Below are 144,179 nucleotides of genomic sequence, written 5' to 3'. Positions count from 1 at the left end.
TATCGATATGCATGCACTTCATACGCCTTCCACTAGATGTCAACAGGCAGTGGAAGGTGGAATGGGGTGTCTAGCTTGATCTGAGGCCGAACAAGAGCTTTTGGAGTGACAGGTCCGGTATTTCCTTTGTCTTCGACGGTGCGCGAGGGACCTCGACATTGTCTTCTGAAAAGCGTTCGGTATACACGGCGAATATCTCCGGCTCTGATTTTATTTGATACATATGATAATAACATCATAAAGTAGGTTTTTTCAACCGAGTTTTATCAGTTTATTCAATGTTTATTGGGACTTTTGGAGTTTTCCGTTCTTTGCGCCAAGAGAGGATGGGAATGTTAGCAACCTTGGCTAGCATTGTGGCGCGAATTCGACAGAAGAAAAGGACATTCTAAAACCAAACAACGATTTATTCTGGAATAGGACTCCTTGTACAACATTCTGATGGAAGCTCAGCAAAAGTAAGACAACATTTATGATGTTATTTCGTATTTCTGTGTAATATGTTGATGTCTATTCTCCGCCGTGTTGGTGAGCACTGTCTCACAATAACCCAAGCTGTATGTTGTGGTAAAGTTATTTAAAAAAATCTAACACAGCGGTTGCATTAAGAACCAGTGTATCTTTCATTTGCCATACAACAAGTATTTTTATGTAAAGTTTATGATGAGTTCTTTGGTCAGATTAGGTGAGTGTCCAAAATATCTCCGGAGATTCTGGTGAATCGTTGCTACGTATTCACAATGTATAACCAGGATTTGTAGCTATAAATATGCACATTTTCGAACAAAACATAAATGTATTGTATAACATGATGTTATAAGACTGTCATCTGATGAAGTTGTCCAAAGGTTAGTGATTAATTTTATATCTTTTGCTGGTTTTTGCGAAAGCTACCTTTGCGGTGAATAAATGAGTTTGTGTGTTTGGCTAATATAATTCTATATTGTGTTTTCGCTGTAAAACACTTAAAAAATCGGAAATATTGGCTGGATTCACAAGATGTTTATCTTTCATTTGCTGTACACCATGTATTTTTCATAAATGTTTTATGATGAGTATTTATGTATTTCACGTTGCTCTCTGTAATTATTCTGGCTGCTTTGGTGCTATTTTTGATGGTGGCTGCAATGTAAAACTATGATTTATACCTCAAATATGCACATTTTCTAACAAAACATAAATGTATTGTATAACATGTTATAAGACTGTCATCTGATGAAGTTGTTTCTTGGTTAGTGACTAATTTTATCTCTATTTTGTCAGTTTTGTGAAAGCTACCTATGCGGTGGAAACATGGTGAAAATATGCGGTTGTGTGTATGGCTATTGTGGTTAGCTAATAGAAATACATATTGTGTTTTCGCTGTAAAACATTTTAAAAATCGGAAATGATGACTGGATTCACAAGATGATTATATTATATGATATCCCTGTCCCGTTAGGCTAGGCTATGCTAGTCAGCTTTTTTGATGAGGAGGATCCCGGATCCAGGAGGGTGATGAAGTAGAGGTTATTAATGTAAACAGCCCTCTTTAGAGAATCCATATTTTTTGCATAAATGCAAATTGCCATGTCTATGAAGTAATAGCCAGAGCCCGGTTTCCCGATAGCAATGGAACTTAAGCTTATGAGTATTTTAGCTATGCATCTTCTATAACGGCTGAAGAACTCACATGCGTTTCTTAAAACACCACGTAGGAAGTACTTTCAATAAGTGTGTTGTTAGAGCATGTTTCGATACTGATAGGAAGGAAAGAAAGATAGCGCTGCTCTTAGATCAGCGTTCTCCATTCAAATCTTACCTTATCACTACATACTAACGATGGATCAGCTCTTAGAAATAAATGTAATTATCACCTATGGCTGAAAATACTGAGGCAGCTTATTCTAATGCTTAGGCTATGCACTAGGCCTACGCATCATGCAATTCGAATCAAATAAAATGTTATTTGTGAAACATTTACTTACAAGCCCTTAACCAACAATGCAGTTCAATAAATAGAGTTAAGACAATATTTACTAAACAAACTAAAGTCAAAAATAAAATAAAAAGTAACACAATAAAATAACAATAATGAGGCTATATACAGGGGGTACCGGTACTGAGTCATTGTGCGGGGGTACCAGTCAAAAGTCTTGACACACCTACTCACCACAGGGTTTTTCTTTATTTTTACTATTTTCTACATTGTAAAATAATAGTGAAGACATCAAAACTATGAAATTACACATATGGAATCATGTAGTAACCAAAAAATTGTTCAACAAGTCAAAAAATATAACAGTACCAGTCAAAAGTTTAGACACACCTACTCATTCAAAGTTGTTTCTTTATTTTTACTATTCATACATTGTAGAATAATAGTGAAGACATCAAAACTATGAAATAACACACATGGAATAATGTAGTAACCAAAAAAGTGTTAAAACAAATCAAAATATATTTTATATTTGAGATTCTTCAAAGAATCCACCCTTTGCCTTGATCACAACTTTGCACACTCTTGGCATTCTCTCAACCAGCTTCAACTGGAATGCTTTTCCAACAGTCTTGAAAGAGTTCCCACATATGCTGAGCACTTGTTGGCTGCTTTTCCTTCACTCTGCGGTCCCACTCATCCAAAACTATCTCAATTGGGTTGAGGTCAGGTGATTGTGGAGGCCAGGTCATCTGATGCAGCACTCCATCACTCTCCTCATTGGTCAAATAGCCTTTACAACGCCTGGAGATGTGTTTTGGGTCATTGTCCATTTGAAAAAAAAATATTGTCCCACTAACGCAAATCAGATGGGATGGCATATCGCTGCAGAATGCTGTGGTAGCCATGCTGGTTAAATGTGCCTTGAATTCTAAATAAATCACCAACAATGTCACCAGCAAAGCATCCCCACACCATCACACCTCCTCCTCCATGCTTCACGGTGGGAACTACACATGCAGAGATCATCCGTTCACCTACTCTGTGTCTCACAAAGACCAAAAATCTCAAATTGGTCTCTACAGACCAAAGGACGGATTTCCACCGGTCTAATATCCATTGCTTGTGTTTCTTTGCCCAAGCAAGTCTCAAATTATTATTGGTGTCCTTAAGAAGTGGTTTGCAGCAATTCGGCAATGAAGGCCTGATTCACACAGTCTCCTCTGCACAGTTGATTTTGAGATGTGTCTGTTATTTAAATTCTGTGAAGCATTTATTTGGGCTGCAATCTAAGGAGCACTTAATGCTGATTTCTGAGGCTGGTAACTCTAATGAATTTATCCTCTGCAGCAGCGGTAACTCTGGGTTTTCCTTCAGGCCCACCAGGAAGTCCAGGATCCAGTTGCAGAGAGAGGTGTTTAGTCCCAGGGTCATTATCTTAGTGATGAGCTTTGTGGGCACTGTGATTTTGAACCCTGAACTGTAGTCAATGAACAGCATTCTCACATATGTTCCTTTTGTCCAGGTGGGAAAGGGCAGTGTGGAGTGCGATTGAGATTGCATCATCTGTGGATCTGTTGGGGCTGTATGCGAATTAGAGTGGGTCTAGGGTTGAAGCAACTAATACAGAACGTAGCCTACAATTAGAAAAATAGAACTCAATTGATTGAACATGAAATTGATTTCAATATGATTCAAATATATTTTAATTTGGAGCATCTTTTTCCCTTTGCTTGTTTATAACAATTGCAAAGACATTGACAACTTTGTATTGTAGTCAACTTTGTTCTGAAGTTATCTGCGGACACAGAGATACAGATAAACATTTTGAATCTATGTTTAGAGGAGATTTTCTGTATATAAAGTGACGCAGAAGGGCAAAAAGCATCTAACGACCCAGTAAGCTGTTCTACGAGTCGTCTGAGACAGTTTTCAGCTGTGCTAACATACATCATTGAAAAGGGGTTTCTAATGATCAATTAGCCTTTTAAAATGATAAACTTGGATTAGCTAACACAACGTGCCATTGGAACACAGGAGTGACGGTTGCTGATAATGGGCCTCTGTATGCCTATGTAGATATTCTATTAAAAAATCTGCCGTTTCCAGCTACAATAGTCATTTACAACATTAACGATGTCTACACTGTATTTCTGATCAATTTGATGTTATTTCAATGGACAAAAAATTTGCTTTTCTTTCACAAACAAGGACATTTCTAAGTGACCCCAAACTTTTGAACGGTAGTGTACATACGACAACACAATATACAGAAAGTAAATTAATAACGTAATAAGGCACACATGTCCAAAGTTATTATTGTAACGATCGTCCTGGGAAAAGGTGACCAAAACGCAGCGTGGTAAGTGTCCATGTTAAAATGTATTTAACTCAGAACACTAAGACAAAATAACAAAAATAGACCAACACAAAACAGTTCTGTCTGGTGCAGACACAAAGACAGAAAACAACTACCCACAAACACAGGTGGGAAAATGCTACCTAAGTATGGTTCTCAATCAGAGACAACGATAGACAGCTGTCTCTGATTGAGAACCACACCCGGCCAAACACATAGAACTAGACAACATAGAACACAACATAGAATGCCCACCCCAACTCACAATTATTTGAAGTGAAGACAATGGGGGCGCCAGCCAGAAAATGTGCCAGGGAGGAATAAGTTTGTACTTGGGCTCTCGTCGAAGAGAAAAGTTTGTCCGGCTCAGTAATGCCTCAAACGTAAATTATCCGCAACAGGGAAATGGGCTACTTCTATGTGAATTAATGATGAGGCGGAACACGCCTCAATTCAAAACGTTTTTAGATAATAAAACTGGTTCAAAAATAATTTGAAATTGACAAGTTGAAACATAGACTATAGATAATTAGCAGGCAGCGTACCTTGGTTTAAGGGCATCATGGGCTAACTGTCCTGTTGCGTAACAATCACTTTTTGGATTAGTGAGTGCATTTTGACATCACACGCATAAAAAAACACATGCTGGGGCGACCGATAGAGATATTTGGAACTCACATGTGAAACGTTTAAAATAATGTGAATATACAGAATTCATCATTATAGTTGTAAATGTGTATTATTGTGGCATCACCATCTCTGTTGCAAAAATAAATACAAATAGATACATATTTATTTGACAGAGGTAATGAACTGCCCATTGATCAGCACAGCAATTGCCAAACCAGGACCACGTTTGCAAAACAAGTTTTTCTGAGCTTATGTCAATATTACACAGGTAAGCTAATGGTCACAGAAATCAGTTTTTAGAAATTGAGTTTTTTCTCAATGATATGTATTACTAAAATAAATTATTAATGAAATACAGGCAGGCACCACATTACTACAAGACAAAACATCTCGCTCAATCAAGCATGGTGGCCTTGTAAGTATAAAAGCAAAGCTTGCTTTCATGTAATAAAAAAAGCTTGAAAATGTAGTAGAATGGGATTAGTTTGGTGTGTGAAGAATCCAATACTTTAACTTGTATACGGTACAAATCACATTTGTGAGAGTACCTCCTCTAAGAGTATGAATTGGGATGTTTGAGAAGATTTGAATCTTTAGGTTTGAATCTTTAGCAACCTGCATACACATTGTTTGAAGTATATCAACATAGCTACTGTGTGCTGGAAAACCTTGCTACAACATGTGTTCTCACTTAAAACATAGTTTTTTGTTTTTAATATAGACAGATTATAACTCTGAATCAGTGTTGAACCACTGTTTGGATGAAATATTCTATGTTTTAATCCTTACACACAGTCTCTCTTTGTCCTCAATACACACACACACAGGCAGGCAGGCAGGCAAGCAGGCAGTAGCCACAGGGCCCATAGAGAAGTGTGCTCATCTGAAGGACGTACGCTGGCCAAGCAGACTTTCCCAGCCCCATCCGCTCCACTCCGCTCCACTCCTCTCCACTCCCCATGCCCTTTAACTTTGCTACGAGTCCAGAGAAACACAGAGATAAAGAGCTTCACTTCATCCTCTTCCCTCTCTCCCTCCTTCCCCTCATCCTTGGTGGAAGAGAGGAGAGCCGAGGAGGCAAGGCTGGAGGTGGCGAATTGCAGGTCCTCACTGTAACCAGCCGTGACAGGTGTCAGGGAGTCTCATGGGCGGACCAGTGACGAGTGTCCTGCTCCGTTACAATCCTCACTTTGGCGCTTTTCACAAGTCACGAACTGATGAGTGCCAAACGAGGTGGTACGATGCACTTCGTCCTAACCAGGCATCGAGACACACACACACACACATCTAAGTGCATTCGCATACACACATACAGACAAGCACACAAACACACACACATACACAGACAAGCACAGACAAGCACACCCATCCTCCCTCAAGCCTGGCACTCCACACACGCCCGCTGCCAACCTAGCTTAGCATAGTCCAAGAGGCCTGCTCTCTGGGCAGGGACACAGCAAACAAAGCCTGAGGTCCCCTTGATGCAGTTTGTAAATCATATCTGCCCGAGGAGAAGAGACCAACTCAGCATCAGGATGTCTGTGTTGTTTACCATGAAGCACAAAGGTTACGTCGGGTGGAGAAAGGTTGTTCACACTCCTTAGTTATTCCATAATGATGGCATGGAGTAAGAAGTGTATAGTGGCTCATCAATTACATCATTTGTTGTTCTAAATGCATGTATGTGACCGGTGATAGCCTTACTGGCTCCGTACAATCGGTCCTGTGAACCAGACAAATTAAGGGAATGGATTTGGTGTTAACACTGTTGTTAAGTGCATCGGCTTCATTTGAAAGTTGTCATGGTGTGTTTTTGTCATGTTGAAATCATTGGGCTTGGGTAGTTTTGTTCACGCTTTCAGCATGGTGTTTCATGACTGAGATGGGAAGATTTAGGAATGAAATGAATGCAAACAAAATATTGGCATTTGAATTAAAGGCCACAAGACTATAATATAAATTCAATCATTTTAATTTCAATAATTCCATTTTTTATGACAAATGTTAGAAGTATGTTTACATCAAAATCTGGACTTACTCGGTTTTTTTTTCCACTCAATTAGTAAACAAAACAACTTTTTTATTATTTGTATAATTGCAATCCCTTTTTGTAATTAATTTCATCCAAAACTATTACATCATTCAAGACTGCGTTAAAAGTGGCAACCTCTGTACTGAAATCCTAGAAAGCGCACAAACCAACCCTACACGATTAGCCTTAATTTAGCCTTTTCCTCACACTCTCCACAGCAGAACCGAGTTGAACTTAACCCTGGCACTTTTTCACCTATTCTAGACAGACTAGCGGGGCCCGGGGGCTCTATTTGATTGACCCACCCCCCCTGGCTCTCCTGTGTCCCCTCCTGATGATGTGAGCACAGTGGGCACCGTCTGGGAGCAGCCAGGGAGGAGCCGTCATTAGATCATGGCAATTACGGCATTTCCATCTCACTGGGCCCTCAACAGGGCATCACATACTCATCAAGCCTCCTTTAAGAGCCCTTTTATACCCCAGCCAGGTGGGCCAAGGGCCTCACTGCCTAATGAGAGCAGCCTTCGTCCCCCCCTATTCACTGACCAAGCAGCCCCATTCAACCGCCTCTCTCTATATAAACTTCCTAAAGTCCTGTATTCACCAAGGGCCAAGCCTATAGTGTTAGCTAGCGCTGAACTCCTCTCTCACCCACTCCTGTGCACCCCACACTGTTCTGGCCTCAAAGGGAAGGGTAGGGGGCTCGTACAAAAGAGCTGTGTTTATTTAACATGCCTTTTAAAAGGGGGGTGGGCTTGTCAAATGTGGGGCTGTGGGCTGCATGGCCTCACTCCAGCAATCTAGGGAGGCCTCATCGAGGCTCTCACTACTAGGCGCTCCCTGAGACTATAGCGTAGCCTACATGGGTTCCCACTCGAGCTCTTTTTATGAAGTCCATTGAACATTTTTATAAGCCCTTTAACCGGTTAAACAGCTCCTGGTGGGTTAAAATGTCTATATAGGTGTTGTGCTATTTTCACTCTCTCTCTATATCTACTGACTTCACCAATGGCAGCTCAATTAGTCAGGAACTGTAAATGGTTATGGAGTAGCATAACAGAGCATCAAACACAGGCTTTACTGTATCTATAAACAATACACTAGAGCAACAGTTAGAGCTATAAAGGTGAATGCCATTATATCTGGCAGCTGTTGACATTAACATAAGGTCGACAAGGTAACCTACATTTAAGAGCTTTTTTCCTCTATTATTATTTTCCTTTTAGCTCTAACAGTATTCATTTATAATATTTAAAAGGGCACTCAATTAGCATACTGGATGTCATTCCATACCATTACGTTTGCCAATAGGCTATAGTATAAGTACAGCGACATGGTCTTTTATGAAATTGAATAATCAGATTTAAGAGGATAATGAAGAAATGTCAATAAACATACATGTTTATTTTTGTCCTTTTCTGAAACTTCGATATGATGGATCAAAATGAGGTCGAGTTAGCCCTGAAAAACAATGTTTTGCTTTTGTCTTGCGAGGCATTAAACAAATAGGCCGAGCATATGTCCTTTCACTTCACAATTTGCGTAGCATTTCTCTTGTGGTTTCTAAGAATAACTAACCGACCTAATACAGGCAGTGACATTTTCACCACTCACTGAATACAATTAATGTATCGCTTCCTTAGTGCAACCAAAATGCCAGGCACATTAGAGATTTTTACATAACATGACATGGCACCAATAATACATTCTAGATTATTCTCCTCCTCAAAAGTGTTATGACATGTTATCAGCATCACACGAAGTAATTCGATTAGCAATACAATATTACAATATTAACTGGCTATTAGGCCTAATATTTCCCATTAGCCAATAGGTCTAATGCTATAAAAAACGGAATATTGGATTTTACTTCAGCCTTGTCGTTTGGGGGGTCACGCGCTTCTTGCGCAGTTGCTGAAAACAATTGGGTTAAATTATATCCTCATTATATTTGCGTTATTAGAATATTTTGGGCAATAAGCGAAACCATATGGTGTTTTATTTGGTTTGTCTAATAATTGAAGCATATCACGGTTGCGTCTTTATAGACTCATGTCTGTCTGTCACGCACAAAGTCTTATTTCCCGGACTTGTCACAGCTTTGCTATCCAACTGCTTGAGCGAGAAAGAACATTATGAATGAGCATCGACTTAATGAGGTTTATGATGAAGTCCTCGGTTCAAATTCAAACCAAGTGTTCTTTGTCTGAAACGAATTAGTGCCACAAGCCCACGTCTATATTTCTGAGAAGAAGGAAATCAACGCAACAACGGAAATATTTAGGGAATGTCATGAATAGTGATATGCAGAAATTCTGTCCTATTAGACAATTTTAATAAATTCATACATTATGCCCACATAATAATTGTAAACGATACTATTTCATAGCCTATTACAAAAGTTGTTTACAGCGCTCAAATCACGTGTCCTCCTCAGCCCACATCTCAACTCTTGTAGGACGCTCAAGGAGGACATTTGCATTTATGCATATTAAATTAATCGTCTGATCTCTTTTTCTCTCTTAATGAAGAAGGCAGCGTTGTCGTGTGTGGATATTATCATTTCTGTGCTCATGAACAGGAGTTAATTAGTAATAGTTGCCTTGGATTCACTAAAAGGTCATACTTAGCCAAAGGCTTGCATACGTTCCCTTTTCTTGACATGCTATATTGTGACAATTGAAATGACAGTTTTTTTTATTCATAAGAATCTCAATCTCTCTTGTGAGAAATGACTAATTTTGATTGTTTGGAGATGCTTTGGTTGAGCAGATTTCTTTCCTGCACAGTGATTTAGATTTTATTATAGAATTGTCTGAATGTCAGTTTCCCACAATGTTTGCAGCAATTCATAATTGCTAAGCCTGTGGATTAGATTTTAAGAAATGAATAGCCTGTACACTGTATATTTGAATGTATTTTCGTGATCAGTTTGAAGTGACTCAAATCCAATTTCATGGCATATCCGAATCGAATCTGTTCTTTTTCCTGCAGTCTGCACAGCCAAAAAGCACATGGAACCGGATATTTCATGCCAAATTTCATTGAAGTAAGATACAAATTTGATTCCTGCCATGTGACTTGTGTCTGCCCTCAAGTGTTGCCCTTTTAGTCTGTTATTTGGCATATCTTGTTGCTTACTAGCAACTCTGCTTAACAAAAGCATGTAGTAGCTAACTAACTTCTTTTATAAATTCAATGTGAGTTAATAAGTGAATTGTTTACAAAAAAAAATGTGAATGTGTTAGAAAGCTCAACAGCTACCTAGCTAGCTAGTTGACTGCTGTGGCCAGGGGTGGACTGGGACAAAGATTCTGTCCTGGCATTTCAGGCACACCAGCCCACATCACATGCACATCCCAAACCCCTGTGTCAAGTTAGCTGGATGTCCTTCGGGTGGTGGACCATTCTCGATACACACAGGAAACTGTTGAGCGTGAAAAACACAGCAGCGTTGCAGTTCTTGACACAAACCGGTGTGCCTGGCACCTACTACCATACCCCTTTCAAAGGCACTTCCATCTTTTGTCTTGCCCGTTCACCCTCTGAATGGCATACACAATCCATGTGTCAATTGTCTCAAGGCTTAAAAATCATTCTTAAACCTGTCTCCTCCCCTTCACCTACACTGATTGAAGTGGATTTAACAAATGACATCAATAATGGATCATAGCTTTCATCTGGATTCCCCTGGTCAGTCTATGTCATGTAAAGAGCTAGTGTTCTTAATGTGTAGTACACTCAGTATAGAGACAAAATATTAAGGAACTGGCATCTGTGTCACTCTGTTTTCTTCCTACCTGCACTCACATCTTAGCTGTCTCTGCTAATCCTAGCATAATTTCCCGCAGCACTGGTACAAGAAGACCAGGGGACCACACTCCCTGTGCTGGGCCTAGCAACATCCTAGTTGTGAAGGTCTGCTTATATACACTATATACAGTGCATTGGGGAAGTATTCAGACCCCTTCACTTTTTCCACATTTTATGTTAAAGCCTTATTCTAAAATATATATATTTTTTTACTTTACCTCGTCAATCAACACACAATACCCCATAATTACAATGCGAAACTGGTTTTTAGAAATGTTTGCAAATGTATTACAAATAAAAACAGAAAAACCTTATTTACATCAGCATTCAGAACCTTTGCTAAGAGACCCGAAATTGAGCTCAGGTGCCTCTTGTTTCCATTGATCAACCTTGAGATGTTTCTAGAACTTGATTGGGGTCCACCTGTGGTCAATTCCATTGATTGGACATGATTTGAAAAGGCACGCACCTGTCTGTAGTTGAAGTCGGAAGTTTACATACACTTAGGTTGGAGTCATTAAAACTCGTTTTTCAACCACTCCACAAATTTCTTGTTAACAAACTATAGTCTAGGCAATTCGGTTAGGACATCTACTTTGTGCATGACAAGTAATTTTTCCAACAATTGTACACAGACAGCTTATTTCACTTATAAGTCACTGTATCACAATTCCAGTGGGTCAGAAGTTTACATGCACTAAGGTGACTGTGCCTTTTAAACAGCTTGTAAAATTCCAGAAAATGATGTCATGGATTTAGAAGCTTCTGATAGGCTAATTGACATAATTTGAGTCAATTGGAGGTGTACCTGTGAATGTATTTCAAGGCCTACCTTGAACTCAGTGCCTATTTGTTTGACATCATGGGAAAATCAAAGAAATCATCCAAGAAGTCTGGTTCATCCTTGGGAGCAATTTCCAAACGCCTGAAGGTACCACGTTCATCTGTACAAACAATAGTACGCAAGTATAAACACCATGGGACCACACAGCCGTCATACCGCTCAGGAAGGAGACGCGTTCTGTCTCCTAGAGATGAACGTACTTTGGTGCGACAAGTGCAAATCAATCCCAGAACAACAGCAAAGGACCTTGTGAAGATGCTGGAGGAAACAGGAATAAAAGTATCAATATCCACAGTAGAACAAGTCCTCTATCGACATAACCTAAAAGGCCGCTCAGCAAGGAAAAAGCCACTGCTCCAAAACCGCCATAAAAAAGCCAGACTACGGTTTGCAACTGCACATGGAGCATCATGTTGTGGGGGTGCTTTACTGCAGGAGGGACTGGTGCACTTCACAAAATAGATGGCATCATGAGGCAAGAAAATTATGTGGATATATTGAAGCAACATCTCAAGACATCAGCCAGGAAGTTAAAGCTTGATTGCAAATGGGTCTTCCAAATGGACAATGACCCCAAGCATACTTCGAAAGTTGTGGCAAAATGGCTTAAGAACAACAAAGTAAAGGTATTGGAGTGGCCATCACAAAGCTCTGACCTCAATCCTATAGAACATTTCTGGGCAGAACTGAAAAAGCGTGTGCGAGCAAGGAGGCCTACAAACCTGACTCAGTTACACCAGCTCTGTCAGGAGGAATGGGCCCACATTCACCCAACTTATTGTGGGAAGCTTGTGGAAGGCTACCCGAAACGTTTGACCCAAGTTAAACAATTTAAAGGCAATGCTACCAAATACTAATTGAGTGTATGTAAACGTCTGACCCACTGGGAATGTGATGAAATAAATAATAGCTGAAATAAATTATTCTCTCTACTATTATTCTGACATTTCACATTCTTAAAATAAAATGGTGATCCTAACTGACCTTAGCTAGGGAATTTTTACTAGGATTAAATGTCAGGAATTGTGAAAAACTGAGTTTAAATGTATTTGGCTAACGTGTAAATAAACTTCCGACTTCAACTGTATATAAGGTCCCACAGTTGACAGTACATGTCAGAGTAATAACCAAGCCATGAGGTCGAAAGAATTGTTCATAGAGCCTATGTACGCCTATGTAGATTTTCCATTTAAAATCAGCCATTCCAAGCTACAATTGTCAGTTACAACATTAACAATGTCTACACTGTATTTCTGATCAATTTGATGTTGTTTTAATGGACAAAAAATGTGCTTTTCTTTCAAAAACAAGGACATTTCTAAGTGACCCCAAACTTTTGAACGGTAGTGTATATAGAAAATATATATTTTGTGTGTATATATATATATATATATATATATCCACCCTTCCTCTAATTGGAGTACACTAATGGACAACAACGCTTAGGCTTTTACTTCCAGCTTATACATACTATATACATTTTACTGACACAGTATATTTGACATTAGTTATCTTTTGTTTGTTTTTAGTCTCATCCTTCCACTACCCTCAACCCCTCCCATCTATCTCTGAAGACCATCCCGTTTTGATTTCTATTTGCCATATATTTTTAACTGTGCCATTTCAGTATATTTTACATTAGTTATCTTGTTATTTTTTCTTTGATTTCTATTTGCCATGTATTTTTCAACTGTGCTGTGATGTTTCACAAGTTCTGAACCTTTCTATTCTTGTAGATTCTACAGATTGTAAATTAAAGATAAACCTTTTTGCTAGAAGTATTATTATTTTATTGATCGATTCACTAGGACTTTTCAAATCATCCAACAGTGCTATTTGCAGAGTTAGCTCCAGGTAAATGTTGCAATTATTCAGCCATTCCTGGACCTACGACCAAAAACACATGGACAGTACCAGAACAAATGATCTAATGATTATGTTTCTTCGCAGCAAAATCTGTAGAGCTGGGATGGTTGTATCCCCCATATGTATAACATTCTATTGGTTGCAATGGCTACATTAACGACCTGGGATTCTCTCTTTCTCTCTCTCCTTCTATTGAAATCAATATACAACCTTCTGTGTTTGTCAAAGAACGATGCCAGGACAAGTATATGTGAATACGGATAGATTTCCAGCGTTGTGCTCCGTTTGACAGTGCCTTGCGTGTAGGTGTCTCTTTCTGCCAAGAAGTGACCAGCCTTTCAGTGCAGGACTTTCCAGCCTTCAGTGCAGTGGCTATGTAATGTAATCTGACACCGGAGTCACTTGTTACTACAGCTCATGAACACACTGGTTGAGTTGAAGAGACTGAAATTCAGAAGCGAATATACACAGACAGCCCCCAAATTGACCTTTATTGTAATACATGATGACTTGTGTTTAGTAAAAAGCACTTTCTAGTAGATGGCTATTGCCTTACCTATGTGTTATTACTCTACTAATTAGTCTACTATAGTAGGTATGAAATACTGTATATACTGTATACACCCTTCCGTTTTTCTGTTTTAACTGAGTACTGACAGAGTCAGAGAAGGGTCTCACTCACACGTTTGACATTGAATGTGAATTTGTGCCACTTCAGCTCAACCTATCAGAAAACCAGGTTGGCCCATCTTGATAGGGGATCCGACCGTTGCCCACTGGTCAGCCAAATGCTTAATATAGACAAATATGACAACAAAGAAATAGACCTTCTGGCTTTTGCCAGAATTTCCAGACGGCCAATCCGCCCACAGCTGAGGCTAGCCAAAAAGGACTTGTTTTGAAAGTTGGATCATCTTATCCTTTGAGGCTTTAAACGTATTCTTACACTATGATTTTGAACATTCATAGCAACTGGGAAATGTCCATGATAAGCATTGTTGTCACCTTAGCTTGCTGCATGACTTTTGAGTGATAGGAAGCAGGAGCACCACCACCAATCAGCCTACGCCACTCCACCCACACCCATCATTACTATGACAACTAGCGTAGCCATGTCAGCAAATGACTGCTGTCTGAACACACACAAATCCGATTTGGTCACTTGTAACTTGCTGTTTGGACAGTCAGAATAGATATTTTGCACAACGTAGCAACACCCACTTCCGCTCAACATCCTACCCGATACATAGCTTCCTGTCCGGATTGCGTCCTGTCAGTCTGATTGTAGCCATACTAGCCTCGAAATCGCTCATTTTATCATTCCCCTTTATCCATTCAGTTAGTGATTTTTGTAATTCGATTGTGTTCTGTGTTTTTTTGTCTCTTAGCTAGCAAACGTTAGCTACCAGTACCTAGTTAACGTTATTATTTCTTCTCGTGGGCTTCGCCGTCTGAAGAAGGGAGCAGTACCTTTGCTATTTCCAGTGGAATAAATGAACTACCATGTCCAAGCAATAGCAAGTGTTTGGGAAAGAAGGGAGAGACCAAGGACTGGATGTGTAGAGGACAACCATGTTGAAGATGGAGAGGATGAAAAGATGGATAGCTACTATGACCACGACTACTGTGCAGTGCCTGGGCCCGCTGCAGTTGACCTGGTTTTGATTGAGAGGGAAGAGATGCAGAGAGAGATTGAGTACCTACGGAACAAAATAGAGGAGTTGACTGTGAGAAGTCGTTTTGAGCTGCATCGATTTGTAGGATCAGATGCACAGATCCAGTCCTGCTGTGACTGTAACGGATGTGAAATGGCTAGCTAGTTAGCGGTGGTGCGCGCTAATAGCCTTTCAATCGGTGACGTCACTTGCTCTGAGACCATGAAGTAGTGGTTCCCCTTGCTCTGCAAGGGCCGCGGCTTTTGTGGAGCGATGGGTAACGATGCTTCGTGGGTGACTGTTGTTGATGTATGCAAAGGGTCCCTGGTTCGCGCCCGGGTCGGGGCGAGGGGACGGACTAAAGTTAAACTGTTAAATTGATGCTGTTGACCCGGATCACTGGTTGCTGCGGAAAAGGAGGTCGAAAGGGGGGTGAGTGTAACGGATGTGAAATGGCTAGCTAGTTAGCGGTGGTGCGCGCTAATAGCCTTTCAATCGGTGACGTCACTTGCTCTGAGACCATGAAGTAGTGGTTCCCCTTGCTCTGCAAGGGCTGTGGCTTTTGTGGAGCGATGGGTAACGATGCTTCGTGGGTGACTGTTGTTGATATGTGCAGAGGGTCCCTGGTTCGCGCCCGGGTCGGGGCGAGGGGACGGACTAAAGTTATACTGTTACATGACCATCCACATTGTCAAACAATGTGTCGTAAAGAGTTAAAATGACGTAAAGAGTTAATTATTTACAGTGACAAGAGAACAGGATGTATGATGAGGCCACAGGATGAGAAGTTGACATTCTGCATCTTGCAGTAGTCACTGGCTGCTTCCATCTCCAACTCCAGTCCCCTCTTCATGTCAGCTGTTGGTGCTGTGCCTTTGACCAACTGCAATTAAATCATTTTATATAGTTAAAGTGTAATAGGACATGACCAGCTACTACATACTATATTGGCTATTAGGGTATACTCACCTAATCCCTCCTTCTGCCATGCGCTTTTTGGTGGGCTTGGTGATGGTCATTTTGCCTATGGGCCCAGGTTTCAGACCCTGTAAAAAGATAGTACAAGGGCCCTATTCTAAATCTAATCATGAGACGATTTAAGTTTTCATTAAATAATTTCTTAGCATTATGTTATTATAAACATATGATGTTGATATGTGGTATAGCTATTAAAACATACCATAGTCCTTGGCTTATGCCACTGCTGCTCGGCCTCTGTGCAGCTGTGCACAGGTGGAACGACTGGTGTTCCCATCTGGGAATAGTGTGAAGACTGGAATAGTAATGTAACTGTGGTTGCGTAATGCAGTGCCAGCAACACATGAACAGGGATGTTGTGTCATTGTTACTGGCTCATAGGGCTTCAGTACAACCTACGTGGGGATATAAAAATACAATTATTAGACTATAAAATCACTCAACATGTGTCACGATCTGCAAACAGAAGATACTGGCGCAACATGCAACAGCCACTAAATTCATTACAGCAATACGGGTTTAAACTTTTCTCTTAAGGGTATTTGCCCTTGTTTAAATGTAATCTAATGCATCCAACACAACAGAGTTTACAGAAACAGCAAGGAAGACGACTGAACAATTACTACACTAATAACGGTTTCATAGACATGGGTTAAACCTAGTCCTAGACTAAGCAATGCCTCTTAATGCAGATCTCCATTGACAGGAACGTCTTAGTCTAAGACTAGGCTTCATCTCTGACTGTGTAACCGGCGTGTAGTGTGTCACAAACAGCTGACATTTCACCTACACTCTAATTTTTCCTCATGGACCTGTAGCAGCAAGCCCTTATGCTGACCTCTCCTGTGACTTTGTCCCTGTTCGAAACTGTTTGGAATAAAAAGAATGATCAATCATAATGTTAGCTAGTTACTGTAAAAGGCATGTCTTAAACTAGGTTACAGCTTTGAGTAAACGTCATTGTCTGGTCTGATAAGCAACTTGGCTACATTTACCTTCATAGTTGAAAAGGTAACTGGAGACCTTTTTCCAACTTGGAGGTCGGTGCTTTACTACTTGTTTTGGCCAGACGATGTACATCCATCACTGTTATCTTTGGCAGCTCCTGCAAGCACCTTGTGTAAAACAGTGCCATGGTTGGTAAGGGAATTGCTAGCCACCTTACTAGTTAGTGCGTTAATAGCTAGCTAGCTAGCTAAGAGACAAAAAAAGACACAGAACACAGTCGAACTACAAATATCACTAACTGAACGGATAAACACAATTTTTTTAAATAATTATTTTTAAAAACGCTACAGACATATGATTATATTAATATACTGAGGTAATGATAAAACGAGCGACTTTGAGGCTAGTATGGCTACAATCAGGCTGACAGGACGCGATCCGGACAGGAAGCTATGTATCGGGTAGGAAGTTGAGCGGAAGTGGGCGTTGCTACATTGTGCAAAAGGTCTATTCCAAAACCAAAACTGATTTGATTATTAAGGCTTGCAGTGTGAACAAGGCTTAAATGCTCCCATATTGTTGATTGGGGTTGTTTTGTTACATGATGTTCTGCATGTTTTTCTCTCCAATGTTTCTTTCGTCATGTCTAAAATACCATTAATCCCGAAGGGAACGTATGCCATTTTAGGCCCAGACACTTTTTCTCACATTGCCTTTTTCTCCTGACCTCTGACATTACCACAAACAACACTGTATTCATAATAGCATTATGAGAACATACACATATGGCTTCATGGCTTTAAAATTAAAATGTTGTTCTCAGAAATTCCACAAATTAACTTTTAACAAGGCACAACTTTTAATTTAAATGCATTCCAGGTGATTACCTCATGAAGCTGGTTGAGAGAGTGCCAAGACTGTGCAAAGCTGTCATTAAGGCAAAGGGTGGCTACTTTGAAGAATCTCAGATATAAAATATATTTTGATTTGTTTAACACTTTTTTGGTTACTACATGATTTCATATGTGTTATTTCATTGTTTTTATGTCTTTGTAGAATAATAGTAATGTCGAAAATAGTAAAAAAAAAAGAAAAAAAGAAAAGAAAAACCCTTGAATGAGTCGGTGTGTCCGAACTTTTGACTGGTAGTGTACATTTTCATATTCATTGACAATAAGTTATTGTGGCAATGAGAAGCATTAAGTTTGGCATTTTAAGTCATTGTCTCAGATATGTAGCTCCTGTATCTCATGAACATGCATGCGCGCACGCGCGCACACACACACACACACACACACACACACACACACACACACACACACACACACACACACACACACACACACACACACACACACACACACACACGTTTGCATAGTTTCCATGTCCTCAGAGGACCTCTCCTTTGCAGACAGCACAGTTGGCCTATGGACTCTGCTAGTCAGTGACTGTCAGGCAACAAGGATAGTTTATGAACCCTCCTGACCATGTTGTTCGTACTAACTAGGGATGATGTAACTGCCCTCCTCCAATAGAGCCCTTGTTTGTTGTTCGGTCCCTGTAATACATCTGTTATGCATGGTCTCCATTTTTATGGCCACATGATTGTGGTTGGAGACTTGTGATGGACATCCAAAATAAAAGGTTTTTGTCTTGCTGAACTCATTGTGCTGGGTTAAATGTCCATATTTGCTCCAGAAAATGTTGTTTTTGTGTTGTTAGGACAACATGATATTTGGTCAAAGAATAACTCTGCTAATATATGGATACTATCTATAGATAGACACAGTATTGCTTTTTATTAAAACATTTCCTAATTTCTTCATTTTTTGAAATATGCATAAAGCCTATTACCAGTAAACATAGCAAATGTATAATGTAATGACTCAAAAAGGTAACTTCATGTACGGTATTAGGACAGCCTCATAATCACATATAGACACGTTATTAAAAATAACATTTTACACAAATCATGGTGACAGAAACATACCTTCAACAACAATGCACAGTCATGTGTAGGCTAGCGTGAGTGAACAAGGCTATGTCTCAGCCATGCGGGTTACACAAGTACAATTGACAGTTTTGACAGCTGAATACTGCTGGCGGTATAAGATTGGACTGTCACTGGAACAGGCAGAGGGGACTGAAAGGGCTGGGGGCGTACATTAAGCTAGCTTGATTAGAACCAGATGAAGGTGACTGCATGGCAGGCATGAGTCTTAAGAGTTTTTCTGTAGTGTATACTTGGTTGTTTTGCTGGGATATTCACATTTAGTCACGATAACAATATATCTCCTCAGGAGGTGAGCATAGATTTGTGTATGTGATATGTATTGGATCTGTCACGATCGTCGTCAGGGTGGAAATGACCGGACCAAGGTGCAGCGTGGTGAGGGTACATTTATTTTTATTTATGAATGTCGCCAACAAAAACAACAAAACGAACATGCCGCTGACTAGGGCTATACAGGCCACTAACACAGACAACTACCCACAACTAAGGTGGAAAAACAGGCTGCCTAAGTATGATTCCCAATCAGAGACAACGCTAGACAGCTGTCCCTGATTGAGAACCATACCCGGCCAAAACATAGAAACATAGAAATAAAGAAACTAGAATGCCCAACCTAGTCACACCCTGGCCTAACCAAAATAGAGAATAAAAGCCTCTCTATGGCCAGGGCGTGAGAGGATCATTGTCAGTCATTGACCAATCCATCTTAAAGTCCCCTTAAAATAAATCTTCATACATAACAATAATAATAACTGGTATGAGTTTATGAAAAAGACAGTCCGCTACTTTATATCAGTTAGTCTGACTGATGAGTAAAATTACATTTGCATGTTTATGACAGCGGTGGCATGCTTATGACAGCAGCAATTTTACAAGTTGGAATGAATTCAATCAGTGCTATGACATTGTCTCTGGGGGAAACAATTACAATTTGTTCCTTTGACAGTTTGTTCCTTCTCTGACAGTCCATTGAGAATTGTCATTACTAATCACAACACTGTAGGGACATCAGTGTGCACCGAATTAAAATAAGTCCAGCTAAAAACTGGCTTCAGTTGTTTATTTGACAGGGCATCACCCGTAGTTTATGTTTGGCAAATTGTAGAACGTCATCTTACTGGTCATTGAGCCTTTAAAGGATGATAAAACAGTAGTTGGAAGGCTCATTGTGTTACCTTTAACATAGATTAAGCACTTTCATCAAGTTTTATTTTGGATTATGCAGCTGCGCAAAACATAAACCACCAATGTCAAATTGTCCTTCTTTTCATTGTGCTTCATTGTCACAAGCCACATTTCTATCAAAGTCTATTTTAACCAGTAACTTGTGCTATTGATTATTGTATTTTTCCATCTTAAATTGAAAGACAAAGAGATCTTAATAGTTTATTTGATGTATTTCGAGGATGAAAAACATAAACAGAGAAAAAAGATGGGTCGCGAGATGAGGTCAGTCTAATTGACCCTTGAGCGTGAACAGTCCACGTTCAAAAGGAATGGGGGGAAAACATTCAAAGAGCTACAGAGTCATAGCCAGGTTCAACTGTAATTGATGGAAAAGTAAAACTGATAGACAAGAATAATAATTACAGTAAAAATGAACCAGCCCATTTTCTCATGTTGGTGCTGCTTTCTGAGAAGCACTTCAAGAAAACCGAATAAACTACAATAATGAACGATAAACTGAAACGAAATCATGAAAACCCAAAGTTTTAACCAAGTTAAAACTTCTAAACATATTTCGCAATTGGCCGGTTTATTGACAATGGCTCATCGAATGACAATCCATGACCTGGTATTAGGGGATTTCATGGCTGCTATTGTGGTTCACCTTCAATTGTGTGAGCCATGAATCTAGTGGAATACCGGAATGCCACACTAAACCACTGCCCTTCACTTCGGCCCAATTTTTCTTTATGTTCACAAAACGAGAAAAGACAAAGCAAACAATCACTATGTTAATGACATGTATAGATCCCAAAGCAAATACAGATGACTCAGTAAATGGATTACATGTTCCTCTGGACAAAGCAGCTTTCCGCACCTCAGGGATTTTTGAGTTTGCTAGTGATGACTGCCATACCCGGCTTATACCGAATCTCCGAAAAGCCACTGGAGCAACGGGTTATCCTAGCCTGATCCTTCAGGACTTCAAGTACACATCAACTCAGGGGCTTCTATTCCCATGATAGCCATGCCAGACACTGCTTACTGGAAACTGTAGTTGCATGGGACTTTTTGTTGTCTCACCCAAGTGGATGGTGATGATAGCTGGGCGTGCTATGGCATGCCCCAGAAACGCATACATTAGGACACACTATGTGAATTCAAAAGTGTCTAATTCGGGTTCAAGGCCACCCCTGCTTTCCGAAATGGATCGAGGTTTCACATGTCAACTGTAGATCGAATCTCAGCAAAACGGATGTCTCGTTTGTCAGAGCATAAAGTTCGGTGTTAATTTTTCAACATTTCAACTTGAAACTTGTCACCAAAATGGCAAACTGTCTAAAGCTACTACTTTATGATGACAACATACCCCAAACACTTACACCATGTCCTCCTCATATTCTCCACCTGTTAACTCCAGTCCCTATATTGCCTCGTCCGTCCTCTAATACTTCAATGTCGATACTCTCCCTCCCTCCCATCCCTCGCCAACCTAACCCACTGTCCTTTGATGTCAGGACCGGACAGTAAATTCCTTGGGTCTTTTATGCTTGCTCCCCTTTTCAATTAGCAGGGTTAACAAGCTGCTGCAACCGGAGCTAATGAGACTGTACCATGTAGAGGGGGTCACCAGCCAGAAAGAGGTGCGTTGGTTATCACAGGGGCCCCGGGAATGGCTATCATAGGGACTCCTAATGATGGGCCCCTGAATTGCCCCTCCACCCAGCCGGGGCTGTCCAGGCCCCGTGTGGCCCCGGTACCGCCTGTCCCGCTGGGGACAGATGGGTCGAGGGAAGAGGGGGGCCTCGTTAGGGCAGGATGTGCCAGGATGCCGTAAAAACTCTGCTTTCCTTTTTCTATTTTTTTTTCTGACAATGTTTCCCTAGTGCCCCAAGAGATCACTTGCAGATGTAACGGAGACGCCGCTGCTGCTGCTGCTCTGTTGTTGCGACACTGCAGAGAGGAGCGAGGAGCAGAGAGATGGGATTGTTCATAGAACTCTGGTCAGGATGATGAAGATCTGTTCAGGCTAGTCCCCATGGTCAGGCTAGTCCTCTGAGATAGATGTTTTAAGATGTTGTGTTAATTTGAAACAGAGATATTTGATGACATATGACAACATTGTGAAGGTTAAATGATGCAGATGACCTTGTTTTTCTAAATAAACTTATCCTGAGTCATGTAGAAGGCTAGCCCACAAGGAAAGAGTCTCTCTAGTTTTCATGCCAGATAGTTTGTATCCATTTCTGTCCCAGAGAAGTCTGGTCTCATTGACTAGACGTAACATAGTAAATATAAATCCATGAAAGTCAGATTATACATAATATGTTATGTTTGGTATGGTTACATAAGACAGAAGGTTACTTAACGCCAGTGGCGACCCATCATTCACAATGTTTGAAGCACCACATGTTTTGCAAAAAAATGTATGTTATTTTGGCATTAATACGTGTCACATATCAGTTTACAAACAATGTAAAAAATATATATATCATTGAGTTAATAAAGCTGCATAAAAACATGGTCTCTTTTTTGTTTTCTTGAGTAAGGCAGCTCCAAAATGCAGGTGTTTCAGCCTAGCTCAGTGCTTTCTGTGGTGGTGGAGCAAGCCAGCAGAAAATACGGAGCTTTGCGCCGTGATTGGCTCAGTGTTCTGTCACTCATGGGGACACTACATCACCGCCAAGTCTAATGGTAGAGCTCTAAAGTTCTAGCCCCTTGGGTGCTGCCATAGAGTTACATTGAAGTGCCCATCCAAGAAGGTCATTGGCTACAGATAAAATGATGTCAAATCACGTTATATCTACAGCAGCTTTGATTGGACTGATCATGTCAACATCATACTTCCATCATCATGAATCAAGTTGACAATCTACTGGCAAATCCTTTTTAACTTTTTAAGGCTAGGGGGCAGTATTCGGAAGTTTGGATGACTGAGGTGCCCAAAGTAAACTGCTTGTTACTCAGGCCCAGAAGCTAGGATATGCATATGCATGGCAGTATTGGATAGAAAACACTCTAAAGTTTCTAAAACTGTTAAAACAATGTCTATGAGTATAACGGAACTGATTTGGCAGTTGAAACCCCAAGGACAATTCATTCAGGAATAATTTTTTGGAGGTCATTGGCCTTTTCAATGATTTTCTATGGGAAAGTCTAAAAACTAGGACTCAGATTTCAGTTCCTATGGCTTCCACTAGATGTCAACAGTCTTTAGAAATTGTTTCATGCTTGTTTTTTGAAAAATGAAGAAGTAATCGCATTCTTTCGACGTATCCCTCAGAAGGACTCTAGTCTTTTGGTGAGCGTGAATGAGTGCACGCTCCTCGTTCTTTTTCTCTGGTATTGAACACAGTAAATTTGATCGATTATTTACATATTAGAGTACCTGAGGTTGGATTAGAAACATTGTTTGAATTGTTTGGACGAAGTTTACAGGTAACTTTTTAGATTCCTTTGTAGGCATGTTGGGCGAGTTGGAACAGGTGGATTTCTGAATCAAACACGCCAAATAAACTGAAATTTTTGGGATATAAAGAAGGACTTTATTGAACAAAACGACCATTCATTGTGTAACTGGGACCCTTTGGATTGCAAAAAGATGAAGTGATTTATTTTATCGCTATTTTTGAGTTTTGTGACACCTGTGCAGGTTATGAATTCATGTTAATGCAGGAAGTTGGTGATGCGCTGTCCTCAGACGATCAAATGCTATGGACAAAGCGGTTCGATTACCAAGATTCTAAGCTAAAGAATGGTGTATAACACTTGTATTTTTATGAATGTTTAATATTACTACTTTTGTCTTTTGAATTTCGCGCTCTGCAATTTCACCGGATGTTGTCGAGGTGGGACGCTAGCGTCCCAATAATCCGAAATAAGTAAATTCTTGTCATATGAAGAGAAATTATAGATAAAATGTATCAGTGCTCACCGACCATTGGACATAAACATTACACAGAAGTTGGAAATCGCAAATTCAACAATGAGTGGTTTGGAAGGAATCAGTGGCTAACTGTAAGCATTGCAAGGCAATCATTAGGCTGCTATTCAGTGGAGTGGCTGTGGCTGTGTGGTCCCAAGTCTAAGATTAAGGGTCTCTTTTCCGAGTTTATAATGATAAACATTTAACTGTTAACTAAGGAACTGCAAAATCTGACTTTAGTGAGTTCAAGACAACTGGGAACTCGGGAAAAATTAGCTACAACTGGGAAAATACGTTTTGATCTTCATCTAACTTGGAATTATAAATCGGGAACTCCGGCCTCTTTCTAGAGCTACGACCTGAAGATTACTGACATCATCATGATTCAACCTTTTTTTTCTTTGAGTTCCCAGTTGTCTTGAAAGCCTCATAAATCCAGAGAATGCCAGACTTTGATGACAAAGTTTCATGACAAAATTTGCCTACAAAGGACCGCCGCACCACCTTCCTGTTCAAGTGAGCACGGCACAACAAGGTGAGTCCAAAAATGTCTTGTATGCTGCTGCATAAATTATGTAGTACGCCAGGGAGATATGTATGCTGTAGCTAAGTATGTAATACTAAGTGTATGTTGTGTAGTAAGCTGTTAGTAGCCCATGTGCCTCACCTGTCACGCCTGCTCCTGCTCTATGGCGCTCGAGGGCTCCAGACTGCCTTTATTACGCACATCTGTCACTATCGTCACGCACACCTGCGCTTCATCTCCGGTCACCATCTCACGCAGCAGCGCATTATTGGACTCATCAGAACTTCATTACCTTGTTGATTGCCCCTCCTGTATCTGTCTGTTTCTTTGGTTCAATCCCTGTGTCAGCATTAATGTTGCTGTGTGTTCCTGTCCTGACGCTGTCCTGTCCTGTTCCATGTCCGTGGTTAATTAAATGTATTCTGGTGGGCCATATGGAGAACTTCTCCTCTCCCCTTACTCGCACCCCTTTTCATGCCATTTTGCTGTGGGGAAACCAGTCAAAATCTCTCCGGTTACTCCTCAACTCTGTGGCCGATGAGAGCTTTATAGACGCTACCCTGGCGTCCGAGCAAGGCATCTCCACTCAGCCCCTCTCCATTCCCATGGACGTCAGCATGCTGGACGGGCGCTCTATAGGCCGGGTCACCCACAACCCCACCCCCATCAAGCTACGGGTGTCAGGGAACCACAGCGAGACAATAAAATTCCAGCTCATTAAGTCTCCTCAGGTTCCCGTGGTATTAGGATTCTCTTGGCTCCAGCGACATAATCCCCTTACTGACTGGTCTGCTGGTGCCATCATTGGTTGGAGCCTGTTCTGCCACGCTCAGTGCCTGAAGTCAGCACAGCCTGCCCCGGGACGTCTTCCTAGGGGCTCGGAAGTTGCCCCGGACCTCTCCGCCATTCCCGCGGAGTACCAGCACCTCCGGAAGGTGTTAAGTAAGGCCAGGGACTTCACTTCCGCCGCACCAACCCTATGACTGTGGGATTGACCTTCTCCCAGGCACCACTCCGCCCTGGGAACGACTGTACTCTCTGTCGGATCCGGAGACCAAGGCTATGGAGAACTACATTGAGGACTCCCTAGCTGCAGGGTTCTCCCGCCGGCGCCCGTGCATCAACTACAGGGGTCTCAACGACATCACGGTGAAGAACAGCTACCCGCTACCACTCATCTCCTCAGCCTTCGAGCCGCATCAGAGGGCCACTGTGTTCTCCAAGCTGGACCCAAGGAACGCCTACCACCTGGTGCGGATACGAGAAGGGGACAAGTGGAACACTGCCTTCAACACGTCCAGCTTTCACTACGAGTATCTGGTCATGCCATTTGGCCTTACCAATGCCCCTGCTGTGTTCCAGGCTCTAGTTAACCTCTTAGCGCTAGGGGTCAGATTTTATTTTTTATTTTTTTAACTTTCCCAACGTAAACGGACATTTTCTCTGGCCCAGATCGTAGAATATGCATATCATTTACAGATTAGAATAGAAAACTCTCCAAAGTTTCCAAAATATTGTCTGTCAGTATAACAAAACGTATTCTGCAGACGAAAACCTGAGAAAATATAACCCGGAAGTTATATATATTTTTTTTAAACTGTGTTTCTGAGACCGTCTTTCTTCCATTTTAAAGGGGTATCAACCAGATTCCTTTTCCAATGGCTTCCTCAGGCTGTGACCAGGATTTAGACATAGTTTCAGGCTTTTATTTTGAAAAATGAATGAGATTTTTCAAAACTAGTCAAGTGTCCTCCGAATAGTTCCTGCGCGCGCGAGAGGAGCTCTCCATTTTCCGTTTGTCTCTTAAAGAATAGGTTATGGTTAGGTTGAAATATTATCGATAATGTTTGTTAAAAACAACCTGAGGATTGATTATAAAAAACATTTGACTTTTTGGAATTTGTCGAACGGAACACGGCTTTGGTTTTCTCAAGATAATGCGCAACCCAAATATAGTGTTTTTGTGATAAAAGTAATATTTATCGAACAAAAATAACATTTGTTGTGTAACTGGGAGTCTCGTGAGTGGAAACATCCGAAGATTATCAAAGGTAAGCGATTAATTTTATTGCTTTTCTGACTTTCGTGACCAAGCTAACCAAGCTAATATAAGGCTAGCTGTTGTAGCATTGAAAGCTACACTCACAAAAGCTTGGATTTCTTTCGCTGTAAAGTATATTTTCAAAATCTGACACGATAGGTGGATTAACAACAAGCTAAGCTGTGTTTTGGTATATTTCACTTGTGATTGCATGATAAATATTTTTTGTAATATTTTTCAATCTGATACGTTTGGAAATGTTCATCTTCCTTTCAGGACCGGAACGAGGCTGTAGTTCTCAACATAACGCGCAACCCAAATGGCGTTTTTTTGTTATAAAAGTAATATTTATCGAACAAAAATAACATTTATTGTGTAACTGGGAGTCTTGTGAGTGCAAACATCCGAAGATTATCTAAGGTAAGCGATTCATTTTATTGCTTTTCTGACTTTCGTGACCATGCTAATTTGGGGCTAGCTGTTGTAGCATTGAAAGCTAAAATCACAAAAGCTTGGATTTCTTTCGCTGTAAAATATATTTTCAAAATCTGACACGATAGGTGGATTAACAACAAGCTAAGCTGTGTTTTGGTATATTTCACTTGTGATTGCATGATTATAAATATTTTTTGTAATATTTTTGCATTTGGTGCCCTGCAATTCTAGCGGTTGTTTAGGAAAGTGATCCCGTAAAAGGGATCTGTAGCACAGAGAAGTTAAACAAACTAAATGGATTGTTACAGGAAAATAACTTCAATATTTCTAAATATCAGAGTCACCCAATTATCTTATCTCTTTCCATGAAGGGCATATAGACTATATGGTTTTCACGAACATCCAAAATAATAACAGGAGCTGGCTAAAATAATGTAATTGTAACGGCTGTCTAATGCCTCCTCCTTGGATGAGGAGGAGGAGTAAGGGTCGGACCAAAACGCAGAGTTGTATGCAGACATAATGGATATTTATTAAAGAAAGACGAAACACGAAAACTCTTACACAAACTACAAAACAACAAACGACGTAGACAGACCTGAACTTGAGCACTTACATATAGACACGAAGAACGCACGAACAGGAAAGACTAGCCAAACGAACGAACAAACGAAACAGTCCCGTGTGGTGCAACAGACACAGACACAGGAACAATCACCCACAAACAAACAGTGAGAACAGCCTACCTTAATATGGTTCTCAATCAGAGGAAACGTCAAACACCTGCCTCTAATTGAGAACCATATCAGGCAACACATTTAACCACACATAGAAACACATAACATAGACTACCCACCCAGCTCACGTCCTGACCAACTAAACAAAGTTAAACAAAGGAAAATAAGGTCAGGAACGTGACAGTACCCCCCTCCCCCCAAGATGCGGACTCCGGCCGCATAACTGAACCTCAAGGGGAGGGTCTGGGTGGGCATCTGTCCACGGTGGCGGCTCCGGCTCCGGACGTGGTTCCCACCCCACCATAGTCAATCCCCGCTTCCGTAGCCTCCTCCAAATGGCCACCCTCCAAATTAACCCCACTGGATTAAGGGGCAGCACCGGACTAAGGGGCAACACCGGAATGAGGGGAAACACCTGAATGAGGGGCAGCTCCGGACTGAGTGGCAGCTCCGGACTGAGTGGCAGCTCCGGACTGAGGGGCAGCACCGGACTGGCTGGCGGATCCTGGCTGGCTGGCGGATCCTGGCTGGCTGGCTCTGGCGGATCCTGGCTGGCTGGCTCTGGCGGATCCTGGCTGGCTGGCTCTGGCGGATCCTGGCTGGCTGGCTCTGGCGGATCCTGGCTGGCTGGCTCTGGCGGATCCTGGCTGGCTGGCTCTGGCGGATCCTGGCTGGCTAGCTCTGGCGGATCCTGGCTGGCTGGCTCTGGCGGATCCTGGCTGGCTAGCTCTGGCGGATCCTGGCTGGCTGGCTCTGGCGGATCCTGGCTGGCTAGCTCTGGCGGATCCTGGCTGGCTGGCTCTGGCGGATCCTGGCTGGCTAGCTCTGGCGGATTCTGGCTGGCTGGCTCTGGCTGCTCATGGCTGGCTGGCGGCTCTGGCTGCTCATGGCTGGTTGGCGGCTCTGGCTGCTCATGGCTGGCTGGCGGCTCTGGCTGCTCATGGCTGGCTGGCGGCTCTGGCTGCTCATGGCTGGCTGGCGGCTCTGGCTGCTCATGGCTGGCTGGCGGCTCTGGCTGCTCATGGCTGGCTGGCGGCTCTGGCTGCTCATGGCTGGCTGGCGGCTCTTGCTGCTCATGGCTGGCTGGCGGCTCTTGCTGCTCATGGCTGGCTGGCGGCTCTTGCTGCTCATGGCTGGCTGGCGGCTCTGGCTGCTCATGGCTGGCTGGCGGCTCTGACTGCTCATGGCTGGCTGGCGGCTCTGACTGCTCATGGCTGGCTGGCGGCTCTGACTGCTCATGGCTGGCTGGCGGCTCTGACTGCTCATGGCTGGCTGGCGGCTCTGACTGCTCATGGCTGGCGGCTCTGACTGCTCATGTCTGGCGGAAGGCTCTGGCTGCTCCTGTCTGGCGGAAGGCTCTGGCTGCTCCTGTCTGGCGGAAGGCTCTGGCTGCTCCTGTCTGGCGGAAGGCTCTAGCGGCTCCTGTCTGGCGGACGGCTCTAGCGGCTCCTGTCTGGCGGACGGCTCTAGCGGCTCCTGTCTGGCAGATGGCTCTGAAGGCTCATGACAGACGGGCGGCTTTGAAGGCTCAGTACAGACGGGCGGCTTTGCAGGCTCGGTACAGACGGGCAGTTCATGCGGCGCTTGGCAGACGTACAGCTCAGACGGCGTTGGGCAGACGGGCAGTTCAGGCGCCGTTGGGCAGACGGGCAGTTCAGGCGCCGTTGGGCAGACGGCAGACTCTGGCCGGCTGAGGCGCACTGTAGGCCTGGTGCGTGGTGCCGGAACTGGAGGTACCGGGCTAAGGACACGCACCTTCAGGCTAGTGCGGGGAGCAGCAACAGGACGCACAGGACTCTGGAGGCGCACAGGAGGCTTAGTGCGTGGTGTAGGCACTGGTGGTAATGGGCAGGAGACACGCACCATAGGGCTAGTGCGTGGAGGAGGAACAGGGCTCTGGAGACGCACAGGAGGCTTGGTGCGTGGTGCCGGCACTGGTGGTACTGGGCTGGGGCGGGGACGTGGCGCCGGATATACCGGACCATGCAGGCGTACTGGCTCCCTTGAGCACTGAGCCTGCCCAACCTTACCTGGTTGTATGCTCCCCGTCGCCCGACCAGTGTGGGGAGGTGGAATAACCCGCACTGGGCTGTGTATGCGAACCGGGGACACCATGCGTAAGGCTGGTGCCATGTATGCCGGCCCGAGGAGACGCACTGGTGGCCAGATGCGTTGGGCCGGCTTCATGACATCCGGCTCAATACTCAATCTAGCCCTGCCAGTGCGGGGAGGTGGAATAACCCGCACCGGGCTATGCACACGTACAGGAGACACCGTGCGCTCTACCGCATAACACGGTGTCTGCCCGTACTCTCGCTCTCCACGGTAAGCTCGGCGAGTTGGCGCAGGTCTCCTACCTGACTTCGCCACACTCCCTTGTAGCCTCCCCCCCCCAAGAAATTTTTGGGCTTGACTCACAGGTTTCCAGCCTCGCTTCCGTGCTGCCTCCTCATACCACCGCCTCTCGGCTTTAGCTGCCTCCAGCTCTTCACGAGGGCGGCGATATTCTACTGGCTGTGCCCATGGACCTTTTCCGTCCAATATTTCCTCCCATGTCCATGAATCCTGCGATCGCTGTTGCTTTCTCCCACGCCGCTTGGTCCTGTTCTGGTGGGTGATTCTGTAACGGCTGTCTAATGCCTCCTCCTCGGATGAGGAGGAGGAGTAAGGGTCAGACCAAAACGCAGCGTTGTATGCAGACATAATGGATATTTATTAAAGAAAGACGAAACACGAAAACTCTTACACAAACTACAAAACAACAAACGACGTAGACAGACCTGAACTTGAGCACTTACATATAGACACGAAGAACGCACGGACAGGAAAGACTAGCCAAATGAACGAACAAACAAAACAGTCCCGTGTGGTGCAACAGACACAGACACAGGAACAATCACCCACAAACAAACAGTGAGAACAGCCTACCTTAATATGGTTCTCATTCAGAGGAAACGTCAAACACCTGCCTCTAATTGAGAACCATATCAGGCAACACATTTAACCCCACATAGAAACACATAACATAGACTACCCACCCAGCTCACGTCCTGACCAACTAAACAAAGTTAAACAAAGGAAAATAAGGTCAGGAACGTGACAGTAATAGCCTACATAGATAAAATGGGTATGTCCGCTCACTGTTTTGCTCCTGCCAATCTTTTAATAAAGCTTTGGTAATTAAGATTTATTTCAAAGTAGTCAATAGTCAACTACTTATTTTCAGCCTATAGTACGTTTCGTTTCAGGGCTGGGTATTATTTGAATGTTACCACGCACCAGCATGGTATTGTTTATTAATCAGAAACAAAGTTACTCCTCTTCACCACTGAGATGAGCCAAACAGCCGTGGAGCAGATTAAAATAGGGGGAGCAAATGTATGTTAATCCATTGGATAATTTGTCAATTTTCAATACTTTTTTAGCTAGTATATATAAAAACATATTACATACAGTATATATGAACATTTTATAAATGGTACAATTGTGTGATATGAAAGCAATTTGAAAATTGTAGTGCTCGTTAGTAATTTAATGAATAAACTTTTGTCAGTGTCGTACAGTATATTACATCACAGTGGTCTTGAAGGGCCGACCGGGCTCTCTTCCAGGTATGCGGCGGACAAACATCTGTGCCAAAGGTATGCCCACCTCTTCCTCTTGCTCAGGGAAGAGCGAGGGCTGATAACCCAGTGAACACTCAAAGGGCGAGAGACCTGTGGCAGAGCAAGGAAGGGTGTTGTGGGCGTATTCAACCCACACTAGTTGCTGGCTCCAGGTGGTGAGGTTGGCGGAGACCAGGCAGCGAAGAGTTGTTTCCAAGTCTTCCTTGGCTCGCTCCAGCTGGCCGTTGGACTGGGGGTGGAGCCCGGAGGACAGGCTGGCCGACGACCAAATGTGTGTGCAGAACGCCTTCCAGAACCGGGACGAGAACTGAGGACCCTGGTCGGAGACCATGTCTACTGGGAGTCCATGGATCCGGAAGACGTGCTGGGCCGTCTCTTTGGCCGTCTCTTTAGTTTGGGGAGAGGAATGAAGTGAGTGGCTTTGGAAAACCGATTCACTACTGTCAGGATGGCAGTGTTACCATCAGATGGGGGAGACCCATGACAAAGTCCAGGGATATGTGAGACGTGGGACGGTGAGGGACAGGCAGAGGTTGAAGGAGATCAGCCGGAGCTTGCGGAGGAGTCTTGTTCTGTGCACAGACCGTGCATGTGGCGATGAACACGGAGATGTCTGGAATCAGGCCACCAAAAGCGTTGTCGCACAAAGGCCAGTGGCAGGCAAGACTGGAGGAGTGAGCCCACTCCAGGACTGAGAAGCGGACCGCGTCAGGAACAAACATCCGGTTGTCTGGGCCCCCAGTGGGGTTCAGCTGGGAACGCTGCACCTCACGAACGAACTTCCTTATCCCCCAGCTGAGTGCCGTCGCCAGTCATGAGGTAGGAAGGATGGTCTCGGGTTACGGTGTTGTAGCCGTGGGGCTATAGCGGCACAACAGCGCATCTGGCTTGACATTCTTGGATCCCGGGTCGGTATGAGAGGGAGAAGTTGATCCGGGTGAAAAGCTGGGCCCATCTAGCTTGCCTGGAATTGAGACGCTTGGCGGTGCGGAGATATTCCAGGTTCTTGTGGTCGGTCCACACAATGAACTGATATTCTGCCCCCTCCAGCCAGTGCCTCCACTCCAACGCCATCTTCACCGCGAGAAGCTTGCAATTCCCCACATCGTAGTACCTCTCTGTGGCGTTGAGACGATGGGAGAAGAAGGCGCATGGATGTCACCCAGGAAACATTGCAGCTTCACCCTGGACAATATCTGGGGCCAATCCACCACCGCTCTCACCTTCCCGGGATCCATCTGTACACTCCCTGCAGTGATGATGTAACCCAGGAAGGGGATGGTGGAGCGATGGAATTCGCTTTCACAAAAAGCTGATTCTCCAGGAGGCGTTGGAGAACTTGTCAGATGGGGAGCACGGGTTCTTGGGCGGAGCGGGTGAAGATGAGGATGTCGTTGAGGTAGACAAAGACAAATCGGTTCAACATGTCACGAAGAACATCATTAAAAAACAAGTCCTTAGTAGTCTACCCTTACCGTACTATAACGAAAGCTGGTTCAACAGCAGTGTGTCTGGTGTCTCTTATCCTGACCATTCATTAGCCAAGTAGCCTGTCCCTAAAAATATTCTAAATGTTATACTTGTGAGGCTTCTGCATTATTCACAATTCACATAGGCCTACATGCTTTTCAAATCAAATTGTATTCGTCACATGCGCTGAACATAACTTTCCAGTGAAATACTTATTGACGAGCCCATTCCAAACAATGCAGAGTTAACATGTTAGACAAATATTTACTAAATAAAAAAAGGAAGTAGTAACACATCAAAAACAATAACGAGGCTATATACAAGGAGTACCAATACTGAATCAATGTACAAGGTAGTTGAGGTAATACGGTATGTGGGTAGGGATAAAAGTGACTAGGCAATCAGGATATATAATAAACAGAGTAGCAACAGTTTGTGTGTGAATGTGTGCGTGTGTGTGGTGTCAATATACATGTGTGTGTTTTGTGTGTGTGAAAGTATGTACTGTGTGTGTGTGTGTGTGTGTGTGTGTGTGTGTGTGTGTGTGTGTGTGTGTGTGTGTGTGTGTGTGTGTGTATGTGTGAGTGTATGGGTAGAGTCTAGTTGAGTGTGCATAGAGCCAATGCAAGGGATTCAGTGCAAAAATAATTAAGATTAATGAATAAATAATGCAGGGTGTAAATGTAAATTGTTCGGGTAGCCATTTGATTAACTGTTCAGCAATCTTATGGCTTGGGGGTAGAAGCTGTCTTTGACAATGTTTAGGTCCTTTCTCTGACTTCGCCTGGTATACAGCTCCTGGATGGCTGGGAGTTCGGCCCCAGTGATGTACTGGGGCAAACGCACTACCCTTTGTAGCGCCTTGTAGTCGGATGGTGCAGCTGTAGAACTTTTTGAGGATATTAAGGCATTGTCATAACCTCTTCACGACTGTTTTGGTGTGTCTGGACCATGATAGGTCCTTGGTGAAGTGGACACTGAGGAACTTGAAGCTCTCGACCTGCTCCACTACACCCCCGTCGATGTGAATGGGGGCTTGTTCGGCCCTCCGTTTCCTGTAGTCCACTATAAGCTCCTTTGTCTTGCCCACATTAAGGGAGAGGTTGTTGTCATGGCACCACACTGCCAGGTCTTTGACCTCCTCCCTATAGGCTGTCTCATCGTCGTCGGTGATCAGGCCTACCACCGTCGTGTCGTCGGCAAACTTAATGATGGTGTTGGAGGCGTGCACAGCCACGTAGTCGTGGGTGAACAGGGAGTACAGGAGGGCAATGCAAAGATTGTCAATAACTTAACCTCTCTGGTACAAGTGGGACGGTAGCGTCCCACCTGGCCAACATCCAGTGAAATTGCAGAGCACCAAATTCAAAAACAGAAATACTCATTATAAAAATTCAGAAAACATACAAGTATTACACATAGGTTTAAAGATTAACTTCTTGTGAATCCAACCACGGTGTCAGATTTCAAAAAGACTTTACGGCGAAAGCATACCTTACGATTATTTGAGAACATCGCCCAGCAGACCAATCATTACAAACAGTAACCAGCCAAGTAGCAGAGTTACACACGTCAGAAATAGAGATAAAATTAATCACTTACCTGATCTTCCTATGGTTGCACTCAGAAGACATTAATTTACTCAATAAATGTTTGTTTTGTTCGATAAAGTCTCTCTTTATATCCAAAAACCTCAGTTTTCTTCAGTAATCCACAGGCTCAAACGCAGTCCCAACAGGCAGACAAAAAATCCAAATTGTATCCGTAAAGTTCATAGAAACATGTCAAACGATGTTCGTATTCAATCCTCAGGTTGTTTTTAGCCTAAATAATCAATAAAATTTCAACCGGACAATAACGTCGTCAATATAAAAGGTAAACAAGAAAGGCACTCTCTCGGTCGCACACTTGAAAAAGCTCTGTGACACTTTAGGGTCCAGTCATTCCGACTGCTCTTACTCCCTCATTTTTCAGAATACAAGCCTGAAACAAATTCTAAAGACTGTTGACATCTAGTGGAAGGCATAGGAACTGCAATTTGAATCCTAAGTCAACGGATACTGTAATGGCATTGAATAGAAAACTACAAAACTTTAAAAAATCCTACATGCTGGATGGATTTTACTCAGGTTTTCACCTGCCAAATCAGTTCTGTTATACTCACAGACATTATTTTAACAGTTTTGGAAACTTTAGAGTGTTTTCTATCCAAATCTACCAATTAAATGCATATCCTAGCTTATGGGCTTGAGTAGCAGGCAGTTTAATTTGGGCACGCTTTTCATCCAAAATGTCGAATGCTACCCTAGTGAAGTTTTAAAGAACTTGAGACAAATGCAAGCAGTATTAAGCCATAGAAGCCGTGTATGTATGTTCATGTATGTGTATAGGTATGTATATTGATATATATCTGTGTTCAATATGTATGTATGTGTATGTACAGTGCTTTCGGAAAGTATTCAAACCCATTGTCTTTTTTCACATTTTGTTACGTTACATCCTTATTCTAAAATGGATTAAATAAAAAAAATCCTCGACACACAATACCCCATAATGACGAATCAAAAACAGGTTTTTAGAAATGTTTGTAAATATATATTTTTTAAAAACAGAAATACCTTATTTACCTAACTATTCAGACCCTTTGTTATGGGACTCGAAATTGAGCTCAGGTGCATCCTGTTTCCATTGATCATCCTTGAGATGTTTCTATAACTTGATTTGAGTCCACCTGTGGTAAATTCAATTGATTGGACATTATTTGGAAAGGCACACACCTGTCTATATAAGGTCCCACAGTTGCATGTCAGAGCAAAATAGGATTGTGCAGAAGCACAGATCTGGGGAAGGGTACCAAGAAAATGTCTGTAGCATTGAAGGTTCCCAAAAACACAGTGACCTCCATCATTCTTAAATGGAAAAAGTTTGGAACCAACAAGACTCTTCCAAGAGCTGGCCGCTCGGCCAAACTGAGCAATCAGGGAAAAGGGCCTTCGTCAGGGAGGTGACCAAGAACCCGATGGTCACTCTGACAGAGCCCCAAAAGGCACCTAAAGACTCTCAGACCATGACAAACAAGATTCTCTGGTCTGATGAAACCAAGATTGAACTCTTTGGTTTGAGTGACAAGCTGCACGTCTGGAGGAAACCTGGCACCCTCCCTACGGTGTAGAATGGTGGTGGCAGCATCATGCTGTGGAGATGTTTTTCAGCGCAGGGACTGGAAGACTAGTCAGAATTGAGGCAAAGATTAACAGAGAAAAGTACAGAGAGATAATTGATGAAAATCTGCTCCAGAACATTCTGGACCTTAGAGTGGGGCGAAGTTTCACCTTCCAACAGGACAACGACCCTAAGCACAGAGCCAAGACGACGCAGGAGTGGCTTCGGGACAAGTCTCTGAATGTCCTTGAGTAGCCCAGCCAGAGTCCGGACTTGAACCCGATCGAACATCTCTGGAAAGACCTGAACATAGCTGTGCAGCAACGCTCCCCATCCAATCTGAAAGAGCTTGAGAGGATCTTCAGAGAGGAATGGGAGAAATTCCCCAAATACAGGTGTGCCAAGCTTGTAGCATCATGACCAAGAAGACTCGAGGCTTTAATCTCTGCCAAAGGTCCTTCCACAAAGTACTGAGTAAAGGGTCTGAATACTTATGTAAATGTGATATCAGTTTCTTTTTATATACATTTGCAAAAAATAAAATAAAATTGCTTTGTCATTATTGTTTATTGTGTGTAGATTGATAAGGGGTCTGAATACTGTCAGAATGCACTCTATGTATGTGTGTATATATGCAGTACCAGTCAAAAGTTTGGACACGGCTACTCATTCAAGGGTTTTTCTTCATTTTACTATTGTCCACATTGTAGAATAATAGTGAAGACATCAAAATTATGAAATAACACATATGGAATCATTTAGTAACCAAAAAAGTGTTAAACAATTCAAAATATATTTTATATCTGGAATGCACTTCAATTAACAGGTTTGCATTGTTAAAAGTTAATTTGTGGAATGCATTTGAGCCAATCAGTTGTGTTGTGACAAGGTAGGGGTGGTATACAGAAGATAGCCCTATTTGGTAAAATACCAAGTTCATAATATGGCAAGAACAGCTCAAATAAGCAAAGAGAAATGACAGTCCATCATTACTTTAAGACATGATGGTCAGTCTATCCGGAACATTTCAAGAACTTTGAAAGTTTCTTCAAGTGCAGTCTCAAAAAACATCAAGCGCTATGATGAAACTGTCTTTCATGAGGACCCTAACAGGAAAGGAAGACCCAGAGTTACCTCTGTTGCAGAAGATAAGTTCATTACAATTTACTGCACCTCAGAAATTGCCTCCCAAATAAATGCTTCACAGAGTTAAAGTAACAGACACATATCAACATCAACTGTTCAGAGGAGACTGAGTGAATCAGGCCTTCATGGGCGAATTGCTGCAAAGAAACCACCACTGAAGGACACCAATAGGAAGACAAGACTTGCTTGGGCCAAGAAACACGAGCCATGGACATTAGACCGGTGGAAATCTGTCCTTTGGTCTGATGAATCCAAATTTGAGATTTTTGGTACCAACCACCATGTCTTTGTGAGACGCAGAGTAAGTGAACGGATGATCTCCACATGTGTGGTTCCCACTGTGAATCATGGAGGAGGAGGTGTGATGGTGTGGGTGTGCTTTGCTGATGACCCTGTCGCCAATTTATTTAGAATTCAAGGCACACTTAAGCAATCACTGCTACCACAGCATTCTTCAGCAATACACCATCCCATCTGGTTTGGGCATAGTGGGACTATAATTTGTTTTTCAACAGGACAATTACCCAACACACCTCCAGGCTGTGTAAGGGCTATTGACCAAAAATGAAAGTGATGGAGTGCTGCATCAGATGACCTGGCCTCCACAATCAACCGACCTCAACCCAATTGAGATGGTTTGGGATTAGTTGGACCGCAGAGTGAATGAAAAGCAGCCAACAAGTGCTCAGCATATGTGGGAACTCCTTCAAGACTGTTGGAAAAGCATTCCAGGTGATTCTGGTTGAGAGAATGCCAAGAGTGTGCAAAGCTGTCATCAAGGGTGGCTACTTTGAAGATTCTAAAATCAAAAATATATTTTGATTTGTTTCACTCTTTTTTGGTTACTACATGATTCCATACGTGTTATTTCATAGTTTTGATGTATTCACTATTCTTCTAGAAAATTGTCAAAAAAAAGAAAACCCCTTGAATGAGTAGGTGTGTCCAAACTTTTGACTGGTACTGTATATATTTACAAAAAAAGTATATTGGGGATTGGAAATTATGCAGACAATTACATTGATGGAAACTACGATCTATCTGTAACATTAAAGCTTTTCTACCCCCCCCCCCCCCCCCAAGCCCTCTTACAACTTGTTTATTCATCAAAACCCAGCCCTTTCGCGCCATCGCAAGCTATTGTGCTCATAATAACGGCATTGAAATATTTCTGACACACTCCCTCGATCTATTGCTCTACCGCCATTGTGTTAGGTCTGTTAAAATAAAAAACCCTGGGGTTAAGTGTGTTTACCCTCCAGAAGTTAGGTACCATCATTTAGAGAGGATATACATCTCAGCCTGCCTACTCATAATGCACAGCCATGTAGATCAGCGCTGTGATAAGTTGGCCATGCGAGAAGGGGCGATAGTGTGTGTGTGTGTGTGTGTGTGTGTGTGAGGACCGATCTTGTCTCTGCCCCTCTCCAGTACCCCTGCTGTCTCAGGCCCAGCTTTTAACCGCTGACACTGGGAATACATGCCACAATCGGCCGGCTATGAGCCGTCCGTCAATCTCAAATGACTGACTGGCTGGCTCGTAGTTTAGCAAGTGCAGTGGGCAATTTGGGAGCATGTCCACTTTAATATACAAAATATGATTATGGAATGTGATTATACATGATTCATAAACATGTCTGGAAATCTTTCAATTGCTTTTTCTCTCTCTTTATCTTTATCCATCTCTCTCTCTCTCACGAACACACACACACACACACACACACACACACACACACACACACACACACACACACACACACACACACACACACACACACACACACACACACACACACATGCCCTTCCTCTAAAGTTTCTCATCCCAAAGAGAGGGAAGACTCCTCCCAAAGTCAGTGTGGGAGAGATGCTGCCCATAGGTATGCAGACAGACTGTCAGTCAGAGTCGCCTGCAGTATGAACTATGAGCAGTAATTAAAGAAAAGAGGGATGGAGGGGGGTACATCTGCTCCCCTCTTTATCAGCCTAATCAAGCAGCACCGAGTGGGCTGGCATTTCGTTCCGCCAGCATCCAGGGGTAAGAGGGGACTAAAAGACCCCGAAACAGGAATCGACATCAGGACTAATGATAATTCAATTAAAAGGTTGCTCACTCAAGGGAATGCACACATTATTCTCTCTCCCTCTCTCTCTCTCTCTCTCGGAGTTCCCAGAATGGCCTAATTGAGGTCTGCCCCTCAGTGTCAGGGTGATGACGAAGAGGGTGCCCCCAACGTGTCTCAAGGGCTGTTCTCCTAATTGGTTAATTAATCCTTACAAGTCTCGCCTGCAGTGCCCGAGGCGTGAGTGTTGATAGAGAAAGTGGGGGGCAGGAGGGGATGTGTGATGGTGGGGGGATGTGTGATGGAGGGGGGTAGTGCGAACAATGTTTGACAATGACATCAATGTGCGCCCAGGGGATGGAAGCTGGGCTTCTGAAAGCGTAGCACAAAGTCGTATCCCGACTCTCCTGCAATGGGTTTTTCGTCTCTCTCGTCTGTTATTATTTTAATTTTTTTCTGTTTTTCTAAATTCTAGGGTTACTCACTGAGGTTTCAAGCGGACAGGTTTTTAAATGTAACAATGTTCAAACAAAAGCCCTCCAAGGATATGACTACACCGTATATTTACAAACTTGGATCCTCTAGGTGAAGCCATCTCTGTGTTGTGTTTCATTCTGTGTTCTGAAGAGTTACTTTGGGCTTAGGGGAAGGGCAGGCTTGTGATAGACCCACAGTGTTGGTCTGGGTGACACTCACTGAAAGAGACAAGTACGTAATTTGCCCTGAGTTCCAACACAACACACTCTTGCATAATCCATGTATTTTCACGACCATAAAAATGCTTTTTAAATACATCGTGTGGTTTAGTTCAAAATCAGATATATTTGAGAAGGTAAATGTACATGTACTTTATTGATTTATAGTGCATAGAACAGTAGTGTGTCTTCACTTTTAAAGACTGAAATATAGGTTATGTGTTAGCGTCCTTCAAGGTATGTAGACAGAAGTATTGAGATTGTCAATGATAAACATCTCTGCTATAAAAGTTTCCATTTGCCATGGTTTGCAATTGTACGTGCTGCCACGGAGCTCTCCACACATTGTGACACAGGCTAAACTAAGGGAACTTTTTAACTAGTGTATCTGTATATACTGTATACAGGTACAGTGTCTGACAGCCCGAAATATACAGTTTTAAATATGTAAATTATATATCAGTGTTCACATCATTTATTCAGCATGGGAATAAACCATGTAATCTACTGTATTTTTTACTCTGGATTCTCTTCTGGATCAAGATTAATTCTATAAATATTATGAATCACCTTTGGATCATTTTAGATGCACAATCCAAGTATAACATCCTCTAAACCAACAGCGGTTCTTGTTTGCGCTTGCTGCTCATGGCGTAAAATGTTCCACCAGCCTGCTCATTGGAGGGGAATGCTGACTGTGCACACACTGTGCACATAGCCATTTTCTAAGCTGATGGGTTCACTGAGGAAACTTAAAATTGGCTTGATGAATGAAGAAGCCTGCACACACACACTAATCTCATGCGCACTGCAGGCCTGCGTCCCAAATGGAACATTGTTCCCTTTATAGTGCACTACCTTTGATCAGGGTACACAGAGCTCTGATAGAAATAGTGCACTATATAGGGAACAGGGTGCCATTTGGGACAAATCCCAGACAAACCATGAACATGCAGAAAACACATGTAGTTTAACATTATCCAGTCATAATGTCCACATGTGAGGATGAGATACGGATGGCGCACACCTCCTGGATTCAAAAAGTATTGTTTTTATTTGAATATGTTGAAAGTTTGATGACACTTGTCTGGAATGGTCTGCATAGATGGCCGTAGTTTGCTATTTTGTAACTCTACCATTGGTTCCATTGCGCCAGGCAAGCTCAATGAAGTGTAGCTGAAGTTTGAGCTAAAACAAATACTATTTGTACCCCCGGTTTGATACGGTGACTGGGTCCATTGACAGACACCACAAGACGGTCTACGATAGTTGATTCACTCGTTCATCTTCCAAATCCCCTTCAGATGTTCTTGACTGTAGCATGAGAACTAAACACTACAAGCCTGGATAGGTCCGCTCCCAGTCCTTTGCCCAATATATTATTAAATTCTTAAAATCCAGGCCTTATACGGAGCAGAACTGTTGACAAAGCACTCCTCAGATAAACAGTATATGTGGTCTCCAACCAAAGATGGCTGAAGTCAAACAAAACGCTTGTCTTGGACACATTGGGCCCGAGGCAAGGACAAATGCAGCCACACAACAGACTGTACGTGACATGACAGGGACTCAAACAAACCCAAGCAGACACATATCGACACCCAGACTGTGGGGGGGGTGAAGGTGGGGGGGCATGCACAAGCCTTTCACTAAGGAAGTGACCCCCCCTCTTAAAAAGGATCTATTGTGTGTGTGTGTGTGTGTGTGTGTGTGTGTGTGTGTGTGTGTGTGTGTGTGTGTGTGTGTGTGTGTGTGTGTGTGTGTGTGTGTGTGTACTAATCCCATGACAGTTACCTCTCCCTCAGGCCCTATTAGTTTAGTTAGCTAACGTTACAGTCCTGTACTGAACTCTGAAAGCCATCAACTAAATCATATAAGCTATCTTTTTTGGTATACGCACTGTCAATCAATTTTGTCTATGCCATGGTAGTCAGTGCTAGACTGGTAGATACCTTCAGCAGAGTATACATGTTTGTTTGTTCATTCTATCTTTGACTTACATCAGCTAGTTAATGTTAGCAAATAAGAGTAGCTCAATCTATAGACATCTATTCCACCCTTGTCTGGAAAACACTGTTACTAAAAATGGCATTGTTGATATAGCGAACTCACTCTCTGTGTGTTGGTAGCAATGATGAATGAGTATAAATGGTCTATGGTTGGTTAGTAAAGATGGTGCCGACAGAGATGGTCGCCTCCTTAGGAAACTATGCAGTGTTTTGTTTTTTTATGTATTATTTCTTACATTGTTACCCCAGAAAATCTTAAGTGTTATTACATACAACCGGGAAGAACTATTGAGTATAAGAGCGAAGTCAACTTACCAACATTACGACCAGGAATACGACTTTCCCAAAGCGGATCCTTTGTTCGGACCACCACCCAGGACAGTAGATCTAATCCCAGAAGCCAACCCAAAACAACGTCGCCTCAGAAGAGGCAGACGTAGCGGCCTCTTGGTCAGGCTCAGTAGGCGTGCCCATCGCTTCCGAGTATACTACTCGCCAATGTCCAGTCTCTTGACAAAAGGGTAGACGAAATTAGAGACATCAGAGATTAGTACATGTCAGTACAGGTGCATCAAAGCTGGGACCGAGAGACTGAAAAACAGCTTCTATCTCAAGGCCATCAGACTGCTAAACAGCAATCACTAACTCAGAGAGGCTGCTGCCTACATAGAGACTCATATTACTAGCCACTTTAATAAATGGATCACTAGTCACTTTAAACAATGCCACTTTAATAGTGTTAACATATCTAACATTACTCATCTCATATGTATATACTCTACCTTCTACCATCTATTGCACCTTGCCTATGCCGCTCGGCCATCGCTCATCCAAATATTTATATGTACATATTCTTATTCATTCCTTTACACTTGTGTGTAAAAGGTAGTTGTTGTGAAATTGTTAGATTACTTGTTAGATATTACTGCATGGTCGGAACTAGAAGCACAAGCATTTTGCTACACTCGCATTAACATCTGCTAACCATGTGATGTGACCAATAAAATTTGATTTGATTTGACAAGCACAAGATTGTGGGACAAAAACCAGCAATTTGACAAGATTGATCTGTCCAAGTCTGAAAGGTATAAAATCAAGACTACAACAGTAATGACACAACCACCTCATTCTCCTTTCTGCAGATTCTCAAAACACAACACAAAGACATGTCTACAAAACATCCCCTGCAAAGGGCTACTATTGACAAGATTGATCTGTCCAAGTCAATGGGCTGGGGGAGGTTTACAGACAGTACTTTGAGATGAGGAAGAGGAGTTTGGTTGTGCAGGGTTGTGCTTAGACAGTAAATGTGCAGTACTGTTGTGTATGAGAGCAATTGAGGTGCCAATATCTCCTCAATCTCCCATACACAACATTTCATAATGTGTGAGAACTGCCCTCCTAAGACTTTTCACGTCTTCTTTAGCCCCCCAGCCCATTCACTTTGTTGACTCTCAAAGGCAGCTCCCAATGTCCCCTCATTGTCCCTAAACAATACACTAGCCGGTCCCATTTGGTTAATTTAACACCTTTACCAATAAAGGCATGTTGCCCTAACTCCCTTCTACAAATGTCAAACGCTAACACCACAACCAGCACTTTTGCAAGAGGAAGCCCTACACCACTTTCGGCAGTCTTATCCAGCTGGCCTGTTTATCGCAGACAAGACAAGACCATTCGCCACAAGCACAAATAGTCTCAACTTCCCCAAACCACCATGCCAAACACCATTAGCAGTGTACCCGAAGCTGGATAAAGGACTATGGCTGCGTTTACCCAGGCAGACAAATTCTGATCTTTTTTTCATTAATTGGTCTTTTGACCAATCAGATCAGTTCTGAAAAAGATCTGATGTGATTAAGACCAGTTAGTGGGAAAAAAGACCAGAATTGGGCTTCCTGAGTAAGCGCTACCTTCCGGTAAGTTTTCGCTGCCACCCAAGTTGCAACTAACCTGGTTCAGCTTATCAACCAGCTAATTATTAGAATCAGGTGTGCTAGATTAGGGTTGGAGTGAAAACTTACAGGACGGTAAGATCTCCAGGAACAGGGTTGGAAAGCACTGATGTAGAACCACCATGAAATAAATATGGATCTTTTCGATCAATCTTCAAGATTTGTCTGCCTTTCTTGATTCACAGAAGCTATGTATATAAGCTGTACAGAGCTCTGTAGCATCAAACAGATCCTAGACATTCAGATATCCAAATAATGTTTATTTGTCCAAATCTAAAATACAGAGGGAGTGTACACTATTTAAGTGGAACGGACAGTGTTTTAGCAACATTAAATATTTTATTTTTTATATATAAATCCAATATGGATGGTGTTAAGAGATAGATGGGAGTGGTTGAGTGGAGCTGAAGGGTGGGAATAATAAAAACAAGATAACTAATGTAAAATAAAATGTGTCTGTAAAATGGATATTCGGAAAGTATTCAGACCAATTCACTTTTTCCAAATGTTGTTATGTTACAGGCTTATCCTAAAATGGATTGAATAAAAAATGATCCTCGTCAATCTACACACAATACCCCATCATGACAAAGGGAAAACAGGTTTTTAGAATTGTTGCACATTTATTAAAAAACAGAAAAACCTTATTCATATAAGTATTCAGACCCTTTGTTATAAGATACACAACTGAGCTCAGGTGCATCCTGTTTCTATTGATCATCCTTGAGATGTTTCTACAACTTCATTGGAGTCCACATGTGGTAAATTCAATTGATTGTACATGATTTGGAAATTCACACACCTTTCAATATAAGGTCCCAAAGTTGAAAGTGCATGTCAGAACAAAAACTAAGCCATGAGGTCAAAGGAATTGTCCGTAGAGCTCCGAGACAGGATTGTGTCGAGGCACAGATCTGGGGGAAGGGTACCAAATAATGTCTACATCATTGATGGTCCCCAAGAACACAATGGCCTCCATCATTCTTAAATGGAAGAAGTTTGGAATAGAGTGGATATATATCTTCACAAAGTCCTTTATGGCGGTTTTGGAGCAGTGGCTTCTTCCCTGCTGAGCGGCCTTTCAGGTTATGTCGATAGAGGACTTGTTTTACTGTGGATATTGATACTTTTATTCCTGTTTCCTCCAGCATCTTCACAAGGTCCTTTGCTGTTGTTCTGGGATTGACTTGCACTTTTCGCACCAAAGTACGTTCATCTCTAGGAAACAGAACGTGTCTTATTCCTGAGCGGTATGGCAGCTGCGTGGTCCCATGGTGTTTATACTTGCGTACTATTGTTTGTACAGATGAACGTGGTACCTGGATTTGAACCAGAGGAAATTGCTCCCAAGGATGAACCAGACTTGTGGAAGTAATTTTTTTTTGCTGAGGTCTTGGCTGATTTCTTTTGATTTTTCCATGATATCATGCAAAGAGGCACTGAGTTTGAAGGTAGGCCTCGACATACATCCACAGGTACACCTCCAATTGACTCAAATTATGTCAATTAGCCTATCAGAAGCTTCTAAAGCCATTACATAATTTTCTGGAATTTTTCAAGCTGTTTAAAGGCACAGTCAAATTAGTGTATGTAAACTTCTGACCCACTGGAATTGTGATACAGTGAATTATAAATGAAATAATCTGTCTGTAAACAATTGTTGGAAAAATGACTTGTGTCATGCACAAAGTAGATGTCCTAACCGACTTGCCAAAACTATAGTTTTTTAACAAGAAATGTGTGGAGTGGTTGATGAACGAGTTTTAATGAGTCCAACCTAAGTGTATGTAAACTTCCGACTTCAACTGTATATACAAAAAAACATAATGGGGATTGGAAATGATGTAGACAATTACATTGATGAAAGCTACAACATATCTGTACTATTAAAGCTGATCTACCCCCCCTCAAAACAATTCTAAAATAATACAAATTTAAAAAACTAATTCTCTCTCAATATACACATTATTTTCTGACAAGCAAGCACTTTGATATGGTCATTTTCATAAATTCATAGAATGTTTGGGAATGACATTTGGCATTTGTGAAAATTCCATAGCAAGTGGGAAAGCCACCGTGTGTTTGGACAATTAATAAACACTACAGTAAATAAAGCCTAATAAAAACATCTGTCTTGTCCAGGACCGGAGTCTATGCAGACCGGTGTGCCATAGCCAATCAGAGCTAGAGTAGACTTATATGCAAATAAGCCATTTGCCACACAGGCCTGCCATCATTGACTTAGAACTGGACTGTGTGTTTACAGGCAGTAGCAACAGTGCAACTTTAGATCGTTAGAACGCATTCGCCAATGCCACAAAATACACTTTAATGTATTTCTGCTAATATGTTAATACCACAGGAGTCCTCTTACATATTGGAACTTCACAATCAAACAACCATGAAAAGGTAGTCTCTCTCTCCCTCAGTTGCCTATTCACATCAACAAAATCAACAAATATTGGTAGTCAGAGAGAGATGAGCTAAAATCTAATGAGGGAAATTTTGATAAATCCTCTCAAACTTTTGCATAGATAAATAATGGGGAATAGTAGTCTGCTCGTCCTTCTGCAGCTTGCCTGCCAATGAATGCTCGTCCCAACCCACGTTTTGACAGCTGAATGGGAACTTGCCTGCCTGCCTGCCCGCCCTGCCCACCAAATATATTTGATTGTCTCCAAACAAACTAAGAGATATGCTAACTGTGGATAACAGTCTTTTAAGTTCAACATGTTCAGCACAGCTAGCTAGCAAAGCGATTCACATTTCTTGCTAGCTAACCAAATGACACCTGCATCTCTAGCTGTAGCCACAGAAAAATTATATGAGGGGGAAAACTCAGTCACTCAGCCACTCCTCCAATGACATGACATCCTCCCAGCAACTAGCTAGCTAGCTAACGTTAGACTCCATGTTTTTAGCTTGATAAATAAATAGCTAGCTACATAGTTAGATACACTAGCCCAGGCGTGTCAAACTCCTAATCAAAACATATTTAACATCTCCAAATAAATCAAACATATCTACAGGGTGTTGTAACATTTAAACTTAAAACATGTTTTTCATTTTTTTGCGCTGCATGGATCACCGGTGTGGTTGAATGCAACATTGCTGTATGGTGCACTCAAAATGTATTGAGTGCACCATACGGCCAACAGCTGGCAGTAAAGTGGCATGACAAACGAGACATCCATGTCCTCTCTACTGTCCATACAGCAACCATGTCGGCCACAGGGAAGGTGGACCACCTGATGGGATAGAGAAAAATCAAACCAGACAGTGTGCTTGACTATAACCTTAAAATGGGGGCAGTGGATAAGGCGGACATGATAAACAGCTTTGTGGAATGCACTTGGAAAACGACCAAGTGGTATAAGAAGATATTTTTCCATCTGATCGAAACTGCTGCCCTCAACGGCTACATAGTTCACTGCCAACTAACAGGTGAGATGATTACTGAACAAGGTATTTTTTGTAAATGGACATACAGTTCACATACTAATCACAAACAGAAACTACTATAACGTAATAAGGCACTTACTTTGATAGAAACACAGCCTGGATTTGAACCAGGGTGTCTGTAGTGATGCCTCTAGCACTGAGATGCTGTGCCTTAGACAACACAAGCTAATACTTATCTGACGCAATTAGCATTGTTTTACAGAGCTAATAGAAGAATGTAGCTAGCTACATAAGCACAAATTAATATGGCACCATAAAGGTTATGAAATGAGTAACGTTACCTCGCGTGTGCGCGGTTATAAGGAATATACACAAATATATTATGCTCCATACATACAGTGAGCTACAGAGGAAACGACATAACACGACAAACAGAAAATATTATAACGTAATAAGGCACTTACTTTGATAGAAATGCAGACATTTCCAAAGTTATTATTAGTAATGAAAACAACAATGACTGCGATGCGGGCAACAGACGGAAAATGTGAACACGTGTGTGAAGATCCTGTTCTGACGGGAGATGTGCAAATGTCTGCAGACTTGAACTGCACAAACAATTGGAAAGTGCTCATGGAATTTTGTCCGGGTGAGAAATGTCTAAAAAATGTATTGTCCGCAAAAGTAAAAGTGACTAATTTTATGTGAATGAATGAGGAGGCGGAACACACCTCAATTCAAACTGTTCTTAGAAAATAAAAACTTGTTAGAAAATAATTTGAAATTGACAAGTTGGAAACAGCCTATAAATAAAAACAGGCTGCGTGCCTTGGTTTGAGGGCAGCACGGATTAAATGTACTGTTGCGTAACAATCACATTCTGGAATGAAGAGAACATTCTAACATCGCGTGCATAAAAAAAACTCACTGGGGATATTTGGAACTCATGTATGAAAAGGTTAATAAACAAATTAGGCACATTTGGGCAGTCTTGATACCATTTTTTTAACAGAAATACAATGGTTCATTGGATCAGTCTAAAACTTTGCACATACACTGTTGCCATCTAGTGGCCAAAATCTAAATTTGGCCTTTCTCTTGCATTTCAAAGATGACGGTACAAAAAAATATAAAAGAACAGTTGTTTTTTTCTTTGTATTATATTTAACTATACCTTGTCACCTAAAACCCTCACGCATCATCAAACGACCTGCCCTCCAGGACACCTACATCACCCGATGTCACAGGAAGGCCAAAAAGATCATCAAGGACAACAACCACCCGAGCCACTGCCTGTTCACCCCGCTACCATCCAGAAGGCGAGGTCAGTACAGGTGCATCAAAGCTGGGACCAAAAGACTGAAAAACAGCTTATATCTCAAGGCCGTCAGACTGTTATATTAACACAGAGGCTGCTGCCTACATATAGACTTGAAATCATTGGTCACTTTAATAAATGGATCACTAGTCACTTTAATAATGCCACTTAAATAATGTTTACATATCTTGCATTACTCATCTCATGTATATGCTGTATTTTATACCATCTATTGCATCTTGCCTATGCCTCGCTGTCATTGCTCATTCATATATTTTTGTATATACATATTTGTATGTATATATTCTTATTCCTTTACTTAGATTTGTGTGTATTAGGTAGTTGTTGTGGAGCTGTTAGATATTGCTGCACTGTCAGAACTAGAAGCACAAGCACTTCGCTACACTCACAATAACATCTGCAAACCATGTGTATGTGACCAATAAAATTTGATTTGTATTTTAATACATATCAGAGACTCGAACCATCTGCCTCCTGTGTCTGCATCTGGGTCTCAACCTATGGCGGTGTACACATTGTTGTATTACATCATGGAGCAAGGAAAGTATATTTTAATAATGGAGCATTTTCTAAATTCAAACTGCAACTGGATAAGGACATTTTATGTGATTCCTGTTTCCCCGAATCGAGGACGAAGACGGCATTGCTAAGGTTGGTCGAAAATTCTCTGTGCTACACCAAACAGTACCTATCTTGTAACTCCCAGTGATGGATACCAAAATTCTTTGATTAAATCACATAATCTGGTGTACCAATCTGTAGGTAAGACAACTGGTTGTCATGATGAAACAGTAAGAAACTTCAGTACGTTCAGGGAATACTTGTAAAGCTTTGTGAGGGGTGTTGTCATGATCAAACTGCCATTCAGCTCCTTGTGAGTCATCTGCTTGAAATCCAGCGATATGTCTAATCCCTCAAGAGGGATACAGCTCACGGGAGTTCTGCTACAAAGATATGCAGGCAAAGGAATTCTACATTTAGAATCCACTATAGGAAGAAGCCCAGGCACCACATGGTATTGTTTGTAAGACAAAACTATATAATTGTACTCTATTGTACAGTTTGATCTATGCCAGCATTATATCAACATTATGGTAGACAAGTTGAACATGCATACATGTGCAGAGATTACATTTACAACAATATCTAACCTAATAGAAATAAATATGGCATAACCCTCAACCTTTTCACAGTAACCAGAACTAACAATTGTATATAGGTAGGTAGGCAGACAGGATCTACCTACAGCCATGTCTATCAGGCATGCTTAGGCAAATATTTTTTATAGTAAAACCAGCTTCAGTTTTAGAGATTTACAACAGTAAATTGGTGAATTATTGTTTCTCCTCACTGTTTGCAAGTAAACTTAGCAGGTTATCTTTTATTTCAGCTCATGAAACATGGGACCAATACTTTACATGTTGCGTTTATATTTTTGTTCAGTGTATTTACAGTTGCTGATGTTACAAACGCACGGCGGGGTGCATGACAAGTTAGCAGGCGCCAGGCTAACTAACTAGCCAACTCCAGTCATGTGCTAACGTTTGCTAGTAAACATAGCTTTAGGTGGCTCGTTGTGGGTTGCTGTTTAGTAACCATATCTGCAACTAAAAAGAGAAGAGGTTTTACAATCGAGATAGAAAAGAACTCTGATTGTAAAACCTCTTCTATTTATTGTCATTAATATGGCTACCGGTAGTTGTTTAGCTAATTTAATACTTATGTAAATGTGATATTTCAGTTTTTATTTTATACATTTGCAAAAAATGTTAAATATGTTTATGCTTTGTCATTATGGGGTATTGATCAGGGAAAAATCACATAACGTAAGAAAATGTGAAAAAAGTAAAGGGATCTGAACACTTTCCAAATGCACTGTATGTGTATATATTTGAATCTTTTTTACTTTCTTTACTTTTACGCCCATGGGGAAGGGGTGGTATAGGGAGAGTTTTCTCTGTGGCTGGGAAGTGCGAAAGAGAAAACACCCCCCCCCTCCAGTTGCTAGGGGGGGTGGAAAACATGGTTTCCGGGAGTGGGAGTGGAGACATGTTGGCTGGGTGGGGTTGGGTGAATGGGATGGGAGGTTCGGGGTGGAGGCCCGCTTCTTTTCTGTTTCATTTTCCCTGTTTTATACAGAATTTTGAGTGGCAGCCTACGGGTACATGTTATATAAACCTATAACCTGAAATGGATAATATACCTGTATCCCCCCCAACAAAAAATAACAAATCAAATACAAATATTGACCCCCAAAAATAACCAACATTTTAAAGAAATACACAGACAGACACAAACAAACGACAGGCACTAGGATGACATGAGGACTTGCAGCCTTAGTCATAAAACAGCAGGACTCTATCCCCCTGTCACAGGACTTGTATTCAGCTCTGTGCCACGGTAAAATATGTCCCCAAATACAGATGGAAACTCAACTGTGATCCACTTAAACATGTCCTCTCTGTAACGGAGTGTCACACTAAATATAGTGATGAGGGAAAAATACATGTACACTGTCATAAGACAGTCGAGCAAGAAAGAATAGAAATGTATCGGTCCATCTCAAAAAAGAAAGACATTAATCTTGGGGATCTATATACAATGTCAGGCTTGTGTGTCTATTTCAGTGCTTCACAATCAAAATAATTCAAGCTGATTGTGGTCTTGTTTAGTGTGACAAGTGACCACCTAAAATTCTAATTGCAGCGTAAATGTATTATCTACCAGCCAAGATTAAACTCTAAAGCAGCATTGGCACAAGGAGCTGTCACAAGCCATGTAGACTGCCGTTTCAGGTCCAAGTGTGCACATCAACACATATACTGTAGTTCACGTGTCCATGTAGACCCATGTGAAAGAAATAGCATGTGGCATGCCATGAATGTACACACCACTGAATAGGTGGCCTGTGCATCTGACTGTGTGTGTTCCACAGAGTGTAAGAGAGAGAAAGTCAGTGCCTGCTCTGGTGTTGTGTGTGTCCCTCTTTCCTTCCGCGCCGACATCTAAGAGAAGGCGAAGAGTGTCAAAAGGGATTTGGCCGGGATGGGGCCGCACGGCACGCTGCCATTCACATTGAATCAGACACACGGCGAGCCACATTCAGCCTCCGGGAACACCCAGCACCCTCTCTACTCGTAGAACCCCCTGCCTCACCTCCACCACTCGCCATCTTCCCCCCTTTTTCTGCTTTAGAGCCCCATTGAACACAGGGTCTCCACGCCCAGCCCCCAGTCACCCCCATTCCACAATCTGCCCACACACACACGTTGGTGCACACACACACGTCCTCTTCCATTTATCGCCCATTCGTCCCTGGCACCCACCACTCTCTTTCTCTCTCTTTGAGAATCCTCTCCAGTCATACTGACCCCCCCCTTCCCTCGACCCCTCTCTCTTTTTCTTCTCCTCCCCTCCTCTGTGTTTCAGAGAAAAGAGCTGAGGGCAAGATTAGTGGTTGGCTGCCTCTTTGCGTTACCAGCTAAAATAAATATTCCCAGAATGACTCCTATTGCCCGGAGGATGTTTATGAGTGTACATGCTGTTCCATACACACAAACACATACCCATATTCACACACACGCATACGCATACACATACACACACAAAGTCACACATGGAGCATGCATGCACACACGCACACACATGCACACATACATACACATGCACGCACACATTTCCGCCACACACAGTGTGAGACAGTAGACAGAGCAGAGGGAGATCACCTACACTCATCTTGTCCCCGTAAACCCTTTACCTCATCATCACCTGTGATATCACTGAGCTCTGTCCTACAATGGCATGGCAGCTAGAAGAAAGGTGCCAACCACTGACGGATGGTAGAGAAGGATGGAAAATTATGAACGAATGGTCACTGTAAAGTTAATATTGGTTAACAAATATACAGTACCAGTCAAAAGTTTGGACGCACCTTTTGATTAAAGTTTTTTTTTTGTTCTTTTTTTTGTGCTACATTGTAGAATAATAGTGAAGAGATCAACACTATGAAATAACGCATATGGAATCATGTAGTAACCAAAAAAAGTGTTAAACAAATCAAAATAGCCACCCTTTGCCTTCATGACAGCGTTGCACACTCCTGGCTTTCTCTCAACCAGCTTCACCTGGAATGCTTTTCCAACAGTGTTGAAGGAGTTCCCACATATGCTGAGCACTTGTTGGCTGCTTTTCCTTCACTCTGCGGTCCAACTCATCCCAAACCATCTTAATTGGGTTGAGGTCGGGTGATTGTGGAGGCCAGGTGTCATTGAAATTTCAGTACTGAGAGAGACTTTGTCATGTCTTAAAATAATCAGCTTTATTTCATATCGACTAATTATTGGAATAATGAAACCGTTGGGTTTGACTGTTGGACTGAGCTGCCTAACTGAAAATGAACAAACAGATATTATACAAGAGTTGAAGTCGGAAGTTTACATAGACCTAAGCCAAATACATTTAAACTCAGTGTTTCACCATTCCTGACATTTAATCCAAGTAAACATTTCCTGTCTTAGGTCAGTTAGGATCACCACTTTATTTTAAGAATGTGAAATGTCAGAATAATAGTAGAGAGAATTATTTATTTCAGCTTTAATTTCTTTCATCACATACCCAGTGGGTCAGAAGTTTACATACACTCAATTTGTATTTGGTAGCATTGCCTATACATTGCTTAACTTAGGTCAAACATTTCAGGGAACCTTCCACAAGCTTCCCACAATAAGTTGGGTGAATTTTGGCTCATTCGTCCTGACAGAGCTGGTGTAACTGAGTCAGGTTTGTAGGCCTCCTTGCTCGCACACGTTTTTTCAGTTCTGCCCAGACATTTTCTATAGGTTTGAGGTCAGGGCTTTGTGATGGCCACTCCAATACCTTGACTTTGTTGTCCTTAAGCCATTTTGCCACAACTTTGGAAGTATGCTTGGGGTCATTGTCCATTTGGAAGACCCATTTGCGACCAAGCTTTAACTTCCTGACTGATGTCTTGAGGTGTTGCTTCAATATATCCACATAATTTTCCTGCCTCATGATGCCATCTATTTTGTGAAGTGCACCAGTCCCTCCTACAGCAAAGCACCCCCACAACATGATGCTGCCACCCCCGTGCTTCATGGTTGGGATGGTGTTCTTTGCCTTGCAAGCCTGCCCCTTTTTCCTACAAACATAATGATGGTCATTATGGCCAAACAGTTCTATTTTTGTTTCATCAGACCAGAGGACATTTCTCCAAAAAGTATGATATTTGTCCCCATGTCTTGTTGCAAACCGTAGTCTGGCTTTTTTATGGTGGCTTTGGACTAGTGGCATCTTCCTTGCTGAGCTGCCTTTCAGGTTATGTCGATATAGGACTCGTTTTACAATGGAATTAGATACTTTTGTACCTGTTTCCTCCAGCATCTTCACAAGGTCCTTTGCTGTTGTTCTGTGATTGATTTGCTTTTTTCGCACCAAAGTTCGTTCATCTCTAGGAGACAGAACGCGTCTCCTTCCTGATCGTTATGACGGTTGCGTGGTCACATGGTTTATACTTGCGTACTATTGTTTTGTACAGATGAACGTGGTACCTTCAGGCATTTGGAAATTGCTCCCAAGGATGAACCAGACTTGTGGAGGTATCCAAATTTTTTGCTGAGGTCTTGGATGATTTCTTTTGATTTTCCCATGATGTCAAGCAAAGTGGCACTGAGTTTGAAGGTAGACCTTGAAATACATCCACAGGTACACCTCCAATTGACTCAAATGATGTTGATTAGCCTATCAGAAGCTTCTAAAGCCATGACATCATTTTCTGGATTTTGTCCAAGCTGTTTAAAGGCACAGTCAACTTAGTGTATGTAAACTTCTGACCCACTACAATTGTGATATAGTGAATTATAAGTGAAATAATCTGTCTGTAAACAATTGTTGGAAAAATAACTTGTGTCATGCACCAAGTAGATGTCCTAATTGACTTGCCAAAACTATAGTTTGTTAGAGTGGAAACCATCTCTTTACAGAAATTAAACAGAACAGAAATGTCCTACTATTTGTTAACTATTAATATCAAACAAATCAGGTAAATATGTCAAGAAATTTGTGGAGTGGTTGAAAAATGAGATTTTATATCTCCAACCTGTGTATGTAAACTTCCGACTTAAACTGTATATAAGACCAAAAAATGCTTAGTCAGGCTGGTTCCAACGTTCCCATATGCCACCTTTGTCCATCTCCTGGTTATCTGCATGGGATGTTGTTATACTTCCAACCCGGCTTAGTTTCCCAGATGCCAGAATGATGAGATAATGAGGCATTGTTCTAAACTCTTCCAGGCTATCTCTATCTCGGGTCACACACATCACATCTTCCCTATGGAATGCCAGCTTTAGGTTTTTATCACCACGTCATTGTCAGCTCAAGCTATCTCTAGCAAAACTCATTTCTTGACCATACGCCCAGACTAACTGCAGGAAGCTAGAGTGGAAACCATCCCTTTACAGAAACACAGAAATAAACAGAAATGTCCTACTATTTGTTAACTATTAATATCAAACAAATCAGGTAAATATGTCATTTTTCTATCACACAGGTCATCTGATGCAGCACTACATCACTCTCCTCCTTGGTCAAATAGCCCTTACACAGCCTGGAGGTGTGTTGGGTCATTGTCCCGTTGAAAAACAACAGTCCCTCTAAGCGCTAACCAGATGGGATGGCGTATTGCTGCAGAATGCTGTGCTAGCCATGCTGGTTGTGTGCTTTGAATTCTAAATTAATCACTGACAATGTCACCAGCAAAGCACCCCAACACCATCACAACTCCTCCATGCTTCACAGTGGGAAATACACATGAGGAGGTGATTAGTTTACCTACTCTGCGTCTCACAAAGACACAGTGGTTGGAACCAAAAATCTCAAATTTGTACTCATCAGACCAAAGGACAGATTTCCACTGGTCTAATGTCAATTGCTTGTGTTTCTTGGCCCAAGCAACTCTCTTCTTCTTATTGGTGTCCTTTAGTAGTGGTTTCTTTTCAGCAATTCGACCATGAAGGCCTGATTCATGAAGTCTCTTCTGAACAGTTGATGTTGAGGTGTGTCTGTTACTTGAACTCTGTGAAGCATTTATTTGGGCTGCAATTTCTGAGGCTGGTAACTCAAATTAACTTATCCTCTGCAGCAGAGGTAACTCTGGGCCTTCCTTTCCTCTGGCGGTCCTCATGAGAGTCAGTTTCATCTTAGCGCTTGATGGTTTTTGCAACTGCACTTGAAGAAACTTTCAAAGTTCTTGAAATGATCTGTATTGACTGACCTTCATATCCTAAAGTAATGATGGACTGTCGATATCTCTTTGCTTATTTGAGCTGTTGCAATAATATGGACTTGGTATTTAACCAAATAGGACTATCTTCTGTATACCACCCCTACCCTGTCACAACACAACTGATTGGCTCAAATGCATTTAGAATTGTTTAACACTTTTTTGGTTACTACAGTACATGATTCCATATGTGTTCTTTCATAGTTTTAATTTCTTCACTATTATTCTACAATGTAGAAAATATTAAAAATAAAGAAAAACCCTGTAATGAGTAGGTGTATCCAAACTTTTGACTGGTATTGTATATATTAAAATAATAGCACAAAATAAAAAAGTTACTAAACTAACTAACAGCATCACAAAGATCGTAGGGAAATACAGTATAAGCATAACTTAACCTCTAGTCTGATGATCGGTAACACAACCCTATATAATGTCAAGCATATTGGGTAACACTTTATTTGTTTAGTCCATCTGTAGATGCTCTACAGACTATCAGTAACATTTCAACTAACTATCTACTAACCCTAGCTATAACCTTAAACCTTATCCTAAGCCTAAACTTAACCCTTAACCTAGTCCTAACCTAACCCTTATTCTAAATCTAACCCTAACCGTAACCTTAGCGAGTAGAAACCTTTGTAACCTTTTGTTTGTTGATAGTATGACCATCTGTAGAGCATTGTTTAGATAATAAAGCATTTTACTTTTCCATTGTGTTCACGATGGAGGCTTGGTTGATTTCCATGTTTTAAGTATACTTTTTATCAAGATGATTGACGAGACCATAACCTAATGAGACCATGTTGTTATAACTTCACCAGGCAGCTGCTGCATATGTACAGGAAGAGGAAACCCCCGCTAGGGTTTCAACTGTGGCACAAACACTAAATATTCCACCTTTAAAAACAAACACTACCACCTCATGCTTCTGTGACAGCTGTCGACTGGCCGACTTCCGAGCACACTTACCTAGGATTGGAAGTCAGAAGACATGAGCACCAAGTATGTGTTCCACGTCCATCCAGTTTGTTGGCTACATCCTAAAGGTTGTGTCCCAAATGGCACCCTTTTCCTTACATATTCTAACTCTTTTAGGCAGAGCACTATGGGCCCTGGTCAAAAGTAGTGCACATAATAGGGAATTGGGTGCGATTTGGGATGTGGAGGACTGTGTTTCCAGTGCATTAGTTACCTATTGATTTGTGTTTCTTCTCTTCGCGTTGACGCATTTACTGTATGTCCCCTTTAGAAGTGAAGTGTAGAGGTTATAGAAGGGAAGTACCTAGGCTGTAGCTCAGTGACCTGTGACCAGCAGATATGGCATTTTGTGAGGTCAGCATTCCTAACAGACCTGGGTTCAAATACTATTTGAAATCATGTCACATGCTTCAACTGGGTTTGATTGAGTTTGCATGTTGCAATGGAACCAATAGAACAGTACCAAAAGTGCAAATCCTGTCGACCCGGCACTCCAGGCAGGCTCAAGGAAACGCGCAAAGTACCTGAAAGATCTGAAATTGTATTTGAACCCCAGAGCCTAGGCCTGATTCCTAGTAAGCTTATTTATATGTTGACTGCTTTTGTGAGGTCAGAATTTCTACAGCGCTAATTATTTGGTCAACTAAGCAGTTCTGACATTGACTACACCTCTTAAAGTATGTAAAAGGAGAGTAGAGAGAAGCATGTGCAATTTTCACTTTATTATTTGTCTCCCTCGATGTTGCTGTAGTGCCTGCCTTCTCCGAAGAATTACTCACCGTACTTTAGTAGACTTGCTTGGTGTGGTGCAATTGTTTGAACATGTCAGAACAGGATGGTTGTTTACAGGCTGCAAATTCTTCCTTCTCATTGGATCCCTGTTGACTGGCCTGCTATGGGAGGGAGGTGCAGCTGTGAGGTGACTTGTATGTATATGTATGTGTATATACACTGAGTATACCAAACATTAGGAACACCTTCCTAATATTGAGTTACAATCCCACCCACCCTCTACAAGACGTCGAAAGTGTTCCAATGCTTCCCACAGTTGTGTCAAGCTGGTTGTATGTCCTTTGGGTGGCGGACCATTCTTGATACACACGGGAAACTGTTGAGCATGAAAAACCCAACAGCGTTGCAGTTCTTGACACAAACCTACTACCCTACCCCGTTCAAAGGCACTTAAATATTTTTGGGGGCCCATTCACCCTCTGAATGGCACACATATGCAACCCATGTCTCAATTGTCTCAAGGCTATAACATCTTTCCTTAACCTCTCTCCTCCCCTTCATCTACACGGATTGAAGTGGATTTAACAAGTGACATCAATAAGGGATCATAGCTTTCACCTGGATTTACCGGGTCAGTTTATGTCATGGAAAGAGCAGGTGCCCTTAATGTTTTGTACACTCAGTGTATAGTGTGTACAGTATATGTGTATTTGCAGAGGGGTCCGAAATTATTGACACCCTTGATGAAGATGAGCAATAATGACTGCAGAAAATAATTAATTCAAATACTGAGCTCTACTGTATTTATGCAAAAGAAATGAGGGAATTATTTACAGTTTATTTCTATTGGGCACAACATAATCTGAAACACAACCACAACAAACTGCAAATGCATCCACCAAGTTTGGAGAGTTTAATTACATGTTTTATGTAATTTCACCTTTATTTAACCAGGTTGGCCAGTTGAGAACAAGTTCTCCTTTACAACTGCGACCTGGCCAAGATTAAGCAAAGCAGTGCGACAAAAACAACAGCACAGTTTCACATAAACAAACGTACAGTCAATAACACAATCGAAAAATCTATGTACAGTGTGTGCAAATGTAGAAGAGGAGGGAGGTAAGGCAATAAATAGGCCATAGCGGCGAAATAATTACAATTTAGCATTAACACTAGAGTGATAGCCGTACAGATATAAGACTCCAGCTTCAGTGATTTTTGCAATTCGTTCCAGTCATTGGCAGCAGAGAACTGGAAGGAAAGGCGGCCAAAGGAGTGATGGCTTTGGGGATGACCAGTGAAATATACCTGCTGGAGCGCGTGCTACGGGTGGGTGTTGCTATAAGGCGGGGCTTTGCCTAGCAGAGACTTATAGATGACCTGGAGCCAGTGGGTTTGGCGATGAATATGTAGTGTGGGCCAGCAAACGAGAGCATACATGTCGCAGTGGTGGGTAGTATATGGGGCTTTGGTGACAAAACAGATGGCACTGTGATAGACTACATCCAGTTTGCTGAGGAGCATGTTGGAGGCTAATTTGTAAATGACATTGCCGAAGTTAAGGATCAGTAGGATAGTCAGTTTTACGAGGGTATGTTTGGCAGCATGAGTGAAGGAGGCTTTGTTGCGCAATAGGAAGCCGATTCTAGATTTCATTTTGGATTGGAGATGCCAATCAATTAATTAATCACAAGCTTCTGAGTCACAAGCTTGATGTAGTCATTGCATGGTAGGAATATGGGACCAAATACAACATTTATGACTACTTTAATTCTAAGAATTTTTAAGGGTATCAATTTTGGCCCGTGGCTTTTTGAGAAAATATATACTACTTGTTAAACAAAATGTCTTTCTCTGAGCAATTGTATTAGTATAATATAATTTCCACAAAATCTTTTGCATACAACATATCTCAGCATTTGAATTATTTATTTTATCAAGGGTGTCTAATGTAATTGTCCTCTTACTCAGTTGTGCACCGGAGCCTCCCACTCCTCTTTCTATTCTGGTTAGAGCCAGTTTGCGCTGTTCTGTGAAGGGAGTAGTACACAGTGTTGTATGAGACTTTCAGTTTCTTGGGAATTTCTCACATAGAATAGCCTTCATTTCTTTGTTTCTGGCCATTTTGAGCCTGTAATCGAACCCACAAATGCTGATGCTCCAGATACGCAACTAATCTAAAGAAGGCCAGTTTTATTGTTTCTTTAATCAAAACAACAGTTTTCAGCTGTGCTGACATAATTGCAAAAGGGTTTAATGATCAATTAGCCTTTTAAAATAATAAACTTGGATTAGCTAACACAACGTGCCGTTGGAACACAGGAGTGATTGCTGCTGATAATGGGCCTCTGTACGCCTTTTAGATATTCCATTTAAAATCAGCCATTTCCAGCTACAATAGTCATTTACAACATTAACTTCTTGCGACTACAGGGGGTGCTGTTCCGAATTAGCATTTTGTCGTCTCCAAATTAAACTGCCTAGTACTCAATTCTTGCTCGTACAATATGCATATTATTAATTCTATTGGATAGAAAACACTTTCTAGTTTCATACAAAGTTGGAATGATGTCTGTGGGTGACCCAGAACTCTTTCTACAGCGAAATCCATGACAGACAGTGAAAGGTCTGAGAGCGAAGCTCTGGTTTCAGATCAGTTTTTAAGGTCTCTGTCTATCCTATGGAACGACACGAACTGCACCCGCCTTCCCCTGGATGTCAGTAACCAATGAGAAGTGGAATGGGCCTTCTCCGTAGCTCTCAGAGGTTATAAAAGACCAAGGAGTGAGAGTAGCCCCCCTTTCGACGCTCGCCCTTACGCAGGAAGGGACCTCCGGATGCCATTTTCACAGGCTCGGTTATCAACTTGAAATGTATCCGTCTGTAATTTAATTCGATATAGGACTTAGAAACATCATAAGGTAGTTAATTTAAACCGTTTTATAGCAATTTATATCCGTTTAGTGCGATTTTGATGCATTTCTATGTGAAGCACCGGGCACATTTCGGGGTCCCGGTCGAACGTTAGCGGGCATTTAGACGGACAAAGGACATCTTTCGACCAAAAGAAGATTAAACCCAAGAAAGAATACATTGCCCAAGAATCTGATGGAAGAACAGCTCAAAGTAAGCAATATTTAATATGATAAATCGTTGTTCTGTCGAAATATTTTAAACGCATATTTCGCCATTTTGTTTGGTATAGCTTCACTTGGCGAACCCTGTATTGAAAAGTAAGGATAATTTTAAAAATGTAAGTCAGCGGTTGCATTAAGAACTAATTTGTCTTTCGATTCCTGTCAACTCTGTATTTTTTAGTCAAGTATATGATTAGCTTTCGATTAAACTAGATCACTCTGAAAGCTGACGTCCCTCATTTTGATGCTTGAGTTGTGACTATTTCCATTGTATAACCACGGTTTTGTATGGCTAAATATGCACCTTTTCGAACAAACTGTATATGTATGTTGTAAAATGATGTTACAGGAGTGTCATCGGAAGAATTCTGAGAAGGTTAGTGAAAAAATTAATATATTTTGGCGATGATAACGTTATAGCTCCCTTTGCCTTGAATTCATGCTCTACTAACGTTTGCACATGTGGTATGCTAACTTATCGATTTATTGTGTTTTCGCTGAAAAACGCTTAGAAAATCTGAAATATGGTCTGAAATCACAAGAACTGTGTCTTTCCATTGCTATGCTTTGTCTATTTTTATGAAATGTTTTATGATGAGTAAATTGGTCATACACGTTGCTCTATCTAGTAATTCTAGTCGATTTGTGATGGTCGGTGCAATTGTAAACTGTGATTTCTACCTGAAATATGCACTTTTTTCTAACAACACCTATCCTATACCATAAATATGTTATCAGACTGTCATCTGATGAGTTTTTTTCTTGGTTTGTTGCTATCAATATCTTAGTTTAGCCGAATTGGTGATAGCTAGTGGTGGAGAGAGAAAATGGTGGACAAAGAAAGATGGTGTATTTTGCTAACGTGGTTAGCTAATAGATTTACATATTGTGTCTTCCCTGTAAAACATTTTAAAAAACAGAAATGATGGGTTTATTCACAAGATCTGTATCTTTCATCTGGTGTCTTGGACTTGTGATTTAATGATATTTAGATGCTACTATTTACTTGTGAAGCTATGCTAGCGATGCTAATCAGTGTGGGGGGGGTGGGGGGTGATCCCGGATACGGGGTTGATACTCGTGAAAGGTTAACAATGTCTACACTGTATTTCTGATCAATTTGATGTTATTTTAAATGGACAAAAAAATGCTTTTCTTTCAAAAACAAGGACATTTCTAAGTGACCCCAAACTTTTGAACAGTAGTGTATATGTAAAGGTTTTAGCTCAGTGGGTTAACAGTCTTGTGGTGCACCAGAAGCCCAGGTTAGAAACCCCATTCAGTCAACATATATGTACATAGGCCTAATTAATGTGCTATATACAGTATGCAGGGTTGGGGAGTAACAGATGGTTACAAAAAATGGTAACTGTAATCCGTTACATTACCAGCTAAAATATTGTAATCAGATTACAGATACTTTTGAAAAACTAGATGATTACTTCGAGGATTACTTTTAAATTCAGCAAGGATGTTTAAGGAAAAGAATCTTTGACACTTCTCGGTTTTGTCAATGACATTCAAATCAGCATTGGGAAAAAATCAAATGTGTTTGATGGATCGCGGGAAAAGAGCAGGACTAGGCTTTTAAATAAGCTACAGTCCAAGCTATGTCTTCCAATGGTGTGACTGCTGTCGGCAGTATCACCAAATAAATATCACACCAATATCAAATAAATATTACAAATAATTTACAAGTAATAGCTATCCTTCAATTTCCTGTCATTGGTGTTAAAATGTATAAAAACCACCACTTTGAAAAAATGCAACATCCTTGCCAAATTTTTGGAATGGTTTTGAAAAGCACATGGTGAGTTGCACTCTCTCGTCATATGTTAACAATTTGATGATTAACTTGGTAATTTCATGCAAGGACTTCTTATGGCTAGGGGCAGTATTGAGTAGCTTGGATGAATAAGGTGCCCAGAGGTGCCCAGAGTAAACGGCCTGCTACTCAGTCCCAGTTGCTAATATATGCATATTATTAGTATATTTGGATGGAAAACACTCTGAAGTTTCTAAAAGTGTTTGAATGATGTCTGTGAGTATAACAGAACTCATATGACAGGCAAACCCCTGAGAAAAAATCCAACCAGGAAGCGGGAAATCTGAGGTTTTTCAACTCATTCCCTATTGAAGATACAGTGGGATATGGGTCATGTTGCACTTCCTAAGGCTTCCACTAGATGTCAACAGTCTATAGAACCTTGTTTGATGCTTCTACTGTGAAGTGGGGCATAATGAGAGAGGAATTAGTCAGAGGTCTGGCAGAATGCTTTGAGCTCCTGATGCTCGTTCACGTGAGAGCGAGCTCTGTTCCATTTGCTTTTCTGAAGACAAAGGAATTCTCCGTTTGGAACATTATTGAAGATTTATGTTAAAAACATCCTAAAGATTGATTCTGTACATCGTTTGACATGTTTCTACGGACTGTAACAGAACTTTTTGACATTTCGTCTGCTTCTAGTGAACGCGCTTCGTGACTTTGGATTTGTTTACAAAACGCGCTAACAAAAGTAGCTATTTGGACATAAATGATGGACATTATCGAACAAAACAAACATTTATTGTGGAAGTGGGATTCCTGGAAGTGCATTCTGATGAAGATCATCAAAGGTAAGTGAATATTTATCATGTTATTTCTGACTTCTGTTGACTGCACAATATGGCGAATATCTTCTTGGCTGGTTTGGGCTCTGAGCGCCGTACTCAGATTATTGCATGGTTTGCTTTGTCCGTAAAGCTTTTTTGAAATCTGACACAGCGGTTGCATTAAGGAGAAGTGGATCAAAAATTCCATGTATAACACTTGTATCTTTGATCAACGTTTATTATGAGTATTTCTGGAAATTGATGTGGCTCTCTGCAAAATCACTGGATGTTTTTGGAACTACTGAACATAACGCGCCAATGTATACTGAGATTTTTTGATATAAATATGAACTTTACCGAACAAAACATACATGTATTGTGTAACATGAAGTCCTATGAGTGTCATCTGATGAAGATCATCAAAGGTTAGTGATTCATTTTATCTCTATTTCTGCTTTTTGTGAATCCTGTCTTTGGCTGGAAAAATGGCTGTGTTTTTCTGTGACCTAACATAATCGTTTGTGGTGTTTTCGCTGTAAAGCCTTTTTGAAATCGGACACTGCGGTGGGATTAACAACAATATTACCTTTAAAATGGTATAAGATACTTGTATGTTTGAGGAATTTTAATTATGAGATTTCTGTTGTTTGAATTTGGCGCCCTGCACTTTCACTGGCTGTTGTCATATCGATCCCGTTAGCGGGATCTCAGCCATAATAAGTTATTAAGATGTGTCACTGGTGTTGTAATATAGTTTATACTAAGGGGAAAGGAAATTGGTTTAAATTATTGATGAAATTTCATGATTAAGTCATTTATTTATAATTTAAGAAGTGTGGTTTGAGCTACAGTGGCTGCCATCTTAGATATGCCATCTTGTCTGCAGATTTGTCACGATAACGCCAGTGACAATCAATAACACCACAAACTTTTTCCTCAACGTAATGTTTTATAAAACCTTCACAATTATATAAAAAATACTTCTTAGCATGTTATTGTTTCAATATTGTAATCGCATATCACTTGCAAGTATGCTTCAGAGATCTAGTCAGTTTACTTCTGGGAGGGTCACACGAGCAAGTGACGCTCCACATGTGGAGGAGCACCTGACTGTGTGAAAGTGGCAGATGTGAACTGGCTGCTAGTGAAGAAGCCGTCAGTAGCTAGAAAGCAATGGAGATTATCTCAGAGATGATAAGAGATGGACGCGACACAATAACAATAGCAAAGACAAACATATCTGAAGTAAAAGTGAAGAACAATACTAGAATAATCCCATGAACATGTTTTACTGCATACAAAATGTTCATATCAGTGTGATTAGGAAAACAGTTTAAGTTTATGTTCAATGTTAGTGTTTCTAATGTTCTAGTGGACATGTTTAAAATGTTTGTATGACAATTTTGTGTTATGAAAGAAACATTTTAGTCAATAGGCTTCATCTTTTGGTCTTAATCTTTGACCAATAATCCTCATTTTATTGTTCATATTAAATCAACCCATTTTATGAAATCTGAAATTATTTGTAATTAAAAATATGACTAATAAATTGATAACATTTGTTAGAAATAATCTTATGTTTGTCATTGGTTTCACATTGTGTCACTGGTGTTACATTGCGTCACTGCTATTACTATACTCGGCTCATGTGATTAATAAAATTTGGTGCGGTTTGATTTGTATGGCATATTGCAGTTGCCCAATTTAATTGAATATGGTTTTTGTATCGACCTAACTGTTGCTACATTCATTAGTAAACATTTTAAGGATATAATCATTCAATTCTGGTGACTCAACTTCAATTATTTCTAATGTTACAAAAAATAACTGTCAGACAATAGAACTTTACACGTACATGTTTAAAGTAAATTATTACTATTTCCAAACTATTTCTTAGTATTATCATTAACCTTTTCTTTCTTTGATTATATATGCAAATTAAAGACTGAAATTACATTCTAGAAAGCCTGAATTGTCATCTAAAATATAGGTAACACCAGTGACAAAAAAGGCAGCACAAGCATTTTTTTATGTAATGTAGTAAAATATATATACACTGCTCAAAAAAATAAAGGGAACACTTAAACAACACAATGTAACTCCAAGTCAATCACACTTCTGTGAAATCAAACTGTCCACTTAGGAAGCAACACTGATTGACAATACATTTCACATGCTGTTGTGCAAATGGAATAGACAACAGGTGGAAATTATAGGCAATTAGCAAGACACCCCCAATAAAGGAGTGGTTCTGCAGGTGGTGACCACAGACCACTTCTCAGTTCCTATGCTTCCTGGCTGATGTTTTGGGCACTTTTGAATGCTGGCGGTGCTTTCACTCTAGTGGTAGCATGAGACAGAGTCTACAACCCACACAAGTGGCTCAGGTAGTGCAGCTCATCCAGGATGGCACATCAATGCGAGCTGTGGCAAGAAGGTTTGCTGTGTCTGTCAGCGTAGTGTCCAGAGCATGGAGGCGCTACCAGGAGACAGGCCAGTACATCAGGAGACGTGGAGGAGGCCGTAGGAGGGCAACAACCCAGCAGCAGGACCGCTACCTCCCCCTTTGAGCAAGGAGGAGCAGGTGGAGCACTGCCAGAGCCCTGCAAAATGACCTCCAGCAGGCCACAAATGTGCATGTGTCTGCTCAAACGGTCAGAAACAGACTCCATGAGGGTGGTATGAGGGCCCGACGTCCACAGGTGGGGGTTGTGCTTACAGCCCAACACCGTGCAGGACGTTTGGCATTTGCCAGAGAACACCAAGATTGGCAAATTCGCCACTGGCGCCCTGTGCTCTTCACAGATGAAAGCAGGTTCACACTGAGCACATGAGCACATGTGACAGACGTGACAGAGTCTGGAGACGCCGTGGAGAATGTTCTGCTGCCTGCAACATCCTCCAGCATGACCGGTTTGGCGGTGGGTCAGTCATGGTGTGGGGTGGCATTTCTTTGGGGGGCCGCACAGCCCTCCATGTGCTCGCCAGAGGTAGCCTGACTGCCATTAGGTACCGAGATGAGATCCTCAGACCCCTTGTGAGACCATATGCTGGTGCGGTTGGCCCTGGGTTCCTCCTAATGCAAGACAATGCTAGACCTCATGTGGCTGGAGTGTGTCAGCAGTTCCTGCAAGCGGAAGGCATTGATGCTATGGACTGGCCTGCCCGTTCCCCAGACCTGAATCCAATTGAGCACATCTGGGACATCATGTCTCGCTCCATCCACCAACGCCACGTTGCACCACAGACTGTCCAGGAGTTGGCGGATGCTTTAGTCCAGGTCTGGGAGGAGATCCCTCAGGAGACCATCCGCCACCTCATCAGGAGCATGCCCAGGCGTTGTAGGGAGGTCATACAGGCACGTGGAGGCCACACACACTACTGAGCCTCATTTTGACTTGTTTTAAGGACATGACATCAAAGTTGGATCAGCCTGTAGTGTGGTTTTCCACTTTAATTTTGAGTGTGACTCCAAATCCAGACCTCCATGGGTTGATAAATTTGATTTCCATTGATCATTTTTGTGTGATTTTGTTGTCAGCACATTCAACTATGTAAAGAAAAAAGTATTTAATAAGAATATTTCATTCATTCAGATCTAGGATGTGTTATTTTAGTGTTCCCTTTATTTTTTTGAGCAGTGTATATATATATATGTTAAGCTGTCATTTATGTTGATTTATAATGTTAAGGGGTTAACTATTATCTGACTATAAGTTTTTATTTAAAAAAAATGTAAATGGGTAAAAGTTGGCTGTTCAAAAAGCCACCATTTTCATAGAATGACCCACATAGCGCATTGATGTGAATCACACTGCTGCTCTCTCATTTAGCTATTTGCGCCTTACGGATTGTGGTTGTTGTGGATAGCTGTTCACAAATCTAATTGTCTATTTGAACCCAATAATGGTTGAATTCAAGAAATTTAAGCTGCCTATCAATCATGATTTTTGAAACCAGTCGTTAGCCAGTGAAAAATGCGCTCTAGCAACAGCTGCATAGTGCGGATCCCCGCCTATGGAATAAAAGTGGGGCTTTTATTGCTCAATCTAATTCATGCTACATTTTTTAAAATCCATAGGCCTAATGGACACATGCTCAAACTCGCAAAATGTTGAAATCATTGCGTCATTGTAACATACATTTTTGTCTTCTTCTAATGCCTCTTAAGGGGAAAGTAATCTAAAAGTAACTGAATGTAATCAGATTACGTTACTGAGTTCGGGTAATCCAAAAGTTACTGATTACAATTTTGGACATGTAACTAGTAACTGTAACCGATTACACTTAGAAAGCAACCCTGACAGTATATTACATTGCATAACAGAGGAATTGATTAAACATCTGTGCGTGTGTTTGTGTGTGTGCATACACGCTTGTGTGTGTGCATACATGCTTGCGTGTGTGCATGCCTGGGTGTGGCAGGTCAATAACAATGTCCATATGGCGTTGCAATACATCATAAGACTTATTTGTGTTATGATACACAATGAGGTGATTAATGCTAAACTTCCACAATGTATACTGAACAAAATATAAATGCAACATGCAACGTGGGCCTGCGAGGGCATAGGCCCACACACGGGAGCCAGGCCGATCCACTGGGGAGCCAGGCCCAACCAATCAGAATGAGTTTTTCCCTACAAAAGGGCTTTATTAAAGACAGAAATACACCTGAGCACCCCCTTCCCCCCTCTGGAGATCCCGCAGGTAAATAAGCCAGATGCAGAGGTCCTGGGCTGGCGTGGTTACACGTGGTCTGTGGTTGTGAGGCCGGTTGGACGTACTGCCAAATTCTCTAAAACAACTTTGGAAGTGACTTATGGTAGAGAAATTAACATTCAATTCTTTGGCAACAACTCTGGTGGAAATTCCTGCAGTCAGCATGCCAATTGCACTCTCCCTCAACTTGAGATATCTGTGGCATTGTGTTATGTGACAAAATTGCACATTTTAGAGTGGCCTTTTATTGTCCCCAGCACAAGGTGCACCTGCGTAATGATCATGCTGTTTGATCAGCTTCTTGATATGCCACACCTGTCAGGTGGATGGATTATCTTGACAACGGATAAAATGCTCACTAACAGGGATGTAAACAAATTTGTGCACAAAATTTGAGAGAAAAAATATTTTTGTGCGTATGGAAAATTTCTGGGATCTTTTATTTCAGCTCATGAAACATGGGACCAGCACTTTACATGTTGCGTTTATATTTTTGTTCAGTATAATTTGGTTCAAACTCCCTCATGCCACATCAACAACTTTTTCAATAAACCAAGACTGATAACGTGACATGGCATCATTCGGCATCTGTATGATTTATGTTATCGTTATATAATTCAATTTCTCCATAGCACAACATATCTTTATGTTGACAATGGTGTTGGAAACTGTCCGATACCCAGCCCTCACATCTGCTGTTCAATGACAAATACCATAGCCATCTGACACCACAGCAGAAAACAGACAGTTAAGCAAAACAAAACAGGCACATACACACATTCATGAACATACACAACTTACAATAGCTACACTGATGTCTTGTGAGAATGAGATCTATTTCATGTATGCAATATTAACTGGGTGCTATGAAATCAGCTCTGGGCAAGCTGTGTGCTGTTTAGAACCTAAAAGCGTTCTTCTGCTTTGAAGAACCCTTTCGGGGTCCAGGTAGAACCCTTTTATGTTCCATCTAGAACCCTTTCCACAGAGGGGTTCAACATGGAACCAAAAATTGTGTTTTACCAGGAACCAAAAAGGGTTCTTCTATGGGGAACCCCCATAGCACACTTTTTTTCTAAGAGTGTATCAATGTTATGAGCCAGTGGTCAAATGATATGCAATGCCATTGTTTTCAGCAGAAATACTCATCACTCCTATTGCCAGGATTGAGTTGTGAGAAATTAATAGATCATGTCGAAATAAAACCTTTAACCTGTTTGTTGTCCCTGCATATACAATGGCAAGAAAAAGTATGTGTACCCTTTGGAATTATCTAGATTTCTGCGTAAGTCAGTCATGAAATTTGATCTGATCTTCATCTTAGTCACAACAATAGACAAACACAGTGTGCTTAAACTAATAACACACAAATTATTGTATTGTCTATATTGAATACATAATTTAAACATTCACAGTGTAGGTTGGAAAAAGTATGTGAACCCCTAGGCTAATCACTTCTCCAAAAGCTAATTGGAGTCAGGAGTCAGCTAACCTGGAGTCCAATCAGTGAGACGAGATTGGAGACGTTGGTTTGAGCTGCCTTGCCCTATAAAAAACACTCACAAACTTTGAGTTTGCTATTCACAAGAAGCATTGTCTGATGTGAACCATGCCTCGAACAAAAGAGATCTCAGAAGACCTAAGATTAAGAATTGTTAACTTGAATGAAGCTGGAAAGGGTTACAAAAGTATCTCTAAAATCCTCATCATCAAACTGTCTATAAATGGAGAAAGTTCAGCACTGTTGCTACTCTCCCTAGCAGTGGCCGTTCTGCAAAGATGACTGCAAGAGCACAGTGCATAATGCTCAGTGAGGTTAAGAATCCTAGAGTATCAGCTAAAGACTTACAGATCTCTGGAACATGCTAACGTCTCTGACGAGTCTACGATATGTAAACCACTAAACAAGAAGGGTGTACATGGGAGGACACCACAGAAGAAGCCACTGCTGTCCAAAAAAAACTTTGCTGCACGTCTGAAGTTTGCAAAAGTGCACCTGGATGTTCCACAGCGCTACTGGAAAAATATTCTGTGGACAGATGAAACTACAGTTGATTTGTTTGGAAGGAACACACAACACTATGTGTGGAGAAAAAAAGGCACAACACACCAACTTCAAAACCTCATCCCAACTGTAAAGTATGGTGGAGGGAGCATCATGGTTTGGGGCTGCTTTGCTGCCTCAGGGAGTGGCCTAGTCAGAGTCCTGACCTCAACCCGGTTTAAAATGCTGTGGCATGACCGGTTCACACCAGACATCCTAAGAATATTGCTGAACTGAAACAGTTTTGTAAAGATGAATGGTCCAAAATTTCTCCTGACCTTTGTGCAGGTCTGATCCGCAACTACAGAAAACATTTGGTTGAGGTTATTGCTGCCAAAGGAGGGTCAACCAGTTATTAAATCCAAGGGTTCACATACTTTTTCCACCCTACACTGTGTACACCGTGTGTTCAATAAAGACATGAAAACGTATAGTTGTTAGTTTAAGCAGAATATGTTTGTCTATTGTTGTGACTTAGATGAAGATCAGATCAAATTTTATGCAAAAATCCAGGTAATTCCAAAGGGTTCACATACTTTTTCTTGCCACTGTACTATTGCAAACTAGTTTTATATGGCACATACACTGTACAGTAGAGTGCTTTGACGCTGATAATGAAGCATTTCACTACACACGCAATAACATCTGCTCAACACGTGCATGTGACCAATAAAATTAGATTAGATTTTGATATTTACACTGTAAGTAAGCTGCAGTCAGACCACAGCTTACTCACACAATACTGTGTGTAGCATATCTCATTGTGAAAACATGCTGAGATAAGAAGTTTATCAGCCTCATGTTTCTACCATCTGGGATCTATCTACAGCTACTGTATCTCTCTATCCTCCGCTACTCTGGCTCTCTCTCTCTTTCTCCTCTCCGTCTTCCTGTCAGTCCCTCTCTTTCTCTCTGTGCCCTCCCTCGCTATTTCTCTCATGCTCTATATATTTTTTTTGTGATGTGCGTCAGCAGAACTGTTGTCTGTGGTAGTCACGCTTGTTTAGACTCTTTTTAACCCAGGACAGACAGGTGCATGGCGGCATGCTCTATCTCAGACATATGCAAGCACACACACACGCGCACACACTCATTCGAGCAACTACACACATATGCACTTACGCACAAACACAAAAACACACAGACATATGAAAGCACACACACACACACAGCCCGCAGAGAAAGGGAGATTTCTGACCCTTCATTTTTTCTCAGTTATGACATTTCAGGTCATCAAAGTGTAACATGCTGTTCATATCTAGCCATTGATGTGAAGTCTCCTCTCCCTCCCTCTCTTTCTCTTTCTCTCCCACTTTTGCCAGATTTTTTTTGCTTTCTCTCTCACACATGTTTGAATATTCAAAGGTATTGAAAACCTACTGCTTGGATTAATGAGAGCCGGTCTACCACAATTTGTTGCAACCAATTTAATGCCCTGCACATTACAACATACCCAGTTAGCACATAATGTTCTGAGAACCATATGTTTCTTTGAGCATGGTGAGAGCCTGGTTGTCCTATGGTTATTTTGCATACAACCTTCCCACAACTTTCTGGGAATGGTGCAGGATAGTTGCTTGGCTTTGGAACATTCTCAGTACATTTAAGGAACTTGACAAAAAACTTTATTTTCTTGGTATTTCATTACTTTAACAGAACGTTTCCTAAACGTTTAAACATGGTTACATTTAATGTCAATTTTAGTTATATTAACATTCTCCAACTGGTTTGACATTGGAAATGTTCTCAAATAGTTCAGAAATGTTAACATACAATGTTATTCTGTGAGAATTTCAGTACTTCAGCATAACGTTTCCTCCAGTTTTCCTCATGGTCCTATTTAAAGTAATATTTTCCACAAAAATCACAAGATAACTTGTTTAACGTTCAGAGAATGTTCTAAAAATGTTATTTAAACATATATATTCCATTCTCAGAATCAACAAAACTCTCTCTAAGTGAGTCTCTAAGTGTGTTCAGGTGTGTTGACCGCGCCCACTAATTGGCCATACCTGATCTTAAAACCAACTAAACGAAACTAAATAGAATCGAAAATGGAATCTACTTAATCCCCAAAAGTAAATACAGGAGTTATCACGGGAGGGCAATAACTAGTAATGCTGCATACTCAAAGAAAGGTTCAAATATCACCTTTCTGGTAAAAAATAATAATAAATTGCAGAGGTGTAGTCACTTTTGAGGACACAAGCTCAACTACACAGTACAAATATGATAAAAATATGTAAATATAATATTTTAAATTATGTATTTCGTATTCAACAAAACTGTATGAATAAGGTTTGAAATGACTTACATTATATGCTTTATAAATATAGTATAATCAAATTATAAAATGACTAACTATAAGATTTCACCTTCCTTATAACTGTAAAATACATATGGACACAGAACTTAGGAACTTGCCTTTCGTCTCATATCAATCTTGTCCATCTATAACAAACAGAAAGTGTTTTTTGTTTAAAATCTATTAAATACTTTAGATGAACGGCTATAAAACGATCTCTGAATGTGCTACAGTGATGAAACCACTCTCTCCTGCTGTGTTATGATATAAGGATAGCAGGCATGTGCTTTGTCAGTGGCTGTGACATAGCCAGAAGTTGATGAACAGTCGGAAGAGGTAATGAAATGATAGGAGGGATATCCCAGTTGCATGTGGTTTCAGATTTCCGATCCACACAGGCTCAAAAAATATACTACTCTGTCAGTGGGAACCAGGGCTTTCAATTTACGGTGTCAACAGATTGATTTATAAGCAAAAATGTCAGTCGAAACCGGTATGAGAACCACGCAGGTCCCCTACACAAGGGACTTTTCCTTTGAAATGGTGTCTCAAATCAAATCAAATCAAATGTTATTCGACACATGAGCCGAATACAACAGGTCACCTTACAATGAAATTACTTACGAGCCCCTAACCAACAATGCAGTTAAACAATATATGGATAAGAACAAGAGATAAAAGTAACAAGTAACCAGCAGTAAAATAACAATAGCAAGATTATATACAGGGGGGTACCAATACAGAGTCAATGTACGGGTGCACCGGTTAGTTGAGGTAGTATGTACATGTAGGTAGAGTAATTAAAGTGACTATGCATAGATGACAATGCCGAGCAGTTTCCATACTAGGTGCAGCTGTAGAACCTTTTGAGGATCTGGGGACCCATGTCAAATCTTTTCAGTCTTCTGAGGGGGAATAGGTTTTGTCGTGCCCTCTTCACGAGTGTCTTGGTGTGCTTGGACCATGTTAGTTTCTTGTTAATGTGGACGCCAAGGAACTTGAAGCGCTCAACCTGCTCCACCGCAGCCCCGTCGATGAGAATGGGGGCGTGCTCGGTCCTCTTTTTCCTGTAGTCTACAATCATCTCCTTTGTCTTAATCACGTTGACGGAGAGGTTGTTATCCTGACACCACACGGCCAGGCCTCTGACCTCCTCCCTATAGGCTCTCATCGTTGTCGGTGATCAGGCCTACCACTGTTGTGTCATTGGAAAATGTAATGATGGTGTTGGAGTCGTGCCTGGCCGTGCAGTCATGAGTGAACAGAGAGTACAGAAGGGGACTGAGCATGCACCCCTGAGGGGCCCCTGTGTTGAGGATCAGTGTGGCTGATGTGTTGTTACCTACCCTTACCACCTGGGGGCAGCCGTCAGGAAGTCCAGGATCCAGTTGCAGAGGGAGTTGTTTAGTCCCAGGGTCCTTAGCTTATTGATGAGCTATGAGGGCACTATGGTGTTGAATGCTGAGCTGTAGTCAATTAATAGCATTCTCACATAGGTGTTCCTTTTGGCCAGGTGGGGAAGGGCAGTGTGGAGTGCAATAGAGATTGCATCATCTGTGGATCTGTTGGGGCAGTATGCAAATTGGAGTGGGTCTAGGGATTCTGGGATGATGGTGTTGATGTGAGCCATGACCAGCCTTTCAAAGAACTTCATGGCTACAGACGTGATTGCTATGGGTCGGTAGTCATTTAGGCAGGTTACCTTAGTGTTCCTGGGCACAGGCACTATGGTGGTCTGCTTAAAACATGTTGGAACTACAGACTCGGACAGGGAGAGGTTGAAAATGTCAGTGAAGACACTTGCCAGTTGGTCAGTGCATGCTCGCAGTACGCGTCCTGGTAATCCGTCTGGCCCTATGGCCTTGTGAATGTTGACTTGTTTAAATGTCTTACTCACATCGCCTGCGGAGAGGGTGATCACACAGTCTTCCGGAACAGCTGGTGCGCTCATGCCTGTTTCAGTGTTATTTTCCTCGAAGCGAACATAGAAGTAGTTTAGCTCGTCTCGTTGGCTCGTGTCACTGGGCAGATCTCGGCTGTGCTTCCCTTTGTAGTCTGTAAGGGTTGTCATGCCCTGCCGCATCCGACAAACATCCGAGCCGGTGTAGTATGATTCGATCTTAGCCCTGTATTGATGCTTTGCCTGTTTGATAGTTCGTCGGAAGGCATAGCGGGATTTCTTATAAGCTTCATGGTTAGAGTCTCGCTCCTTGAAAGCGGCAGCTCTAGCCTTTAGCTCAGTGTGGATGCTGCCTGTAATCCATGGCTTCTGGTTGAGGTATGTTCGTACGGTCACTGTCAGTAAGACGTCATCGATGCAATTATTGATGACGCCAATGACTGATGTGGTGTACTCTTCAATGCCATCTGTGCTAGCAAAACAGTCCTATAGCTTAGCATCTGCTTCATCTGACCACTTTTTTATTGATCTAGTCACTGGTGCACTGGTAATTTTTGCTTGTAAGTAGGAATCAGGAGGATAGAATTATGGTCATATTTGCCAAATGGAGGGCGAGGGAGCGCTTTCTATGCGTCTCTATGTGTGGAGTATAGGTGGTCCAGAGTTATTTTTCCTCAGGTTACACATTTAACATGCTGATTTAAATTTGGAAAAACAGATTTAAGTTTCCCTGCATTAAGACTCCGGCTACTAGGAGTGCCTCTGGGTGAGTGTTTTCTTGTTTGTTTATGGTGGAATTCAGCTCATTCAATGCTGTCTTAGTGCCAGCCTCTGACTGTGGTGGTATGTAAACAGCTACGAAGAATACAGATCAAAACTCTCTCGGTAGGTAGTGTGGTCTACAGCTTATCGTGAGATACTCTACCTCAGGCGAGCAAAAGCTCGAGACTTCCTTAGATATCGTGCACCAGCTGTTGTTAACAAAAATACATAGTCCGCCGCCCCTTGTCTTACCAGAAGCCGCTGTTCTATCCTGCCGGTACATCGTATAACCAGCCAGCTGTATGTTGATATTGTCGTTGTTCAGCCACGACTCCATGAAGCATAAGATGTTACAGTTTTTAATGTTCCGTTGGTAGTTTAATCTTCCGCGTAACTCATCTATTTTATTCTCCAAAGATTGCACGTTTGCTAGCAGAATGGAGGGAAGTGGTGGTTTATTCGATCGCCTACGAATTCTCAGAAGGCAGCCCGCAACTTCGGCCCCTCTTTCTCCGCCTCTTCTTCACGCATATCACGGGGATTGGGGCCTGTTTCCAAGGAAGCAGTATATCCTTCGCGTCGGGGAAGTCGTGAAAGGAAAAAAGGATTCTGCTAGTCCGTGGTGAGTAATCGCAGTCCTGATGTCTAAAAGGTTTTTTCGGTCATAAAAGACGGTAGCGGCAACATTATGTACAAAATAAGTTAAAAAATTGTTACAAACAACGCAAATAAACGAACCAGAAAACACAATCGGCTGTGGGCACGTAAAACATCTGCCTTCTTCTCCTGCGCCATCTTAATTTTTCTGTTTGAATAGACAAAAATGAACAGATTTGTATGAGTTAAAAAAACATGGCATGCTAGCGCCATCCTGGTGGCGCAGTGGACTAATTCCTTGGATAGAGAACAGAATTTCATAGGTTGTAATCTCACGGATGCCGTGCCGCAATAAAAAATATGTGTTTGCATGAATAATGCCTAAGCATATTAATTTCCATATGTGCTATCTGTGCTTAGATTTATTAGAAGTCTGTTCCCACAACATTATTTATACTGAACAAAAAAGATGTTCCCAGAACGTTATTTATACTGAACAAAAATATAAACACAACATGTAAAGTGCTGGTCCCATGTTTTATGAGCTGAAATAAAATATCCCAGAAATTTGCCTTACGCACAAAAAGCTTATATCTCTCAAATTGTTTGCACAAATTTGTTTACCTCCCTGTTAGTGAGCATTTCTACTTTGCCAAGAAAACCCATCCACCTGACAGGTATGGCATATAAAGAAGCTGATTAAACAGAAGGATCATTACATAGGTGTACCTTGTGCTGGGGACAATAAAAGGCCACTCTAAAATGTGCAGTTTTGTCACACAACACAATGCCACAGATGTCTTAAGTTTTGAGGGAGCATGCAATTGGCATGCTGACTGCAGGAATGTCCACCAGAGCTGTTGCCTTTCATGACTAATGTTCATTTCTCTACCATAAGCTGCCTCCAATGTCGTTTTAAAGAACTCTGGCCTCACAACTGCAGACCATGTGTATGGCGGTGTGTGGCCAAGCAGTTTGCTGATGTCAACATTGTAAACAGAGTGCCCTATGGTGGCGGTGAGGTTATGGTATGGGCAGGCATAATCTACAGACAAGAACACTACTGCATTTTATCAATGACAATTTGAATGCACAGAGATACCGTGGACAAGAACTTGAGGTCCTTTGTCGTGCCATTTATCCGCCACCATCACTTCATGTTTCAGAATGATAATGCACGGCCCCATGTTGCAAGGATCTGTACACAATTCCTGGAAGCTGAAAATGTCCCAGTTCTTCCACGGCCTGCATACTCAGCATTTATGTCACCCATTGAGCATGTTAGGGATGCTCTGGATTGACGTGTACGGCTGCGGGTTCCAGTTCCCGCCAATATCCAGCAGCTTCGCACAGCCATTGAAGAAGAGTGGGATAACATTCCACAGTCCACAATCAACAGCCTGATCAACTCTACGCGAAGGAGATGTGTCGCACTGCATGAAGCAAATGGTGGTCACACCAGATACTGACTGGTTGTCTGATGCACTTTCCCTACCTTTTTTAAGGTATCTGTGACCACAGATGCATATCTGTATTTCCAGTCATGTGAAATACATAGATTAGGGCCTAATGAATTATTTAAATTGACTGATTTCCTTATATGAACTGTAACTTAGTCCAATTTTTTATATTGATGCCTGTTGCATTTATATTTTTGTTCAGTATATATCACTTAGCTTTTACTGAGCTTTAAGAGTTGGACATGTTGTGTGCATGAACTAGAAAGACTTTAGATGTGAATTAATGGAATGATGGGTAGAGCACATCCCAATTCAGGTAGAGAGACTAGCAAGGCTTTTCTTCCTCTGTCCCCTGTTGCTTAAAGAGGGGGTAGCCGATTTGACAAGGCGGCATTGACACTTTTCATCACCACCTTCCCTCTTTAGGCAGAAATCTGTACCCTGGCCGGATGCCAGAGTATACTGTAAACACGAGTCTTTCTCCAACGCCATAATGCTCAACAGGCCTAGGACACTGGCTGTGGTTGCTATGGCACATGGGTGTTGTAAGGTGTGAGGGAGGTATGTGGATGGAGAAGGAAGCCCACTTTTTCTAAGGCAATTTTGCTGTCAGATCACGCCCCTATGGTTTTTAATAAGTGGGCATGCTGGTGAGTATGGGATCTGCTATGAAATAATATTGTCACAAATTGATTTATCAATGTGTACGTATATATAGCACCAATCTGCCAGGTAGGTTCCTCCAACAATGTATCATAAATCAATTGCTGACCTGAGACTAAAACATTTTGCTAATGCATTTCTTTTGAGAAATCCAATGTCAATCACATACATCCCTCTTATTGCTCTAAGAAATGATCCTAACTGATTGTAATTTTTTTTCTCTTTTGGTGTTGTCTAACTTGTCTAGTCCTCAAGGGATTGTCATACAGTACATTTAAAGGACACTAATTGTCAGCCATGGCCCTTCCCTGGATATAGTGTTCTCTCTCAACTCATCTTTTCCCCCTTGATCCTGCACATTGCAAACAAGTCTGGACAGCTTGTATCTCATCTCCGCTGAATAAACACATGCAGGAAATTAATGTGGTTTCCAGTGATTCACTCCATACTGGAAGGATTTATTGTCAAAGAAAGCACAGCTTTGGTCTCACATGTTTACTATTGTCTCTAACTTGAACAGATACACATCTCATTTTGATTATTTACATAAATATCTCAAGCTTCCGACTTATTACTAGCTTTCTAACATTCAGAACATTTCTGATATACATTTCTGCTTATATCTCACCGTCATGATTAACTTCCCTCAATTTCCCAGAACTGCTTGCTTGGTTAAAATGACAGTATGAGCCCTCCCTGTATGCTGTTTTCATGTGTTTCTCCCTTGGTCTGCTTTCTTTCTTAGTCGAAAGTCAAAAGACCTGGGGGCATCTGCTTTAACCATGTGAGACAGCTGGTTATTGACTGTCTGTGGGAGTAATGAGTTTTACCTTTAGCTGAACCATAAAGGCTTGTGCCTGCTTACGGGCATTCCTGCTCCTCTCCACCAATCACCCCCTTTCACTCCACCCCCCCCCCCCCTCACTATCCATCCCTCCCCCCAAGGACAGTTATTTTCCACACTTCTAACTATGCCACAGCAACAAAGACCAACACAAACAATCAAACAACACATCTCACCCAGATGTTTTTTTAAAATTATTTTAAGACCTCTATTACTGGTATTAGTAATCACATGAATTGCATGGTATTACTGTTCAGGACCTTCAAGAGTCACAACGATGTTGAAGTAAATTCTATCTACTGTACATGTGTATTAGCATATTGATAACCAATGTATTTTTTTTTTTTTTAACTGTACATATCCTGATGACATCCTTACAAGGGTCAAGCAGTGCACTATGTGTCATCAAGGCTAAAGTTTGAAACAGAGAAAAAAATATTCAGTATGGGCTGTTTTCCCTTGACTAAAAGATGACAGTTAAGATAATGTCCCTTGAAGTGTGGGCATGATGTAGTGGCCCACTACATCTAGAGCTATGACAGTGTATAACCTACACATGACACCTTCAAATACCATGCACATAAATTTGAGTCATGACGTTCAATCCAGTCTTGTGATTTTTTACATACCATTGATTACTTGAACTACACTTTGTTACAATAAGTGGATTTGCATTATGTGTTGATACTTGTCAGTGATGTATTAGACAGTCTAAAGATTGCTAGAGACGGACTGGTTATAGGGCAGTTCTGGCAGTGCAAAATGGGTTGGTCCATCTTTTGCCCAGGTCTAAATTGGGGGTTATGAGCAGAATAACCCTAATTTGTTTTATAATGGTGGCCTCAAGGGGAAAAAATGGGCCAGTGTAGGAGCCCCAAATGGGGCAGTGTGTTCGAAATGCCTGGGCCATTTTCTGGTCCCATTCTGTCCCTGAAGATTTCTCATCTCATGTGTTCACTCTTATAGTCACAAACATGACCATACTTTGAAACGAAGTAGGGAGGTTCACTGTCTCGCTGTTCATTTGAAGGCATGATTGATGGTAAACAGTTGTTCATTTGAAGGCTGTATGTACTTTGTTTCATTGGTCATTTGTTTTCTGCTACAACATTTGCTTCAACACAACGTGCTCTTGGTGATCTTTAAACTTTTTATTGCATTGGAAATATCTATACTATAACTGAACAATTAATGTATGCTTTATGTGCTGTGTGTGTCAGTAGGCCATTACAAAGATCAGATTTTGTCCAAATCCCTCTCTCACCTGCTTACTGTGTTTCAGTTATGTGGGAAAAGTTACTTTTTTTGCTGTTACCTAGGGTAGTTTTCCATAATTGATCTGTATTTTCCACTTTTGCAATAACAGTATCTACAATAACATTTCATAACGTGCTTCGTTTTGGCTATTTTTGAGTTGTAGGCCTATTCCTTAAAGATGCAATCCACAGTAAGGGAAACAGCACTACTGTCTGCCCCACAGCCACAGTTATTTGTTTTTGTTTTGTTGGCAAAGTGGAGGTGAGGAGCGTTGCCCAACGTGGTAAAAAAAAAAGATTCTGCACTTCTATCACACATGCAATGATGTCTGAGGGGAAAATGATGTTTGCTGTTTGCAGTAACTTCTTTGATGTTGTAATATCGCAAACGGACGTGGCAGTTTCACCATTAAGGATTCTAGCTTTAAAATCTTAGCTTTTCGAAAATGGTTGCAATTCTATTGGCCAGAATTCTTAAGTTTACAGTATGTGAGTGTCATGCACTGATTAGCAGTTGGCATCACCAAGCCTTCCCATGATGCACTAGGCAGGGCTGGGCTGGCTAACAGGTGGCTCGTGGGTGACTCCGATCCCTCTCCCCTACAGAGTCCTCCCACCCAATGCTAATTGCTAACGCATTGCAATAGCATTAGGAGTCCGCTAACAATCATTAGCACAATAGGCTTGGGAATCAGCCATGTGATCGATAATGAGAAAGAGACAGATAGAGAGAGAGATAGAGCTAGGGGAGAGAAGTGGAAGGGAGAAATCAATAATACCTTCATAATCCATAAGGGCTATAATCCATTGAAAATGAGGACAATACTGGAAAAATGTCAAAGTCCAATACTAATAGGATTAGACGTTTCAACTCCATTGCTGTAAAGGCTGTGTTCGTTCAGCCATTTGGGCCGCACAGTATCAAGTCTGTACATGTAGGCCTGTTTGTTGACTAAACAGCTTGTTCCAATTACTGTTGTTGCTCGGTGCTAGATAGGTGGACAAGGTATGTTTGTTAGGGAGACGACAGATGCTTTTCATTTGGCTAGAGATTTGGTGTCGGCCATCTTGTAATTGATCTGTTTTTCTGTTGTGCTAAATAGAAAGACGGAGGAAGTGGAGGCCATAGCAAAGTGGGGGAAATCTTATCCTTGATAAAAGTGACCTCTATCATAAGAACCGGAGTCCTAGTTCCTAGTTCCAGTTAGTTGGCAGTTCAGAGAAGAGGAAAGAATCCTTATTGTGGTTCTTAGCGGAGGTAGCTAGCAGAGCTAGTTCCCTGAGAAACCTAAACATCTGTTGTCTGTGAGGGGAGGCGAAGGATAGAGGGGTGGCTGTGGACCCGGCGACACTGCAGCCTGCACTGCAGTCTAATTGGTAGGATGTGTGAGGAGGAGAAGGAGGGGTGTTTGGGTGGGCGGCCGAGGAGGAAGAGGGACAGGCCACCACATTCCCACAGAATGAGTCCAAAATAAAAGAACAAAAAGCAGAGAAGAGGAGTGATTTATGCAGTGAGTGCACCCTCCTCCCTGCCCCTTCCCCACTTCCCTGGGTCTATACACCCCCCCCCCCCCCCCCCCCCCCCCCCTAGCTAAACCTATCTTCATCTGTAATTTAGATTAATTTCTTCCATATTTTCTCCCCCGGATTAGTTGTTTACCATTCCCCGTTGTTGTTTGATGTTCTCGTTATTTAATTCACCTCCCCCTCCTCTAAAATCAAGTTCCAGGTTAGACCCTTTTTTCGTGTCCCCCTGATCTGTATTGATTTTTGTCTTGTACCCATTTTCAAGGTACAATGAGTGATATTGTAAATGAGGAAATAAGGAACGGCTGTAGTTGATAGGGATGTGACATGGCACGTTTTCAACCTTGCACTATTAAGTGGTTTCAGTGGCCAGGAGTTTCAGTACCGATTAGAGCAACTGCAAATTACTCTTAATGAGGAGCAGATTTGAATGGTGGTTATGTTGTGTCTGTTAGGAAAGGGCAAGAAGGAAGTAGATAAAAGAACTGACTCATTGACATTTTGTTATGGAGTCAAGCATACATGAACACATTCCCACTGATGTGCTGGTAACTGAACCCATTTGTTTCAATCAAGACAGGATAATATGCCAAAAGAATGACTCACACAACTTGGGTAACAACTTAGGATTCTTGTCTTCTTTGAAGCCAGTGAGTGTCTCACGATCTGTCCTCCTCCATTTTGAACCACAATGTCATTCTTCTTCAGCTGTGTTTTAAGGAGGACTACACCTGAAACGATGTATTGCCACCCACTACTGGATGCGTGAAATAAAAAAAGGGGGAAAGTCTAAATGGAAAAGGGAAATAAACTCACGTTTAATCCACTCAAACATCTGAAAACAAAATACAAAACTAAAAACAACGACCCTTAGTCCTTCAGAATACACTCAGAGCCCTACTCAGATCTGGTGACCTAAGAGGACAGAGCTGCTGCTCTGGTCAGTAGACCATGCAGCTCCTCACCGGTTACATCCTTCATTCCCAAGAAACGTTCAGCTGCAGATGCGATGACATCGATCTTTCTGTAGTTCTTATTTGATTCAGTGCAGTTTATTACCATAGCAATAAATGCCCAAAAATGTATTTTCTTCACGAGAAGGGTATCTGGATCCTGCACTGGAGTGCGGTGTATTCACGGCAACAGAACCACTAGAACATCCTTTAACTTTACTCGCTGTCTCTGCATAGGAGACGCGCTGGAGCTCTTATCCTAGCCATCTCTGCCTCCTTCACCCTTACAGGACATTCAGAGAGCTCATGTACATGATTCCCACCACAATTGCAACATTCCACATCATCATCTTCTGCAGCAAAATAATTACTCAAGTCACACTCTTTGCAAACACTTGACACATGTCAAAATTATTTGCAGTTGAAACACTGCAGTAACCTGGGGACAAATGCCCTCTCAGGGTAACCCACATATCCCATCTTGACAAATGTAGGGAGCGATATCAAAAAACACTAACGCAGACGTACTCTCTATCTTCTTTCCATTGAACATACGCATCAATCGTCGACCCCCAACTACTCCAGGAATTTTCATCTTGATCTTCAGCCCCAACTTCCACAGACACTCCAGAAATCACGCCCCGGATTGGTGCACTGCTCCGAAAATCGAAAGCAGTCTCCTCTTTCTCCTTGATTCTGGTGAGGCGCAACACACACTCCTTTTGTTCTGCCGACACACAAAAAATAAACAAAATTCCACTTCTGGTCACCCTCACTGGTCACCCTCACAAATTGGCAGCATCAAACGGATCTCCCAGGTACTGTACATCTTCTTATCCTGAAACTGCACTCCTACTAAAACTGCACTTCCTGACGGGCCATCCTCAGGTGGCAAGAGTAGGCAACAACACGTCTGCCACGCTGATCCTTAACACTGGGGCCCCTCAGGGGTGTGTACTTAGTCCCTCCTGTATTCTCTGTTCACCCACGACTGCGTGGCCAAACACGACTCCAACACCATCGTTAAGGTTGCTGACGACACAGATCACCGAAAAGGATGAGACGGCCTATAGGTAGGAGGTCAGAGAACTGGCAGTGTGGTGCCAACAACCTCTCCCTCAATGTGAGCAAGACAAAGGAGCTGATCGTGGACTACAGGAAAAGGAGGGCCGAACAGGCCCCCATTAACATCGACAGGGCTGTAGTGGAGCGGGTCGAGAGCTTCAAGTTCTTGGTGTCCACATCACCAACAAACTATCATGGTCCAAACATACCAAGACAGTCGTGAAGAGGGCACGACAAAACCTTTTCCCCCTCAGGAGACTAAATAGATTTGGCATGGGTCCCCAGATCCTCAAAAAGTTTTACAGCTGGACCATCGAGAGCATCCTGACTGGTTGCATCACCGCCTGGTATGGCAACTGCTTGGCATCTGACCGTAATGCGCTACAGAGGGTAGTGCGAACAGCCCAGAACATCACTGGGGCCAAGCTTCCTACCATCCAGGACCTATATAATAGGCGGTGTCAGAGGAAAGCCCATAAAATTGTCAGAGACTCCAGTCACCCAAGTTATAGACTGTTTCCTCTGCTACCGCACGGCAAGCAGTACCGGAGCACCAAGTCTAGGACCAAAAGGCTCCTCAACAGCTTCTACCCCCAAGCCATAGGGCTGCTGAACAATTTATAATATCGCCACCGGACCATTTACATTGACCCCCCCCTTCTTTTTTACACTGCTGCTACTCGCTGTTGTTTGTTACCTATGCATAGTCACTTCGCCCCCACCTACATGTACAGATTACCTCAACTAGCCTGTACCCCCGCATACTGACTCAGTACCAGTGCCCCCTGTATATAGCCTTGTTATTGTTATTCATATGGTGTTACTTTTTATTATTACTTTTTATTTTAGTCCACTTGGTAAATATTTTCTTCTTCTTGAACTGCACTGTTGGTTAAGGGCTTGTAAGTAAGCATTTAACAGTAAAGTCTGCAATTGTTGTCTTCGGCGCAAGTGACAAATAAAGTTTGATTTGATTTACTACAAAACTGTGAAGAAGTTGTGCCATGAGCAGTAGGCATACTAGACAGCCTTTTAACTGCAATTTTAGCTCTCTTAATCCGTCATTTAGCGACTGTAGTCTATGCAGTATTCTCATCAGCTTCATTCTCACTCATCTTTGCCAACACCATCAGTTTCAAACTCGGTATCCGCTTCCGCCATTTTCTGAGAGTTCAACCACCCACACCGCTATCCGGGATCCTTGGAACATCCAAATATTGCATAGCTGGCCACCACCGTGTCATGTGACTTCTCGCGACCTATATAGAAAGGTCATCGAGTCACAGCTTACATAAAATATGATTATGGCTCGATGATTTGAACATTTACAACTAGCTTTGGGAGAAGACGCATATTAGATTCAGGTACAGGTACGTGTAACAGGTCCAAACCTGCTTCACATATAAACCATCCTATGTTGATTTGAAAATGAGTGAGTGGGTGCGTCACTTTAACCATAGAGGGATAAAATATGGCCAATGCAAATGAATATCTAGTTGTGATGAATGGGGGCAAATGACAGGGGAGAAAAAACGTTCAAATGTTCCATGAGAAAAAAAAAACTCTTTGGACTGTTCATCAGCAGTCACAAATACAGGATCATTCAGCTTTCATTGAATATTGTACATGTCGTAAAGGAGTGAAACCTGTCATTAAAAACCTGGAAGGCAAAGAATGTTCATGGTAATTCAGAACCCACAGCCATCTCAAACATCATAACATTCTGAGCATGTGACAGTAAACCCACGAAACTCCAACATCCACTGAGGGCGGCATTCAAAAGAGCAAACAGTTACCTACTGCAGCTAATAACTAGCTTGCGGCTAAAGCTTATAACAAAAAGCAACGCCTGGCAGTAGACAAACAGTAACACTAGTTTGAGAGAGGAAAGAAAAGAAAGAACCTCTGATCAATGCCATTGAGGCAAGGAAATGTTGCCACAATCGTGCTAGCTTGGTCATCAAAGACAATTGAAGCAGTTCCCCCTGGCTCAGCTTTCAACCCCTCTGGAGAAGAACATGTATAAATGTAACTGAAGGCGGTTACAGACAACTGCTAGAGAGTGCTAAGCCATAGCGAGACTGACAGGTCAAACAGGTTCTAAGGGAGAGGCCGCTACTTGTTGGGCTGCTAGGCATGACATGAGTCACACAGCTTCTATTTATCCAACTGGGCACTTTGTTACACTCCAAACAACACTATAAGACACAGGGTAGTAAAATAGGTCTGCTAAAAGTATATCAGTGGTAACACATTTCAATGAGGCATGGGATAGGCTTCCTACATGTGTGTCACTTAAGTAAGAAATCCCCTTGTAATCTGAGTCAAGTGTCTAATACGCATAATGGTAGGACACATTTTGTTTAAAATGGGGACAGGGATTTGTGTTGTGAGAGTTTCTGTGATTCATGTAAACAAAGACTTGCCATATGATTCAGTGGGGATGGGTAAGTGATGATTAAGCAGCCTTTGCTCAAGAGTCAACACATTGAGCACCATAGCACTGTAGTTTTTTTCTCGCCGATCAAAATCGTCTCCTACTGTGAAACGTCCAACATACTCGTACATTTGTCAGTGTGTTATATGCTAAAGTAGAGATCAGCTTTTATTGGGCAACACACAAAAACACCTGTTCCCAAGATGGGCATATACATTTAAAAAGGGGAACGAAAAAAATACAAATACAACATAAATCTTTAGGGAGACAAACAAGTATGTGTGTTGTGCACCAAATGGTTAACTAAGTGAAAACATAAACGAGAAATGTTTTGCTCTCACATGATGCCTTTTTGTACCATCCTCATGCACCAAGCAACATTGCTTATTTGTGTAGCTAAGTTACTACACATAATGATGCCCATTGTTCCCATTTTCTTAAACCATTTATTAATAGGAAAATCTTCACGCAAATGACTTGCCCATAATTTATGAAACACACAACTGAAACTGTTTTGCCTGTTGTACATTGCTGCTTTGTGTACATGCGTGAGTGCATTCGTGCGCGTGTGTGTGTGCGCGTGTGTGTTTGGGTTGCAAGAGAGGGAAAGAGAGGGAGAGAACCCACTGCCTCAGATCTCATCAAATGTCTATGCAAGGCAAAACTCTCGCCCAAATGGGAGAATATCAACACAGTTGTTACACACAGGGTTGACTTTTTATATTCTTTCCTATAGCTTTAAAACAGCTTTACACATATTCAAAAAGCATGTCATACCAACTGCCTAACCTCTACTCTATAAAAACCCATTTATACAACTTTAACGCATTATAAAAAGTTAAGCCACACACACCACAATGATACCATTATTTACATATCCCATTTAAATTACAACATAAATTAGAAAATATTTACATTCAAGGTAAAGATAACAGGGGAAATCCTCTGTTTGCGGTTCATTGTCTAATTAAAAACACTATTTTTCAAAAGAAATATATACATTTGGCATACACAGACACAGACACACACTCACACAACATAACACATACACTCTTGCTGGTGTTCTGGTTAAAAGAGATACAATTTAGATGAAAATGGCAGATTATGATTGGATACAGTTAACATCAACATGGAATAGTTTGTACTGAAGGTGAGGGATATCTAATCTGGTCGGGGACTGATTCCTTTTACATTTGCAAACTGTAAAAATACTAAAGTAACCAATGGGCAATATAAGTACTTAAAGACAGGATTAAAAGTAACAAAGACCCCATTGCTGTGGCTTTTGTCACAACCCACAAGTAACCATCCGTCATCGAACAATGAATGTCTGCCATTGCAAATCATCTTTAAGGTTTCTGGGGAATGTAGACAAACAAAGAAACAGGCTCCTTTTTTTTTACCAGACCTACCAAAGAAACTCCCATGAACAAAGCACAATAACACCGTACCCATTGAAGTCATTATGAAAATGTAAGCATCAAAGAAAACAAGAATGAAGTGGATTTTCTTATCTCCTATTAAAAAAAATGGCCTTTGGTAAGTCCAATGGGAACTGAGCACCGCGGAAGAGACAGAGGAAATCAGAGGATTTGTCTCCAGACAGAAGAGGAGGGAAAATAGCTGAAAATAATTTACAACCACAGTTACCCATCTTGAAAATATGTCCTATAGGCAAACAAAGTCTGTTTTCTGTTCCTTTCCCCATGTCAACAGCGTCTAGGCCCTTTGGCTGTAAGCAGCTTATGCACCTACTATTACAGTAGGCACCAAGGTAGGTTGATCTCGCATTGAAACCAGTCAATGGTAGTAACAACGCAAAAGCAGTGACAAGTCTTTTGAAAAACTCTACTCGTAAAAGAGCACAGGCCATAAGCACAGGAAATTGTCAATTCAACTGTGTAAAAACACAAATGATCTAGAATCGGAATCATATCGGCAATTTCGCTACTAAATAGGACGTCAAAGTAGTCCAAAGGGGAAAGGGGGGGCTATACAGTCCAATGTGGGAGCATTTCCTCATTTCCTGTGCTTCTCCATTTTGTCGGAGGCTTTGCTACCGTTGTCGGAGGAGCCCTGCGTTTCGCTGCCAGAGCTCAGGTACATTTTGTCCACCTGTTTGAGGGCCTCGTTTAGGTAGTTCTGGAGGGAGGTCATGGCGGCGCAGATGGCGGGCGAGCCGAATCCGTGGGTGATGAGGCTGAAGTGGGTCAGGCAGCTCTGGATTCCCTGATCGAGGATGGGTGCCGGCCGCGAGTTCCCCAAAGGCGAGCGATCCTGAGTCAGCAGGTCGGTGAACTCCTTACAGATTTGCCTTTTAAAAAGAAAACGATTACAGAAATTAGATAAAGGTAAAGAAATGTACATGACCCAGACATAGACTATTGGATTTATGTAGGTATAAGGTGAGGAACTTGTGTGTCAGCTCTGTTTTAAAGACCAAAATTGGCTAAAGAAAATTGTGATAAATAAAAAAGTATACCAGTTTAATTTAAGGACCAAAAAATGTACAGCTGCACCATACAGTTTGCAAAATAGTTGGGAGATTTTCCATGGCACATGGTCTATGAACTGATACACAAAAGGACATTGAATCCAAAACAACGTTGGAATCAAAACTTTGTTTTCAAATTAAATTATTATACAAAATTCTTGCAACCAATAGACTGCAGATTTTGCTGCAAAGAGACAGAATCATTAGATCACTTTTCTTTGGTACTGCCCATGTGTAGCTATTTTTTGGTCACAGGTTCAGGAATGGCTGAAAAATGTACTTGGAGCTAACTCTGCAAATAGAACTGCTGGGTGATTTGAAAAGTCATAGTCAATCAATCGATAATATAATAATACTCTTAGCAAAGGTGTTTATCTTTCATTTACAATCCTGTAGAAACGATGAGAATCGAAAGGTTCAGAATTTTTGTGAAACATCACAGCACAGTGGAAAAATATATGGCCCACACATACACAAAAAAAAAAATGAAAAAAAGATGACAGAAATTAGATAAAGGAAACGGAATGTACATGACCCAGACATGGACTATTGGATTTATGTCTGGGTGACAATTATCCACTTATATGTGTACACTGTTTCATGTACACACTACGAAATTGGAAGGTCTTCAAAGTAGTGAAGACATCAAGATGTTTTATAAATCAAGAGCAGCTTGAAAACTATTTGAAAAAGGTTTTAACCGAGTCCAAAACGTCACATACGTTCAAAACCCGCAGGGTACATCCCTTCATTTGGAGGAGAGAGAGAGAGAGACTCACTTGGCAGCAAGGAGCATGTTCTTGCGGGAGTTGACCTCATTGCGTTCCACATGTGGTCGACCCAGGTAATCAGCGATGGCCTTTGCCGGAAACTCTGCCTCACATACGTAGCCAAAATCCCTTGCCAAGTGAAGGGCTTCACCTATAAAGACAAACACACAAGTGATGCACACGCATAAAACACACAAACAAACACACACACAAAATACAAAAAAACATATCTAAGAGACAAGTGTGAATGTGGTCTTGCTGACATCCCACATCCCACAGGGGCACTATTATGTAGAAAGGGGAACATTGAAGTGGTGCAACGTAAATAATCAGTTGCGCTCAGTCTCTTGGCTCGGGGGAAGCTGTGCCAATGAGATGAATATATCCCATCTTCAGGGGTGACTTCCTGCATGGTCTTTAATGGGCTTATGTGGCTAACTGCACCCGGGCAGCCTGTAGCACCAAACAGAGGCACTTATTGATAGACACACAGATCACTTGGGGAATGTAGCTATTCAGAAACATTAGGCTTTAAGGTCAGTTAACCCCCCTGGCAAGTCAAACACGTTATAACAAGCCTTAATTCAGACTTTGAAGGTCTCTAAATAACACTGGCCCCGAGTCATTCTCCTGCACCGAACTGTCACTCCATTTATAGTGAGTAGAGTTTATATGGGGGGGGGAAATGAAATTACACGTGGCTTCGGGCGGCTAGGCGCACAGCGATGCGTCATTGCTTAGACATTGTCTAGCCGAGGTATGACTGACGAAAGCGTCAAAGACGGGATTTAATGAAAAAGTAGACCGAGGTGACTATCCTGCCTAAAAACAATGATCTAAAACAAGAAAAATCTTCATGAAATACTTTGCCCTGAAAATGATTTGAGGAGATGGGTATTTAACATCTTTCAAGAGTTTGTGTGATTTGAAAGACAGGAAGGTTACAAGCTACATGTTTCTTTGTCCTTTGGTCGCATGTGCTGTATTAGATAATGCCACAGCCGTAATAGACGTAATAGATAGGGATGGACTCCGTGAAGTTGTCTTTCGGGGCTATTCTCTTACTCTACTGGTCTTGGCCAGCTGCTTGGTAACCTCAAAATGTCACCAAGGCAGTCAGGGTGGATAATGTCAAAGCTTCCTTGATTTTCAAAGGCAGTTAAATGTAGTGAAAGACAAAAATCAAACATCCGCTAGGTCACTGCCATTTTGACCAAAAATGAGGAAATGACAAGACAAAGACCAGCCACAGCTACTATTGAAGCCAAGTTCCAGTAAGTTTTAAACAGCCAATATTATAATAATACAGGTAATCATGTCACAGTAACGGAATCGCAGAGTTTAGGTTCACCATATAAATATAATGAATAGATGGTACAACACCAGTGGAAGTGGTAAAAACAAAATGACCATCTCTGATGGGATGACTACAAAGACATCCAAATGATATGTTGTTTATCACATCTCTGTATATGTGCAACAATTAATTCAATTGGCTCTCCATTTTGGACCAGCCAACTTGTTCAAGGAGTAAAGATGGAGACGAGTTCTATGCATTGTTTTTCTATGATGTCATATGTTTTTGGCTCATTCACCACAGTTTTAAAGACGAAGAGGGCAGCATACCTTCTACCAGTGCAGTTAGCAGGGTGACATTAGCAGCCTTCCTCCTTCCAGCGGGCAGGTTGAGCCCAATCTTGTCCAACTTCTCTCTCAATGACCGGCCACCATTTTTAGACTTGGCTCTGTTGGAAAAATAAGGACAAATACAGTTAGTGTCATCATCGTTACTTGACAAATGTCTGCTTTCATACGAACAGGGCCACATTGGGGTCATATAAAGTGAAGAAATGTCTGAATTCATAACGGTCATACAGTCCCTCTAACTAAAGAATATAGCATATTCCATTCCATAGGCTATTTGTGATTAAATGTTTTTCCTACGAATCGAAAAGTAAGCATCAATAAGTGATGTTGTAAGGGCTGTCACCCAAACTTCAGACTTCCTACCACTTTGAGAAAACCTAGCAGCAAAAGTCTCCCCCATCCCCGAAGGAGACCTCATCATTCACTTTTGAAAACAAATAAATCAAATGAAAAAGAGCCTCCGATACCCATCCTAACCTAAAACAAAAATACATTAAAAATGCTTGTGCTTCTAGTTCCGACAGTGCAGCAATATCTAACAACTTCCCAACAACTACCTAATACACACAAATCTAAGTAAAGGAATGGAGTAAGAATATATACATATAAATACATGGATGAGCAATGACAGAGTGGCATAGGCAAGATGCAATATATGGTATAAAATACAGTATATACATATGAGATGAGTGATGCAAGATATGTAAACATTATTAAAGTGGCATTATTAAAGTGACTAGTGATCCATTTATTAAAAGTGGCCAAAGATTTCAAGTCTGTATGTAGGCAGTGTGTTAGTGATGGCTGTTTAACAGTCTGATGGCCTTGAGATAGAAGCTGTTTTTCAGTCTCTCGGTCCCAGCTTTGATGCACCTGTACTGACCTCGCCTTCTGGATGGTAGCGGGGTGAACAGGCAGTTGCTCGGGTGGTTGCTGTCCTTGACGGGTGGTTGCCATACCAGGCAGTGATACAGCCTGACAGGATGCTCTCAATAGTGCATCTGTAAAAGTTTGTGAGGGTTTTAGGTGACAAGCCAAATTTCTTCAGCCTCCTGAGGCGTTGCTCCACCTTCTTCACCACACTGTCTGTGTGGGTGGACAATTTAAGTTTGTCCGTGATGTGTACGCCGAGGAACTTAAAACTTTCCACCTTCTCCACTGCTGTCCCGTCAATATGGATAGGGGGTTGCTCCCTCTGCTGTTTCCTGAAGTCCACGATCATCTCCTTTGTTTTGTTGACGTTGAGTGAGAGGTTGTTTTTCTGACACCACACTCCGAGTGCCCTCACCTCCTCCCTGTAGGCTGTCTCATTGTTGTTGGTAATCAAGCCTACTACTGTTGTCTTGTCTGCAAACTTGAGGATTGAGTTGGAGGCGTGCATGGCCACGCAGTCATGAGTGAACAGGGAGTACAGGAGGGGGCTAAACACGCGCCCTTGTGGAGCCCCAGTGTTGAGGATCAGCGAAGTGGAGATGTTGTTTCCTACCTTCACCACCTGGGGGCGGCCCGTCAGGAAGTCCAGGACCCAATTGCACAGGGTGGGGTTGAGACCCAGGGCCTCAAGCTTAATGATGAGCTTGGAGGGTACTATGGTGTTGAATGCTGAGCTGTAGTCAATGAACAGCATTCTTACATAGGTATTCTTCTTGTCCAGATGGGACAGGGCTGTGTGCAGTGTGATGGCGATTGCATTGTCTGTGGATCTATTGGAACGGTAAGCAAATTGAAGTGGGTCTGATGTCCTTGACTAGTCTCTCAAAGCACTTCATGACGACAGAAGTGAGTTCTAAGGGGCGATAGTTATTTAGTTACCTTTGCCTTCTTTGGTACAGGAACAATGGTGGCCATCTTGAAGCATGTGGGGACAGCAGACTGGGATAGGGAGACATTGAATATGTCCGTAAACACACCAGCCAGCTGGTCTGCGCATGCTCTGAGGACGCGGCTAGGGATGCCGTCTAGGCCGGCAGCCTTGCGAGGGTAAACACGTTTAAATGTCTCACTCACGTCGGCCACAGAGAAGGATAGCCCACAGTCCTTGGTAGCGGGCCGGAACGGTGGCACTGTATTATCCTCAAAGCGGGTAAAGAAGGTGTTTAGTTTGTCTGGAAGCAAGATGTCGGTGTCCGTGACGTGGCTGGTTTTCCTTTTGTAGTTCGTGATTGGTCTGTAGACCCTGCCACATACGTTTAGTGTCTGAGCCATTGAATTGTGACTCCACTTTGTCCCTATACAGACATTTCGCTTGTTTGATTGCCTTGCGGAGGGAATAACTACACTGTTGGATTCGGAAATATTCCAGTCAAATTATGCTTCTCCCGCCCTAAGAACATAGAAGGGAAATCACACACACACACACACACACACACACACACACACTAAAATTCCCCACTCGCTGTAGCCAATTCAGTTTTCCACATGACTGAGTGGCAGGCTTCGCTCCGTCCTTGGCGGGTGAGAGAGACAGTGTCTTTGGGGAGGCGTGTGTGTGACTGCCCCACTCCCTCCACACCGTCGCCTATCGCTTCATGACCTAGTTAACAGTGCCTCAGAGTGTGTGTGTGTGTGTGTGTGTGTGTGTGTGTGTGTGTGTGTGTGTGTGTGTGTGTGTGTGTGGCTTTAATGCGTGTGGCACTGGCGGGGTCACATGGAAGTAAAAAACTTCCATTCCCAGCAAAGATAGGCAGGAGCGAACCCCTAGTCCCTCAACAGACTGCCTGCTGATATATGGGGCACAAGGTCAACTGCTCAGCAGCAATTAAAACAGCCCTATAGCCCCCCCACATAGACACACACAAACATACTCTATCTATCATACTGGTGCTAACTACTCTGATGTAACATATCCCCAAAGCGAAGTATCTGGAATTGCAGGGCACGTACAAAGGTAGTCACGGTGCTTCCACACAAGCAATGAAGAGGAACAGCAACACATCTGCTTTCAGAGAACCACTAAACTTTCCTAAATTAATGTCTGTCCATGAACCAGGTATGAACTTTTCACAGTATAGACCTACACTCTTTTATAAAAAGGTTCCAAAAGGGTTCTTCGGCTGTCCCCATTGGTGGACCCTTTTTGGTTCTAGGTAAAACCGTTTTAGGTTCCAGGTAGAAGCAAAACAGTTCTACTTGGAACCAAAAGGGTTCTACCTGGAACCCACAAGGGTTCTTCAAAGGCTTCTCCAATGGGGGCAGCCGAAGAACCCTTTTAGGTTCTAGATAGCAACTTTTTTGCTAAGAGTGTACAACTGAATATAGACCGACAATCTTTCACTCGTTTAGTATCCAACAACCGGAAGTAGCTCACTAACAATAGCTGTAAAACAGGAGCAACATCAGAGTAAACTGAGAAATGTATTGCGTGCACATCTCGCTGTGATCTCCTAACTACATCACATCAGCTGTATCACAATCACTGATCCTTTGAGCTGCTGTGAACCATATTTTAACAGACTATATGTTGGCCATTGTTCACAATTACACCCGCTGGGGGCAGCAGCGTAGCCTAGTGGTTAGAGCGTTGGACTAGTAACCGAAAGGTTGCAAGATCGAATCCCCGAGCTGACAAGGTACAAAATCTGTCGTTCTGCCCCTGAACAAGGCAGTTAACCCACTGTTCCCCAGTAGGCCTTCATTGTAAATAAGAATTTGTTCTTAACTGACTTGCTTAGTTAAATAAAGGAAAGAAAAAAAACGTCAACACCTGCCGGCATTATGATGCAGTTATAATGCATTTGTTTATTTAAACCTTCAGGCTAAAACTAAAAACTTAAAGCCGACAGGTATAGCTTATTATGATGATGTTATAATGCTTTGCGATACATGTTTAACACCCCTTATAATGTCTTAGAACCATCTCACAATGGATTGACATTGTGCGAATACTGACCTGCGCAGGACTCCCCCCAGCAAGGAGGCGTTGAGGCATTCGGGAGGGGACAGACGCCGCTGCACCTCAGCCACAGTCACCTTGTACTTGGAGGTGGAGCTGAGAAGCGAGAGGCGTCCGGGCACTGAGCAGAACACCTCGGTGGGGTTGGACACCATGCCTAGCAGGGACTCCTTCTGGAAGGGCAGGCCCAGTGAGTTGCTCTTGGGGAGAGACATGGGGCCTGGGAAAGGGGTGTGGAGAGAGAGGACTGGTTAGTATGAGTGTAGGTTAATATAGATGTGAAGAGAAATGATAATGAGAGTAGGATTAGTAAAAGTAAGAGTAAAAGTTGGAGTATCAAGGTAAATGTATCTGTATTGTCCCATTGGGAATTTTGGTTTGCAGCGAGGACAGACGGACATTAGACAACATTATTGGACTTTCTGGAGGTTGTGCTACATTGTAAAAATGTTATTTTGAGAAGAGACTGTTTCTTTGAGAAATTCAGGTTGAGTCATCAAGACTGGCTGCGTCTGCCGAGTTGTAAATCTTATCCACACTGTTAGTAACCTCCAAACACTGCAGCTTGGATTCTAACTTTAACATGCTTTTCCTTATAATAAACTATGAAATTTAACACCATCATAATGATTTGTAAAAAAAATCAGGGTGACTGACCTGTTACACGTAAACAACAAACATGTTTACTTTGTGGAAGCCAAAATGTAGACCATAAGTAGCCATTAACTAGATAACGATAATTCCTGCGGTGTCACAGCTAAAAGTCCCCTCATTCCTACCACCCACTGACATGACATCCACACACATACATACACAACTGCTCCATACTTCTTCACAGAGGGAAGATTGCAATTGCATACTCCCCACCTCCTCTCTCCTTGTCTCCTTCTCAAAACCCATTGGATGAGAAAGCCAGAGTATCCTCCCCTCTGACCTTCTCCTCCAATGGGTTTTGAGAAGGAGACAAGGAGAGAGAAGGTGAGGAGTATGCAATTGAAATCTTCCCAATGAATCCCTTCTCCCTGCCTTGCCTATCTGAAGAATTATATACAGAAACAGGGCCTATATTGGACGGCCATTTTGGATTAAACGTTCAAGGGTCTGTAGCTACTTCTAATTGAGTGACTAAAAATAACCTCATCTAAAGACTTGTCCAACTGGCAAACTAGGTGGCCATTTTGGGTCAAAAGTTCAAGGGTCAAACTAAACAAGTCACACCCAGACAAACATACAAAGTACACTACATATACCTTCGTCCTCACCAGCAAGAATTCCCCCCTCATAATAAGTCCTCTGTAAGCGATCAAAGTTCCTGCCCCCTCGTAGTCCTAGTACTGAGAGAAGAATCACAAAAGGGGGGCAAAATTATGATTTAGAGCTCATCTATTGGATAAACAGCTAAGAGGGAAGTTTTGCTTTCACCGTTTACAATAATGTACAGTAGGCTGTAGGCTAACCACAGTCTGCCCTTGAGTGTAAGACCAATAAATTGAGCCATTGCACAACAACAATTTTTTTATCGTGCAACTTGTTACCTCCTTAATACTGTATGTTTGATCAGATTATCGTATTGATTCAAATCTGAAAATCAACAATGTCCACCAATGTAATGTGTGTCTCAAATCAAAAATGCCTGAAATTGAGAAAATATATATGGTATGCAAAATGAGGCATTAGGAGCATTTAGGTAGCTTTAACACAAATGGTTATAGCTGGATTAAATAAAATATTCAAGCTTTCTACTGCCTAGATGGCCATCAAAATCTTTTGTCTAAAAACATAAATAAGTACTTGAGCATGCACATTAGGCTATTCTATATCATGTTAACTATACATTTGTTCACATGCTTCATCCTGTGGAGCAAGCAGTTTAGCATTATACATGTAGGCTTTACTACAGAAAAGACAGCGTCAACTACTCTTTACCATTCTTGCCAATGTCATTCACACTACTAACTGTAGTCACCCACCATACCACAACAATGTTATCTATCATTACAGTTCTTGAACCTACATGTCTACAGTGATGTTGTTTTAACAAACCATACATCTAGAATACATTTACTACTAATATGATCAATCCGATATCTACATAAATCTAGAAATTCATTGGGTTACAAAGGTGGTGCAGAATTTCAAATCAATGCACAACATGACCTTCTTCTGAGTGAAAGACTGTTGAAGGAAGGCGTAATAGATAACACTCTGAATCCTCCTCATTCAAAACATTTCATGCCCCAACAAATGACTGATTTGCAAGTAGGACACCACACCCCAGCTAAAGCTGGTTTTGCAGAACGTCAGCCAGCGAGTCCTGAGAAGAGCAATCCATTGGACTGCTTTTAACTGGAATTCAAAAGGAGTCGAATGCACCAGCTTAGACCTCTAAAGACCCCTCCCTCCCTCCCTCCCTCCCTCCCTCCCTCTCTTTCTCTCTCCCTCTCTTTCTCTCTCCCTCTCTCTCCCCAGTCAATGCAGGATTTCAAGGATTGCACAATGTCCTCACAGTTACATCTTGTCAGCGAGAGCCTGCTATTTTGAAAAGGTTCTTTTTCTGGTGCTCTATTCAAACGACCTCAGCACGAGAACACACAGAGGATCAAACTGGGCTTAGTTAAGTGCACCTCATGACTACGGGGATTATCAATGTATGTACGAACAAGTACAACGAAAAGCCTTTCCCATTCCGATTTTTTATAATCAAATGCAAAGACATCACTGTACAAATAATTGCAAAATATTTGTCGAAGAAGATTTTTTCCAGGTATGTACTTAGTAACAAGCAATCTCAGGGATGGAGTTAATGGAAATAGCACTCAATGTTTCTCTATTGCATCCGTGTTACCTGTTGCACACGCAGTGCCTTATACACCAAGCATGTCTATCTCACAAACCAGTAAGTGTATTGTCTTGAAGTGGCAAAAGCATTTTTACCATTTCATCAATTAGTTTGATCAATTAGTTAATATACAGTAGGAAAGTAGCGATGTGGAAAGTAAAATAATCTCACCTTTTTTGATGACCGTCTGATCTGCCATTATAATACTGTGATCATCTACATGCTGAAAAAAAAGAGTTTCATATAAGTGATGTTATAGTCATTCTTACAAGGGAGTTCATTATGAAATATGCCATTTCCATTCCGTCCATTACATGAAACCATAATAAAACCATGCCTTTGTTGCAAGCCAATATATTTTTGTTTTCGATGTCATGCTTCTTTCAATTTAAGTCAGCAACAAAATCACAATGAAATCACTCACTTGAACATCATCCAGGCCATGGCCCATTTCGTGCAGTCCTATATTATCACCAATGACGGATGACTCAATGCTATGAGCGTGAGGCGGTAGCAGTTCCGGCCGTCGGAAACCTTCTCTCCTCAAGGCGGACGAGCCGCCTTCCAGGCCCAGAATCTGACTAGCGAGTCCGCTTCGCGAATGAGGTCCTTCTTGACCCTGTCTCCCCGGCCATGATTGTTGCTGGTTCGACGATTGGTGTATGGAGTTGATGTTGAAAGGGTCGCCGAGGTGCGAGTAGGGGTCACTGGACTGGGGGTATGATATAGGCTGGTAGGGAGGTGGAAAATACGGGGGTTGGAAGTCTGAGTTGGCCGAGTGGGAGAGAGACGGCGACGGGCTGTAAAGGTGCTGGCTCACTGCGGGGAGGTGAGGTAACCGGGGGTTCCCATTGCTACTCCCGTCGTGCCTTTCCTAGGGACAGAGAGACTTACGTTAAGGTTGACAATGATATTAAGATAAATTATAAAATGTTGTGCCCCTTGTCAATCAACCAAATTCATAGTGAATCAACAATCGTCGACAAAATTAGAAATAACAACTGTGTTGATAGCTAGGCCTGACATCGAGATGTATTTTTCACCATCGTTTAGGAAGGCATGGTCTGTATAGTGAAATGTTTTACACATTCATGCCTAGGCTCACATTTAGTGGGCGAAATAAGGCCATTTTTTTTATTTTATTGCAGTACTCAATTTCTGGAGGTCAGACTATTTTTCAGGAAAAAAAATAGGCAATACATGGTTTTAGTATTCAAAGTAGCCTAATAATGCATATTTTGTTAAACTGAAAAACTTTCTGATAGTTTATGCAATCTGTGGACTATTGAGGTATTGTTGTCACCATGGTCAGCTTTCATTAGACAGACAGGAGGGAACTATTTTACTACCCACGTGGAACTATAATAATAATAATAACAATAATAATTTTGTCATTTTAATTATTTACAATAACCTGATTTAGGCTTAGCTCAGAGAAATAAGCCTAAATAAATCAAAAAGCTTTCCACTTTCATTAAAATCCCACTCATGTAACAATTTTTCTTTACTATACAATCCATATAGACTAATCTAAAAGTTATTTACTGAAATCAAAACTACATGGCGTCAGTCGCCAATGCATTAGTGGAGGAGATTCTGCGGATAGTCAAAGCCCATCGAGATTAGCCTATAGACATCTAATAATGTTGCATATTTAGAAACATATTGACAATGCAAAGAAACCAGAAAACCAAACACGGATGCCCTAATGCACTTGAACTTGCATTTAAGATGAATTCCATAAAAGCAAATAGTGACAACGAAAATAGCATATACCGACCACTGATCTGTCTTATTCTAAATGCTGTATCATTTAAAAATGTTCCATCAAAATCATTTTCATTCTGTAAAACTTTTATCGAGTCTGCCTAAAAGCTATTGTCGCGCAAAAAATATCCATAAAATTGGCTACCAATTTTAGATGCGATGGTGTGATGGAGCGCATGAGGGCCACAACCTTTTCATAAAATGTTTTTTTCATAAATCCTAGCCTTGTTGAAACGCAGGCCTAATGCCGTGCGGTTTGTCTATGTGTATAGCTAGAATTTACCTCGCAGTCGTCCTCGTACTTCACGTTATCTGCTAGTTTCCACAGCATAGTTTCTGACAGGCAAAATGTTACACCAAGAAGGTTGACCAGGTAAATTGGTGGTTTTCTACGAGTTAATCCAGGTAGGAAATGAAGTAATACTGTACTTCCTAGAAATCATGAATCAACTTCTTCAACTCGAGAGGAGGGCGGCGGTTCCTTGAAGCGCACTGACGTTTGAGCGTGATTCGGGCGGCTATCAACGTAGGTCTCAACAGCAACTGAGTGAAAACGGTTGTCAAGCAAGATCCCTTTCCATCCCAACGACTCAGTAAGCAGTTCTTCAGTGAATATGGGAAGACGCGCTGAATAAGAAACTTGACTCCCTCTGACGGACAAAGTGATGATGTTCAAACCTTTTCTCCTTACTGAACCCGCTTGGAAGCATGTGTACTAAATTTGCATAGGTTAGATATTTTTAGGGGGCGTGCCTTTGTCATGATGTCATCTTGAATATGGCAGAATAAAAGTTTGCTGATTGGTTGTTATCTGTTATTATTGGAGCCAATCATATTGCTGTCCGTCTGCAGTTGCTCGCATGACACAAATATTATAGGATTAGGCCTATACTTCCGATAACCTTACTATAGCTTAATTAATTAAATAATAATAATAATAACAGGCCTACTTTATTATTATTCTCTTATTATTGGTAATTGTGGCTGAATAACTAAATGTATTAATATTATAGTTGGAAAACTTGCTTTAAAAAATGATAACAATTATAGCCTATGAATGTAATCGAGAAAATCTATATATTTGTTTGCCATGTTAAGCAATACGATAATCAATGCAATGAGCACATTTGCAAAACAATAGCCTATACGAAAGTCAATGTAAAACATTATGCGCGTATCCTTCAATGCGATCCACGCCAATAACATTGCAGGGCTGTCAAAATGTTGTTACTTTTCTCACTTTTTATTGACTCCATAAAATCATTCGATTAGACCAGGCGTTGGGTTCACTGGCAAAGCGCACCACCCATTCCTTGCCAACAGTCTGAAAAACGAATTAGCATATTTCGCTTCAAGGCGCTCATATCAAATATTGCGATTTCCATGCCAAACTTAATTGTTTAAATAATTTATGCATAGTTACATTACGGAGCTTCACGTTATAGTTTGGTGCCTTCACAAACCTCAAAGACCCAAGGCTTAAAAACATCTTTCTTCTCGAAACCACTAAGCACCAGGGATCTCAAACGAAAAAGTTTAATTAACATTTATGGTGGTGCACTGCAATATCCAAAATAAAGGTTCCCTTTGATGTGTTGATATGCATTACTTCAAGCAAAAGGAAGTGTTTTGAAGACAATAGGCCTAAACGTATGCTTGAGCTTTTCTTTTAATTGTTAAGTTTCCAATATTATTGTGAAATATAATGAGTCCTAGAGACAGGCTACAGCAGTAACTTAATGGTGTGAATAATTTTCTGTCTGATAATCATTTATATGCATGGGAGAACAATACAGGTGTCTACATTTATCATCAAAGTTTTTGGGAATGCGATTCTATGCCTGTTGCGCGCATGTGGTCATCGTCTCTGGGAAACAATTAAAATTGGGTAACGAAGATCAACTCATCCATGAACGATGCGGTGGCTGTAAGCTGCGTGTGGTTTTTCTGTGCGAGATGTGATATAAACCAGAAATGAATGCTCACTAATTAATTAAGGCGTCTTTACATCGCCGTTGTACAGAGTAAAAGAGGTTAGACACGCAAGAGGAACCTTGCCGTTGCGTTGTGAACAGTAATAAATAAATAAATAAATAAACATTTCAATGACTATCATGTCAAGGCCAATTCGTTTAAACAAGGACTATTGACAGAATAGACACTTGTAAAGTAAATCGTTATCCATTAAAGCAATTAGCAACACGTTAGGCGTCACATGGGCCAAGTGGTTTAACGTGAAGAAGAAATGCGCTTTCGAAAGAGAAAAATAAAGAATTGAATTATGCTAATATTATCTGTCACACTGAAGAAGCTAGCTCGTGTAGGCTATATAGCCTATGTGCAACTAAGAAATTCAGAGACAAATGATCAATTTTGAAGCACATGCGCAATCTCAAAGTAGCCTAACTGAAATTAGTTTTATAGTATTTTATTATTGAACCATTTATCTAGTGTAGTCTATAATAGTATATGTTATTATATGGAGCAGATTTGGTCTACTGAGTATTGTGAAAACCAGGATACATAATGTTCTTGAAATGAATAGCACAGGCCAAGTTATCAGAAAACCAGTTGCCAATATGAACTATGAATCTTAGTCGCCGTTGGTCACGTATTTTTGTATGGTGACCAGGTGTATGGCAATTCAGGCCTATACTATTTATCTTCTGCAGGATTTCAAATTCCTAAATTGTGAGCACTCGAGGACCACCTTATTTCAATGGATCGACGTTATATGGTCTATTTTCACGTTGTGACATCGGCTGATGTAAAAGGGGCTTTATAAATACATTTGATTGATATTATCACAACTATTGTCTTTAATAATGAATTCAAATATCATATTTAGCAGCCACTATCAAATACCGCGGAGTAGCCTATTCCAAAGGTCCTAAAAAACTATAACCTACAATTAATGTGCTGACTTAGGTCGAAAGATAGACAATGAATAACCCTTTAATGTTTTCAAATAACACAATAAAGCAAAACATGCATTCGCTTACCCGCCAGTCTAGCCTCTCCAGTAAAGACATCTGCAAGGAACGCAGTATAATTCCAGTGATGTGGCTACGAATGAGTGAATTCGCAAGTGGTCTGTATTGCTGATTTCACCTGGTTTTCTTGGAATGCGCATGCGCCCTGCATGGTAATACACCTGAGTGAAGGCCTATGCAAATTCCAGTTGTAAGCTACTCTGATGCTGTTAGACTTTTCTACGTCTCTCTGAAATTGTATTGCTGTTGAATCTACACATTGCAGAGTAAAATCTTACTTATGAAAGTGTATCTTCATCGAATAAATAATTTTGTAAACCATGTGAGGAGCTGTCAAAATAGGCTTAGGCGTATTCATTTTCGTTTCTTTCCTTTTCGATCAACTACAGCTCAATTTTCTTATACAATTTATTGTGGGGATTCTTTGAGCCTATACCACTGGACTAATCTAATCCCGTCCCATATAAACATCACATTTATTGTTTAGACTATCGTAAACGTGTGTAGGGTTGATAGATTCAAATATATATCCTGAAATTGTCGCAATTTCAAAGCCAAATGCCAGAGGATAAGAATAGCCTATAGCGAAATACCTGTCAACTAAACTACTTACTTAGGCCTACTACAACAACACATTATTGACGCATTCCAATTTTGTTCAATGAACGGTTGAAGGCTAACAAAAATGCATAGCCTGCTTTTCCTTTAAAGTTTCATTAAAATTGATTAATCACAATACAATTTTTCATACAACGACTAATCATATGCCTATATTGTTTGTATTTATTTTTGCACAATTGCGTTGAAAGAAAATATTTTTCTCTTGACTGTCAATGTAAAAGCTATGTACTGTGAAAATGTTATGTGAATGAAATCATGAGAATAAATGCATGGTCACCCTATTTGATTCAGTTTAATCCATCTTTGAGGACTACATGAAGAAGATGGTTATATATAAAATGCCTAATAATTAAGAAGATAATACAAGATTCCTTTTTTTTTTTTTTTTTTACAAGGGCATGGGATTTTGTAAGAATGAAAATTGAAGCTCGGAGTATGTAGACAGGCCTATAGGGAATAGGCTACATCAAATTGAAACGTTGAGGGGGTTTCCTCATAGTCTTTCATCGAAAGAGTAGGCCTACACACATACTGTATTTCATTAATTTACTTGCATGAGAAACAGAATTCCCCAATGCGACTTTTTCCAGTGGTCATATCCTAAATTAGTATAATCTAGTTATCCGCAGAGTAGAGTTCCAGAGTTCTACTACTCTAAGTAGAATCTAAGGCAAAGTTACAACTCTGCTGCCATCTTGTGACAGGAATTATTAAAGCCTTGACACCTTCGTGTGACTTAAATTACACATTTGCTCTTTTGGGTTCATTTACACCAGGGGTGTCAAACTCATTCCACGGAGGGCCTAGTGTCTGCAGGTTTTTGGTTTTTCCTTTCAATAAAGCCCTAGACAACCAGGTGTGGGGAGTTCCTAACTAATTAGTGATGTTAATTCATCAATCAAGTACAAGGGAGGAGCGAAAACCCGCAGACACTCGGCCCCCCGTGGAATGAGTTTGACACCTGTGATTTACACTTTCATGGTCGTGTACTAAAAGTAGGCTACTATAATTGAAACCCAAATATACCTTAAATCCTATAAACCCACCCTTAAACCTGAAAAACACCTGCAGTGTCATGAAAAGGTGATGTACAGTAGTTTGGCGATACACCCAAAATACAAATTGAAAGGGACAACAAAAAAATCCCGTATTGAGTCGACCTAATGCACATTCACTTGTACACACTACTATAATATGTTGTTCAATATAAAAAATAATGAATTTTTTAAGTAAAAGGACTTCTTTATTTTGACATTGTTTGGGTTGAACAAACATAAGCGGAAAAAAATACATCAAAGGTAACTATTTAAATAAAAATGAAATATGCACATGTGAATAAAACAATCTTTTTTTCCCTCCCATCTATATTTTGACAGGTGGTGGGTGACAAGCTATTTGGAGGAAACATTAAAATTGAGTATAGACATAAGTAATGAGTTTAAGTTTAAATAAGTAATGAGCTTATGGAAAGCATGTTTTGAATATACACTACAAAAACTCACTATTCCACATCCTATACAAAAAAGATAAACTAGGCCCTTGTGATATAATTTCAAAACATGTATGTCATATTGCATAGCAAACCATAATGACTTGCCAAATCTACATCATCCATAGATACCTAGATAAGACCTACATATAATACAGCCATTCCTTAGAAAAAGGAGCATTAATAGTGCATACTATAGGCTATTGATTCGTTAGCCTGAGCCAAGAATAGCTATAAGAAAAATGTCAAATTCCTTAAGACTTTACTTGAAGGATACCGACATAGGCTTCATAACCCACATATTACACATTCATAAGCAGTAGCAAGTTGATATTGCCTTTGTCACAGAAATTTGAACTTTCAACTTGCGGTTGTTGACATAAGCAGTTATGAAATGCTCACGTACTTCTAATGAATGTATTAAGTATGGGTTATGAATGTGTTATGAATAACCTTTTATAGATACCCTTCAAATACACAACCTGGTTGTGTGTTGCCTCCCATGACCACTTGGTGGTGATGGTAATTTGGGAGGTGAAGTCATTTAGAAATGGTAGGGGGTATGGGTGACCCAGTTGGACGTCTGGTCTTTGGTGCGTTTAGCTGAACTGTGGCTGGTGAAGAGAGATTTGTAGGTCTCCGACTTCTCTTCCATGGTCTGGATGGACCTCTTGCTTCCGGTTGCCGCTGAGGGTGTAACCACCTTGGTGCTGGAAGAAGCAGGGGGTTCAGGGACTGCTAGCGGGAGAAGACAAAATTACCATTAATTGTGTAGGATAAAATAAAATATTTTTTGGGGCCAAATGGAAATTGGTCTTCTGCCTATCTCAACCCCTCCAAATAAACACACACACACACACACTTTAAGGGTTTAGTGCCTTCCTCAATATTACAATGACAGTTATAACGTTAGAAACATCATGCTGATGAGTTATGAACTGTAAGGAGAGGTTATAGTGTCTGAAAGGCAATACCTATCGTTAGCAATTGCACTAACTAGAATTAGCGCAATGACTGGCAGTCTATAGTAACTGGTAGCATGCTAGTACATACCATAGACTTCCAGTCATTGAGTTAATGCTAGTTAGAGGTAGTTTCACCAGCCAATGCTAAGTTCCTTCCTGCAGAGAAATACACTGCTCAAAAAAATTAAGGGAACACTTAAACAACACAATGTAACTCCAAGTCAATCACACTTCTGTGAAATCAAACCGTCCACTTAGGAAGCAACACTGATTGACAATACGTTGTGCAAATGGCATAGACAACAGGTGGAAATTATAGGCAATTAGCAAGACACCCCCAATAAAGGAGTGGTTCTGCAGGTGGTGACCACAGACCACTTCTCAGTTCCTATGCTTCCTGGCTGATGTTTTGGTCACTTTTGAATGCTGGCGGTGCTTTCACTCTAGTGGTAGCATGAGACGGAGTCTACAACACACACAAGTGGCTCAGGTAGTGCAGCTCATCCAGGATGGCACATCAATGCGAACTGTGGCAAGAAGGTTTGCTGTGTCTGTCAGCGTAGTGTCCAGAGCATGGAGGCGCTACCAGGAGACAGGCCAGTACATCAGGAGACGTGGAGGAGGCCGTAGGAGGGCAACAACCCAGCAGCAGGACCGCTACCTCCGCCTTTGTGCAAGGAGGAGCAGGAGGAGCACTGCCAGAGCCCTGCAAAATGACCTCCAGCAGGCCACAAATGTGCACGTGTCTGCTCAAACGGTCAGAAACAGACTCCATGAGGGTGGTATGAGGGCCCGACGTCCACAGGTGGGGGTTGTGCTTACAGCCCAACACCGTGCAGGACGTTTGGCATTTGCCAGAGAACACCAAGATTGGCAAATTCGCCACTGGCGCCCTGTGCTCTTCACAGATGAAAGCAGGTTCACACTGAGCATGTGACAGACGTGACAGAGTCTGGAGACGCCGTGGAGAACGTTCTGCTGCCTGCAACATCCTCCAGCATGACCGGTTTGGCGGTGGGTCAGTCATGGTGTGGGGTGGCATTTCTTTGGGGGGGCCGCACAGCCCTCCATGTGCTCGCCAGAGGTAGCCTGACTGCCATTAGGTACCGAGATGAGATCCTCAGACCCCTTGTGAGACCATATGCTGGTGTGGTTGGCCCTGGGTTCCTCCTAATGTAAGACAATGCTAGACCTCATGTGGCTGGAGTGTGTCAGCAGTTCCTGCAAGAGGAAAGCATTGATGCTATGGACTGGCCCGCCCGTTCCCCAGACCTGAATCCAATTGAGCACATCTGGGACATCATGTCTCGCTCCATCCACCAACGCCACGTTGCACCACAGACTGTCCAGGAGTTGGCGGATGCTTTAGTCAAGGTATGGGAGGAGATCCCTCAGGAGACCATCCGCCACCTCATCAGGAGCATGCCCAGGCGTTGTAGGGAGGTCATACAGGCACGTGGAGGCCACACACACTACTGAGCCTCATTTTGACTTGTTTTAAGGACATTACATCAAAGTTGGATCAGCCTGTAGTGTGGTTTTCCACTTTAATTTTGAGTGTGACTCCAAATCCAGACCGCCATGGGTTGATAAATTTGATTTCCATTGATACTTTTTGTGTGATTTTGTTGTCAGCACATTCAACTATGTAAAGAAAAAAGTATTTAATAAGAATATTTCATTCATTCAGATCTAGGTTGTGTTATTTTAGTGTTCCCTTTATTTTTTTGAGCAGTGTATAAATGGTATCCATGAGCTCATCTGACTCTGGGGAAGTAGATAAAGGGCTTCAAAATCCTGAAGTATCTCTTTAATGTGTTTGTATCCCTCCATAGTAAAATAAACCACAAATACCTGGCTGGCTGTTGTCTCCACCATTTTGTGTTGAAGTTTGGCCCTCTGAAGAAACAGTTTCAGTGGACTCTGGATTTTCTATATAGGAACAAAGAAGATGAATGGTAACAAGAAATACATAGAACATTTTAACAAACATCTATAACACACTGGCATTTTGGGGAGAAAAACAGAATGTTTCCGAAACATTTCATGAAGCTCCTGTCTGTGTCTGAAAAGAGAGGTACAATCTTTGACAATAGTGTGAATATGATGAATACATTATGTATGTTCCAAAAGCTAATCAAAGTAGGCTGGAGTGGGTCTTTAACCATTACAAAAACAAATTTTGACCTGACGAATATCTATCTACCTCAGATCAAGACATTTTCTCATTGAAGCTATAGGTTAGCTTGAGAGCAAAATTTAAGTGGCAATGCCCGAGAAGCTGGTGTTTGGAGGGTGGTAACTTATGGAATGGACATTGGCTGGAATGCGGTTTTAACCAATTAGTAGTCAGGATTATTCCCATCCGTTGCATAAAGGCTAACATGGACCTTCTGTTTCTAACCACTATGTGCTCAAAGTGCATTCCAGCTGATGTCTATTCCACAAGCTACCATGCCTATTTACGCTGTTCCATCTGACCACGCAATCCACTGTCTCATCAGCCCAGCCATGCATTTAAAAACTTGATGTCCACTATAAAAAGAATCTAGACATTATCTAATTTCTTTTAGACTAACATTTTGTTTTCAACAGCAGAGATTTGTATAAACCTTGCTGTCTGTCTCTCCGAACATTTGCAACATTGTTTCAATATTCAAATTACATCGCCAGCTGTCCCATAGTAATGAACGGAGTCGGGATAAGACACAGGCAGCTTTTCTCAGCCAGTTGAAATCATGAATCAGTGTCATTTTTATGGATATATACAAAGACCTTTTAATAGAAAACAGGTCACACAAAACGAAGTGCAGCTAGTTTGCGGTCTTTCCAGCTCCAGTTTGAAATTGTGTTAGCTGTGTTGTTGGCTAGCTTCTCTGAACAACAGTGTCCTGAAGAGCATATTTTGTGCGCATGGGGGAAAATCGCACATCGTTAGCTCATTGTTATGGATGTACAGCGCAGTCGGAAAGTATTCAGACCCCTTGACTGTTTCCACATTTTGTTTGATTAAATAATTGTTTTTCCTCAATCTACACTTAATACCCCATAATGACAAAGCCAAAACCGGTTTAGAAATTATAGCACATTTCTTAAAAAACAAAAACAGAAATACCTTATTTACATAAGTTTTCAGACCCTTTGCTATAAGACTCGAATTGAGCTCAGGTGCATCCTGTTTCTAATGATCATCTTTGATGTTTCTACAACTTCATTGGAGTCCACCTGTGGTAAATTCAATTGATTGGGCATGATTTTGAAAAGGCACACACTTGTCTATATAAGGTCCCACAGTTGAAAGTGCATGTCAGCACAAAAAACAAGCCATGAGGTTGAAGGAATTGTCCGTAGAGCTCCGAGACAGGATTGTGTCGAGGCACAGATCTGGGGAAGGGTACCAACACATTTCTGCAGCATTGAATGTCCAAGGAACAAGTTTAGAACCACCAAGACCAATAACCTGATGTTCACTCTGACAGAGCTCCAGAGTTCCTCTGTGGTGATGGGAGAACCTTCCCGAAGGACAACCATCTCTGCAGCACTCCACCAATCATAGTAGCCAGATGGATGCCACTCCTCAGTAAAAGGCACATGACAGCCCGCTTGGAGTATGCCAAGAGGCACCTAAAAAACTCTGACTATAATAAAGAAGATTCTCTGGTCTGATGAAGCCAAGATTGAACTCTTTGGCCTGAATGCCAAGCATCACGTCTGGAGGAAACCTGGCACCATCCCTACGGTGAAGCATGGTGGTGGTGGCAGCTTCATGCTGTGGGGATATTTTTCAGCAGAAGGGACTGGGAGACTAGTCAGGCTTGAGGAAAAGATGAACGGAGCAAAATACAGAGAGATCCTTGATGAAAACCTGCTCCAGAGCGCTCAGAACCCCAGACTGGGGAGAAGGTTCACCTTCCAACAGGACAACAACCCTTAGCACACAGCCAAGACAGCGCAGGAGTTTTATTTTTTATAATTTTTTATTTAACCTTTATTTAACCAGGTAGGCTAGTTGAGAACAAGTTCTCATTTGCAACTGCGACCTGGCCAAGATAAAGCAAAGCAGTTCGACACATACAACAACAGAGTTACACATGGAATAAACAAACATACAATCAATAATACAGTAGAAAAGTCCAAATACAGCATGTGCAAATGAGGTAGGATAAGGGAGGTAAGGCAATAAATAGGCCACGGTGGCAAAGTAATTACAATATAGCAATTAAACACTGGAATGGTAGAATGTGCAGAAGATGAATGTGCAAGTAGAGATACTGGGGTGCAAAGGAGCAAAATAAATAAATACAGTATGGGTATGAGGTAGATTGGATGGGCTATTTACAGATTGGCTATGTACAGGTGCAGTGATGTGAGCTGCTCTGACAGCTGGTGTTTAAAGCTAGTGAGGGAGGTAAGAGTCTCCAGCTTCAGTGATTTTTGCAGTTCGTTCCAGTCATTGGCCACAGAGAACTGGAAGGAGAGGCGGACAAAGGAAGAATTGGCTTTGGGGGGGACCAGTGAGATCCTGTTGGAGCGTGTGCTACGGGTGGGTGCTGCTATGGTGACCAGTGAGCTGAGGTAAGGCGGGGCTTTACCTAGCAGAGACCTGTAGATGACCTGGAACCAGTGGGTTTGGCGACGAGTATGAAGCGAGGGCCAGCCAACGAGAGCGTACAGGTCGCAGTGGTGGGTAGTATATGGGGCTTTGGTGACAAATTGGATGGCACTGTGATAGACTGCATCCAATTTGTTGAGTAAAATGTTGGAGGCTATTTTGTAAATGACATTGCCGAAGTCGAGGATCGATAGGATGGTCAGTTTTACGAGGGTATGTTTGGCAGCATGAGTGAAGGATGCTTTGTTGCGAAATAGGAAGCCGATTCTAGATTTAATTTTAGTTTGGAGATGTTTAATGTGAGTCTGGAAGGAGAGTTTACAGTCTAACCAGACACCTAGGTATTTGTAGTTGTCCACACATTCTAAGTCTGAACCGTCCAGAGTAGTGATGCTGGACGGGCGGGCAGGTGCGGACAGCGATTGGTTGAAGAGCATGCATTTAGTTTTACTTGCATTTAAGAGCAGTTGGAGGCCATGAAAGGAGTGTTGTATGGCATTGAAGCTTGTCAAGAGGTTAGTTAACCCAGTGTCCAAAGGGCCAGAGGTATACAGAATGGTGTCGTCTGCGTAGAGGTGGATCAAAGAAATCACCAGCAGCAAGAGCGACATCATTGATGTATACAGAGAAAAGAGTCGGCCCGAGTATTGAACCCTGTGGCACCCCCATAGACTGCCAAAGGTCCGGACAACAGGCCCTCCGATTTGACACACCGAACTATCTGAGAAGTAGTTGGTGGATCAGGCGAGGCAATCATTTGAGAAACCAAGGCTGTTGAGTCTGCCAAAAAGAATGTTGTGATTGACAGAGTCGAAAGCCTTAGCCAGGTCGATGAATACGGCTGCACAGTAATGTCTCTTATCGATGGCGGTTATGAGGGGGGGTGGAGGGCTGTTGATCGGGGTAGGGGTAGCCAGGTGGAAAGCATGGCCAGCCGTATAAAAATGCTTATTGAAATTCTCAATTATAGTGGATTTATCGGGGTGACAGTGTTTCCTAGCCTCACTGCAGTGGGCAGCTGGGAGGTGGTGCTCTTATTCTCCATAGACTTTACAGTGTCCCAGAACTTTTTTGAGTTTGTGCTACAGGATGCAAATTTCTGGTTGAAAAAGCTAGCCTTAGCTTTCCTAACTGCCTGTGTATATTTGTTCCTAACTTCCCTGAAAAGTTGCATATCCCGGGGGCTGTTCGATGCTAATGCAGAACGCCACAGGATGTTATTGTGCTGGTCAAGGGCAGTCAGGTCTGGAGAGAACCAAGGGCTATATCTGTTCCTGGTTCTAAAGTTTTTGAACGAGGCATGCTTATTTAAGATGGTGAGGATGACACTTTTAAAGAATAAACAGGCATCCTCTACTGACGGGATGAGGTCAATATCCTTCCAGGATACCCGGGCCAGGTCGATTAGAAAGGCCTGCTCGCTGAAGTGTTTTAGTGAGCGTTTGACAGTGATGAGGGGTGGTCGTTTGACCGTAGACCCATTACGGATGCAGGCAATGAGGCAGCGATTGTTTGAGATCTTGGTTAGGATGATATCTATGAGGGTGCCCGTGTTTATGGATTTGGGGTTGTACCTGGTGGGTTCATTGATCATTTGTGTGAGATTGAGAGCATCAGCTTAGATTGTAATGGCTGGGGTGTTAAGCATGTCACAGTTTAGGTCACCTAGCAGCACGAGCTCTGAAGATAGATGGGGGCAATCAATTCACATATGGTGTCCAGAGCACAGCTGGGGGCAGAGGGTGGTCTATAGCAAGCGGCAACGGTGAGAGACTTGTTTCTGGAAAGGTGAATTGTTAAAAGAAGAAGCTCGAACTGCAGTAGATTAAAACACCGCCCCCTTTGGTAGTTCTATCTTGTCGGGAAATGTTATAGTTAGGGATGGAAATTTCAGGGGTTTTGGTGGTCTTCCTAAGCCAGGATTCAGACACGGCTAGGACATCCGGGTTGGCAGAGTGTGCTAAAGCAGTGAATAAAACAAACTTAGGGAGGAGGCTTCTAATGTTAACATGCATGATACCAAGGCTTTTACGTTTACAGAAGTCAACAAATGAGAGCACCTGGGGAGTAGGAGTGGAGCTAGGCACTGCAGGGCCTGGATTAACCTCCATCACCAGAGGAAGAGTAGGATAAGGGTATGGCTAAAGGCTATCAGGACTGGTCATCTAGTGTGTTCAGAGCAGAGTAAAAGGAGCATGTTTCTGGGCACGATAGAATAGATTCAAGGCATAATGTACAGACAGAGGTATGGTAGTATGTGAGTACATTGGAGGTAAAACTAAGCATTAAGTAATGATGAGAGAGATATTGTCTCTAGCGACGTTTAAACCAGGTGATGTCACTGCATATGTGGGAGGTGGAACTAAATGGTAGGTTAAGGCATAATGAGCAGGGCTAGAGGCTCTACAGTGAAATAAGACAATAATCACTAACCAGGACAGTAATGGACAAGGCATATTGATATTAAGGAGAGGCATGCGTAGCCGGGTGATCAATAGGGGTCCAGTGAGTGGTTGGGCTGGCTGGAGACACGGCGATTCAGACAGCTAGCAGGCCATGGCTAGCAAGCTAGCAGAAGGGCCTTAGAGGGACGTCTCGACAGAGGAAAGTCTGTTCAGCCTCCACGTGCTGTGAAGTCGATAGACCAGTCGTGATGGATTAGTAGGGTTCCGAGTAGCAGTGGGGTCTATGTCCAAATTGGCAAAATAGGTATAGTGGCCTGAGAAATTGGCCGATGGATCTATACAGCTAACAGTCCAATATGCTCTAGACAGCTAGTGGATGGGCATTCAGGGGACGTCGCGATGTAGAGGCCAGCTGAGTACCCCCTCAAGCAGATTACGTCGTAGTCGCAAAGGATCGGCGGGGTTCCGTGCCCCGTACCGGCAGTAGAAGGGGTCCGGGTATTGTAGCCCAGGAGTGGCTGATGGGCCTCTTTAGCTAGCCGGGTGAAAGGGCCTAGCATGGGCTAGCTACAGGCTAATTGGTGCTTGCTCCATGACCGACGTTAGCCAGCAGTCACTCGGATAGCAGCTGGCTAGCTGCGATGATCCAGATGAAAAAATCCAGAGCTTGCGGTAGAAAATAGGTCCGGTATGCTCTGGTTTGAGTCGCGTTGTACAAACGTGCGAGAACTTTCCGAGCTAATGGTTAGCTGATGACCGCTAGCAGTGGTTAGCTGACTACTAGCTACTGAGCTAGCTAGCTTCTGTTGGGGGATTCCAGATTCGAGGTGAATAAAAATACTTTATAAAAAAAACAGATCCCCACCACATTGGGTGAGGCGGGTTGCAGGAGAGTGTTTTGAAGTTGAGTAAAAAAAAAAAAAAGAAGATATGCGAAGAAAAATATATAAAAAAGGTATATACATGGGACACGACAAGACGAAGGACAAAAGACGTCTGACTGCTACGCCATCTTGGATTTAAACAAGTGTGTGGCTTCGGGCCAAGTCTCTGAATGTCCTTGAGTGGCCTAGCCAGAAACCGGGCTTGAACATCTCTGTAGAGGCCTGAAAATAGCTGTGCAGCGACCCTCCCCATCCAACCTGACAGAGCTTGAGGGGCTCTGCAAAGAAGACTGGGGGAAACTCCCCAAATACAGGTGTGCAGCTTGTAGCGTCATACCCAAGAAGAATCGAGGCTGTAATCGCTGCCAAAGGTGCTTCAACAAAGTACTGAGTAAAGGGTCTGAATACTTATGTAAATGTTATTCCAGTTTGCAAATATTTCTAAATGCTTTGTCATTATGGGGGTATTGTGTATATATTGATGAGGGGGAAAAAACTATTTAATCCATTTTAGAATAAGGCTGTAAGGTAACAAAATGTAGAAAAAGTCAAGGTGTCGGAGAACTTTCCGAATACACTGTATTTAAATAGATATCACTTCAAAACAGCTTAAACAAACGCAAATGCAGCTACTTTGCTGTTATTCTGGCTGCAATGTTTGACATTACTGTAAGTTAGCTGTAGTTGGCTAGCTAGCAAGCATGGGATAAGAATGTTGCCAGCCAGTATGGCATTGGAACATTTAGAACGAACAACTCGGTTGCGTCCATAGATGCAGAACAAAAAGACAATGACTGGGTTGCGTCTCTGGAACTCGAACCGATAGAACGAACGTCCAGCCGGTTTGGGTAGCAACCCTTGATTTGTGTCGGGACTATGTATTGTGGAAGGATTAAATAGTATGAAAAAAAGTTCATGAAAATATGTAAATCATTATTTGAATATGTTGGTAACCCGGTGTATAAAAACGATAATGCCCTCGAAGCAGGTGTTTGGAGAATATATTGTTACGGTTTGCCGGGCCCTCTACAATATATCCTCCAAACACCAGCTTCTCGGGCATTATCAAATAAATAACTAACCAATAAGGAACAAACCTATACACATACATACAGACTAAGCAATACAGAACGGCACCCTATTGCCTATATTGTGCTCTAATTTTGACCAGAGCCGTATGGGCCCTGGTCAAAATAAGTGCAATAGGGTGCCGTTTGGAACACAATCCAAGTCTACATAATACATTGTAATGTGTTCTATCACGCAACCAAAAGCAGCCAAAACAAATATGAGCAATTGGTGTTTGAGCAACTAATAAGGTCAAGCTTTGCATGGTTACTTTGCTAGCTCATGTCATTGGCCGTTGTGGACATATTTTCCATCACTATGTAGATCTCTGTCAGACATAACCTTAGATGACTGAAGATTGATATGATTGGCATGTTATGCTTTTTTAAATGGTATTTACACCTGTGTTTCCCATAGATTTCAATTGAAATTGAGAAAACAATTTGTCAGGAGCGCTACACGGGTATCCCAAAAATGTTAATCAATTCCATTGAAAGTCCAAATTATTTTAAGTGGGTGGCAACTGAGCTAGGCGGGGGGCAATATCAAAATAGAAAAGCAAAACTAATTCATTCTGCAAACTGGTTGCACCAATTTCTGCCTGTGTGTATATAAAACCAAAATATGATATTTGTCAAGAATCATTGTCACTTCCTACCTTTTGAGTCAGATGGCTTGGCAACAGTCTCAGCAACTTTGTTCTTCTTTGATTTCTACAAAAAAAAAAGATAAATAGCTCGGTTTCCATCCAATCTGCATCAAACAATATGGACATTTTCCCACCAGAGACTTGTTTCCATCAAACTGACCTTTTGCGGATAAAAGGCTCTGCGTTATGACAAAGTGCACATAAAAATAACTTTTGTTGCTAAATTCCCATGCACCGAATGAAAAATACAAGTTAAATGGGTTTCCATCGCATTTTCAACTCTACTGATGGTTTAGTCACAAAAACTTGTTTAGAAAATGTGCCCACTCTGGTCTTGGCATATGCGCTCTAGCCAACAGCTCGCAGATACAGTGCTGGTAGGCTACCTACATTATAAGATTATTATGGATAAGAGTGATATTATTTGTATTTGTCAAACGGCAGTCAAGCATGGATCATAATGTCACCAGAATAAGACCCTGGATATTTATTAGAAAGAAGCATCAAGCTCATCACCTTGCACATTCACATTCAAGTTAATGATAAAAATTTAAAAAAGTTATCCGTAGCCTAATAAACTGCACGCTTTCCCAAACCGTAGTGGGAGGACCACACAACATATCGCCACACAATATATCAATATGTGCGAATAAAATCGTTTCCACCGCCATTTCTCGCACAATTCATTTTACCGACACAAAAAGATTCCACCTTGTCGAACGAACTAATTGTCTGTTGGCATTTATACAACTGTACCGGCATTTCATGTTTCCATCAGCCCATTACTTTTTTTTATGCATCATGTAATTAATCCGCATGAAATGGTTGGATGGAAACGTGGTTAATGTTACAGTAAATTCCAGGTAACTGACATTCCGGTAAGGGGAGAACCTTTACTTCCACTTACAGTAAGTACGATTTTCACTGACATCAATGCAGGTCTACATTTTTTATTAGAAAACTCTACGAATGTGTACCTTTGTTGCCTTGGCCTTGGCCCTCTTCTCCTCCATTTTCTCCCTCAGTTTATCCACCTCTTCCTTGGTCCCGTTGAGGACGACAAGGCTTTCGTCTTTGAACGGGTCGCCACACTGCAACCAAGAGAAGGTTTAGTTAAGCCCCAACATTCTTATACATTATTTTCATGACATATGTTATGCTTTTGAGTATCTTATTTGAATCCATTAGTTTAACATTACGGGGATGGTTTATGAAAGGAAAACACATGTAGGGATTCTAAACTCCCATACGGGTATGCAGTCTTGTATTTTATTCGCAATGTTCAATGCAAATATAGAACATATAAACATGTATTTTGTGTACTTTAGAGCCACAACAACAAGGACATGAAGCAAGAAGGTGATGGGGGGGGAATAGTTACATATCGGGATATTTTTGACAATATACCGTATAGTATTATTTTGACAATATCGCAATATTATTTTTGCGCTAGTTGTCTGTACCTGCACCAAAACTTCTGTATTTTTCCTTCATAGCTTGTTCTCCATCTACTTTTTAAATAGGGAGCTTTTATTTCCATGACTGATCAAAACTAATTTTCTCATGGCTCTCTCTTGTCCCTCTGCAGCAGACATATAGTGAGCATTATATTTGGACCATGGAATCTCAAAATCACAGTATTGAATCGCAATACAAATAGCATTCTGAAAATCACAATACATAATCGTATCGGCACCTAAATATCGTGATAATATTGTATCGTGAGGTGACTGGCAATTCCCAGCCCTAGTAAATAATACTTTTCCAAATCTCAATGGAACATAGTTACTTACAATCACAAAACAATAAATAACCTAAGCCTAATACTAAGATAGTGGTGGCCAAATATATTGGCACCCCTGTACCTTTCTTAAATAATTCCCCATTTCAGAACCATTTTTTAAATACAATGTTAGCCTAATTAAGCTAACTAAAACAAAATGGCACCCAGGAACTAATACTTGAGATAACAAAAAAAAGTGCCTTCTTGTACCCATTAAAGAGCTTCTTCTTTGGCCCACTCGAGTGGTGCCTTCCACTAACTGCTGTTTTCACATCTCGCCATAGGTTTGATGGAATTCGGAGTCGTCGCTGGACACTCCAGAACAGTTCAGTGTTTATTCTTGAACTGTTCCTGGGTGCTTTTTGATGTGTGTTTGGGTTGTTGTCCTGCTGGAACACCCACAACCTTCAACAGAGACCCATTTTTGGTTCTGCAATGTTGACAATCCAATAACGTGTGGAGACTAGGGCTGTGGTTTTCACAAAATTAGTTAATTAACATACATATTTAGCATCTCCTGGCTTTCACACCTCCTAAATCCATTATTTATTTTAGACAAGTCTAAAGAAGCATGAAGAAAATGTCATCTATTTCAGAAGAAAATAATAGCATACTCTGAGTTGTCCTTATGTTAGGTCCTGATGTGGATATGCCAAATGGCTATGGGCTGCACTAGTTAATTTAGCAGAGAAGATTTACTTACTATTCCGTGTCATTTTTTTATAGTATGAAGAATACAATTGAACAAAGCTGAATAAAATTTGTGCCTCAGATTTGTGCCTCGACACAATCCTGTCTCGGAGCGCTAAGGACAATTCCTTCGTCCTCATGGCTTGGTTTTTGCTCCGACATGCACTGTCAGCTATGGGACCTTATATAGACAGTTGTGTGCCTTTCCAAATCATGTCCAATCAATTGCATTTGCAACAGGTAGAATCCAATCAAGTTTTAGAAACATCTCAAGGATGATCAATGGAAACAGGATGCAGCTGAGCTCAATTTTGAGTAACATAGCAAAGGGTCTGAATACTTTTGTAAATAAGGTATTCCTGTTTTTAATTTAACACATTCGCAAACATTTAAGAACCTGCTTTTGCTTTGTCATTATGGGGTATACTTTCCAAATGCACTGTATGTGGTTTCACGCAGTGTGCACGCAAAGAGTTGTAGAAAATAAATATGCAGTATGAATATCACACATTCGGTACTTGGTATTTTATTAGGATCCCCATTAGCTGTTGCAAAGGCAGCAGCTACTCTTCCTGGGGTCCACACAAAACATAATACAGAATGACATAATACAGAACATCAAAAGACAAGCACAGCTCAAGGACAGAACTACATCGATTTTTTTTTTAAAAGGCACACCTAGCCTAGATATCAATGCATACACACAAACTGACAAATCTAGGTCAAATCGGGGAGAGTCGTTGTGCCGCGAGGTGTTTTTTATCTGTGTTTTGAAACCAGGTTTGCTGTTTATTTGAGCAATATGAGATGGAAGGAAGTTCCATGCAATAAGGACTTGGGGACTGTGAAAAGACCCCTGATGGTATGTCTGGTGGGATAAGTGTATGTGTCAGAGCTGTGTGTAAGTTAACTATGCAAACAATTTGGGATTTTCAACACATTGATTCTTATACACTGCGCAAAAAAATTAAGGGAACACTTAAACAACACAATGTAACTCCAAGTCAATCACATTTCTGTGAAATCAAACTGTCCACTTAGAAAGCAACACTGATTGACAATAAATTTCACATGCTGTTGTGCAATGGAATAGACAAAAGGTGGAAATTATAGGCAATTAGCAAGACACCCCCAATAAAGGAGTGGTTCTGCAGGTGTTGACCACAGACCACTTCTCAGTTCCTATGCTTCCTGGCTGATGTTTTGGTCACTTTTGAATGCTGGCGGTGCTTTCACTCGTGGTAGCATGAGACGGAGTCTACAACCCACACAAGTGGCTCAGGTAGTGCAGCTCATCCAGGATGGCACATCAATGCGAGCTGTGGCAAGAAGGTTTGCTGTGTCTGTCAGCGTAGTGTCCAGAGCATGGAGGCGCTACCAGGAGACAGGCCAGTACATCAGGAGACGTGGAGGAGGCCGTAGGAGGGCAACAACCCAGCAGCAGGACCGCTACCTCCGCCTTTGTGCAAGGAGGAACACTGCCAGAGCCCTGCAAAATGACCTCCAGGATATTTTTGAAACTAGTGAATGTAACGCGCCAATGTAAACTCAGATTTTTTTTATATAAATATGAACTTTATCAAACAAAACATGCATGTATTGTGTAACATGAAGTCCTATGAGTGTCATCTGATGAAGATCAAAGGTTAGTGATTAATTTTAGCTATATTTCTGCTTTTTGTGACTTCTATCTTTCGCTGGAAAAATGGCTGTGCTTATTGTGGTTTGGTGTGACCTAACATAATCATTTGTAGTGCTTTCGCTGAAAAGCATATTTGAAAATCAGACACTTGTGGGATTAACAACAAGATTACCTTTAAAATGATATAAGACACAGAGATGTATGTTTGAGGAATTTTAATTATGAGATTTCTGCTTTTTGAATTTGGCGCCCTGCACTTCGACTGGCTGTTGTCATATCGATCCCGTTAGCCGGATTGCAGCCATATGAAGTTAAGAACAAAGTGTGATCGATACATGTGGATGATCTTGTTCGTGTATTGTTTGTAAACACCCTGGTAGGTTGAATAATAACCTGAACCAGATTACAGGCACAGGTTACAGTAAGAAGCTTCCTCTTGAGGGGACAGCTTGATGAAAACCAGTCAATATTCAGGTCCCCAAGAAAGTAGACCTCTCTGTTTGTCACATACACTATCAAGCATTTCACACATTATTTAGATACTGACTGTTAGCACTTGGTGGCCTATAGCAATACACCAAAAGAAAAGGCTTTAGATGTGCCAAGTGAACCTGCAACCACAACACTTCAATAACACTTGACATAAGATCTTCTCTAAGCGTTACAGGGATATGGCTCTGAATATATACAGCATCACCTCCCCCATAAGCATTTCTGTCTCTTCTATACTTGTATTGCTACTGATGTATCATCAAATGAATTATCTAAGTAAGTCTCAGAAATTGCTAATATATGAATGTCATGATGTTAGCAAGTTATTGATTTCATTAACCTTATTTCTAAAGGCAACATATATTAATATGGGCTATTTTCAGCCCTTTCCTGGGTAGCTTATCAGAGATAGACATAATACTGAAAAGAGCAGACAAAGCAAGAGACAAAAATACATTCAGCAGTCCATTAATCAATTGGTGTGTGTGTGTGTGTGTGTGTGTGTGTGTGTGTGTGTCTGTGTGCTGCGGAGTTGAGGCTACAAACCATATGATTACCTCTCTCATCCATTCCACGCTTCTGGGAGGGAGGGTGGACAATGAGCCGGTCATAGCGGATGTACGCAATGTCCCCGCGCATTGTCAGTCATGTGGGCACACTCTACCTCAATCTTCCTGTGGTCCATCTTCAATTTCTCAGAGATCATTTCACTCACTTAATCCTCAGACTCTGTCCAGGTCTCATGTGGAGATTCTGCAATTCCGTCCACAACTATGTCGTTCCGCCTTGATTGTCCCTCGAGATAGTCTGATTTATCTGTCATTGTTATCATGAATTCACACACAGAACTGATGTCCTCTCTCAATGACTTACAGATTGCTGTCATCTTGCCATTCTCTTGTTTCAACTCATCGAGCTGAACCTGGGAGAACTGCACAACTGTTCTTCAGGTCCTGTAAATCTCTGGTCAGGTCGCCCATTCTTTTATTGGTAAAATCCACGAGAATTTGTACAAAACACTTGAAGCAATTTTCTTGTGGTTGTAACAACTGCTTGTAGGTCTCTTTTTGTTGTTTAAAAGTTCCTTCACGTGTGATAGAGAGACACCACTGTCCTCAACGGTAATCCCGCCGGCTTTGGTCTTTGTCATGGTAGCTAGCAACGTATGTTACGCTGTTACTCCTCGCAGTTCCAGACATGCCAGGTCACAGGGAAGATTGAAAACAACAGCAGGGATCGAGACAGCCACAAACCCGGAACAATCCATGGTCCCAGCCACAATGGCTAACCTCGTCGCGGGCTGCGTTCAAGAAAACCTCGCTAGCTTGATATGCAGCTAGCTAGCAGCTAGGCTAGCTGCAACGCCAAATAGCTCCTCAGACCCATCCTTGGTCAGCAGGATCATTGGATAGAGATAAGCAGTCCCAGAAACTGATGCCAACTGCTACAAACTTTCCAAACAAAAACCGAGCTCTTCCTCATTACGCGTTCAACCGGAAGTGATATGAGGGGAGGCCATTAAATTGTGGAATAATGGAGGGGAAAAAAATCACTATTCTACTCAAATCAACAGCTTCTGTTGTGTTCTTTCCCTCTTTCATAAAAACAAAAAAACAGACCTGTGCATCACTACTGAATGTTTGTTTTCATTAATGAGTGACAAATGCTCACGTGCACACTCATGTACACATGCACACACTCATAACGTCACACTCGGCCACACAAAGACAAAAACCCACCAGCAGGGGGGACCTATTGTGTCCTGGTGTCAGCTCAATGTGACCTCTGGCCATGTGGCCAACAATAACTAATCTCAGTCGCTGACCAGGCAGCAAACAAAACACTGGCTGAGGCTGTCGCTGCCTCTGGCGGCACTCTACTCTGCACAGCACTAAACCAGCCACAGCAGCAGAACCATCTGAGAACTCTCCCAGGAGAGAGGGAGCGAGAGAGGCAGAGAGAAATGAGTCGAGGATAAGATCCATAATCCATGCTGCAAATCTGACATTGGAAGGAAGATTGGGGTTGCTTAGCTTTTTTGTGTTAAATCTAAAATTGGGAAAGAAGAGAGAGAGCAATAGCGATATGGTGTGAGAGATGAAGAGAGAAAAGAAATTAAGCGAGGTAGTTGAAGATCATTTTAAAGGTGGTAGGAGACTGTCGGGAAAGGTTGCCAGTGCTTCTATATGGGTGTGTGTGTGCGCCAAATGAGAGAGAATCCGCCCGTTACCAGGCAGGGCCGGCCCTCATCTCAGATGGGATGCAGTGGGAGCGCCTCAGCCACAGACGTGAGGATAAGAAATGACACACATGCAGGCACACACACACGCTCAAAACAGAGACGGATGCGGAGTACAATGACCTTGCGAGCCACCCACCGACCTGAGACAACCACAACAAAAGCAACGCACAGCAAACTGCAGCAGCAACAGCTCCACCAGCCCATCCCTTGACAACCCATGGCTCCAGCTCCCTGCGTGCGCCAGGCTTGACTCCCTGTTGGTTCCGGCTCGCCATTTTTTGGCCAAGCGCTTAATGTTTAACCTATTCTTCAGCGAAAGGACCCCGGGCTCAACTGCAATTAAGGTAACTGGATAGCCTTATCCTCTTTGCTCTGAATAAAAATGTTGCTGAGGGTAGTATGCTATGATGTGTGTGGTATTAAACATTCCCACAATGAGCTTTCAATTACAAATACCTAAGAGTGATGGAATATCTGGTTAATTACTCAATCCATTAACAGGTGATAAAATAAAAGCATGGCTCCATGAGAACTAGCAGTGTTTAATCCAACTAATAATGGCAACAGGTGGTTCACATTTTTTTTGTTTTTTAATCTTGCACACTGGATGATACACTGCTATCCACACGTAGTTTGCTTAGTTTCTAAATAAACAACGCCAGTTGACGGTTTCATTTCTTGTGAAAAAGTCTCCCATTAACAATACATCAATGGCAATTTGTCATAAGCAAACAAGACAGCCCTCTCAGAATCAGTAAGCCAAGAATGAGATAAAGTTGAATAGAACCCCCAGGGATTTATCTGTCTGTTGACATAATTACTGCAGAGACCAATCCTGTTTGTTTTTTCCTTGATGTCACAATGGCCTGTGTAGTTGATGTGAGAGACCCTTGGGATTTCATTACATATTTGCATAACAAGCCCAATGTCCAAATCTCTTCAACGGGCTGCCACTGATTATCGGGTTCTAGCAAGTCTCCGGTGAATACGTCTCTCTAGTGTGCTATCAGGCAACTGCAGAGGGTGTTATAAGAGCAAAAGTTATCCCTTTTCTACTGAATTCTTATTGATTCTCCACCAGTGGTAGTGCAGTGAATGAGCGAAGCAGTGTAGCTCACTTCTTACAAAATATAACCAATCTGTTAGCAGGAACAACAAGTAGACCTACTTTGATTTACAAGTGATTAAGAAAATGTATGACGGTAATTATGGCTGTGAGATCCTATTTAGATCCAGGGTATTGTGTATCTAGGAGCTAGAGCATTTCCATATTTCGAAACCTGTATACTGCAAAAAAACAAAACTTGTTTGCATGGCTAGGTTCAACATTCAAATGTGCATATCTATTCTGATGTCAATGAGTCTGTCTCTTGCATTGCTTAATGATTCACTTCTTAAATTTCCTGAGCCAGCTTCCTCAGTCCATCTAGCAGCATTATCTATGCATTTCCTCTCTACTCACTTGTATCATGTGTCATCTGTTGTGATCGGATTAATAAGCACTCCATAAAAAGCTACTCATCTTTGCTGTGTGCTGGGTCGTTAAACACCTCTAGAAAGAATCCCTGTATGAATTGCAATGAGGAAACAGATTCGTCTTAGACTGTAAAACATTGCCAATAATTGTGGTTATTTTTCAATAATCTCCATAAAAAGTATGGAAGGGTATGAGTCTTTAAAATACTTTTAATGTCTCAAGTCTGGCTTTGTCATTTTACAGTACAGCCTAACCCTGGTCCTTTGCTGCCGGTGGTTGCGTGGTGTCCGTCCAGTGCTGGACTATTATGCTCCAGCTGGAAGGCGCAAAGTGCAGTTTCCTGTTCTGCCTGGGAATATGCATGCTCATCTGCTCGGTCATCTACCTGAGGGCCATGGCTGGCACAGATCCCCAGGGTCAGAGTGGGCCCCAGGGCTGCAGGCCATTCTCTAAGTACTGCCAAGCTTTCATCCCCAGCACCAAGGGCTCGCCAGCATGGCAACGCCGTGACTGCCAGGTGGAGAGCTATCTTCTGGGTATGGGAAGTCGAGGTGGGGACCAGGACTGCTCCCGCCTGGTGAGGGAGCTTCACTTCATCACCCGCCCGCTGAGCCGGGAGGAGGAAGACTACCCTCTGGCCTTCATCCTCACTGTCCACAAGGAGCTGGAGCTGTTGGTGCGCCTGCTGCGGGCCATCTACACGCCGCAGAATGTCTACTGTGTCCACGTGGACGCCAAGGCTCCGCGGGAGTACAGGGAAGCCGTGGAAAGCCTTGTGGGCTGCTTCCCCAATGTGTTCCTGGCCAGCCACAGCGAGATGGTGACCTACGCCGGCTTCTCACGGCTGCAGGCCGACATCAACTGCATGAGGGACCTGACGGCATCGCCTGTGCCCTGGAGGAAGGTGCTCAACCTGTGCGGCCAGGACTTCCCTGTAAAGAGCAACCTGGAGCTGGTGCGCTACATGCAGAGCAAGGAGTGGAGGGACAGGAACATGACCCCGGGCATCAAGCAGCCTGCGGCTATGAGGCACCGGACTCAGCTGCAGTACAGGGAGGTCAGGGGCTCCCACGTGGCCCCCAAGCGCGGAGGCCCAAAGAAAGGTGCTCCGCCCCACAGGCTTCAGATTTACTTTGGTACAGCCTACTACGCACTAACCAGGACCTTTGTGGAGTTTGTACTGAGGAGTCACGTGTCCAGAGACCTGCTAGAGTGGTCCAAAGACGCATTCAGCCCAGATGAGCACTACTGGGTGACGCTCAATCACATTAAAGGTAAAGTACAAGTTTACAAACAGCACATAAAAAGCAACTTGTAATCTCTGTAACACAATTGGTTCTGAGCTTATATCAATGCATAGGGACATTTCTAACTGTTAAATCCATGAGGAAAACAGATAAGACACCTACAATCTTTCCATGAGTGCATAGCTATGCCACGCACAACCTTTCCAATTTGAAATGTATCCAAAAGCAAAAACCTAGGAGACGAAATAGCTATGCTTAGTCGATATATCCTGGTGGCCTAGGAACTGAGATCATGAAAGGCTGACTTACAGTACACTTATTTGGGGTGTTCAAAGATTACTTCTAGCCTTGAAACTTAAAAGGAATGGGTTCAACATGCCCACTCTGTTTGAAGTAAAGTAAACCAGCGTAGCTCAATGACATGTATTTTATGAAGCCCTTTTTACATCAGCAGTTGTCAAAGTGCTTCACAGATAACCAGCCTAAAACCCCAAAAGAGAAAGAAATGCAGAAGCACAGTGGCTAGGAAAAATAAGTCAATAAATATTCCACCCCTTTGTTATGGCAAGCCTAAATACATTCAGGAGTACAAGTTTGCTTATCAACACAATACATTGCATGGACTTACTCTGTTTGCAATAATAGTATATAATAGGACTTTTGAATGACTACCTCGTCTCTGTACCCCACACATACAATTATCTGTAAGGTCCCACAGTCGAGCAATTCATTTCAAAACACAGATTCAACAACCCTCCGCTTGTAATCGTTAAGGATTATGGGTTTTTCATGATAAAAAACAAGAATGGAGCTAAGTACAGGCAAAATCCTACAGGAAAACCTAGTTCAGTCTGCATTCCACCAGACACTAGGAGATGAATTCACCTTTCATCAGGACAAGAACCTAACACACAAGGCCAAATCTACACTGGCGTTGCTTACCAGAGTGTTCTTACCAGAGTGGCCGAGTAACATTTTTTGACTTAAACCCACTTGAGAATCTATGTCTAAACCTGAAAATGGCTTCGCAATGATCAACAACCAATTTGACAAGCTTGAATTTTGAAAATAATAAATGGGCAGTCCAGTTGTAGTCCAGGTGTGGAAAGCTCTTAGAGACTTACAGCTGTAAACGCTGCCAAAGGTGCTTCTACAAAGTATTGACTTACGTAAATTAGATATTTCTGTATTTCAAAAAAATTCAAAATACATGTTTTCACTTTGTCATTCTGGGATATTGTGTGTAGTGTGTCATTCTGGGATATAGATGATATTGTGTGTAGTGTAGATTGTGTGAAGATGGGTGAGAGAAAAAAATGTAATCTATTTTGAATTCAGGGTGTAACAACAGAATGTGGAATAAGTCAAGGTGTATGACTATTTTGAAGGCTCTGCAAGTGACACGTGAGAGGCTATAATGGAACGTGAGAATGAGATTATCTGTTTTGGATCGATTATCTGCTCCTAGAAGCGCCAGGGAGTCATGTAGGAGGCGGCTGGGGTGGCGAGATCCGGACAATCAAATGGAGGGACCAAGAGGGGACTGTACACAATGGATGCAAAGGTACAACAACTCCCTTTCCCAGTCAAAGTCAGTTTCTACTCTCGATCTCACTTGTCTAGGGCAAGTTTTGCGCCTTGATTCCAGATTAGTCTTCTGATTAGGAAGCAAACTGTTTACACAAATCAAAATTGTATGTCACATGCGCCGAATACAACAGGTACTTACTGAAAAGCCCTTAACCAACAATGGTTAAGAAAATATTAACCAAATAAACAAAAGTTTTAAAAAAGCAACAACAAAAAATAACAGAGGCTATATACAGGGGGTACCGGTACCGAGTCAAGGTGCAGGGGTACAGGTTAGTCGAGGTAACTGAGGTAATATGTACACTAGAAGACAAGTACATTAGAGTGTTTAGTTTGAGAAACAGAAACTTCACAAGTCCTCAACTGGCAGCTTCATTAAAAAGTACCCGCAAAACACCAGTCTCAACGTCAACAGTGAAGAGTCGACTCCGCGATGCTGGCCTTCTAGGCAGAGTTGCAAAGAAAAAGCCTCAGACTATCCAATAAAAAGAAAAGATGGGCAAAAGAACAGACACTGGACAGAGGAACTCTAACACTAATGTACTTGTCCTCTTGCTCAGTTGTGCACCAGGGCATCCCACTCTTTCAATTCTGGTTATAGCCAGTCTGCGCTGTTCTGTGAAGGGAGTAGTACACCGCTTTGTACGAGATCTTCAGTTTCTTGGCAATTTCTCGCATGGAATAACCTTCATTTCTCAGAACAAGAATAGACTGACGAGTTTCAGAAGAAAGGTCTTTGTTTCTGGCCATTTTGAGCCTGTAATCGAACCCACAAATGCTGATGCTCCAGATACTCAACTAGTCTAAAGAATTAGGCTAATTGACATCATTTGAGTCAAATGGAGGTGTACCTGTAGATGTATTTCAAGGCCTACCTTCAAACTCAGTGCCTCTTTGCTTGACATCATGGGAAAATCAAAAAAAGTCATCCGTTCACCTACTCTGCGTCTCAAAGATATGGCGGTTGGAACCAAAAATCTCAAATTTGGACTCAGACCAAAAGACAGATTTACACCTGTTTAATGTCCATTGCTCATGTTTGTTGGCCCAAGCAAGTCACTTCTTCTTGGTGTCCTTTAGTAGTGGTTTCTTTGCAGGAATTCAACCATAAAGGCCTGATTCACGCAGTCCTCTCTGAACGGTTGATGTTCAGATGTGTCTGTTACTTGAACTCTGTGAAGCATTTATTTGGGCTGCAATCTGAGGTGCAGTTAATTGCAGATTTGAGGCTGGTAACTCTAATGAACTTATCCTCTGCAGTAGAGGTAACTCTGGGACTTCCTTTCCTGTGGCAGTTCTCATGAGAGCCAGTTTCATCAAAGCGCTTGATGGGTTTTGCAACTGAACCTGAAGAAACTTTCATAGTTCTTCATTTTCCGGATTGCTTGACCTTCATGACTTAAAGTCATGACGGACTGTGGTTTCTCTTTGCTTATTTGAGCTGTTCTTGCCATAATATGGACTTGGTCTTTTACCAAATAGGCCGATCTTCTGTATACCACCCCTACCTTGTCCCAACCTAACTGATTGGCTCAAATGCATTAAGAAGGAAAGAAATTCCACAAATTAACAAGGCACACCTGTTAATTGAAATGCATTCCAGGTGACTACCTCATGAAGCTGGTTGAGAGAATGCCAAGAGTGTGCGAAGCTGTCATCAAGGCAAAGGGTGGCTACTTTGAAGGACCTCAAATATATTTTGATTTGATTAACACTTTTTTGGTTACTACATGATTCCATGTGTGTTATTTCATAGTTGATGTCTTCTCTATTATTCAACAATGTAGAAAACAGTAAAAATAAAGAAAAACCCTGGAATGAGTTGGTGTTCAAACTGTTGACTGGTACTGTTCATAAGTTATTTTCCAAGAGATGGCTAACAAAAGCAAGCGCTCTGCAAAAAATAAAAACAGTTCCACTCACCAGATGATCATTTGAAACGTAACTTCTTGTTGAAAGGTATTCTTGAAAAGGGAGACGCTAACAAATTAGCAACAACATCCTCTTTGATAAGACCTGCTGCAGCCGCTGCAAACTAGCCGACAACAAAAGCTAGCTAGACAGTGGGGAAACTACTGCTTGCTATTGTGCACTGACCTGTTGGCCTTCGAGAAGGCAGAAGTTTCCATACGTTTTTGTAAAAATGGTCCCACCCATTAAGTCAAAATGTTATTGGTTGATTCCACTCAAATGTTACCCTTATACAGTTGAATGGCAGATGCCTTTATCTAGCTTCTGCCAATGGCTGACTTACTTAGATTTATCTCCCCAGAGACCAGCAAAGAAAAATCCTGGTTGGATATTTTTTTATTTTCAGTGTTAACCCTTTCCAACAAAAACAGAAGAGATTAAAATCAGAACATAGTTGAAAAAATAATTATAATAATTATTTTATAAATCCTTAGCCCTTCTCTGAAGGTGTAAAGGCCAATTGTTCCCCACTGTGTTCGGATTAGTAATAATTTGTAGAGTGGCTCTATTTTCCCTCAGCGTGCATTTTTTCACTATTCTGAATGTCTAAAGAATCCATATGTTGTTCTGAAATATGAACACAGAAATACTGGACATTTTGAACTCTTATTATGGTGGTGATTTGACAAAATTACAATCATGGTCTTGAATTGGACTCACATTGTTCTGTCCTCGGTTTTGATTCAGTCTCAGACCCCTTGTCCCCCTCCCGGTCACGGTCTTGACTCGATTTTCTCCGGTCTTGGTCTTGAATTGGTCTCGCTGTAGTTGGTGTGGTCTACAGCTTATCATGAGGTACTCTACCTCAGGCGAGCAAAACCTTGAGACTTCCTTAATACAAAAAATGTCGCACCAGCTGTTATTGACAAATAAACAGACCACCACTCATCTTACCGGAGGTAGCTGTTCTTTCTTGTCGATGCACGGAAAACCCAGCCAACTGTATATTATCCATGTTGTCGTTCAGCCACGACTCGGTGAAACAATATATTACAGTTTAATGTCCCTTTAGTACGATAGTCTCAAATGGAGCTCATCCAGTTTATTCTCCAGTGACTGCACGTTGGCCAATAGGACGAATGGTAGAGGCGGGTTACCCAGTCGCTGACTAATTCTCACAAGGCACCCGGATCTGCGGCCTCTATCTCCATCTCCTGTTCATGCGAATGACGGGGATTTGGACCTGGTCCGGGAGCAGCAGTAAATCCTTTGCGTCAGACGGATTCCAGAAAAAAAGTATTTGTCCAGTTCGGGATGAGTAATCACTGTTCTGATATCCAGAATCTCTTTTCAGTCATAAGAGACGGTAGCAGAAACATTATGTACCAAAAAAGATACAATGCGGAAAAAATAAAATAAAATTGCGCAATTGGTTAGGAGCCCGTAAAACGGCAGCCATCCCCTCCGGCGCCATCGTTTGAGCAACAGCAGTTGATAGAATTTGATACTGAGCTGAATCTCATCTTTATGTCCCTTCTGCTGCACGTCTTTCCACAGGCCGCTATGTTAGGGACATCTGCATCTATGGTCTGGAGGATTTGCAGTGGATCATCGACAGAAACAGCATGTTTGCCAACAAGTTCGAGAGCAAGGCCTTCCCAGAAGCTTTGGACTGCCTGGAGCAGTGGCACAGAGACAAGGTCCTGCAGCAAGCCATGGTCCCCATCCAGTCATGGTGGCAACTTGCCACGCAAGGCAATGCCACCTCTCTTTTCAATGCCACGGTAGGACTTTGACGAGGCTGTGGGGTTCTTCCTGACCCAAATGGATGTAGTTCTCCAATACTTGTTGGTTATTGTATCACTTCAGAGGGCTGTACTAAAGTGTGCTGCAAGTGCCTTGATGCATTTCTGTTGGTGCGTTTAGCTCAAATCTCGAGAAAGTCACTGCATGGACACGCAATCAAAAGCTAAATGACAATTCTCTAACATTCTTCTCCATTCGTAGGAAATTGTTTGGGAGGTGAGCAGGGAAGACTTGTTATTGACATATCTCAGTTGTCCTGAAACGCTTTGTGGTAAATTTAGGCTCTGTGTATCATTAAGAGGCACAGTGGCTGAGAGGATGACGCAACCATAATCACTAAGGAATTCACAAGTCTCCCCCCACGTCAAACAAGGACCTTTACTGACCTGTGGTGCACTTTGACAACAGAACCGCATAGGCCACTGTACCAAAGACATTTGTCAACCTTTACAGGCAGAAACAGACAGCTCTGTAGACATTGTTGCTTAGATGTGTTGTAACAACTGGCCACTGTACCTAAGGAATTCGGCAAACCTTTACAAGGGAGAGCAACACACAGCTCTCTGGACATGGCTGCTTAGATGTGTGGTAACTTGAATATTGCCATTTCAAATTATTTTTACACTCAATTACATGTTAAGAATAATCCATTTAAAAGTAAACTATTAATACTGTGCGATTGCCTATTGCAAATAAAGTAGCACTCATTTTATGACAGCTTTACATATGTTTGTCTGTGATTGTTATGTTGTAAATGTGAACATTTTAAGGTAACTTCAGATAACTGATGTTTTTTTTCTTGTACTGTACCCAATGATTTATGAAAACTTGCTTGACGGGTCAATGTCCTCATTGTGGTTTCACAGTCTTGTTTAATATATTATGTACACACTTTATTAGAATACTTATGAAATACACATTGTTATATTTGGTAACATATGCTTGTTTTCCTTATACTCCAATCCCATTCGAAGAGGGTGAAAATTAAAAACACTGACAAAAGCTCTGACGAAGGCCTTGAGGCTGATACGTAAAAGCTTAATAAAGAGCAGTAAAAAGGTGTGATTGTTAAAAGGTAAAAATGTTGCGTGTGCTAATCTTGACCCGTTAACATTGTTTCCTATTTGTTTTGCAAATAATACAAAAATAGGTTACTCATTATTTAAAGTTACATAAAAAAATGTCCCACAGTTCTTTGATAATTTCAACTACTGCTAAACGATACCCTCTGAGCTTAGTACTGGCAAAGTACAACCGTATAATAAGCCAAATAGGCCTAAACATTTGCACTGACATTAAATATTGTTACATTGTGTATGTTGTCAATTTAAGAGAACAGGGTCCAATAAATGTGAATTAGGTTGAGGCAGGCAGTTAAGGTGTTCAACTGCCACTTTGACATCAAACCATATTTCAATTGACTTCAAAAAATGTAACATTAAGGGCTTGAAAGTGGAAATCGTACAGCATGCACATTTTCACCCAAAACGTGTTTGTTGACTGTAAAGGAAGTTTAGCTATTCACTGAAATTCCCAAATGCTTTGAATATATTAAACATTTGTTATAAATTCACTTGGTCTTAACTTAGCTTGATCTTTGCTTTGCTTCATGACTTTGCAAAAGGGTTGTTGATACAAATTGCACAATCACATGCAGTGCAAATGGACAAGGCACTTTGATCTGTTCCCCTTTGAGAGTTAGCAAGAAAAATTCCCACAAGTGGACAACCACAACAATGCTGCTCTCACGCTCTGATGGAGTCGGAAAGGTGACCTGCTGTGCTGCTCGCTCTCCCGATTCCACAGTAGTCCTGAAAACTCGACGTTAGCCAACAGTGACTAGGGTCTGGTTTCAATAAATGGACTCTTTTGGCATAGAGGAACTACACCACTGCCTACGTCACTACTTTATCCGCTTGAATAAAATACAAAATAGTAGCTAGCAAGATGGAGATCAGAGGCAGTGATGTAGCTCCTCTCTGCCCCACAAAAATAAAAGAGTCCATCATTGAAATCAGACCCTAGTCAATGTGTGGCCTATGGTCAGGTTTTTGCAACTAATACCACAGCACCACATGGTTTCCAATCATCTGGCAGCTTCCTCATTTAGCCTGGCTCAGGTTCCGGTCAGCTGGCTGATGGGATTGGGAATAACGACAGGCACAGGGCTGGGGGGGGGGTTATCTGGCTTCCATGACACCGAGGAGAGCTTTTACTGTCATAAAGTTACAGCACAGATTTATCGGAGGCGATCTGCTGTTTCTCAATAGGATTTCCTGTGTATTGTGTGTCCTACTTTATCTATCACATTCTTACCTTAAATAGAGCATGTAATCAATACAAATGTGAGAACAAAGTGCGGCAGGCATGGTGAATGGGCACCATGGTACTTTTCTATGTGCAAGATGGCAAACAGATACAGTAGCTCCAACATTTTATTTGCTTTCCTTTGCTAAACCACACACTGTATAATTTTGTAATTTCAAAACAAGGAAATTTGTATCTCCATATCACGGCAAATAATTTATGCAATAAGAACAGAAATGGACCCGTGGCCAACTCCAAGGAACTCAAAGTAACCAAACATGCCAAAAACAGCAGACCGGAGGGTTAATCATTCACATGTGAGCACAAACAGCTAACTGGTTCACAGTTAGCACCACCTCTATGTACCTGTCTGACAACTGTGCAGGGACACGCCGTCCTAAAGGTTGATTAATCTACAGTAGAAGACACAAACAGCACCACCCTCCATTTGAAAACTCTCCCTACTGTCAAAATACAGATGACTGACTATAACAGCAGGTTTTGTGTAACAAAGGAAAATGTGTGGACAGTGTAGTAACTGATTGAATAAGAGGGTAGGTTTGCATACAGAACATTCCAATATCTTATTTTAGTACACACTGAAGGCTTGGACTGAAACGCATGTGAAAAAGCTTTTTCCCCTGCTGCTTGTAGGGGGAAAAAATGAAGATATTGGAGTCTATCTACTTTGTGAGAGCCTACCCTCTTATTGGTTTTACGCACCAACCAAAAAAAGTTAACCATGTAGATGTAAAGCACAGCTTGTTGAATAGATGTGGTGAATGTTTTACAGTGCATTCGGGAAGTATTCAGGCCTCTTCCCCTTTTGTTACATTACAGCCTAATTCTAAAATGGACTAAATACATTTTTTCTCTCAATCTACACACAATACCCCACAATGACAAAGCAAAAATAAAAACTAGAAATTTTTGCAAATATAAGAAAAAAACGTATTTACAAAAGTATTCAGATCCTTTGCTATGAGACTCGAAATTGAGCTCAGGTGATTCCTGTTTCCATTGATCATCCTTGAGATGTTTCTACAACTTGATTGGAGTCCACCTGTGGTATTCAATTGATTGGACATGATTTGGAAAAGGCACACACCTGTCAATATAAGGTCCCACAGTTGACAGTGTATGTCAAGAGCAAAAACCAACCCAATATGTCGTAGGAATTGTCTGTAGAGTGCCCGGCCAAACTGAGCAATCGGGGGAGAAGGGCCTTGGTCAAGGAGGTGACCAAGAACTGGGAACGTTCCAGAAGGACAACCATCTCTGCAGCACTCCACCAATCAGGCCTTTATGATAAAGTGGCCAGACGCAAGCCACTCCTCAGTAAAAGGCACATGACAACCTGCTTGAAGTTTGCCAAAAGGCACCTAAAGGACTCTCAGATCATGAGAAACAAGATTCTCTGGTCTGACAAAACCAAGATTGAACTCTTTGGCCTGAATGCCAAGAGTCACTTCTGGAGGAAACCTAGCATCATCCCTACGGAGAAGCATGGTGGTGGCAGCATCATGCTGTGGGAACGTTCTTCAGAGGCAGGGGCTGGGAGACTAGTCATGATCGAGGGAAAGATGAACGGAGCAAAGTACAGAGAGATCCTTGATGAAAACCTGCTGCAGAGTGCTCAGGACCGCAAACTGGGGCGAAGGTTCACCTTCCAACAGGACAATGACCCTAAGCACACAGCAAAGCCAACACAGGAGAGGCTTCGGGACAAGTCTCAATATCATTGAGTGGCCCAGCCAGAGCCCGGACTTGAACCTGATCAAACATCTCTGGAAAGACCTGGAAATAACTGTGCAGTGACACTCCCCATTAAACCTGACAGAGCTTGAGAGGATCTGCCAAGAAGAATGGGAGAAACTCCCCAAATATAGGTGTGCCAAGCTTGTAGCGTCATACCCAAGAAGACGAGGCTGTAATTGCTGTCAAAGGTACTTCAACAAAGTACTGAGTAAAGGGTCTGAATACTTATGTAAATGTGATAGTTTTTTTTAAATTTAAAAACCTGTTTTTGCTTTGTCATTATGGTGTAAATTGATAAAGGGAAAAAACTATTGAATCAATTTTAGAATAAGGCTGTAACGTAACAAAATGTGGAAAAAGTCAAAGGGTCTGAATACTTTCCGAGCGCACTGTTCTACCTTGTGTCCTACCTTGTGGCAGATCTCAGTCTTGACTTCTTTCAGGGCCCGGTCTGAAAACACACAGCCACAGGTCTGCAGGAAACAGAACCTGAGAGAAACAAGATGACATAAGGTTTAGGGTTAAGGTTGTGATGCAACACGTCTATTGTAAGGGAAAATATAGTGCTACCATCAGTACATGAAAAAAAACCCTGCCATAGGAATTATCACCCTCTTTTATCACAACTTTTGTATTTTGCAATGGTGATATTTTAGCAAATTGGGATTGGACAGGGGATCATTATCAAGCCAAGCTGCCACTGTGGTTCATAGGCTGCGTTAACACAGGCAGCCCAATTCTAATATTATGCCCAATTTTTGGCAAAAGAGCTGATCTGATTGGTCAAAAGACCAATTAGTGAAAAAAAGATCAGAATTGCCTGTGTAAATGCAGCCATAGTGGTATTTTAGTCAAATGGCATCTGGTGCCAGAAAATCCCCACCCCTTCAAATTAGTGGATTTGGCCATTTCATCCACACCCGTTGCTGACAGCTGTATAAAACTGAGCACACAGCCATGCAATCTCCATAGAGAAACATTGGCAGTAGAAGCCTAAGCTCACTACGCGCAATGCCAAGCTTCGGCTAGAGTGGTGTAAAGCTTGCCACCATTGGACTCTGGAGCGGTGGAACTGCGTTCTCTGGAGTGATGAATCACGCTTCACCATCTGGCAGTCCGACCAGCTAATCTGGGTTTGGTGGATGCCAGAAGAACGCTACCTGCCCCAATGCATAGTGCCAACTGTAAAGTTTGGTGGAAGAGGAATAATGGTCTGGGGCTGTTTTTCATGGTTCGGGCTAGGCCCCTTAGTTCCAGTGAAGGGAAATCTTAACGCTTCAGCATACAATGACATTCTCAACGATTCTGTGCTTCCTACTTTGTGGCAACAGTTTGGGGGAGGCCTTTTCCTGTTTCAACATGACAATGTCCCCATGCACATAGCGAGGTCCATACAGAAATGTTTTTTCAAGATTGGTGTGGAAAAACTTGACTGGCCTGCACAGAGCCCCGACCTCAACCCCATCGAACACCTTTGGGATGAATTGGGACGCCGACTGCGAGCCAGGCCTAATCGCCCAACATCAGTGTCTGACCTCACTAATGGTCTTGTGGCTGAATGAAAGTAAGTCCCCACAGCAATTCTCAGAAGAGTGGAGGCTGTTATAGCAGCAAAGGCGGGACTAACTCCATTTTAATGCCCATGATTAAACAATTTAATGTTCGACAAGCAGGTGTCCACATGCATTACATGACATAAAATGTAACTACCCCTACTACTCCAGTATCCCTGCACTCTGTAAATATGGTATTGGCACTGACCCTGTATATAGCTTACTTACTCATGTTTTTGTTCTACTTTACTTTATAGTACTACAGATATTGATTACTGCATTGTTGGAAAAGAGCTTGCAAGAAAAGCATTTCACTGTACTTGTGGACAATACTTGAAACTAGTTAACAGACCAATAAGAGTTCCAAACCTCTCTGCCAATAAGAACTTGTTTTCATTTCCCCCCTCCCCACCTAGACCACTCTCAGACAGTCCTAGTAAAATTCTTGCTTGAGAAATTGCTATTTTCTAAGAAGCTTTTTGTTTATTTTTGACAATTTTAATTGAAAACAATTACAGTAAGGTTCTTAAAATATAGCCCAGAAATTATTTAAATAGAGATACATTTAAAAAAAAAAAAAAAAAAAAAGAGGCTGCATTGGACTTAAAAATATATATTTTTAAAATGGGGCAATGCACAAAGTGTAGTGGCTCACATCATCCCTCAGAATCTCATCTCTATAGTTTAGCACTGAGGCCTACTGCACATACCCTGGTCCCAGATCGGTTTGTGACGGAGTTAAAAAAGTATAGCACAGACAGGCTGGCACTCAGGCTGTAGGTTAATGCACATGATTCAGTGCCAGAACTCAGCAAAATGCAGACATTGTGAGATGACACTTCCGGGTCAAAATGCCCCACTCTACGCTTGTCATTGAAAGACATTGATAAGATGCAGAGACATTGACGAGATGCTTGTATATAGAGTCATATTCATTAGTGCACACCATAGCAACACACACACACACACACCGTACCTATGTTTGCCATTCATCTCCAGGCCCACCACAGGACAGATGAACATGGCACAGTGCATGTCCTCATAGCGGTCCCCTTTGATGTTCCTCCTCTCGCCCTCCCAGGCTGGGTTGTCAGTCAGGTTCAGCTCCTTTATATCCTGTGGAATGACACACACACACACACACACACCTTTGATTCACTTTACATAATGCAATGATATGTGGCCTCAGCTGAAATCATGGAAAATTACCATACCTTAATGCCACGAAGGTGTGATACAACCTCGCTGTTGGGTCTATCTGCAGATTTATCCAGAAGGTACTCAATCACAGCATCTTTGTTATAGAGTCTGTAAGCAAGAATAGCATTTTAATTATGAAATCCATGTGTGATAGAAGTATCTAAAAGCAGCCTATACCTAAGCTACTAATATTCAGCGCCATTTAATTCTTAACTGCACCCAATCAACAAGCAGCACTTACTTCCTGATTTTCATATTATTCAAATGCAGATTATATCCAGTTATCTAATAGGGACACCTAGGAGACTGATAATGCCAACACAAAATATTGTAGATTGCTAGATACAAAATGGTGTCATACTATATGACTAGTTCACAACAACAAACTGATTTTAAAATGTCCTCACCTTCCCAGATCACAAGCAACAATAGGGCGCCGGAGTTTCTCTGTACTGAGAGCACAGTACTTCCACCTGGCAGCAAGCTCTGCATTTTTGTCAACCTGTAGTGCAGAAAGATTTACACGTTCAATTTAGCTCCTGCCCACTGCACTGTTCAGTTGCATTTGGTTATATCTGAAATACTTTGCTTGCAAGAATAGTGATAGAGATGGAACACCCATGGTGCAACTCTGTTATTGACTACCACCTGTGCTCTGTGATTGACTACCACGTTAACTACCACCTGTGCCATAAAGCTCCTTGTTAGCTAGCCCAATAATGGACTAAAGTAATCTATTGTTATAGTCCAAGAACCTTACATGTTCTGTTTATGGTTCTAGAAACATAAATCACGTTTCTAACACACATCACACAGACACTAGCAAAGACTTACAGGAAGGCATACACCATAATACGTTTCTGATTGACAGGGTGAGAGCTTTGGCATTTTTTTGCGGGACTGAAAATAATGCCTCAAATGTAAAAACAAAAAATATATTAACCGGTCCCCATGGGTGGGTATAATTTGTGGAACGTTCCAACAGGAATCTGTTCCAAAAACGTCGTAAACAAGGATGCCAACAAACAACGCATACAAAGTAGCATGATCAATTCACCTAGCTGACTAGCTGCCGAACAGGCATCAACTCACCACGTAGCTTATTCTTAATGTTTGTCCATTGGCTAACCAGAGTGAGGACAGACATTTTTCGGAATAAACGTGGTGAGTGAAAAACTCAACAACATTGCCCACTCCCTCTCTACCTGGTATCTTATTCTGCCGCTATACAACTTGTATGCGTTGTTTGTTGGCAACCTTGTTAGTTACGAAGTTTTTGGAACAGATTCATGTTGGAACGTAACACAAATTATACCCACCCCTCCCCATGCTTTTAAGATGCTAATTAACACAGGCAGCTAGCTAGTCCACGCCGTGTGTTGCGTAAAAAAGCGCTGAAATATGGCCGTGTGGGAACCCTAACCCTATATAAAAGGTGTGTGGTAATTTAACATTTAGTTTTTTTGAAAACTATTTCTCTGATATGAAAGGTAGCTACGTTGCTTATGTTTCCAAAAACGTACCGCAAATGATGTGTGTTTGCGTTTAGAGCAAGCGTCGGTCCTCTTACAAAACATCTTCGGTCAGACTATACCATCGTCAATAGGCGCAAAAGCAGTTAGAACTAACGTTAGATGAGTGTGAACATGGCGTTTTAACAAGCTAACGTTAGCTAGTTAATAAAAAAAGCTAGCTAACGTTACCTAAATTTATACATTTCATTTATCTAACATTAGTTCAGTTTGGGCGGACATCTTCCCTGATTAAAAAAAAAAAAAAACGGTCGCTAGCGAAGCCAGTTAGTTAGCTAAACATGTAAACACCCGTTAGCAAATAAAAAAGTGTTTGAAAGAAGGTTAGCTAAAGTGCAGGCTAACTCGTTTATTTTACGCCTGCTACGTTAGGTTAAAGCTAGCTAACGTTATACCACTACATACCTTCTCAACTTTCTTTGGACCTTTTACCAACTCATGCCTTTTAGGAATAGTTCCACCATCACATCCCATTTTAACAAATAGCAGTAAAAGTAATTTCTTGGACTGGTCTGAAGGAGAAAAACCGAACAGGCTGGTTGTAAACAAACGTGTAATATATTATTCTTCGTTTGTATTTCCGGCAGACTAGACGCTGTGTTGCATATTGCTGCCTTTCGCAGGTCGGAGTGCGAATTGCACACTTTGGTCACTAGGAAAATGGGAAGGTACATCTTTTTTTTTTTTTTACATTGCACAACCATCTATCGTATACACTATCCCCAAAACCCACCACCCCATCCCACTACTTTGGCCCTAAATGATCCAACACCAGGCCATCGGCATGGGTGGATGCAACCCCATCTCTCAAAACTTCCTGTAGACCTTCTGCACTAAAATCTCTCACACCCAAATATTTATTTCTACTGCTGCAAATGCCACACCTATTTTCTGTGATTTCCAGTGCAGTTGATCACCATGACTTTAAACTGGTGAAGGCTCCTCAGAGGAGGAAGGGGAGGACCATCCTCAGTGAATTTCAAAAATAAAAAGTCAAACATTTAAAAGTGATACTTTTTTGAAAAAACTGAACTAAATATAATCACGTCACCAAATAATTGATTAAAACACACTATTTTGCAAAGAAGATCTACAGTAGCCTCAACAGAACTCTGTAGGGTAGCACCATGGTGTAGCCGGAGGACAGCTAGCTTCCGTCCTCTTCTAGGTACATTGACTAGAAATACAAAACCTAGGAGGCTCATGGTTCTCACACCCTTCCAAATACAGTGGCTTGCGAAAGTATTCACCCCCCTTGGCATTTTTCCTATTTTGTTGCCTTACAACCTGGAATTTAAATGTTTTTGGGGGGGTTTGTATCATTTGATTTACACAACATGCCTACCACTTTGAAGATGCTAAATATTTTTTATTGTGAACCAAACAAGAAATAAGACAAGAAAAACAGAAAACTTGAGCGTGTATAACTATTCACTCCCCTAAAGTCAATACCTTGTAGAGCCACCTTTTGCAGCAATTACAGCTGCAAGTCTCTTGGGGTATGTCTCTATAAGCTTGGCACATCTAGCCACTGGGATTTTTTCCAATTCTTCAAGGCAAAACTGCTCCAGCTCCTTCAAGTTGGATGGGTTCCGCTGGTGGACAGCAATCTTTAAGTCATACCACAAATTCTCAATTGGATTGAGGTCTGGGCTTTGACTAGGTCATTCCAAGACATTTAAACCACTCAAGTGTTGCTTTAGCAGTATGCTTAGGGTCATTGTCCTGCTGGAAGGTGAACCTCCGTCCCAGTCTCAAATCTCTTGAAGACCGAAACAGGTTTCCCTCAAGAATTTCCCTATATTTAGCCCCATCCATCAATCCTTCAATTCTGACCAGTTTCCCAGTCCCTGCCGATAAAAAACATCCCCACAGCAGGATGCTGCCACCACCATGCAGGTGTTCTCGGGGTGATGAGAGGTGTTGGGTTTGCGCCAGACATAGCATTTTCCTTGATGGCCAAAAAGCAAAATTTTAGTCTCATCTGACCAGAGTACCTTCTCCCATATGTTTGGGGAGTCTCCTACATGCCTGTTGACAAACACCAAATGCGTTTGCTTACTTTTTTCAATTTTGGATTCTCTTTTTTTTTGCAGGAATCTTATAGCTTGGATGGAAGGCTGGAGGAGGGAACAAAGGGAATGGGTACAGAGGTTATATAGCCTGCTGACTAAAACATTTAAATAGACAGCAAAACAGAGGCTCTCAGATTGCTGAGGGGCAACATAGTCAATGTACTTGCTAGGCTAAGTCTTATTTAGTGAAGACCTTAGGTAAGGGTTAATCATGATTCATCTCTGTCTTTACAGTTCCTGAAACATCAATGACCTGATGCATGGCCTCTACAGCAGTGCTTGGCCACCCACTCAGTTACCAGTGACATTCTGCCATATTCCAGGAAAAGGAGACAGCAGAACCACCACTCCTTAAATCCATAGTCATTAACCACATTTCCATCCACAGTTTTTAAGCAAGTCATACTTTATTAAAAAGAGTGAAGACGCCTTTATGTGCAAATATTGATATAATAACCATCATATCGAAGTCACGCGATGATATGGTGGGTGGTCCTCCCACTACGACTAGGGAAAGCATGCAGTTTATTAAGCTATTGATTAAATAAAATATGATGAACTTCACAGGGTGGTGAAAGTGCTAGATGCTCCTTTCCAAAAAATATTGAGTGTCTTATTCTGGTGACATGATGATTGACAATTGAATGCTGTTTGACAAATACAAATATTCTCACTCTTATCCATAATAACCTCATCATGTAGACCAGTGGTCACCAACCTATCTATCTTCTGGTCGATCTCCAATCCATTCCTAGTCCATTCCTAGCCAAACATTTCTGTAAAAAACCCAACGATAAAGCCTTGCATTCCTATGTTTTTGTTCGGTTCACGCTGTTGACGGTAGCTGTACTTGATTCAGCAGCCCTAGGGCCGGGAAGGCAAAGTGTTTCCATTTTGAACCATTTCATGTCTGAACTTCAGGTAGAACTTTGTCTACCCCGCAGGCCCAGAGAGAAAATCAAGTGCACCGAAAGGTCTACCGCTGGCCAATCAGATAGCTCAGATCACCGTGTCTGCAGTTTCCTCGCGCCATAGACAGTAAAAAAAGAAGAAGCCTCGAATGCACACAAGTTGATAATGTGAGATTTCAAAACTTTTAAAACCATAACTAGAGAGACTAAACCAATACAGCAAAGAGCTATTGTTTTTATGAGTATGTTAATGTAAGTTGTTATTCAGCACTGTTAGAACTTTGTTCCACAGATTTATAAGCCATAAAATGCGCGTTTCGACAAGCTTGCGTTGTTATTACTTGCAGCTTGTGTCTTTTTAATATCGAGGAATATTTCACTTTCTCTGGCCCCATGTTCACTAGCATGCGGTGCCGCGTGGTGAAACACCGCTTCCCATTCATTTTCAATGGAAGGAAAGAGGTGAGAAGCGGAGAGGGCGGGGGACCTTTGGGCTGCGCAAAGGTGGCGTGGGACGCGGCATGTTCACTAGCAATCGGTAATTGCCGCATGCCACTTAGGCCGCCCATTGTGACTCGCTTGTGGGCGTGCTAGCAGCATATAACAGCACGTTCGATTGTGCATCAAGAAATCAGCATAGCAAGTTTGTATTTTTATTTTATCTTTATTTAACTAGGCAAGTCAGTTAAGAACAAATTCTTATTTACAATGACGGCCTACCAAAAGGCCTCCTGCGGGGACGGGCTGGGATGAAAAAAATATATAAATATAAGACAAAACACACATCACGACAAGAGACAACACTACATAAAGAGAGACCTAAGACAACAACATAGCAAGGCAGCAACACATGACAACACAGCATGGTACAGTAGCAACACAACATGGTAGCAACACAACATGGTAGCAGCACAAAGCATGGTACAAACATTATTGGGTTCAGACAACAGCACAAAGGGCAAGAAGGTAGAGACAACAATACATCACGCAAAGCAGCCACAACTGTCAGTAAAAGTGTCCATGATTGAGTCTTTGAATGAAGAGATTGAGATAAAACTGTCCAGTTTGAGTGTTTGCTGCAGCTCGTTCCAGTGGCTAGATGCAGCGAACTGAAAAGAGGAGTGACCCAGGGGTGTGTGTGCTTTGGGGACCTTTAACAGAATGTGACTGGCAAAACGGGTGTTGTATGTGGAGGATGAGGGCTGCAGTCGATATCTCAGATAGGGGGGAGTGAGGCCGATGCATGCTGGGACCTCGGCTCTGAAGCCAGGCTGACACACAAAGCTCCAGGGGTGTTCACACACACGTTCCCCAGCTCCCTGCGACACTGCTCCTCAAAGCTTCACTCATCAACGTCCACACAAATGTGTCCATCAAGAGCCATAACGTGTACAAATTGGACAGGAACATGAGAAGGATCCAGGGGTGTTCCTGCAGTCAGCCCATGACCCACACGCCTGCAGCCCTGTCACTTCAGCTAGAGCACACTCATCAATACCTTGGCATCCTCCTGTACCCATTAGGTAACCACGGAGACATTTGCACAGGTAGGAGCCGGGTGTGTTTGTGGAGTTGGCATGGAGAATGCATGGTCCTGGCCCATCCCCTTTGCACTCATCTATTTCTAGGCACTCTGCTGCCCCCTGCAGAGTGTATCCCACAGGGTAGGTGCAAATCTCTCCTCCAACATTCACCATGCCAACAGGGGCACCCACAGCCGTCGCTGCCCACCAACATTACCTTATTACCTGGGCACTGAGGGGTGGGGGTGGGGGTAGGAGCTGGGGCTGGGCTAGATGTGGTGGTGAAAGAGGCTGCAGGGGTTGCGGTTGGTTCATCCCCCTGCTCAGTTCTACTAAAGTTCCCAATGTCGTTCTCAATCTCTAGGTTCTGGCTCTTGGTGAGTGATGCCTCTGTGTGTTTCAGGACCTCGTTGTCGCTGCCATGGGGGGTGGTAAAGGGGCTCTGCCACACATATCGCTGCCAGCAGCACCAGAAGGTGAGTCCGAGGGAGTGGCATCATCTCCTGACCCAGTAACAGATAGTCGATTTGGGTCCACTGGATGAGCGAGGTTTCGATTTGCCAAACGTGTTTCTTCCACTGTCTCCTCCAGATGCGGGATAAATAGTGTGGAGTTGGCTTTCCCCACAAGCCAATCCAGCAATGAAGGTCTGGTTATTAAATGGGTAAATAGTTCAATAGCAATATGCAATAAAACACTCTGGTGACAAACACACTTTGCTACCCTGTTTCCAGTTGTCCATATGGCTGGGACAATCTATACAAGTAAGTAAATACATTTAAAAAATGTTTTTAAAAATGATGTATTATTAGCTAACTAGCTACAACGCAGGCTAACTCGAATGAGCTAGCTAGTTGGCTAGCTAGCTAGCGATCTAGCCAACTTTACATACTGTATAGATAGCTGGGTAAGTTAATTAAATATCACCAGCTACCTAACTTCATATTAGCTAGCGATCTTGATGTATTTAACACTGTAAAAAACTCCAAATGCATTTGAAGGTAGCTAACTAACAGCCATGGAGAAAGGCGAATGGATAGCCCCAACTGTCAAAGTGAGAGTAGGCTATTCTGGATAGGGCAGTCCGTGGAAGTGAGGACGGAGATTGTTGTTGGAATACTCATACAGTAGGTGTTAAATCTGAAAATGTTAAACTAACCAAGAGTTAGTTCAGATTTATGGGGGTACGAGTGTTATAGAGTGATAAATGAGGCTGGCTCATCTAACCAATAGGCGGCGCTATAACCGGTCCTAGATTGGTAACCGTTCTGTGGGCAATAGAGATAGTTGAGTATTGGTCTCCATGATATATAGTG

At 41.9% G+C, this 144,179-nt stretch overlaps 3 protein-coding genes and 1 long non-coding RNA gene across 10 annotated transcripts; 2 read left to right on the top strand and 2 right to left on the bottom strand.

Annotated features, from left to right (window-relative positions):
* Nucleotides 1-88,048: 88,048 nt before the first annotated feature.
* Nucleotides 88,049-102,470, bottom strand: LOC120026509 (transcription factor AP-2 gamma-like). Of its 2 annotated transcripts, none has more exons than XM_038971408.1 (7): nt 102,441-102,470; nt 98,096-98,545; nt 97,843-97,894; nt 94,830-95,052; nt 90,920-91,038; nt 89,303-89,444; nt 88,049-88,343 (listed from the first exon to the last, which is right to left on the bottom strand). In XM_038971408.1, the coding sequence occupies exons 1-7, from the start codon at nt 102,468-102,470 to the stop codon at nt 88,049-88,051; spliced, it is 1,311 nt and encodes a 436-aa protein (XP_038827336.1). The 2 variants fall into 2 exon arrangements, with proteins under 2 accessions (XP_038827336.1, XP_038827332.1); XM_038971404.1 differs by lacking the exon at nt 102,441-102,470 and adding an exon at nt 99,722-99,769.
* A 1,786-nt stretch (nt 102,471-104,256) lies between these two features.
* On the bottom strand, nt 104,257-138,961 carry LOC120064397 (replication termination factor 2-like). 4 transcript variants are annotated; one of them, XM_039014955.1, is made up of 9 exons: nt 138,760-138,961; nt 137,230-137,324; nt 136,837-136,930; nt 136,599-136,738; nt 134,480-134,558; nt 116,102-116,215; nt 115,134-115,188; nt 107,361-107,438; nt 104,257-105,279 (listed from the first exon to the last, which is right to left on the bottom strand). In XM_039014955.1, the coding sequence occupies exons 1-9, from the start codon at nt 138,826-138,828 to the stop codon at nt 105,086-105,088; spliced, it is 918 nt and encodes a 305-aa protein (XP_038870883.1). In that variant the 5' UTR covers nt 138,829-138,961; the 3' UTR covers nt 104,257-105,085. The 4 variants fall into 4 exon arrangements, with proteins under 4 accessions (XP_038870883.1, XP_038870891.1, XP_038870908.1 ...); XM_039014963.1 differs by having other exon boundaries at nt 104,257-105,276; XM_039014980.1 differs by lacking the exon at nt 138,760-138,961 and adding an exon at nt 138,346-138,434.
* Nucleotides 121,560-131,577, top strand: LOC120064380 (beta-1,3-galactosyl-O-glycosyl-glycoprotein beta-1,6-N-acetylglucosaminyltransferase 7-like). 3 transcript variants are annotated; one of them, XM_039014924.1, is made up of 5 exons: nt 121,560-122,317; nt 123,694-124,724; nt 126,166-126,261; nt 129,756-129,982; nt 130,206-131,577. In XM_039014924.1, the coding sequence occupies exons 2-5, from the start codon at nt 123,758-123,760 to the stop codon at nt 130,335-130,337; spliced, it is 1,422 nt and encodes a 473-aa protein (XP_038870852.1). In that variant the 5' UTR covers nt 121,560-122,317; nt 123,694-123,757; the 3' UTR covers nt 130,338-131,577. The 3 variants fall into 3 exon arrangements, with proteins under 3 accessions (XP_038870852.1, XP_038870870.1, XP_038870862.1); XM_039014942.1 differs by lacking the exon at nt 121,560-122,317 and adding an exon at nt 122,897-122,954; XM_039014934.1 differs by lacking the exon at nt 121,560-122,317 and adding an exon at nt 122,929-123,167.
* On the top strand, nt 138,162-142,032 carry LOC120064418. The gene is made up of 4 exons (XR_005478594.1): nt 138,162-138,257; nt 138,942-139,022; nt 140,451-140,499; nt 140,664-142,032. It is a non-coding gene; the product is annotated as an uncharacterized LOC120064418 (long non-coding RNA).
* The last annotated feature ends 2,147 nt before the right edge of the window (nt 142,033-144,179 follow it).

Source organism: Salvelinus namaycush, chromosome 2 (assembly GCF_016432855.1).
Source record: "Salvelinus namaycush isolate Seneca chromosome 2, SaNama_1.0, whole genome shotgun sequence".
NCBI lineage: Eukaryota > Metazoa > Chordata > Actinopteri > Salmoniformes > Salmonidae > Salvelinus > Salvelinus namaycush.
This window is presented reverse-complemented; position numbering and strand designations above follow the sequence as displayed.

What these genes read in the sequence shown, in the direction of transcription:
- LOC120026509 (XM_038971404.1), bottom strand. Translation starts at nt 99,769, where the DNA reads ATGCTGTGGAAACTAGCAGATAACGTGAAGTACGAGGACGACTGCGAG. An exon ending in TCAGACGGTCATCAAAAAAG is followed by an intron (nt 95,053 to 97,842) that starts GTGAGATTATTT and finishes CCCCTTTCCCAG; the next exon opens with GCCCCATGTCTCTCCCCAAG. An exon ending in CTGGGGGGAGTCCTGCGCAG is followed by an intron (nt 91,039 to 94,829) that starts GTCAGTATTCGC and finishes TTTTTCCAACAG; the next exon opens with AGCCAAGTCTAAAAATGGTG.
- LOC120064380 (XM_039014924.1), top strand. Translation starts at nt 123,758, where the DNA reads ATGCTCCAGCTGGAAGGCGCAAAGTGCAGTTTCCTGTTCTGCCTGGGA. An exon ending in GACGCTCAATCACATTAAAG is followed by an intron (nt 124,725 to 126,165) that starts GTAAAGTACAAG and finishes ATCTGCTCCTAG; the next exon opens with AAGCGCCAGGGAGTCATGTA. An exon ending in TGTACACAATGGATGCAAAG is followed by an intron (nt 126,262 to 129,755) that starts GTACAACAACTC and finishes GTCTTTCCACAG; the next exon opens with GCCGCTATGTTAGGGACATC.
- LOC120064397 (XM_039014955.1), bottom strand. Translation starts at nt 138,828, where the DNA reads ATGGGATGTGATGGTGGAACTATTCCTAAAAGGCATGAGTTGGTAAAA. An exon ending in CCAAGGCCAAGGCAACAAAG is followed by an intron (nt 115,189 to 116,101) that starts GTACACATTCGT and finishes TTTTTTTTGTAG; the next exon opens with AAATCAAAGAAGAACAAAGT. An exon ending in CAAGCCATCTGACTCAAAAG is followed by an intron (nt 107,439 to 115,133) that starts GTAGGAAGTGAC and finishes GTTCCTATATAG; the next exon opens with AAAATCCAGAGTCCACTGAA.